General features: G+C 43.3%; 3 protein-coding genes and 1 long non-coding RNA gene across 21 annotated transcripts; 3 read left to right on the plus strand and 1 right to left on the minus strand.

The window, feature by feature from the left end:
• The first annotated feature begins 6,735 nt into the window (after nucleotides 1–6,735).
• LOC116421405 lies at nucleotides 6,736–10,990 on the plus strand. Its single transcript, XR_004231754.1, has 3 exons — nucleotides 6,736–6,824; nucleotides 7,468–7,536; nucleotides 10,678–10,990. It is a non-coding gene; the product is annotated as an uncharacterized LOC116421405 (long non-coding RNA).
• Nucleotides 10,991–16,893: 5,903 nt separating this feature from the next.
• UNC13A (unc-13 homolog A) lies at nucleotides 16,894–101,749 on the plus strand. Of its 13 annotated transcripts, XM_031947891.1 has the most exons (46): nucleotides 16,894–17,202; nucleotides 31,393–31,422; nucleotides 32,073–32,172; nucleotides 36,139–36,256; nucleotides 36,889–37,012; nucleotides 42,528–42,601; nucleotides 42,860–42,914; nucleotides 46,562–46,597; nucleotides 48,339–48,555; nucleotides 49,518–49,637; nucleotides 51,675–52,178; nucleotides 52,522–52,615; nucleotides 54,521–54,567; nucleotides 54,815–54,893; nucleotides 57,065–57,070; nucleotides 57,440–57,511; nucleotides 58,531–58,750; nucleotides 59,690–59,917; nucleotides 60,765–60,906; nucleotides 61,090–61,259; nucleotides 61,645–61,760; nucleotides 61,904–62,067; nucleotides 63,865–64,015; nucleotides 64,580–64,648; nucleotides 65,204–65,293; nucleotides 65,573–65,707; nucleotides 66,780–66,913; nucleotides 68,383–68,468; nucleotides 69,232–69,358; nucleotides 69,564–69,660; nucleotides 70,215–70,358; nucleotides 74,374–74,457; nucleotides 76,420–76,497; nucleotides 77,229–77,317; nucleotides 77,725–77,877; nucleotides 79,110–79,233; nucleotides 80,219–80,224; nucleotides 81,594–81,632; nucleotides 84,630–84,659; nucleotides 86,124–86,180; nucleotides 86,528–86,608; nucleotides 88,773–88,920; nucleotides 90,481–90,537; nucleotides 96,970–97,062; nucleotides 97,211–97,370; nucleotides 98,263–101,749. In XM_031947891.1, exons 1-46 carry the CDS (start codon nucleotides 17,181–17,183, stop codon nucleotides 98,585–98,587), a joined length of 5,295 nt encoding a protein of 1,764 aa, XP_031803751.1. In that variant the 5' UTR covers nucleotides 16,894–17,180; the 3' UTR covers nucleotides 98,588–101,749. The 13 variants fall into 13 exon arrangements, with proteins under 13 accessions (XP_031803751.1, XP_031803756.1, XP_031803752.1 ...); XM_031947896.1 differs by lacking the exon at nucleotides 81,594–81,632; XM_031947892.1 differs by lacking the exon at nucleotides 57,065–57,070.
• A 29,056-nt stretch (nucleotides 101,750–130,805) lies between these two features.
• Nucleotides 130,806–139,675, plus strand: RFXANK (regulatory factor X associated ankyrin containing protein). 6 transcript variants are annotated; one of them, XM_031947909.1, is made up of 9 exons: nucleotides 130,806–131,144; nucleotides 131,825–132,019; nucleotides 132,589–132,672; nucleotides 133,065–133,130; nucleotides 133,811–133,911; nucleotides 135,652–135,777; nucleotides 136,661–136,727; nucleotides 137,491–137,571; nucleotides 138,837–139,675. In XM_031947909.1, exons 2-9 carry the CDS (start codon nucleotides 131,836–131,838, stop codon nucleotides 138,902–138,904), a joined length of 777 nt encoding a protein of 258 aa, XP_031803769.1. In that variant the 5' UTR covers nucleotides 130,806–131,144; nucleotides 131,825–131,835; the 3' UTR covers nucleotides 138,905–139,675. The 6 variants fall into 6 exon arrangements, with proteins under 6 accessions (XP_031803769.1, XP_031803766.1, XP_031803767.1 ...); XM_031947906.1 differs by lacking the exon at nucleotides 130,806–131,144 and adding an exon at nucleotides 131,151–131,261; XM_031947907.1 differs by lacking the exon at nucleotides 130,806–131,144 and adding an exon at nucleotides 131,268–131,343.
• On the minus strand, nucleotides 138,884–141,987 carry NR2C2AP (nuclear receptor 2C2 associated protein). Its single transcript, XM_003760733.4, has 5 exons — nucleotides 141,216–141,987; nucleotides 141,028–141,118; nucleotides 140,586–140,691; nucleotides 140,404–140,471; nucleotides 138,884–140,180 (listed from the first exon to the last, which is right to left on the minus strand). The coding sequence occupies exons 1-5, from the start codon at nucleotides 141,257–141,259 to the stop codon at nucleotides 140,064–140,066; spliced, it is 426 nt and encodes a 141-aa protein (XP_003760781.1). The 5' UTR covers nucleotides 141,260–141,987; the 3' UTR covers nucleotides 138,884–140,063.
• Nucleotides 141,988–143,265: the final 1,278 nt, after the last annotated feature.

Raw genomic sequence — 143,265 nt, forward strand, 5'->3', positions numbered from 1 at the left:
CAGTATTATAGCTAAAAGGAGCATTAGAATTTAAAAGTATCACAACTAGAAGGAACATTAAAACTTGGATGATACAATTCCAGCACTTGAAGGAACCTTTGAACACAGAACCGGGAATGTCACAACTGGAAGGGATCTTAGAATATAAGACATAAAACTATCACAGTCAGTAAGGATCTAATCCAAGCCCTTCATTCTATAGACAAAAAAACCTTGAAGCCCAGAAAAAGAGGCAGTTTACCCAAATCAGAAGGTATGTTAAGTAGCAGAAGGGAGTCTAAAACCCTGGTATCTTTCTTTTTCCCCCTTTCCCTTGCTTATATAGCTAATGCTGGAGGATGGAGAGGCTCTTAGTGCTTCTTTAAGACCTCTGAGCTTCTATTGGATTTTGTGGCCTGAAGTCTGGGGATTGGGGACATCCCCAAATTATATCTAAATCCCTATTAGAACAAAGTGTCTTCTAGTTTAGGAGAGGCAGCAAAGTATAGTGGAGTGAGAGACAAATGACCCAGGGAATGTTCTGGCTCCTATACTCATGAACTTTATGTTCTTAGGTTCTGCCTATCTCTGGATCTCAGTTATTTTCCTCTGTAAAGTAGGGATAATAATAATAATAATAATAATAATAATAATAATAGTTGTTATTATACTTTTATTAGCTCTCTCCCAGGATGACTTGGAAGAAAAAAAATAACAATACAAAGGCAAAGTGCTTTTAAAAATGTCAGCTGTTACTGTTATGATGATGACGATAATGATGATAATGACAAAGAAGTATTTGGGGTCAACCAGCAGCTATGAGTAGTTCTATTCTCCCAGATAGTCTCAGGAGCCCAAAAGCTGGTCTTCCCACAATTTATCCCCTACATCAATTTGGGAGGGGACCTTCATTGAACCCACAATTTTGAGGTTTTCTCACTGGTCCCTAGTCTGTGCAAAAAATGTCCCAGCCCTTCCATTAGAGCCAGAATTGATTAGGCTCCTGTTGGGACACTCAGGTTGGATACAAGAAGGTGCAGACGTGGCCTGGCTCTACAAAGGCTGGCAGCCATCCCTTAAGCAAGAAGGCACTAGCAGCTACTGTCTCAGCTTCTTCAGAACAGTCTGTGACTAGCCCTTCTATCACCACTCAGTTCTAAGACTTCAGAGATCCCCCCCCCCGACACACACACATTTCCCTTTTCTTCCATATTTTCTCCACAGGTTTGTTTAGAATCCAGTCACCAAAATGTAAGGGGAAAAAATGGATAAATGACCATAACATTTAAATCAGTCTTAGAAAATAAGCTGTAAATAATTTACACACACACACACACACACACACACACACAAAACCTCAGGCTATGTAGGGAAGCATGGAAGGATTTAAGCCTTTAATATGTATTTGAATGACCCGGCTTAAGAGATTCATAGATATTTTAGATCTGAAAGAGACATCAGAAATATTTTGACTTTAGTTTTCCAGGCAATTCTCAGATTTCCTAAAAATCAAAAAATTATAGAATCTTAGAATTATAAAATTTAAAAGATGGAAGGGAGACCCTTAGAATATCATTCAGTATACCCATCTCATTTTTCAGATGAGAAAACTGAGGCCCTGAAATAACCACCAAAATCACTCAGTGATAGTCCACAGAAGACCCCAGCTCTTTCATGAAATGAAATCCATTTCCCTCCTGCAGACTCAAGCAAGATTTGACAAATAATTCCTACTCGTACCCACCCCTGCCCTCAGACCTGCCACGCCAGAACCAGAGTTCAGAGGTGAGCAGGCTGCGGACAGGGGACTTCAGGACAGACGCTAAATATCCCCTCGATCCCCTGAGCTGCGATTGTTTAGTGGGTGACACTGACTGTCCCCCACCAGCCACCCACCTCCGACATAACCCCCGCCGCCCAGCCCAGCCCACTCACCATCCACCACATCTTTGCCGTCATGTCGTAACATAGCTGCCACTTCACGGAGCTCTCGGTCGACTTGCTGGGCACAGGGACGCTGGAGACTTCCATCATGGCCAGTGGCAAGTAGAACACGTGTGTGTGTGTGTGTGTGTGTGTGTGTGTGTGTGTGTGTGTAGCTTGGGGGGGGGCAGTTAAGGCTGGGGAGAGGAGCAGGAAGAGGTAGGCCGGACAAGGTTATTTGGACGGGCAACCGCTCTGAGTGTTCGGCTGGAGTGCCGGGCTCCAAACCTGGGTGCTGGGCATGGTGTGGGTAAGAGATCCAGAAAGGCCAAATCCCTTCCTTAGCTCAGGGGGAGTAAAGGCAGCCGCCAGGACTGGAGGGCCCAGAGGAAGGAAGCTCACCCCTTCATCTTGGTCCCAGAGAGAGAGAGAGAGTGAGAGAAAGAGAGAGGGAGAGAGAAAAGGAGAGAGGGAGAGAGGAAAAGAGAAGGCGGGGAAGGAGGGAGGGAGATGAAAACTGGGATGTGGATGTGTTAATCTAACACATGCCGGTCCAGTCTGGATTGAGTGGCCACCCACAGTCCCAAGGAGGCTGTCCTAACACACATTCTGTGTGTCTATGAATGTGTGTGTGTGTGTTTGTGTCTGTTGGTACTCTGTGCCCGTGGTGGTTGGAATAATCAGACCAATAAGCAGATTTATGAATGACAGGCGGGCCAGAGACATGAATGGGGACTTGAATGCTCTTGTCGTGGTTTTGTGGCCAGGAAGGTCTGTGGCTTAGAGTTTGTTTCAATAGATTCAATAGATTCTGTTTCTTTATAGAAGACAAATTCTCATACCCCTGCCCATCCTGTCCTACAGACTTGGAGTCAGGAGATCTAGGTTGAAATCCTGGTTCTTCCACTGACTTTGAATCATTTTACCTCTTTTTTTTTTTTTTTTTTTTTTTTTTGCCACCTGTAAAGTAGGATTAATAATGTACTACCTGTGTCATAGGGTTGTTTTGCATGAGGTAGGAAAGCGGTTTGAATTGTAAAGTATAAAGAATATATGAAATGATGCAAGGAAATGCTTTGCAAATCTTGCCATATAACTGCTGATAATTATTATCATTATTATGTTAATATGAGGAATGTGTGCCTTAATTTTCCACCTGTAAAGGGAGGAGTTGAATGATTTTTAAGGGCGCTTCCAGTTCTGACACCTTGTGCTGTATAATTTTATATGTATCTCAACCGAGACTGTAGCATTTAGAGTTGAAAGGGATCTTAAAAGTCAACTAATTCTTTTTACGGATGATGAAACTGAGGCACAGATGTGACACAGCCAGTAAAAGTCAGAATTCAAGGGTAGAATTCAAAACCAGGTCTTTTCTTAATGCAGGTTCTACTTTTAATCACCTGTTGATACTTCTATATTTCAGATGTACTAAAGATACTCAAACCTGGGGAAAGAAAGGATAGAGCTTAGGGAAAAATGGAATTCAACTATCATAATATTCTGGAGCTCCATTCCTAGTTCTCTCTGGCATCCATATAGAATTCACTGATTCATTGATTTGTTCAACAAGCATTGCTGTATATATACAAGTCTTGCCTATCTGTACATAAAAATGTACAGATTATTCTACCATGCTTTCAGAAGATACAAAGTTTAGAGAAGAAATGGCCCTTACACTATTAGAGTTTACAAGTCTAGTAGAAAATAACAAATAATTATATAGTAAAATGTTTGAGTTCAAAGGGAACTTGAAACTCATCAAATCCAATCCATTCATTTTATAGATAACAAAACTGAGATGTGAAGATGGGAAATTGAGCTAAGTTACAAAGCTGGCTGGTAGAGTCAGGACTCGAATCCAGATCTCCTAGATCCTAGACCAGAGGCATCTTCCACCAAGCCAAGATGGAGTCCCCAGTGGCCCAGATGGAATATTTGCCCTCCTGGTAATTATAATTTAACTCAGGACCATGTGGTCATGGGGGACAATTACCCTCTGGCAATGTGGTTATAGTTGGCATTCTGGCTCTGGTCAATAGGACTAAGCCTTCAAAGGAGATACAGATGTGGTGTGCTTCAAAAGGCCAGGCTGGGCTGAGATGTAGCTCACACACATACACACACACACACACACACACACACACACACACACACACACTGATAGTGCAGGGGAATAGATGGAACTAAGAGAGAGTTGGTCTGGTGTCTGGGCTCTATTTACTTTCTTAGAACCCATTAAATGCTTCAAGATCAGCAGCTGTTGGTCAGTGACCCTACTCTTGGGGGGTGGGAGGAGGGAGGAATGAGATCAAGGTCTATTGGGGGAGAAGGAGCTTTTCCAAAAGATGTTTTTGGATGAAAGGTGGGGAGGGAGCCTAGAGATTGGACTGAAGAATGGGAGGGACATGGGTGATCTTCAAGGAGGCATCTGCTCCCCTGGATCTGGACAGAACTACATCAAAATGGTCTGGACAAAGGAAAGTCTGCAGGGCACCAATCTGACAAATTAGTCTAAGCTGGATGTGGCAGACCAAACCCTGCTCTTTGTTCTTGACAGCTGGTTAGAAGACAGTTTGGGGTTATAGAAATTAATCAGATAGCTAAAGATTGTGTAGATCTGGGCAAAGTTAGTTTTTATTTTCAGTTAGTTTTTATTTTCTTAAGTTCCTTGGGAAAGGTTTGAATATGCTTGACCCCAGAGGACACCATAAAAGAAATGTATGGAAGCTACAGAGACATAGAGTGAAATCAGTGTAAAGTAATGCTTCTTGACCAGTAGAACAATCTCCAAATGGAATTCCCCTGCAAGGAGAGGTCCTTTTTGTTCAGCAAAGGCTGAATGGCCACTACTTGGAGGTGTTAGGGAGGGGTTTTGTACTTTTTAAAGTACAAGTTGACTAGATAGCCCCCAAGGTTCTGTGATTTTGTGAGATTTCAGTCTTCTTTGTGTGTGTGTGTGTGTGTGTGTGTGTGTGTGTGTGTGTGAAAGAGAGACAGAGAAAAAGACACACACACACAGAGACACACATACAGAGAGACAGAAAGACGGAGAGAGAGAGTGGGGGGGGGTGTTTAAGATAATGTCTGTATTACAGAGTGAGACTGACAGATGCCTCTGCAGAAAAATATACACCTGGACAGCTGAGGATAAATATGTATGCAAGAAATCCCAATATCTCCAAGTTCTTAGCTACAGAGGTGGTGGAGATAGCTTCTAGCCTCTATTTTTGGGGAAGCAGTAGAAAAGATTGGCCTGCTGGTGCTTCCAGGGTTAGAAGAGGGATCCAAGATTGCTCACCTCCTTTTCATACTCTGTGCCCACATAAAAAAGTTGATCTTGGGAGTGAAGGGGTGGGTGGGTGTGCTATTCTGTGATTACCAGTTTTCAATTGCTCAGAGCTAAGGCAGATCCAGGGGTGTCTTAGCTTGTTCAACTCAACTCAGCATAATTGCCTGCTTGGCTATCCAGGCTATACAAGCCAGCCCTGGAAGAAGGAAACAATATCTCAGCGGAGAATGGTCATTGCCCTTTCTTTCTAACCCTCTCTCTCCACTTCTCCTTACAGAGACTCAGAGAACCGTTGACCCAGAGGGACTTATATGAGTAGTCTACCTCACCCCTATCAAACTTTTCCCTAGTTCCCCTCAAAATATCTTTGGTGTAAAAAATTCCTGATGCTCTCACCTATTTACCCATTTTCTTCATGTTCTCTGCCCCCAGCCATGCTGTTACTTTGCCAATCTCTTAAGGAACACAAACATGTCAGAGCTGGAAGAGACCTTAAATATAGGACATAGAAGAGTCGAATCAGGAAAGACCTTAAAAGCCAGCTAGCTCAGGAATTCTTAACCTTTTTTCCTGTCCCATATCCCTTTATCAGTCAGTCTTATAAAGACTATGGATCTCGTCTCAGAATCATGTTTTTAAATGCATAAAATAAAACAGTCAATTATACAGAAATGCAGTTATCAAAATACATATATTTTTGCTTCTCTTTTTTTTGAGAAAAAAAGATATTAAAAAAAATAAGTTCATGGAGCCCAGATTAAAAAATCCTGATCAATTCTTCTCTCTCTCTCTTTTTTTGTATAGATAGAAAAAAAATGAGAATCAGCCGGACCCCCGTGCCCATTTCCTCAGCCCCACCCTGTCCCCTACTGAAATTCATTTCTGTTCTCTCTCTAGGCAGCAGAGGGCACTGCTTGCCAAAAGAATGAACGGCAGGGGGTGGAAAGAGAGAGAGGGGGCTCTGAATTGGGAAGTTGGGATTTAGACAGGGAGTTAGCTGAGCTGCTTGTTGATATGATATGATAATATGCCTCCCCCAATTTGGCTCAGAGCGTCTTCCCTACCCTTCCCTTTCTCTGGTTCTCAAAGACACACATACATATATGCCCACACAGGAAGCAGCAAAGGGGATTTTGGAAAGATCTCTGAGAAAAAGCCAGGAAACTACTCCCATTCCTCTACCTTAAGTAAGTCACGCACACTCTCCAAGCCTCAGTTTCCCCCTTTGTAAATTCAACTGAACATTTCCTGCCTATTACACCATGAATGATCCTAATTCTTAGATTTGGGGCAGGGGAGGGAGATACAAAAAAAGAGAAGCTGAGGATGGCAAAGTAAACCCTTACCAGCTCTAAGATTTAGAATAAAAAATGTGAGAATTGGGCCTTAGATACCATCCCAGTTTGGCCCTAGTCACACTGAGGTCCAGGGGGAAAAGGGACTAAGCCCAAAGAGAAGACTGCTATGTATGTGTCTTGATACTAGTCATATACTCCTTCAGTGTCTCTGTTATTTGAATTCTTCCTTTATATTACCCAGCAGTTCGAGGATTCCGAGCCTCATATGGAGATCTGTATTCGTATCTTGAAGGAGGAAAGGAGAGGAAAGTATCCGAGACAATCTTTCTAGGGTGGGCAGCCTGTTTTTCAATCACTTCTTTCTCTCTTTTCATTAAGGGATCTTCCCTCCTCCTTCTAATTGTGAAGGGCAGTCAGATACGGGATTTCCTGCTTTCTCCAGATGCTACCAAAGCTTTTTCATTCTGGCTTCTCTGCATCCAGTTTTCTGTGTGAAGTAATTAATGAATCCTTCTCTGGGCAAGAGGAATAAGGGGTTAATGAGAGTCTTGATACCTTCTGGACAGATTTTAGTGCTGAAGAATCCTAAGTTGGGGAAGGGGCCCCCATCACCAGAACAGGGATAGCCCAAAAAAACAGTTTGTGGAAAAGATGCAAGGAAAGGCAGAAGGGGAATGAATAACCCCAGAGAGATGGAGGGAAGGAGAGAGGAATAGATAATATCTTCAAGGGAAGATTGAATAACCATAAAATGGGGTATATTGCAAAGACAATTCTTGGTCTCGCCTTTCCCAGTTCTAAGGTTCTATGTTTTGGGAAGGGAAGGGTGAGTAATAAAAGGAGGGAAAGGAGGGCAATGCTTTGCATCTGATGTCTGACCATAAAGCTCCCAGGGACCTTTAATGAAATTATACTAAGCAGCCCCCTTGGTAGCCAACCTCAGAATTATAAACCGTTGATTTATTCCCTCTGCAGTATCCTGTAGTGAGAAGAAAACTGGGGGTAGACTTGTGGCTCTGACATTTCCTGGCTGTGTGACCCTGGGTAAGCCTCTTCTGCCATAAGTGATGATAATACCTGTATTACCTGTCTCATAGGGCTGTGGAAAGGATGCTTTGGAAAGTAAATAGAAAGAACTGGAATCTCTATGTCTCTGTCTCTATCTCTGTTTCTTTCTCTTTGTCTATTTCTCTGTCTCTGCTTCTCTCTTCATTCTCTTTCTCTGTTTTTATTTGTCTGCATTTGCCTCTCTGTCTCTGTCTCTCTTTCCCTCTTTGTCTCTCTCTCTCCCCCTCTTCCTCTATCTCCCCCCCCCCCGCCCCGTCTCTCTATTTCTGTTTCTTTAGCCTTGTTAGAAACTTTCTAGAGCCCACATCTACTCCCTTTGTCTCCTCACAAGGTCTATCTATATCAGGGCTAAATACACAGGGAAGGAGGGCTTACTACTTGTTTCCTATCTGGCTTGAATTAACCCAAATCTAGGGAGGGGGAAATGGAGAGGAGGAGCGGGAGCAATAATAGAGGTCAATTAAGGAGCACAGACTCTAACCTTCAGAACAAAGTTCTGCATTAATACTGCATAATACACTAATCTTATAATTAATAAGAATGATAATAATCAGCACCCTCAAATTCCAATCTATTGTCCATGCTGTGCTGTGTGTGGGGGGAGGGGAGGGATTGGCAACAGGAAAATAGGGGAATTCCTGCCAAAGCTTTGCACAATGGGAACTTTGTGTGCCCTAAGTTGATTGTGGTAACTGTGAATACTTGGCAAAACCCCGAAACACTGGTAAATTGGGATCTGGCAGTATACCACTGATTGGGTTGGCACCCTGGTCAGTGTGATGCAACTGCTCCTAAGTCATAGAAACAGATAGAGTGCCACAAGGTTGCACATTGGCCCTACTCAAAACATCTTGAAATGGAGGAGAGTGGAACAAGTAACTCTCTTTCATGCTCTGGCACAACAAGAAGTTATGCTATTTAAGAACAAATCACCTCTGCCTGCTGGCTTCCCTGGTTTCCTCCAAGATTCATTTCAAATTCTTTCTTCTGCAGAAGACCTAACTTCCACTCCTTCCTCCAAGTACCTTCTTCCCAATATTATCTTACAGCTTCCCTCTCTCCCAACCTTTCTCTCTCCCTCTTTCTTTTTCCCCCTCTCTCTGCTTTATATATAAATATAGATACAGATATATACATACATATATGTACACAAACATGCATGCATGTATACACAATGCACACGTGTATGTATTTACATACATGTGTATATATACATATGTGTATGTATCTCCAGTATGCATGTAGAAAATTACTTGAATGTTGTCTCCCTCATTAGAATATAAGCTTATTGAGGAGTAGGATCCTGGTTTTTGCCCTTTTAAAAATCCCTAGTAGAGTATCCAGCACATAGAGTTTAATAAATACTTAATAAAATACTAAATAAAAAATCAATAAATGTTGGCATCTGATTAGAAATGATTCAGTGTTAGTGGTGATGATACTTTTGTTGAAGTTGACAGAGCAAAAGACTTGAATCAGAAACGCTTTTGTTCAAATTTCACCTCAGACCTAGTCACTTAACCTTGCTGTGCTTGGAAGAGTTGACCTCAAAGGCCTCTGAGATTATGTCTAAACCTAAGAGCCTATAAATCTTTGACCAATAAAAGGGCAAACCATGAGTGAGCATCAAATATATTGATAAGTAAATATTTACATTATGTGATAGTATTATATCCTAACAAAACTAGAAGCAAATCTTTCCAATTAAAGGAAAGGATTTCAGGGGGCAGCTAGATGGAGCAGTGAATAGACCACTGGCCTTGAAGTCAGGAGGACCTGAATTCAAATCTGATCTTGGACACTTAAAACTTATTAGCTGTGTGGTCTTGGGTAAATTGCTTAAGCCCAATTGTCTCACTAAAAGACAAAAAAAAAAAAAAATAAAGGAAAGATTTCATACTAATCTTCATTTCTAAACCCAAATTAGACTAAATAAGAGAGGAATTGAAGAGTGATTCAAATTTGAAGAATCTAAGATCATTGGAAATCTTTCCTTAACTCAAACTACAGAAATTACACATAATAACAAAATGTATCGCCAAAAAACCAATAATGTTTCAAATGACTTTGAAAAAGAGATGGACATACTTAAATGGGAATTTTGAAAAACTTGACAAATTATCCATCTAACAGACCAAAATATAGCCCAAAATAATACAATAAAGCAATTTGGAAAAGTTGGTATTTTTCAGAAGCATCATGAACGAATATAATCTCTCCTATAACACTGGCAAATAATATAAAAATATTTCAGGATCTGCACACAACAGTATGTGTTGATCGTTGCCTGGGTAAGACCCATAGCAAGGAATACTCCAAAAGACTAGTGTTTAAATACCATCATGGCAGAAACAATTTAGGAGAGCTATACAAAGTCATTAGAAGATTTTATTACTTTGATAGGTAGTGTTAGATCATTCCCCAAAAAACTATATTGCTTCCCTCTTCACTGAACACTATATTGCCCAATTATAGACAACTAAAAGAATCATTTCAGAATGGAATCTGGAAAACACAAGTATATGTGAAATTCTAGTTTGAATCAGCAATTAAAGCAAAAGTCAGTCAATAAATATTTATTAAGTTCCTATATTCCGGTACTGTGCTAAGCACTGGATAATAATAGCTAATATTCATATAGTACTTTAAGGTTTACAAAATGATCTCATTTTATTCTCCTAACAATCCTGAGCAGTGGATGCTGTTATTATTATCCCCATTTTACAAATGATGAAATGCAAACAAAAATGTGGTATGAAGAGTTTGAGCAGTGCAAAGAATAGAATAAATAATTCTATAGTAAAACAAAAGAGTTTATTACACAGGTTTGAAAATCAGAAGAGAGAAAGAACTCCTAAAGAAGGGGGAATATGGAAGTTTTGGTCTTCTCTAAGATCAAAGAATTTGAACATAATGAATACACAAGTGGAATGAGATGAGAAACAAAGCTTCCATACAATTCATGAAGTGAATAACAGAAGAATTACACAGAGAGGTGACCAAAAACTCTTTAAAATGTTTCGTAGTGGGCCATAAGTTATTTGTAAAACACTTTACTTATCTTCTTCCCAAATGCATGTCTGATCCCAGTTTGTTTTGTTTTGTTTTTTTTAACAGAAAGAATCCTTCATTTACACCAGAAGATGAGAACACAAGATACCCCTTCAAATTCTGGACAATTAAGTGTTGATATGCTTTATACATTCACAGTATGTATCACAAAAATTATAAACACTTACAAGAAAATAATAGATTAGATGAAGAGGAGAAAGGATGTGTCAAAAATAAGATTATAAAGAGCCCCTTATCATGCTTCCTTTTGTATATTGTCTTTCCTCCTTAGATTGTAAACTTGTGATCCGAAACTGTTTTCCTCCCTAATTTGCATCTCCAGAACTTAGCACAGGGTCTGGCACATAGTGGGTGCTTAATAAATATTTATTGACTGACTATTACCTATCTGGTAATTATTGAGAAAACCTTGGTTATTGCAATGCTCAGTTCCACATTCATGGCTTATTCATGTACAGTACTGAAATGTAAAATAGAGTCATGTATAGTGAAAATGTGAGAATATTTGTTATCTACATGGAAAAACTGTTCTCTACATAAAACATGCCATGAACATATTAATAGTGAGAATTAATATAAAACGTTATTTTTCATAGACGCCATTTATACCTATTATAATTCTGCAAAATAAAACTAAATAAGGTGATCTATGGATGATATCAAGGTATATGATTCTATTGAAAAGCACATTAACTATGGAACACTTATTAATTTTTTCCTACCAAGTATTTTTTAAAGCACATTACTATGTGCCAAATACAAAGTGAATACAATAAAAAGCCAAAAACCGTTTTCTTCCAGGAGCTTAGACTGTAATTGAGGCATCCTAATTAGCTTACATGTATTTCAATGTACTTTCTCTCACAGTTCCCTTTCCCAAGGTCCTGGAGGGTATTCACTTTTTATGTCCACACTCTCATTTTACCTCCTTTATTCAGCAACTTTTCCTTTTATGAGAAAATCAGCCTTTTCCACATAGTCATAATTATGATGGATGTAATACAATAACTTCCAGGTTATTCTTCCTCTTTTCTCAAGGATCTTCCTTGAGGATCTTCTTTTCCTCAATTCCTGTCTTTTAATTAGAAGATTTTAATTACTACAGCAATATTCTCTCAAATTCCCTAACCTTCCAATTCTTCAGCTTCCACAAATCTTATGATCTATTACTTCACTCCACCTCAGCCACACATATAGATGGTTGTATATTAGATCTGGCCATTACTCATAAGTGTTCTGCTTCCCTAATTAGTATCTGACATTCCTTTATCTAAACACAACTTTCTATCATTCTACCTCTCCTCGGGGAAAGGCTTAACCACTTCTAAATCTGTTCTTCATCCTCATCAAGACCTCCAAACCCTACACTTCTCAGTATTTTCTTAGCCAATCCTTGCTGTTGGCTCACTTTGTTTCCCCTCCAATCTCAACCCAACAATTGTCTTTCAAATTCTACACCATTCTCTTATCTTGAATCCCTTGCTTTTTTTGTTTATCTCTTACCAAATTTCATCCATGGTTTACTCTCACATTGGCTTCTGCTCCTATTCATAAGTAATTGAAAACAGCTGGCAGAAGTCTCAAAACTGTGCTGACTAGGTATATTACAAATTCATGTTATTCAACTGCAACTCATCCCTTACTGTAGGAAGTCTTTTTATTCTTCTCTGATTGATTTCCTATTTCACTTCCCAGAGAAGCTATTCCAAACCTCTTTCCTCCTCAAGCCTCATATACCTTCTTTTGGCCCCTTTCAGTCCAGGACCTAATATGTTTTATTTCTTTTTCCATTCCCTTCATTTCAAAACTCCTTGATATCATTTCTCACTTTCCCCTTCTTTCCCCCAGTATCTAACAAAGAGATGGCCCTTCTCTAGGCTAAGGTAACACTTATAAATGTGCTTTTGATCTGATCTTCTCCTATCTTATCCAAAGGATTTCATCATTAATTCCCCTCCCCTTCTTTCTCTAATTGTCAACCTCTTTCAATCTACAGACTTTTTCCCTTCATGTCTTCAAACACACCCATCTCCATCACCCCTAAAAACATTCACTAGATTTTACAATCACCTCAGTAGATCTCTGCTCTCTTTATGAGTCAAACTTGTAGAAAAAAGTTACTCATACTTTGCTGCCTCTACTTCCCCTCCTCTCATTCCTCAATTCTTTGCAGTCTTTTTTTTCTGACCTTATCAACCAATTGAATCGGCCTTCCAAAATGACCATTAATATCTTAATTATCAAATATAATAGTCATTTCCTCAGCTGTCCTTTTTTATTTTTTTATTTTTTTTTCATAATTATAACTTCTTATTGACAGAACCCATGCCTGGGTAATTTTTTACAACATTGTCCCTTGTACTCACTTCTGTTCTGCCTTTTCCCCTCTCTCCCTCCACCCCCTCCCCCAGATGGCAAGCAGTCCTATACATGTTAAATGTGTCACAGTATATCCTAGATACAATATATGTGTGCAGAACTGAACAGTTCTCTTGGTGCACAGGGAGAATTGGATTCAAAAGATAAAAATAACCCAGGAAGAAAAACAAAAATGCAAGCAGTTTACATTCATTTCCCAGTGTTCTTTCTTTGGGTGTAGCTGCTTCTGTTCATCACTGATCAATTGAAACTGAGTTAGATCTTCTCTTTGTCAAAGAAATCCACTTCCATCAGAATACATCCTCATACAGTATCGTTGTTGAAGTATATAATGATCTCCTGGTTCTGCTCATTTCACTTAGCATCAGTTCATGTAAGTCTCTCCAAGCCTCTCTGTATTCATCCTGCTGGCCATTTCTTTCAGAACAATAATATTCCATAACATTCATATACCACAATTTACTCAACCATTCTCCAATTGATGGGCATCCAATCATTTTCCAGTTTCTAGCCACTACAAACAGGGCTGCCACAAACATTTTGGCACATACAGGTCCCTTTCCCTTCTTTAGTATCTCTTTGGGGTATAAGCTCAGTAGTAGCACTGCTGGATCAAAGGGTATGCACAATTTGATAACTTTTTGAGCGTAGTTCCAAATTGCTCTCCAGAATGGCTGGATGTGTTCACAATCCCACCAACAATGTATCAGTGTCCCTGTTTTCCCACATCCCCTCCAACATTCTGCATTATCTTTCCCTGTCATTCTAGCCAATCTGACAGGTGTGTAGTGGTATCTCAGAGTTGTCTTAATTTGCATTTCTCTGATTAATAATGACTTGGAGCATCTTTTCATATGGCTAGAAATAGTTTCAGTTTCTTCATCTGAGAATTGTCTGTTCATATCCTTTGAGCTGTCCTACTTCTTGACTTACCTACAGCGTATGACATTGGTGAGCTTTCCCCACCCCAGCCCCAATATTCTCTTCTCTCTAAGTTTTTGTGTCATTGCTCTTTCTTTATTCTCCTCTTATCTGTATGACTGCTCCTTCTTACTCTCTTTGGCTGGTTCTTCATCTATATTTTGATTCCTGATCATGAATGTTTCCTAGGGTTTTATCCTATGCCCTTTTCTCTCTCTCCATAACTTTAGAAGCTTTCCAGGGATTTAATATTATGTCTCTGCAGATGATTCTCAGCCATCATGCCCAAACCTGGATTCATTATCCTCTCCCTAAACCCTCACCTCTTCCTAAATTTCCTATTTCTGCCAAAGGTACCCAGTCTCCTGGGTTCATAAGTATAGCATTATCCTGGATTCCCTATATTCCTTTAACTCATGTTTCCAACATATCATACAACTATCCCTTTCTTTCCATTTATACAGCCACCACCATAAACCAGGCCCTTATCTCCTCTCTCCTAGATCCTCCTTGATCTTCTAACTTCCACTTCATTCTACTCCAGCCTATAAACTGCTGCCAAAGAAATTTTCCTCAGCATAGATCTGACTCTTCTACTCAATCCCAATAGTTTTTTTATTTTCTCTACAACAGAATGTAAACTTCTTCATAGTACTTATAAAGTTCTACCCATCCTGGTCCCAACTTACTTTTCTAACCTTATTGCCTATTATTCCTCGTCTCACACTTTGCAATCTAGCTAATTATTCTTCTCTCTGTTCCGAACACACAGTAAACTCTATTCTTTCCATCTGTGTGCACTGGATGTACTCCATGCTTCAAACAAATGCTTCTTTCCTCTTTTCCCTTAATATGTATTTGAATCTCACCACAATTCTGTGAGGAAGTTGTTACAACTATTATTATCCTTATTTTACAAATGAGGAAACTAAGACTCAGAGAGATTATGTGACCTATTGTCACATAAACAGTAAAATAAATCTCTATTTCTGGAAGTAAATTCTTCACAAGAATGAGCTTACAGGGATCCACTTCCTCCCTTCTTAACTTCTATCAGTCAAGGTAAGGAGCATTTATTAAGTTCTTGCAATGTTCCAGGGTCTATGCTGGTGCCTGGAATAATAAACCCTGGGAATACAAAAGCAAGCAAAAAGAAAGGCAGTTCCTATCCTCAAAGAGTTTAAATTTTAATGGATGAAGACAAAAACATAAAAGGGAGCTTGTGTGTGTTTGGGGGGGGGGTATCTGTTTAAAAGCATGGTCGGCAAACCTGGAAAATAAAGTGTGGATGGTTGGGTCTTTCCTTAAAATATTGAGGAAGAAGGTAGTTGGAGCATGGTAGTAACAGTGAAAGAACAAAGCTGATCTGGGCCCTTTCTTAAAATTGTGAAATTTGAATATCCTCTCTCTTTCTGCCTCCCCCCCCCAACTTCTGGAAAGAATTTGATGTAAGCAAGTGTCAGATTCCTTATTCAGTCCTCACTCAGTGTTGGAGTGTCTACTCTGTGAAATCTTTGTCCAGCAGATTAATTAAGAGATGATTTGCTTAACAGAAGAATTATTCACTTGACAAAAAGCCTCACTTAAATTGCCATTCCCCAGAGCATTTCATATTAGGTTCACATTTAAAAAACCCTTTTATGTATAACAACTGTCCTTTTTCATCTTTGTATCTTTAGCATCAAGCACAGCTATATCATCAAACCAGTAGGCTTTTAATGTGTTGGTTGAATTCAGTAAACAAGGAGTTTTGGTAAGTCAAAGGGACCCTGAGCATTTTATTCTCACTCTTTCTTCCCTCTGTCCACTCCTGAGAAGTGGGGCATCATGAGGGAGAAAGAGACTCTTGCTACCTGGCCTTGCCTTTTAGAAAAAGTCCTCCTAACCACTTATCCTCAGCCTCCCACTTACACTACCGAGATGTTTTTCTGAATAGAATTTCTCTGAGTCAGGGAGACACAAAATGATACTCACACAGTAAATAAGAAAAAAAGAGCAGGGAGGAGGAAAGAAAGGGAAAAGGGATGGGGGGAGAGAGAGAGAGAGAGAGAGAGAGAGAGAGTTAGTTCTATTGTACTTCAATAGTAATTGAAAGACTGTCATTATTTGAAACAAAGATCAGTTTATTTGGCCTGGGCCCAGAAAGCAGAAAGGGATATAACAAGGGAGAATTTGCAAATAAACAGATTTTGGCTAAATGCAAAAACAAACTTCATGACAGTGAGAACTATCCCAAAGTGAAATGGAATGGGGGTGGTGTGGAGGAGAGTCTCAAAAGTGGAGGTCTTCAAGCAAAGATACCCACTTGTTGGGTCTGTCTTAGAGGGGATTTTCGTTGAGACATAGGTTAGCTATGATTTTTCCAACTCTGAGATTCTTATCCAGAGACGAAGAGACGAGAGAAAGAACAAAGACAGGTGAGAGAAAGAGTAGTGAGCCAAGGACCGGAAGCAATGATTAAGGGAAGAAGTCATTAAAGATGGGGAAAAGACGCAGGTTTAATAAATAACTTTTGAATGAGTGAAGGTGCTTTTGTAAGCAGAGGTGGCAAATCTAGATGGTTAAGCTGATTCGAACGATAACGTTACCCAGGGAAGAGGAGGAGGAAGATTGGGCCGTGAAAGTAAAGAAACAGTAGGAGAGGAACACAAAGATAGAGGGGAAATGCAGTCAGAGAGCGAGCAATGACAGATGAGGCGGAGGCCCTCCGACCATGGGAAGAGAACGATTGAGAGACCGCTAAGTGTATTACTGGGTAATTACGTCCTGGGGATTATTCAGAGGATGCAATTTTTTTCCAGAATCTGTCACCCACCCCCACCCTCAAAGACCAAGCTCAAGCACAGGAATTGTAGGGTGCCTTTAAAAGCCCCGCCCCGTTCTCTTCTCTCCTCCCCCCCACTCTCGTCTCTGAGTCTCCCCCTTCCCCTGCCCCCAGATCAGGCGTTCCCAGGCCCCTCCTCCTGCCCCCCACCCCCTGACGTCAGGAGCTGTCCGCGGCCCCCGGTGCTGAAACAAAATGGCTGGTGGCGGTGGAGGCAGGGACCCGGCGGCGTGAGCGGAGAGCCGAGCCCAGAGAGCTCGGGAGCCAGGGAGCCAGCAAGCGGAGAGAGCCAGTGAACAGGCCGGGGAGGGCTGGGCTGGGATGCCCCAGCCCCGCGGACGGGCGTCGGCGCATAGGCAGCCTCCCTGCTGAGCTCGGGGTCCCCCCGCCTCCGCCCCCAGCCCCGGGCCCGGCCCCCAGGACCATGTCTCTGCTCTGCGTCGGAGGTGAGCTGAAGTGGTGTCGGGATGCGGATCCACACCATCTATCCCCCGAACCCGCCTCGCTTCTGGGGTTCTTATGCTCCAGGGCTGGGGTGTGGAAAGGGTGGGACTGGGTGGGGGAGGAACGCTGGGGTCACCAGAGCTCCCCGTCCGACCATCTCCAGGCTGTTCGCCCAGGTTCACACTCCGGGGGGGGTGAAGGTTGAGCGAGACCTAGATAGGAAGGAAGGCGAGGGTCCCCAGCGCTCCTTTTCTTCCTCCTCGGGACTTCCCGCCAGGGTTCGCATGCCCAGGGTGGGTGGGAGTGGGGGATGGGGGAACCGGGATCTGGGTGGAAGAGTGCCTTGATTAGATCCCCCCGCTCCTACACCTACCTACCTGCGGTTTATTCCTGTGCCATATTCTCTCTGGAAAAGGCTGGGTTCCCGGCCCGGGCGGGGGTCCACTCCCTTTCCGCCCTTCCCCCCTACCCCGCCTAGTTATAGCTCTCTACTCTCTACGCTTGGAGCTTCTCCAGCATTGGATTCTCTCCGTTTCTCGTCCCCGTTACAAATTTAGTGTCCCCCCCGCCCCGGGTGGTGTGTGTTTGTGGGGGGAGCTATTTTTGTTCTTTCTGGGAGCTGCCCACGCTCTGCGCCCTCTCCGGAAGCTGGGCCTGGGGCTAGACTGGGTGTGTGCTGGGGGCTGAAGATGGGGTGGGGCAGAAGACTGCTCTGGACAGGGGGAAAGGGATTTTTGTGCCAGGGGCCCCAAAGCTGGATAACTGGCGAGTTCGCAGGGGTCCAGGCATAGGAGCAGCCGATGGGGTTCAGTTATCGCTAGGTACTCCTGTTGGAGGAGACCTTTGGAAGGAGGGACTGGTGCTTCGAATCTCTAGTCGGGCTTAAGCTTCAGAAAGCTGCCAGCACCCCCTCTTCATTGCCACTGCAAGCGTGCCCCTCTCCCACTTCCGAAGCTTCATTCACAAACCCTCTCCCGCCGCGGGCACCGCCCCTCAGGGTGTCTCCCCCCCCCCCATCCCTTATGCAAATCGCCCCCGACTGGCGTAGTTGGCACGCTCGCTTAAAGGGACAGGGGCACTTGGAAACCTGTATCTTTCGCCTTTAAGGTTCGTGGGTGGGGTACGGGGAAAGAGAAGAAAGTCTCAAGCAGTCGGAGGTCTTGGAGTCCAAGGCTCTGTTTCTTAGAAGATTGAGGGATAGGAAAAGTCTTCTTGGGGAAGACTATTTGAAGTGGGATGAATCATACCCTATCTCTAATCCTAGCCCTGCTCTGAAAGTCAAAGATCATTCTCATCCCCCGAAATGGGGGTGAGAATAAGGGGTGTGTGTGTAGGGGGTGAGACCCAGAGCCTTCTGCTGTTGGAACCACCTTCCACACAGGAAGGCATAAAAGATTCTAACTTCCAGCTGGCACTGGGGTGGGGTGGGGGCGTGGAGTGTGGGAAGAAGGAACTGGGAGGCTCTTGGTTACCCCTGGTCCATCTGGCCCCCAATCCTCCCCTCCCAGTTCCCTCATCTAAGGAACCCTTTCTTGTGCCTCAGGCCTGTTCCCTCCACCCAAAAAGGGAAAAAAAAGAGAGAGAAAATATGTCTGGAAGATTTGCCTGGGGGAAGAGGAGAGGGAAGGAAAAGGGGGAGGAATTTTACCATAAATTCTGACGCAAGTGTTTGGGGGGTGGAGAAGGAGGGGCCAGGGCACTAGGCCTCTAGTGATGGAACCAGGAGGTCCGGAGCCTTTGCTCCCACTCTGAATCAAGAAGCATGATTACAGACCTTGGGTTCAGGATCTGGGGAAAGCTAGCAGTAGGGTTAGTCAGGGAGCTCTGAGCTGTCCTGATTGGCATCAAAAACCCAATGCAGAGAACTCAGGAAGCACTGGCCCCAGCCTGAGTATCTTCCCACACCGGCACTGGAGCATAGCCTGGAAGAAAGGCTGTTCACTGGGAAAGGACCCAGCTTTGGGTATTTAAAAATTGCTGTTTCTGGGTAAAACTGGGCTAGTATCAGATAGCTATCCAGACAAACACATATCCAGAAGCGTAAAAATATATGAACACACATATGTGTGTGCAACACACAATATAAACCCATTACCACATATATGTGCAGACATATGTATTCAAAAAGACATTTGTACAGAGAGACATTACATACACCAAGTCATATTGTAGTGTACCAGAAAGAGCATTGGGTTCCAATCCCAGCTCACTAGTTGTGTGTCCATGGGCAATTCATTTCACCTCAGCCAAGACTGTTTCCTCATCTATAAAATTGGAAAAATATTTGTGCCACCTACCTCATATAATTATTGTTACAAAAGTGCTTTACAAACTTTAAAGCCCTATAAGACATGAGTTATTACACACACATAATGCACTCCTTCACAGCCTTCTGTGCAAAGGGTAAAGACATAAATATATGCATACATAGAAACATAAGTACACATAAGCAAATATTTGTGTCTTAATTTCTCATAGCCTCAGTTTCTTTATCTACAAAATGGAAATAATACCTACAGTTGCATATTTAAATGAGATAATGTTAAGTGCTTTGTATACCTTTTAAATATATTATGGTTACAGTATTATGGTTTTCAAGACCTATTCTGGTCAATCTTCTCTAGGAGAGCCAATGTTATTTCTCAAATGTGATACTCAGGACTGAACTGAAGTCCAGATGAGAGTCTGACCTGGATAAAGCTGAACTATGACCTTTCTTATTTGTTCCACTCAGCTCTGAGACTTGGTGGGGCTGGGATCGTAACAAAATTGCTTCCTCATCCATGTCTACCCTCTCCCAATGTGATCTGTCCCCTGAAAAGTATTCCAGCCCATTATGTAGTTTCCGCTCCCACTGAGACCCCAGAAACTCTTTAATTAGAGTATTCCTTTCTCAGAAGCTCTGAAAAGGAAGTGGGAAAATTAGTCTGATACGGAAGTTTCAACCTCATAGAATATTAGGACTGGAAAGGCCCTTACAGATAATTTGCTCTAAATGTTTAATTTTTTATAAACAAGTAAACTGAGACCTGAAGAGAGGAAATGACTTGCCTAAGTTCTTGCTCCAAACAAACGGCATTATTGTGAATTTCTAGCAAGAGGGAAAATGTGACCATTCTCCATGAAAAGTCTTCCCTGAGAAAGTAAGATTTTTGGACAAACCTTCAAAACTGGTAAAGAGAATGAAGGAGTTAATAGTGCAATTATCTTTGACCTAAGTCATATTCATAAAGCCGTCAATTTTGTAATGAGTTTCACATTTTAAGAGGAACATTGCTCTTCCAGAGGAAGATAACCAGATACTAGAATTTTCTGAAATTGAAATCATGGCAGACAGTTACAAAAACACAACATATATTATCTCATGTAATCATCACTACAGCTGTGGAAAGAGGTGCTACAGGCATTACTGTCTCTCTCATATAGATATGGATTTCTTAAACTTTTTCTACCCATGATCCCTTTTCACGCAAGAAATTTTTATGTGACCCTGGGTACATAGATTTATAAAACAGATATACAAACCAAACATTTACTGATAATAAATCATAAGTGGGATTGAGACTAACAGTTTTAGAAGCTGGATTAGACTCTAAATTTAAGAGAAATCAAGTTCCTTGTCCAGGATCACACAACTCACACTGGCCAGTAGCTGAATTTGAATCCAAAATCTCTTGAGACTCCAGCTCTTGCCTACTTACCACATATACCACACTGATTCTGCTGATATTTAAGAATCAGATGAAGGAGCTAGAAGAAGAAGAATGAAGAAGACTTCACAACTGCACCAACAATGCATCAATGTCCCAGTTTTCCCGCATCCCCTCCAGCAATCATTATTATTTTTTCCTGTCATCTTAGCCAATCTGACAGGTATGTAGTTGTATCTTAGAGTTGTCTTAATTTGCATTTCTCTGATTAATAATGACTTGGAGCATCTTTTCATATGGCTAGAAATAGTTTCAATTTCTTCATCTGAGAATTGTCTGTTCATATCCTTTGACCATTTTTCAATTGGAGAATGGCTTGATTTTTTATAAATTAGAGTTAATTCTCTATATATTTTGGAAATGAGGCCTGATAAAGTTTCAATTCTAAATCTAACATCTTTTTGAGCCAATCTATCAGAAAGCACTTATTAAGCACCTACTATGTGCCACTGTACTAAGTAAAGGGATATAAAAACAAGTCAGTTCCTGTCTTCAAGGACTTTACATTCTAAGGGAGGAGAGGCAACAAGAAAATATATACAGAATATATACAAAATCCTTAATATGTCCTTTTGGAAAAGCTATATAATTCTGGGTAGGAAGTAAATATGATCATCCAGTGACAATTCTTTGTGTCCCTGAAGTCCCTGTAGTACTTTTAGTGACTTTGTGGAGATAAAGATCCAGGTTGACAACATTCCAAGGGTTCAGGGAAATGAAGGAGAGCTTCATGGAAGAAGGAAGCATTTTAGTTTAGTCTTAAAGGATGAGTAAGACGTTAATGAGTGGAGCTTTGGAGATGATCTAGGCACAAAGGAAAAGGTCTCTGAGAAAAGACAAGGAAATGAGAGATCATGATGCATGTTTGGCTGGAATAAAGAGTGCATGGAGGAAGGACCTTTGGTCCTCAAGGCCAATTCTTATCTTCTTAAATATTTCAGCATCCAGCATCCCAGTCAGAGATTCCTTATGGTAGGTTCTCTTGCATTCTTCCTCAATATCTTGTTCCCTTTTACCAAGCATCATTTCCTTTCCCTTTGCTATCTCCTTTCCATGCCCTTCTGGAATTAGAATCTCTATTTTCACAAGGGCTTATTAATAAATGAAGAGTTAATCAGAAGTCATGTGGAATTTTATGCTCAGTTCTAGGAACTACATTTTAGAAGAGAATGAACATACTGGCATATCCAAGGAAACAACCAGGATGCAGGGATATATTAGTAAATGTTTAACAACTGGATCTCTATAAAAAATACAACACACTTTAAAGTTTAATTTTCATGATTAATATTTTATCCATTACTTTATTGTCTGGAAATCAACAAAACAGTCAATAAAGTTCTGATTTGTTGTGTTTTTCTGATTTCTAAAGTATAAATGCTTATTGAAATTTTAACATTAGGCTTGAACTAGCTCTAGCATACCCAGGAGGGTGAGAGATCTGTAAACCACATAACTCGAGGAGATATTGAAAGAGCTGGTGATGTTTATCCTAGAAAAAAGGAGAAGGCATGATGGCTGTCTCTAAAAACTTAAGGGTAAGGGGCACAGTGGATAGAGCACTGGTCCTGAAATCAGTAATATCTGAGTTCAAGTCCAACCTCAGACACTTAGCATTTACTAGTTGTGTGACCCTGGATAAGTCACTTAATCCCAATTGCCTTACAAAAAAAGCTGAAGGGTAGTCACATGGAAAAGAAATCTTGGACTCAGAATTAAGAACTAAGAGTGGTGGATAGAAGCTGCAAAGAGTCAGATTTAAGTTTGAGATTGGGAAAAACTAAATGCAAGTACTATTCAAGGATAGAATGGATTCCCTGAATACTCAGTAGGTTCTCCTTCACCTGAGGTATTCAGAAGGTGGTTAATTTTCAGGGGTGTTAGCAGCCATTTATGTTCAGAGATGGCTTAGGTCAGGTAAACTTACAGGTCTCTTCTACCCTTAAGATTATGTGATTTGTAATTCTGTGATGCTCAACCAACCTGTTAATTTGATAGGATGATGAGGAAGGGAAGGGTTCCATTTCTAGTTTTCTTGACACATCACAGAATCTCAAGGAGATTAGTAATTAGAAAAGAGAGTCAGGTGGAAGACTCAAATACACTTTTCATTTAATTCTGTAGCTCTGCCTCCTGAGAGTCAAGCCAGAAAAATTCTCTTTTTTTTTTTCTTAGAAAATTGGCAATCAGAGTAAAAGACTTTGGAGAATAGGCCAACCTAACAGGGCTCAGAAGAGACCCATAGGGCTACTGCCTTTGCCTCCCTAAATGCCTCCCACGTGTTTTGGGAGTGTTTTTGTTTGCTGTCTGAAAATCCACAACACACACACTGGCAAGTAGTTATTCAGTAATTTATATGAAAAAGATCAGAGTGAGTTAGACACCAAGTTTGATGTGTCAACTGCAGGGGTTTGCTGGAGAAAGCTCAAATGGTAGGGAAAAACTAATTGTTAGATTATTTTTTTTAGTGTATTTTCATCTCAGGAATCAGTAGAGATTACAAATCAGGGCTTGATTTATTCTTTTGTTGATTGTCTAGACTTAAAAAACTGATGGGGAAGATGCTAACACAGATTGAACTTTAAAAATATGTTGGACAGATAGTTGTTAAACAATTACCTGCTCATACCTATCTAACATACGAGATAGGAATTCCCTCCTCTACAAATTCCCCTCCTACCCAACACCTAATGCAATATTAGGCTACATTAATAAAAGCAGAATGTTCAGAGGGACAGAAGTGTTCATTTCTACTTCTGCTCTAGGCAGACTTCGCTTCCCAGTCTAGACCACTGAGCTCATTTTTGGGTACTATATTTTAGGGAATTCACTGATAAGTAGAATCATGTCCTAAAGATAGTAACAGAGTTATAAGGGTACTGAAGAACGTGTTATATGAAGGTCACCTGAAGAAAATGGGGATGTTTGACCTAGAGAAAAGAAGACTTTCAGTGGAGATAGGAGAGGCACTGTATAATAAGGGAAAACATTGAACTTGAAGACAAGAGGCCTGCATTCAAGAACCAGTTTTGTTGCCTACAAGCTTTGTGGCTTTGGGGGTTGTTTAGATGGTCCCTAAGTTCCCTGCCAGCTCTAATGGTGATCATCAAGTGTTTGAAGAGCTCTCATGAAAAGAAGAATTAAATTTGTTTGGCTAAGTCCCAGAAGGTGAAACTAGGACTAATGGGAGAGGCTTGCAGGTAGATAGACTTTAGTATCCAAAAGAACTGAGCTGCCATAATAGGTGGCCAGTTTTCCATTGTTAGAGATATTCAGGTTCAATTTGGATGACCTCTTGTGGAGGATGTTTTATAAGGGATTTGTACCTAAGTACAGGATGGACCAGTGATATTAATGGTTCTTTTCAATCTACTATTCTATTATCTATACAAAAATAAAATGTTTAAAAAATACCCCAAAGTTATTTTTCTGAAAATTCACCTTCTCTTTGGGGGAATTCAATGCACATTTAGCATCCTGGGGTGAGTACTTTATTTTTAAAAATTGAGCCACAATCCTAGCCTGTTCCAAGTGTCCTAACTGAGGCTTGGTATGTTCCGTGTAGAAACTTGTGCAGGACTATTGTGAGTTTCCTCTTTCAAAGATGGTGATGGTGGGTTGGGTAATAGAGGAAGGAATACTAATAACTCCTATTTACATAGCAATTTAAGATTATCCAATTGATTTCCTTACAATTAGTCTCTAAGGAATGTACTATTTGATGCTGAGAGAAGTCAAAGGACTTGATTGTGGTCATACCACCTGTAAATGTCATGGACTAAATGCTATGGGTAGCATTCAAGACCAAGTCTTTGCCCATTCCAAATCTCAAACACTACTCCTAAGTGCCTTTCTAAATGAATAATGGTATTAACATGAATACAAAATTACCATAATCCAAAAAGGCCATACCCTTTCTCTCTCCACCTTCCCTGCCTCAATTTAGTTGGAACCTGATTCTTCACAGTCAGCTGACTCTGGGATTGGCCAAAGCTGCCTTGGAGCCAAAAGAGAATGAAGGTGTATGGAGCTTCACTGGGAAGATTTTCCTTCTTTCAAGTCTACATCTACCTTTCTCTAAGGTCCTGTTTCCGCTTTTTCCATCAAAAAGTCAAATTCTTCTTCCAAACAATATCTTAAAATATTTAAAGACAGTTACCATATTCCCCACCTAAGTCTTCTCTTTTCTGGAATAAGGGCCCCCAGTTCCTTCAAATGATCCTTAAACAGCCTGAGGCTACTCATCATTTTGGCTGCCCTCCAGAGACCAGTTCATTAAAATACTTTAACTATGGTACCTACAATTGAGCATAATATTCTAGGGCAGACTACAGCTGAAATACAACTTTCCTTTTGGACACTGCTTCTGATATTGTTTTATTCGTCTAAGATCTTGCCATTTGTGGTTGCCATTTAACATTGTCAAATCATTTATTTGGCCAGTTGATTTTTTGAACCTGTGTATAGAACTTTGCATTTATCTTGATTACATTTTTTCTCATTTTTAACTCAGTCAGTAGTCTAGGCCAGAGGTGTCAAACATTCGTGGGCTACAAGAAACCAGCAATACTACCCAATATGGCAGGAAACAGATTAAAATATAATTGAGAAATATTTAACAAAACAGAAAAAAATACAATACAGCATAGATAGCACTAACATTTTGAAACTAAGTAATTATGTTGTTGCAGGGATTGTTGGTCCTAATTTTTATTTGAGCTTGACACCACAGATCTAGACAGCTCTCTAAGTTTCAGAGAAAGTGGCAACCTTCAATGGTAGAGAGCATTTCTTTACCTGAAAGTTCCCACAGATTCAGTCCTTATCCCTTCCATTGGTCCCACCTGTTAATCTTTTTAGGTCAAAAACCTGTGTATTAGCTTCCTTTCCCAGCTTTTCGGCATTCCCAGTTTCTCTCTCCTTCCTCTAATCTTTATATTTGCTTATCAATGTATATGTTGAATTCTCTCAGTAGAATTTAAGTTCCTTGAGGACAAAAACCATTTTATCTTTGTCTCTAGCTCCAGTACCTAGCATAGTACATCAACCATTTTTGTTGTTGTTCAGTTTATTCAGTCATGACCCTATGGACCATACAGTTCATGGGGTCTTCTTGGCAAAGATTCTGGAGTGATTTGCAATTTCTTTTTCCAGTGAATTAAACAGAGGCTAAGTTACTTGCCTAGAGTCACACAGCTAGTAAGAACTCAGGTCTGTTTGCCTTGAAGTCTAGAGCTCTATCTTCTGCACCACCCAGCTGCCTTTCAAACATGTTAAGTGCCTAATAAATGCTTGTTGGATTCAATTGTCAATAAGCCTATGAATATAGAGAGCAAGCCCATTCCAGCTCCTATGAATCCCTCTCTGGAGTAGTTTCTTCCTAGAGCCCACTAGAAGCTGGGATCCCACTATCCAGACTTGACTGGACTCCATCTTAGAAGTAGCCGCAGGGCAGAGACTCATGGCAATTCCTCTGCCTTGGGTGGTTCCCAGGTTATGGGGTAAGGATATAGGACAGAGTAGACAATAAAATAGGATCAACTATCCAGAGGATTTGGGGGGCAAACAACATTCTAGAACTCCAGAATGTTAGTGCTAAGAAGGATCTCAGAAGTCCATCTAGTCTAACCCATACCAAAGCAGTCTTGCCTTTCACACAATTCCTGACAAGAGGTTGTGCAACCTTCACATCAGTGAATCACTCTAGTGATTTGTTAATGTTTTGAAGCAGCTCCTTCCACTTCTGGATACCTCTAATTGTTAGGAAGCTTTTCCTTAAATGGAGCTGAAATTCAACTCTTTTCAGCTTCCTTCCATCACTTCTACTTCTTGCCCTTTCAGCTCTGCATAACAAACTTCATTTCTCTCCCTATTCAAATATGATTTCAGTCGTCATGTACCCTCTAAATCCTTTCTTTCCTAGTATATCCCCATATCCTTTAACTAATCACCACAGAATATAGTTTCCAGTCTCCTTACAATCCTGGTCACCCTTCCCAGGATATTTATCTACATCTGTCTAGAATCAAACAAGATAGTTCAGGTGTGATCTGATTAGAAAGAAAGACAGTTAGACTGTTGGTTATGTCCTTTGTTCCTTTCTTTTACATCATATGTTTGGTTAGGGATGTTACTTACTGTTTCTTACTGTTCAAGTCAATAGAACTTTATAGTCATTAAACAGTAAGTACTTGCTCACTGATGGGGATGCAGGGACCAAAATGAAACATTTCTTATCATCAGGGGACTTAACATTGTGCTTTAGAGAAACAATACGGACATGCAGAAATACTGAAATATGCAAATGTATTGTCAGGAGAGGGAGAAGAGTCTCAGGAAAGGGCACATGAAGGAAGCTGCAATTAAACTGATCTTTAATTAAATCTAGGGATTCCAAGAAGAGAGGGAAAAGAAGGACAGCCCATGGAAAGGCACAAAGATGGAAAATGCAATTGTGTGTAACAGAAGTGCAAGAAAGTCAGTTTGGCTGGAATTAAGAACATATGAGAAGTAATGTGAAATCAGCCTAGAAATATGTTAGAACTAAACTTTGAAGGCACATAGTAGGTGCTGTATGAATACTAAGTGACTGACTGACCAACTGAAGGATTTTAGTGCCATAAAAAGGAATTTGTATTTTATCCTAGAGGTAAGAGTGATCCCCTAGAACTTCTTGAGTAGAGGAGTAACAAAATTAAAGTTAAAGTTGTTCTTTAGGAATATCAATTTGGCAGCTGTGGAGATGGTAAGTTGCAGAAGGAAGTGACTGTTGGCTCTTATTGAACAAATCCTCATTCTGCAGATGGGGAGACTGAGACTCAGCTTGGGGAAGCAGTTATCCAAGGTCACACAGTAAATTTAATGACAGCCAGCACCAGAAGCCAGGTCTCCTGATTACCCAGTATAGGGCTCTCTCAGAGGCACCACACTGTCTCTGATCATTAGTAAATGGGTGTCGGATGCTGGTGGATCACAGCCATACTAATTACAATGAGATTTAATAATAAGGTGTCTCCAGGCTGCTCATTATCAGCAGGCGGGCCTTGTCTTCTGGCTTCCCTGGGCCCCCCCCCCCCATTCCTTTCTCCCTCCTCTTTTCCAGCCCATCCTCCACTTTTCTAGACTCAGACCTCCTCCCAGCGGCTGGCCGCATCACCCACATCCTCCTCTGGCGGCAGCTCAGTTTTATAAATAGCCCTGGAGCGTGTGACTGGGAGCGGCAGTGGGGAGGGGCCACTGAATCTGGCAATAGTCCTGCCAGGGCAGGGCTCTGAGCTTCTCTCCTGGCCTTACCCATTCTAGCTAGCCCTAGGGTCATAGGCCAGGGGCAGCAAACTTATTAGTGATGAATGTGGCCACCCACAGTGCCCCATGGCTGTTTTCCCAGGCCTGGGGAAGGGTAAATAGAAGGAGACTGGGTTACTGAATATAAAAGAGCAGGGAAGCAATAAGCATGGAACCTAGGTCGCTGTGTGGGAAATTGTTTTAGACAGGTCTGGGTCATTGGATCTTTTTTTTGTTTTTGTTTTTCTTTTAAATCCTGGAAGAACAGGTAAAGATTATTTTTCAGTTTAAACCCCTTGTTTTACAGAGGAAGAAACTGAGCTCCAGGGAAGTTGTCATAACCATTTCATTGACCTCTAGCATTGAGTTCCCATCCCCTTTTCTGAATCCTAATTCTCTTATCTAATCCTCCTTCTGCTTGTTGAGCCTCTATGCTCTTTCTATGTTTTTATCTTCCCCCATCTCCTGTCCCTCCAGCTGAGACCCCAGTCCTTTCATTGAATATTTATTCCTCAAAGTCATCATCTCTATCAATTATTCTGTTTCCTCTCTAATCTTTCCTTTATCTATTTCTTAGTTCGGGGTTGTCATCTCCTGAGCAAAGCTTGTAGATAGGATGGGAAAGTCATCCCTAATTTGTTGGGAATGAAACAGTTCTAATTAGTCTCTTGAGGAAGGGGTCTACTTTGATTTTGTTTTTATAGCTTTATGGTTTTAGCATTTAACAAAGCATCTTGAATATACTAGACACTTAATAAATGTTTGTTCCATTGGATTTGTTGTATAATCGATGATGCTAGAAGACAATACTTTCTTGCCTTCATAGCACACATTTTAGAATAAATTTTTATTGATATCTTTTGTAATATCACCAGAATTGCCTCCAGTATCCCTTCTCTTCCTGTTCTTAGAAAGTCATCCAGTATGAGGACAGAAGGAAATGATCATTTATTAAACATCTACTATGTAACAGCCATTGTTCTAAGCACTTCACAAATATTATCTTATTGATCCCTAAAACAACTCTCAGAGTAGATGCTATTACTACCTCTATTTTTACAGTTGAGGCAAACTTCCCCAGAATTACTTAGCTAATGTCTGAGGCTGGATTTGAATCAGATCTTCCCAACTCCAGGCCCAGCACTCTATCCATTGCTCCATCTAGTTGTCACATAGTAAATTCCATTTTTAAAGAAAAATGAAAAGAAAGCAGAATAGGAAGTGCTAGGAAGCAGCTTGTGCCCGTTATTGAGTTCTTTCTGGGCTCTTAGAAATGGGGAGATTGGATCCCTTTTATTAAATTAAGTTTTGGATTCCTTTTCAGCTCCCTCCCACTACCTTACTGGTTGGGAGCAGTAAAGTCAAGGAGCTGTCCCTCATGCAGTGCTGAAGGCAGTTTGCTTCGGCTTAGGTGACTGCCTCTTTTTAATGCTCCTAGTTTTTTTCCTCTTTCCCCTTCATTTTTCTTTCCTCACACCTCTCTCCCTCTTCTTACCGCCACCCACCCATTTCCTTCTCCAGTCTTTACCACTCCAGCTTGCATCTGTTCATCTCACTCTGCAGCCACCTGTTGTACTTATCTTCCTCTATTCATCTTTGCCCTGTAATTCTGTTCCAATTTATCTATTCATCTCATATTTAATTTTGTTTCTTCCATTTCCTGTTTCCTTCTCTCTCTACTTTGTAAACTACTTTCATCTTTACTTCCATGAGAAGTTGGAAGACTAGAAAAAATCCCTCTCTACTTCTATACCCTCTTCCCCTGATGTGAGAGACAAGTTAAGTCATAACTCCCCTGGGACAAAGAGCTGACCTCAATGAGCCTAGCTAAAATCTGTCTCACGCTAACAAAGTCTAACCCTAGAAGGCTGAGTTCATGATGTCTATCTGCTCTCTGCCTTTCATCTTCCCAATTTTTTCTCTTTGCTCACAACCTCTCTTCATAACTTCCTAGCTTCAATATCTTCAGAAATACATCCATTTCCCCCTCTGTAACACTGTTCCAGGCAGTGAAAAGGGAGCCCCTAGGAAGGTCTGGACACTTTCCTTCCATCCCCAACCTTTTCTCTTTGCTCACAACCTCTCTTCATAGTTTCCTAGCTTTTAATGTCTTTAGAAATACATCCGTTTTCTTCTCTGTAACACTGTTCCTGGCAATGAAAAGGAAGCCCTTAGGAAAGTCTGGACACTTTCCAGGAATGATTCTATCAGCCCAGTCAGGCCCCCTATTAAACTCCATTCTCCTGCCACTGATGGGAAAGACCTGAGGAATAGGAGTAGGAAATAAGGTGAGGGAGTACTTTTGTCAAGGTATCACAAATCCAAAAGAAGCCTCTAGTCAAGTTCCTAAAGCTAAGGTCCAGAACATAGAGTTCTGAGTAGGACAAGAATACCAGTGACTCTCCTTTTACCTCTCCCCAAGATAACCTACCACCCTGAGAAAAAAAAGATAAATACTGATGTTTCTGTCAGTGACAGTGCTTTGATATTTTTCATTGTCAGGAAGCTCCACTGAAGACAAGGTAGAAAATGGGTCAAATCTTCCTTGTCCCCTTAGGTTATTGACATTTTTACCAGCACCCTCTACAATTCATCATGTATTTTTTGCATACCCTGTTCTCTCAGGCTTAGAGCTCGGAGGTTGTCTCTGTATTAATTCTTTCTTGTTTTATTCTATTTAAAGTTTAACCAGATCGCAGAAAAGAAATGGCTGGGCAGGTTTTTCATAAGAGGGAAAGTGAAGGGTGGGGTATTAGAGGTGATGGGAGGGGGACATCTGGGACCAAGGGTTAAGGGGACACTTTTTCCTTATCTCTTCTGCTTTCAGCTTATGTTTATCTGTTTTTCAATAACACTGTCACTTTTTCCCTCTTTCCCTCTCCCCTCTTTCCTCCTCATCCTCTCTTCTCACATATTTTTCTTTCCCATATTCTGTTTCCATGTTGTTTCATGCCTCCTTCCATCTCTTCTCATCATACCCTCTTCTCTCTCCTCTCCTACCCATTTCTTGGTACCCATCTCTTTTTTTCATCTCTTCTCATCTCTCCTTATCTCTTTTTCTTCTCACCTCTTCACCTCATTTTTTTTCTTCTACCTGTCTTTTAATTTCCATTTATCTTATTGTCACTTCATCTCCATGTTTTTCCCTCACCCCATTTCTCCCTCTTTTTGCCTCTCCTTTTCTGTCTCTTTCTACAGTCAAAAAAGCCAAGTTTGATGGTGCTCAAGGTAAGTGATCCCACCTTGCTTTTTATTTTTGTTTTGATAGATCAGGATGAGAATATGTATGAATGACCACTCATTTGGAAGGGTAATGTTTAGGGATAGAACATAGAGTAAAAGGAGAGAGACAGCTCATCTCTTCTCTAACCCTTCCCAAATCCTTTGTAATAAAATAGTGATTGGGGGTAGATCTAGGACCAGTGGAAGAAAGTTACAGAGGGACTGATTTTGATTCAGTGTGAAAGAAAATTTCCTAATGAAGACCTATTTAAAATTGTCTACCTTGATTTGTAATGAATTTCCTGCCACTGGAGAACTTAAAGTTGAGGTTGACTATTCTTCTGGCATTTTGTAGATGGGATTCTTATTCAGATTCAAAAAGGACAGGTCCCCAACTTTAAGACTATGATTCTACAAGGGACCAGACTCTTGGGCAATAAGCTCTACTTTTATTAATTATCTGAGACTGTTTACAGGTGTTTGAGTATGTAGATTGCCTGTTTTCCTAATGCTTTCCACATACCCAAAGTCTGTTTGGGGTTGTTCTGGGGAATGGATTTAGGGAAGTTTTAATTGGAGCCACTGAGAGAATCAAAGAGACCTAGTGGGTCCAACCCTAAAAACCTTTCCACTCTGCCTTCTATCTCTTCCCTCAGAAAAATTCAATACCTACGTGACCCTGAAGGTGCAGAATGTTAAGAGCACCACCATCGCGGTGCGGGGGAACCTGCCATGCTGGGAGCAGGATTTCATGTTGTGAGTATCTGTGGCACTCCAGTAGCCACTCTTATCTATTTATTCAGTTATGAATAATAGCAACTATGAAGGGCTGTGGAAGCTGACTCAGAGCACAGGACTGAATGATAATAATAATTACTCAAATAGTCATAGCACTTTAGAGATCAATTTTCAGTTTACAAAGATTTCCCTTATTCATCCTCTCATTTGGTCCTCAAATAACCCCTGAGAAGTTAGTAGAGTGGGGATTCTTATGCCCATTCCACAGGTGGGCAAGCTAAGAGTCACATAGGGGACCAAGGAACTCATTGGTAGAATGAGACTCACACTTGAGTCCTCTGACTTCAGTTCTATTGCTCTTTTCACTGCACTACCTTATTCAGTTACTTAGGCCTCTATTTTTCAGGCTTAAAAGAAATCTACCAAATGAGAAGCTGGGGCAGCATTCACCAGATTCAGTTACGTAGGTTCTATACCCTCTCCCCTCAAGCCAGATAGCTTCTCAGAGATGCTAGGATTATTCTTGTTCCTACCTCCTACGGCCATCTATCCTACCTTGCTATTAAAGTATCAGATTTCTCCAGATCTCTGGCCTTGGGGTGGACAATTTTCTTTCTTTCTCCACCTCACTTTTGTAAGATGAGAGTTGGATGGACTTTTTCCACAGACACAGGAACCCTTCTCCTAACTCACTAAAGTGCCTTTGATCAAGTCATTTTCTTTCTCTAAGTCCTAGTTTTCTTTTCTATTAACTGGAGAAGGAATTGGACTACATGAGTATAAAGCCACTTTCCAGTTCCCAGTTCTGTTATTTTACCAGCCATTAAAAGGATAGCAAATAAATCCAAAGTTCAAAACTGGTTAAGTCAAAGCTTACAGTCTTGGAACATGAAAATCTTAGCTCTACATTTTCCTAATGCAATCAGGCTCATTAGCTTTCCTTCTGTTTAAGTTCCCTCAAGATATAACTCTATCAGTTAATTCACAGAGGTCCCTAGGTATAATCTTCTTCCATTTTCATCTCTGGCATTGGGTATGGCATTTATCCTTGACTTTTAGTCCCATCTATTTTTCTGGGGCTTCAAGTTGATGAATCAGTTGAGTCACCTGCTTGTAATAATGTACATCCTCTTTCCGGGAGACAAGCTGACATAATAATAATAATAACTTGCATTTCTATAGTAGATTAAGTTAAAACAAGTGTTTTCTTTACAACTTGGTGAGGAAGGAAGGGAATTTAAGTATTATTGTTCCCATTTTATATATGAGGAAAATGAGGCTCCACAATTGACTTACTCAAGATCACATAGCTACATTTATAAATTCGTGGCATTTGAAACTAGAAAGATTGCTAGAAATCATCTACAGTTTACAGAAGGTAACTGAGGTTCAAGCAGAATGGCTTACTTTATCAAAATTATACAACTTGGCAGCCTCGTGAGGCAAGTGATAGAGCACTAGACTTGGAATCAAGGAAGCCTGAATTCAAATTTGGCCTCAAACACTTGTGTGATCTTTAATATCTGTCTAGCTCAGTTTCCTCATCTGTAAAATGGGGAGCAATAAAAGCCCCTACCTCTTAGAGTGGTTGAGAGGATCAGATGAAGTAATATTTGTAAAAGTGCTTTGCCAATCTTAAGGTGCTACATGAATGTTAGCCACTATAAAACAAGTCAGTCACAGATCTAAGATTATTACCATGGCCCCAATTTTTATCCCCTACAGTTTACAAAACTCTTCTCATTGTTCTGTGTGAGCTGGGTGGTGTAAAAGTCACCAATCCCATTTTACAGAGGATGAAACTGAGGCTCTGGGAATAGAAGTGACCTTACGAAGACTGCCAGTCTAGGAAGCATTAATTAGAACTCAGACCTAGGTATTGTGGCTCCTAGCCTAGAACTCTTTTCAACATGCCATGATCCTCTCATGGGAAGCCTTTGTTGCTGTATGGATGCTGGGTAGAACTGGCTTGAGTCTAGGGCCCAGGATCTGAGGAGTGGAAGAGATTAAGGATAGACCCTTAAGACACAGCAAAGTATGTGGCGAAAAGGGAGAGTAGTGACTGGGAAACCTCTAACTATCTATAGTCTTGGAGGGTGGTGGGGGGGGGGGGGGAGAACAGAATGAACAACAAATTCACAAATATTTGTTTGAAACCTACTATATACAGAGAATCCTCCTCTACTCAGGCCTGGGGAAAATTTGAGATTTCATTAAGGCCAAAATGTAACTTTTGTGGAATACACAACCTGGTGGAGGATGAAAAAGCAAACACAGATGATGAGTGAACTATGATATGATACATACAGTAGAGAGGTACAGACAAAGTACTATGGGGAACATCATTTTCTTTTTCTTCTTGGAGGAAATAGCATTTGGTTTGTCTTTCAATAATGTGAGAGAAAAGAGGGGAAGAGAAGGAGGGAGAGAGAGAGGAAAGGAAGAAATGAGAGAGACAGAGAGGGAGAGAGAGAGAAAAAGAGAGACAGAGATTCAGAAAAAGAGAGAGACAGAGACAAAAAAAGAGAAACACAGAAAGATAGAGAAAGATAAAGAGAGAGAAATAAAGAAAGGGAGGGAGGGGGAGAGAGACACAGAAAGAGACAGAGAGAAGGGGAGAGAGAGAGAAAGAGAGAGAGAGACAGACAAACAGACAGACACACACACACTCTCTGACTGAGATTTCAGGAATAGGGAACAGAATAAGCAAATTCAGTTCCATTCAATTCAATAAGCATTTATCAAGTGAATGAATGACTCAATAAGAAAGCATTTATATAGTGCTTACTATGTGCCAAGTACCAAGGATATAAATAGACATAGAATCAGTCCTTGCTCCCAAGGACCTAATATTCTAATTGAGAGAGTGAGGGTGGAGAGGAGACAACAGATATAAGAGACTTCAGCTTCAGGACAAATGGGAAGGGCTGAAAGTACTTTGGAAGCAGCTGATGGGCAAGAGATAAAATCTAGAGGTTGTCCATCTTATTGGGAAGGACCTCATCTCCCACTATTGGGAGGGGGGATTTTTAGTTCCCTTCTCCAGTGGTAGGGATGAGAAGTGTCAACTTAACAACAATAATTCTTATTATCATTCAGCTGTGCAAAGTTAGAGTAGCCATCCCGGAGCATTCCCTGATCAACCACAGTTGGACACACCATAACTCAACTCAAACATAGTGATATCATTTTGGTCTTCTTCAAGAACAAAGGAAATTAACCAACCAATTATCATTACTATCATTTATAACATTTTACAATTTATAAAGCACTTTACATGTAAGCTCATGTAAATAATAGCCCTTTGAGGTAGGTAATGTCCCCATTGTACAGATGACAAAACTGAGACTGAGAGTAAATAACTTGCCTAGGATGACAAGGCTAGTTAGTGTCTGAGGCTGGATCCAAACTCAGTTCTTTCTGACTTCAAGTCCAACATTCTATCCATTGTATCTCCTGGTTGCCTCTGGTTCCTTCATCCAGGATTAGGGAAGGGGCAAGAGAGTTGAAGGAGGAGGATACTCCAAAGCAATTGCTCTTGCCAGACTTGCTTCCTAGTATACTGCTGGATTATGGACGGCTTGGATTGGGAAGAGGAGAGTAAAAAGATAGCTGTATAGCTAAATGACCTCTAATGTCCTCTCCAGCTCTAAATAAGAATATTTGACATTGATTTGACATTTTAAGAGTTTCAAAATTTTGTATACTTACTAACACACAGAGTTAAGTGACTTGCCCATACTGAGGCCTTCCTGACTCTAAGCCCAGTTGTCTATGGGAAGTGCTATTAATTGTTAGAATATAAATGACCTGCCGAGCAGCATGTAGCTGGTAAGTGTCTGAACCTGGATGTAAACTCAAGTCAGGTGGATTCCCATCCTGGTTTTTTTATTTACTGTATCTCCTAACTACCTGATATTCTCATTTCTGGCTATGGATCTATGAATGATTGCTCTCCTGCTTTCCTTCTGCCTCTTCTGCCAGTGAAATTAATCGCCTGGACCTTGGCTTGACAGTGGAAGTTTGGAATAAAGGGCTCATCTGGGACACCATGGTGGGCACTGTGTGGATTCCCCTACGGACCATTCGACAGTCTAATGAGGTGAGCACAAGGGATGGGGGATGGGCAGCAGCAATGAACTATTTATTGAATAAATGTTCAAGATGGGGAAGGAGGCAGGAGAGTAACAGGAGAGGGAGTGGTCAAAGGTGGTACTTTCAGGTTTGGAAGCAAGACCAGGGCTTATCAGCCAGGCTTCCTGAAGGAGGTATTCCAGAGCTGGGGATAGTTCCTACCTGATCTTTCTTATAGAATTCTTTTCTTTCCCCAAGGTAGACCATAAAGCAAGTGGTAGAGTAGTTTTTTTGTTCTTTATTCTTTTTCCTGGCCACAAACCTAATTGTCTCACTCCTACCCAGAGCCCCAATGCTGCTGTGATTCCCCTTTGGCCCCCCCACCCCAAATGGATGCAGTAGTTTTCTTAAAATAATATTATATTTTAAATGTCTAGTGATAGGGACTGGTTGAGATGGTGCACAGTAGAAGGGTACCAAAAGGGTTACAATGAGCATTAATTAAGAAAGAAGGAGGGCAAGGATATCTGACAGGTGGTCCTACCCACCTGCAGCAACATTTTCCCTTACTACTAGTTTTAATGTTTTGATGTTCTCTTTTCCTGCAACCCTCTTCTTCCTCTGACCACTTCTGGATTTGATGGGGGTTCCCTTTTTCAGGAGGGCCCTGGTGAATGGCTCACCCTGGACTCTCAAGTCATCATGACAGACAATGAGATCTGTGGTACTAAGGACCCCACCTTCCATCGAATTCTCCTGGATACCCGCTTTGAACTGCCCTTGGGTAAGTGCTGGCTTCAGAACTTAGAACCTACTAGTCAAAGGAGAGTTCCCAGAGTTTTTCTCAAGCCAAATTCTGTCCCCTTTCCCTCCACTGAGACTTTCTAGGATCTGACTCATGTCTAGCATTTTATATGAAGGAAAATATATTTCATGTGGATATTCATGAAGAATACAATGTAGGGCATTTGGTTGAGGTTCAATGAAAAGAGAACAGACATGATATTATGATAAGAGCATATTATAGATTGCTTGGCCAGAAGAAAGAAATGGAAGATGATTTCTATAAACAGGCCATAAGGAGGAATTATATAATTGTGTTGAGTGACTTCAACTATAGCCACAGTTCTCTGCTGAAAGCTAGATAGTTGAAAACAGGCCTGTGGACCTAATTTTGACCAATCAGGAGCATCTGGAAACCAAAGTTGACCTTGGGAGAAAGTTAAAATTTGTAATAGGTGAAACAAGGCATTGTCTGGTAGGTTTCTTATGTATGGGATAATGGAATTCAGAATTCAGAGAAAGGATAGGTAGTATTATAAGATTCTTCAGGGGAAGTTAGCTCTAGAGGGATGAGATACTTTGAAGAAAGAAATTCTGACTACATAAAACGAAATGATCTTCATATGGAATAAAAGAGTGAATTGCCTTGAGACCACTGAAAGTCCATTCTCCAAGTCAGATTTAAAGACACCTGAAGAAGAAATCCAGGGGAAGTGATAGAAAACGAGTATAAACTATATCATGGTTCTTTAAGGATAGTGTTAGCCACACTAAATCCCAGAATGAGCTAAGACAGGTGTTGAATGCTAAGGATAATAACACGATCTTTCAAATAGAGTCTAAGCTTAACATACCTCAACAACATAATGAGGGGATCAAAACAGTTAATGTTATCCTTTGCTGTTGTTGAGTCATTTAAGTTGTTTCTAACTCTCCATGAACCCATCTGAGGTTTTCTTCTCAAAGATACTGGAGAGATTTGTCATTTCCTTATCCAGTGCATTTTATAGGCAAACAGGATTAAATGACTTGCCCAGGGTCTCCCAGGCGGGTTTGAACTCGGGTTCTCTTGACCCCAGGGCCAGCACTCTACCCACTGCATTAACTAGCTGCCCACTGTATTTCTACTTTGCCATTAAAAATGCATGGTGTCTAAAATGGAGGCAGGGAAGACACCCATTGTGCTCTGCTCTAATCATAGTATATATGGAAATTGTATGCTGTTCTGAGTAGCACATTTTAGGGAAATTATTGATGAACTAAAATGTGTCCAAGATAGGAAAGGAGATGGAAACGCTGAAATATGAACATGAAGGAATAGGGAATGAAGGAAAGATTTGGAGGTTAATGATATTGTCTTCAAGTATTTAAAGAACTGTCATGTGTCAGGACTTGTTAACTTTGAACCTGCCAAAGTATAAAATGAGGAACAAGCAATTGGTATTTAAAAAAAAAAAGCATCAAGCTCAGTATAAGGGGAAAAAAACTGCTTAACAATTAGAGCTGGTTAAATGAAGAATTGGGATCCTTTTAGAGATAGTGAGTTTCCTTTTATTCAAGGTTTTCAAGTAGAAGGTAAATAACTAGTTTTTAAGAATGTGATCATAATGGTTGCCATTCAGCTATGGACTAGTCTGCATGATCTCTAAAGTTCTGTCTCTCTCTTAGATGCTAAGATTCTGTAAGAATCTGTTTTGGGAGTCCTTCTCTCTATGCCAGCCCATGTTCCTTTGTCTTTTTACCTTGAAATAGAACTAAGAAATTCTGAGTTTTGATAAAGTTTTGCAAGTTGGCCCCTACCTCCTAAATATTTTTCCTAAATATTTAGAACATCAAAAAAAAGCATTCCTTTTTACATCCCTTACTGATTTTCCTACTTGCAGGATTACCTAACGTGGGGGCCATGGATTAAAAAAATGAGTAATTATATTTCAACATAATTGGGTCATTTTGTAATTCTGTGTATTTTATTTTGTGCATTTCAAAACATAAAAGTATATGTATACTTTGCAATGTTCTGTTTTCCTTCGGATCACTGGCAATTTTTAGATCTTGATACTTGAAGCCATATAGCACTGTGGTTAAACTGTCGATGTTTAAAAGGATGGACGTTTTCAGCCTGGGATCACTGAACACAATGAACAACTTCAAAAATGCTATCCAGTCGTCTACTCTGATCTTTAGTCAAATTTATTGTCCATTTGCCATGTTTATCCCAGGTATATACACAAATGAGCTAACTCAATGGGCTACCCATCCAATTGCTTCTTGTCATCTGGGTAATTTGAATTCTTTATCCACTTAGCTTTTTGTGTGTAGACAAGCTAGTCTTTTCTCTTTTGATGGCCCAGAGCAATCACTTTAGGAGGCCCTTTAATGTCTGGGATTGATCCTATTAGCACCATGTAAAATAGGAATACCTGGAAATTCTTGCAATCAATTGGGAATCCTTCTTCCATTTAGTCTTCAAAGGACACCCTTGGTGACATCAGCAAACACATTTGTCAAGTATATTTTTCTCTGTTTTATGCCTAACTTGCTTAACAATTTAATTCTAGGGCACATGTCATAATAGAAATAATTATATATTGGAAGCCAAGAGACCTTGGTTTAAATCTCATTTTAGATACCTATTTCTGTATCTGCTGTTTCTTCATCTATAAAACAGGAATAATTATTCTTTAAAAACCTAAAGACTTGTGGAAAAGACCTTTAAAAAATCTTAATAGTGGTATATAAATGTGAATTATTATAATCTAATGAACACTTATTAAGGACCTACTGATATTCAGAGAGTCATTAAATAAAATTATTTCTGTGATGATAACTCTTGAATAATCTTAACCTATACATGGGAAATATTTTGTTGAGGAGGACCTTAAGGGATGATTTTTGTTCTATCCAGTAAAATGTTTTTATTAATTTATTTTGGGAGCAGTAACCAACAAACAGTAAAGAAAATGGGATTTTTTTATTTTCTACACATTTTGGGGGGCAGTTAGATGGTACAGTAGATAAAGTTCTGGGTTTGGAGTTAAGAACACTCAGCTTCCTGAGTTCAAATCCGTCCTCAGACACTTACTAACTGTGTGACCTTTGGCTGGTCATTTAATTTTGTTTGTCTCAGTTCTTTCATCCATGAAGTGATCTGAAGAAGGAAATAGCAAACCATTCCAGTATCTTTGTCAAGAAAATCCTAAATGGGGTCTTTAAGAGTCAGATATTACTGAATAATAATGACAAAAATATCTTCCATTGTGTGGCTATGAAGATGTGGTATAATATGGAAATTTGGTTGTAGAAATCTATTATTTCTTTCATATATTCTCACCCAGGATACTCTCAACACCTATGGAGGCCATTCTTACAAAGTTTTTAATGTAGATGGGAAAGAAAAGTATTGATCAATAGTTTCTAGTATCTTTTCAATCAACGGTGCTTTTCCCCCCCATTCTTTTGGAAAAGCCATTTCTTTTGGAAATTCCTCACCTTTGCAATATCTTTAAAATTGATTCTTTCATGCTTTAAAAATATCACCTCCATATGGACTTCTTGTGCATTTGGTTAGGTAAAGCTGTTCTCACTTCTCAAGTGCCAGTTCTGCTTCCATATTGAGTGCTGATGTGGCAGAGTCTATATATGGTGATTCTACTGTTATTTGTGATGCAAATAAATTATATAAAATGCTGGCAAGTGTTATATTTCATATCTATTGTTGACGTTCCTATTTCAGTTATAAATATTTTCAAGATTATGGGGCTTTGTTGGATCCTACACCAATTATTTGGAGCTTTGTTTTCCCATTCACTACTTTTCACTCTTCCCCAAGGCAATACTGTGAAAAATTTTCCATCCTCCTTTTTTCCATGATGTTTTGCAAATGAGCAAGTGTTGTACTCTAAAATGGTGTGGCCTTTCTTTTAATACTTCTTTGGTTGGCAGGAATCAATGCTTGCTAGCTGAATTGCTTTTTGGGTTCTTTTGGTCTCCTAGTTATTGTGACTTATATTTCTTAAACTTTTTTAAGAAATAATGATATAGAATTCTATAGAAATAATGATCCAATATCTTTATTTTTTCATTTTGGGAAGATTATAAGAACACACGGTTATAGCTATCTATTATTGGAAGAGGACTTAGAAACAATAGTTTATCTTAATAGGTGAGTTGGAATGGTTATAATTACTACAACTATCTTCATATTAACCTCCTTGCCTATGGTCTTCATAAAACTGCAACTTGAAATGACCAACTATAACATGAAATTATCTTTCTTGTTCTTGAGTGTATTATGAAACCAACTCCACTAGTAATTTTATTTACCTTTCTGAGGGTTTTTTTTAATTTACCTTTCAAGTGTTTGAAAGCCAGATTTCCATTAATCTGCAACTTCTTGATGTCATCTGATATATAAATAATCTAAATGTGGATATGGTTCAATTACTCCAGGAATGGATCAACTCATGGGTCATTTGTTGAAGATCTTACATTTAGAGTATCAGTGTTTAAAATGGTTATAAACAACTTAAAAATGATAAAATTCTCAATACCCTCTACCTTCTTTTCAATCACTTCACCTTAGTTATTATTTATTTATTTATTTTGCTGAGGCAATTGGGGTTGAGTGATTTGCCCAGGGTCACACAGCTAGGAAGTGTTAAATGTTTGAGGTCAGTTCTGAACTCAGATCCTCCTGACTTTAGGACTGGTGCTTTATCCATTGCTCCATCTAGCTGCCCCACTCTACCCTAGTGATTACTGAATGAGAATCAAAGGCCATTTTATATTTTTATCTGTTCCAATGTATTACCATATTCAAAGAATTCATCATCTAATAACCAATGTACTGATAATGTGAATATTTGTACTAATTTGGGCCAGTTCTTGGATTGGATAGTCTTATTGCTAGGACCATTCTCAAAGTTTTTTCTGTTTAGTAGGAACTGTCAAAGCTTATAATTTTCTGGTAACATCCTTTGGCTCACCTTTATACCATAATGACTGAAGATGAAGACTTTTGTAGAGGACCTACTTTGAAGGTAGAAGAAGCAGAAGTGGGGAGTTGAAAAAGAGAGGAGAGAAAAAGAGAGAGGAGGAGAAGAGAGGAGAGGAAGGGAGACAGAAGAGAAGGAAGAAGACCTGCAGGATGCTTCAATCTTCTCCTGCTCATTCCTTCCAGGAACTAAATTTGCTGCCATGCTGCTGCCTAATTAATGCCAATGATGAGCTGCTCTTAATGATGAATTGCTTCTTCCCTTGGCCATTCATCACTAAGAATACCTGTAGGAGAAGAAGCCTTCTCTCTCACACTTTTTTCTCTCTCTCCTCCCTCCTCTTTTCCTTTCTCCCCATGTTTCTCCCTTCTCTCCTTGCATCCCTCTCCATCAGCCTTTGTTTTGGAACAACTTGTTTTTCTCTCTCATATTTCAATCTATGTCCCATGAAGGCAAAGTCAGTGGGAGGTTTAGGGACTTGGGACTTCCTGCTGGGCTGACGGATGTGATTTTGATTTTCAGACATCCCTGAGGAAGAGGCTCGATATTGGGCAAAGAAGCTGGAGCAGTTAAATGCTATGAGGGACCAGGATGATGTGAGTAGTCATTAGCATGACACCCAGATTCTGTTTGCCCCAACACATGGCTATCTCAAATCTATTGGATGCCCAGATTCTTTTTCTTGGTGGGGGAGAGTGGGGTAAGACGGACCTGATGCTGGGTGAGCCAGAGCATTCTTCCTTTAAGCTGGGGAGGTAATGGTAAATTTGGGTTTTACATTTCTGACTTAGGGCTGCATAGAGTCCTCTGCTCTCCCCTGAGTTCCCTTCCCCCATTCTCTCTTCTCCCCTAAGTATTCATTCCAAGAAGAACAGGACAAGCCTCTTCCAGTCCCCAGCTCCCAGTGTTGTAAGTACTGCTCTCTTCCTTTCCTGGCCCTAAATAGTGTGAGCCTTCCCTGGGGGAAAGAGAACAATTGAGGGAAGCATATCCTCTAACTGCCTTATTGCCCGTCCTCCTGACTGGGTTTGGTGCCATCTAGAGTTTGGGTTTTTGATGTCTTCTGAGATATAGTTTTTTTTTTGGCTTTGATCCCTCCTGGTGTCCCCTGATGTGCTGTCTTTTCACAATACAAGGAGCTAGGCTTACTCAGGTCTGATTCCCCTTACAGATCCCATGGGACTCACTTCTCTGAGGTAAAAAATAAAATAAAATAATAAAAGAACCCAGTAAACCACTAATGACTTCCACCTTTGAACTTCAACTCACCCAATTTGGAATTTAACCACTACCAGATTCAAATTGTGTTTGGGGGGAGCATTTTGCCAGTAGAGTTATCTTTCATTTCTAGCAACCCCCTGACCTATTCCAGAGCCCTGCCCCTGCCTTATTTCCCCAAGGCCCCTCTCTCCTTTGGCTCCTCTTCCCTTCTGTACTTCTCCTACCTTTCTCCCCACCTTCATATATCTCCCTGTCATTTGTCATCCCTACTACTCCATCCCCACTTCACATGTGCCTGGGATGGATCGAGGGAAAGAGTTGGAAGGAAGAATGGCCAGAAAACCACATGATAAAATAACTATCTAGTGGAAAAAGGTAGGACTAAGAGCAAGGAGATCTGGGTTCCAGAAGAATCCAGTAAACCATAATGTACTATAATAATGTGGGAACCGTTTTTTTTTTTTTTTTTAATTTTTATTAGACCTAGTTCTGCCACTTACTCACTGTGCATCCTTGGGCAAGACACTCAGTCTCTGCTCCAGTTGCCTCAAATGTCAAATGAACAGAATCATCTCTGTTAACTTCCCAAGTTATGGTGGGAATGAAATGAGAGCTTTAAAATTCTTTGGGGAATAGAAAGCATTCTCCATACATGAGGGAAATGGAGAAGTTGGGATAGAGAAAGCTGGGAGCATGCAAGGAAAGCCTGTTTACCCTTTTGGAATTAGGTTGGGAATTAGGTAAGGATTTGAAGCCCCAAGAAGGTATGGAAGAGATCCTTTCGGGTAAATACCTTTGTTTTCCTCCTTCCTCCTCAGCTGCCTATTTGATCAAATGCTCAGGTAGACAGTTGGTATAAAGAGAACTATGGGAACTTAGAAAACTCACCAAGAGAATAGTTCCACAGATCCCACTATCAGATTCAGTTGTCTTGGACCCCTCTCATCCTAGTAAGGAATCAATCGGGATGAACTTGCTGAGGCTAATGCCTTCCAGCAGCTGGCTGACTGGGCAAGAAATCTGATGGATTGGGGATAGAGATGTTTCCCTAACAACTGAGATCTCTGCTCTGATATAGATGCCAGGATGACTCTCCAAGCTAAAGAGGGTCATCTCTGCCCTACTTACCCATCCATCTGGATACACAACAATCCAGGGCCAGTAGGTGAGAGGAAGAACAACACCTGGACCAAGAAAGCTTCTCACATGTAAAAGCTCAGCCAGTGAGGCTCTTTCCCTGAAAACCCAAGGCCGAAGATTTTCTGTCCGAGCTCTGGATTGAATCCAGAAAGAGTGGACAGGCAAGGGAGATAAAATTGGCAGCGGTTGTCCTGACCTCATGCCTGGCAACAGGGATAGCAAGTTTTTTTGTGTTTTTTTTTTTTTAACTTGTGGGAACCACGGGAGTTTCCCCAATGACAGGGTGATGAGATCAGGCTATAGGAGAAGCAACATGTCACAGGGGAAATTCCTCAGGTAGAGGAACTTAGTTCAGATTTGACTCTGCTACTTATTAGTTTTATCCTTTAACTTCTCCTTGCCTCAGTTTCCTTCCCTGTAAAAGGGTTCTACCACATAAATTTAAAAATATCTTCCTGTTCTAAATTGAGATGTCATCATGGCTAGAGGCAGGGCTTGGAGTCAAGAGAGACCTAAGTGCCTTCCATCTCAGACACCTACTAACTGTGTGAAATGGTCAAGTTGCTTATGTCCATTTTTATGTATCTATTCAATGAAGGTGTTGAACTTGGCTTCTAAGATCCCTTCTAGCTCTAAATCAATAATCCTATGACCTCTTAGCTTAGTATCCCAGTGTTTGGGACTTTTTTGGATACCTATGCCATATGAGGTGCAGGAGAAAGTCCTGGTTTGACCATTAACATGCCATGTTCTCTTTCCTATCTCTAAAATGGGCATAATAATCCTTCCCTTATGAGGAAGCCATGAGGGTCAAATGAGATAATGAATGTAAAACACTTGGTAAATTGTCAAATGCTAGCTAGATATTCCAATGAACAGAGTACTGAACTTGGTATCAGGAAGCTCTGAGTTCAAATCCTGTCTCAGACTCTTATCTAGCTGTGGGATCTGGAGCAAGCCTATTTGCCTCAGTTTCCTCATCTGCGGTATGAGATGATTGGACCTGTAAGCCTCTTCGAGCTTTAGCTCTATTATCCAAGGATGCATACAATTTTACTCTTAGTATTTGAATTCTCTCCATCCAAGGGATATAGGCAGATGGATCACTTCCTCCTTTTAGATAAAGGCTCTTCTCCCCATCCCACTCCCTTCCAAGAAAAGGAAGGAGAGACCTCTTTCAATGAAGAATGCAATACTTATGCTGCTGTGAGAATCTTCCCAGGAGGTATGAAGTAATTGAGAACCTCCAATGCTGTATCCTTAATGGATACACATATTCCCTAGCCCTAGTGATATCTTGTGAGCCCTGAGGCAACTCAGCACATCCTATGGAACTCAAGTCAGAAAGAGCAGGGATCAAAGTCTGTCACATGAACATGGTAACTTCTCCCATACTCAGTTTCCTTATCTGTAAAATGGGAAGTAAAATAGCATCTTCCTCTTGGGATTACCGGGAGACTCGAATGTATTAATGTATGAAAATCTTAAAGAGATATGTAAATATAATCTATTGTTATTATTATTGATCCTAGCAATACTCCCTGGCCCACACCAAAAATGAATAAATAAATAAAGGTGGGAGAGGAGTCAGGAAGAGAATTCTCTCCAGTGAAATCAGAGGAAATCCTTACCCAATGTATAAATCCCCACTTCTCACTCCTAAATTCTTTGCCTATGAAGCTGGATGAATGAAACAAAGCCACTATGTCCCTAGCACTGGGAATGCAAATGGTTTCTGTTCTCAAAGAGTTTATAATTGAATGTGGCTCCTCCTGAGCAGTATCCCCTTCCCTCCTAACTTAGCCCAGGACTTTAGTCACAGATGCTCACAATACCTCCAACTTTTCTCTGATTCCTCCCTTACCTCTTCTGACCCCACCACCTCCTCCCCAGCTTCCCACCCTCCCAACTTCCCTCTGAGCAGATCTACTTGGTCCCATTCTTTTCCAGTGTGTGTGGGTATGGGGGGAAGTTTCCAAGTTTGCTTTTGACTGTCAATTCCACAATGCTTTGGGTTGAGGGACATGGGGCAGTGATGGAGAGAGGGAGGTGGACTGGGAACATTCGGGGAGGAAGAGAGCAGGTGGCCTGAGGATACTCCCAATTCAGCTCCTGCTCCCTGTCCTATGCCCTCTCCCATGCCCCCTGCCACAAGTTCTGCCCATCTTTATTCTCTCTGCCCCTTTTCTTTGTAGGCAACTGGAGTTATTTTGGCTGGGGGGAGCAGCAGAGTAAGTACTCAGCCGGCGATCTGTCCAGTATGAGGGGGCGGAATGGGGGCATATGGCTCCTTTAAGGATATTCCCCCTCCCTTCCCCTCCCTTTCCCATGGAGAGAAATATGGGGAGTTTTACCTGGGAAATCTGGGACAGTCTATCTGGCATATCCCTGCCTTTCCTCTGTCCCTTTGCCCCCTCATCTTCCAGTCTCTGGTTATTCTCCCCTAGTGGTGACAGGAGGGGTGTCCCTATGTCACCTGATGAGCAGAGAAAAATATGGGAATTGGGGGATAATCTTGGAGCCACTCTAAAGCTTCAAGCTGAGAATGAGGGTTACAATTTGGGACTGGATGGGACCAGATGCCCACAAACACTCCCTTAGGGACCTTCAGGACTTCACCTCTCCCCAAGTCTCTCTCCCTACCCTCTTGCCCCCATGTCCAATCCCAAATCTCTTCTCCTACCTGTCACCCACTCTATTGTTGATTCTTTCCTCCTCCCTCCTTCCCTTCCCCTTCCACTTGTGGGGGAGGGGGATGAATGTTACTCTGGACAAGTCTTCTCCTCTCTGGGCCTCCATTTCCCTATGTGAAAAATGAAAGAGTTGGACTACATGATCCCTAAATTCTTTCCTAGCTCTACCATAATAACATTTTGTAACAAGTGTCCAGATGTGAAGCTAAAGGTGGTGACAGGTCTGTGGGGTGGTTATCAGGGAACCTCAGTTACCTCTCACTTCTGGATGGCTGGATGGGCATTTAGATGGACATTACTCCATCTATATTTACCCTGAACTTCTGCTATGCCCATTCTGTACCCTCAAACCCCTTCCCCCAGTTCTCTATATCTTTTCCTCCTCCTTCCAGCAAAATATCCTAGCCAATGGATCAGTGTTGTTATACCTCTGAAGGAGTATCACCAATGTGATAGGTGAGCCCAGAGCTAAGGAGGCAACCTTGACACTGCACCATGGATTGGGATTGGCTACCCCAAAAAGAACGTGCAGCTTTTTAGGCATGAGCACCTCAATACCATGGGGGATAGCTAGTTCTGGAAAAGAGTAAAGCAGGTGGAGCTGGCACCATGCCACTCGTATTCCCTCAAGCTCCACTTGGAAGGCCCTCATTACTTCTTTCTCCAGACCTCCTTAAGCCCTGGTTATATTTCTATTGGCCATGGGTCTCCCATACAGTGCCCTAGTATCCTACATCCTGTCTCTTCTCCTTTCCTCTCTCCAGCTTGGGCCATCCATTTTCTATGGACTGTGTTCGAAACCTTTACACTTCCCATCTGCCATCATGAATCTCCCTATCACCTCTCTTTTATTCCTTCTTCTTTGTACCCTTGTTTTATTCAAAGCCCATATGACTCCATTCCTCAAGCATTGCAATAGTCCAGTTGAGCATTTCTTCCTCCCTTCAAACTTCCTTTTACAATCTCCGTATCTAGGGAGTCACATATCATCCATGTAAAACATCCTTTTTTGATTTGTAGGAGATAATTAACCTTACCTAGCATAGGGATGGGGTGGGGGTGGGGGTGGGGGAGAAAGCAGCTGACATTGGGGACAACCCAGGTCTTAGAGAAAATACCCCTAAATTCACAATCGCTTTTTGGAATCTAAGGCATTTGGTACCACCCATGGTCCCTAAAGGGAGGAGGTTGTGTCACTTAGTGAGGATAACCTTCCATCCCACCTCCCAGACTTTTTTCTTTTCTATATCCCTCCCTCCCCATTTGGGAATTTTTCCAGATGAAGACCCAGACAGCGCTGTGGATGATCGGGACAGTGATTACCGCAGCGAGACCAGTAACAGCATCCCACCGCCATACTACACCACATCCCAGCCAAATGCCTCTGTCCACCAGTATTCAGTTCGACCTCCTCCACTGGGCTCCCGAGACTCCCGGGATTCTTACAGTGACTCTATGAGGAGTTATGAAGACTACTCAGAAGCACCTCCAGTCAGGTACCTGGGTCAGGGGAGAGTAGAAGAAAGGGAAGGAACAAGAATCCTGGGGTGGCATGAAGAAGGGGAGTTAGGAGTGGAAGGAAAGAGATTGTGTAGTCCAATTCTTCCTTTATAGATAAGGAAACTCAGACTTAGTAAGGGGTAATACACTTCCTAATCACCCCATTAGTATTAGAAGTAAAACCCAGGTCTGACTGTAAGCCAGCATTCGCTGTGAGATGAGTTTGTCTCCTTGTATATTGTTGAACAGAAGAGTAAGGGACAGGGAAGGGGAGAAGGAGGAGGTGGATGGAGCTTAGGGTCTGAAGAGGAAATGGACCCTGCTTCTGGGTAAGATCTAAGAGTTTTGATCTTCTGGAAGATTCTAGTCCAGAAGTTCCTAATTTTTTTTTTTTTTAATCATGGATCCCTTTGGAAACCAACAATGTTCTAAAATGCATTAAATAAAATAAGAGATTACAAATAGAAATTAGTGAAAAATAATTAGGACAAAAAAAGTTCATGGCCCCTAGATTAAGGACTACCAACTACTCTAGAAATAGGGAGTTGCCTCATCCACAGGTGAGAGAAGGAAAGTGCAGAACTATTGCAAAGAGGATAGTGTCTTGCACAGAGTTAGTGTTTAACCCAATGCTGGCTGAATTTTCTAAATTGAATTAAGTTGTCATCAGGACCAGGCAAGATAAAGGGACTGTTCTTGATTGGCCCAGAGATGATGCTGAAATCTGGATAAATAATTCAAATGTGTGAGGCCCTGAAAATGGGTTGGTCTTTTGGGACGTTCAGTGCAGGCAGGGGGCTAGATCTTACCCTCTTGCCACAGAGTACCAGCTGAGCTGATATCAGAATGATTCCACCCATCGATACTTGCCCTCCTCTCCCCAGGGGGAGATTTAGTTAAATACCCCTCCCCTACCTGCTGACCATGTTCCTCCTCCCCTTTCCCCACTCCCTGGCAGACGCTTCAGTAGCGTCGATCCAACCACTCGGGGCCACAGCGACTCGGAGGCTGGCCGGGGCTGGCCAACCCGCCACCACTATTCCTTTGAGAACAGGCCATCCCTAGACCTGTCAGATAGGTGGGTCCTTTCCCTGTTGTGAGCTTCATGGCCCGTTCAGTGCTGTGGTCTGGTCCTTGTGGGCTGGGGCAGGCCGATACCGCTGGCCAATCACTCCTAGTGCATATAACTCTCTCTCTTTGATGAATTGGAGGAACCCTTCTCCAGATATCAGCAGAATAAATGCCATTTAAAGCAGATCTTTCTTCCATGTACTCTTCACATAAGGAGACCCTCTCTCCTGAGTTCATGGGACCCCTCTGGTCCCCTTCTTCCCTTTTCAGGAAAAAATAAGTCTCATAGAGTTGCAGCTCCCACAATGGGAAAAGAGATAATGTGTTCCAATCCCACACCTTAAGGAAGGTAAAGTAGTTCTGAACCTATGAGACCAGAGAGTTTCAGTGGTTTGGACAGTCACATACCTAAAGTGGTGGCTGTGATTGGGTAGAAAAGGAAAGCTAGTGCCTCACTCCCAGGGAAGTGTGGTCACTTCTTCCCACTTACATATGATGATGATGATGATGATCTTAATCTACATCAAGGTCATTTTCTTTTTTTTTTTTTTAATTTATTTTTTATTTAATAGCCTTTTATTTACAGGTTATATGCATGGGTAACTTTACAGCATTAACAATTGCCAAACCTCTTGTTTCAATTTTTCATCTCTTACCTCCCACCCCCTCCCCCAGATGGCAGGATGACCAGTAGATGTTAAATATATTAAAATATAATTAGATACACAATAAGTATACACATCAAGGTCATTTTCAATGTTGTCTCGCTTTGGAGCTACATACAGCCCTAGGAAGGGGGGCAAGTTATATATTATTCTCCTCTTTCTCAGATGGAGAAAACCCAAGCTCAGAGACAAGGCACATCTTAATTAATCAAGATTATACTTTCATTCAGATACAGAGTTCGGACTAGAATGCAGATATTCCAGCGTCTGGCCCAGAGCCGTGGGAATCATGGAGGGGGGGCAAAATGTCTGATACAGATGTGGCTCTTGAGAGCTTTCTATACCAGCCAGATGTATCAGTGGATGTGGTATCGGCCTCCCCCACACTGTCCCTGTCCTTGTCTGCATGGTGCGCTTCTCTGTCCCCCTTTGGGGGCCTCTTCTTCTTGTCTTTTGGATTTGTTCACTTGTCTGTTTTGGATTTGTTTGCTGTGAGGGTAAGGGAGGAAGAAGGGAAGATGGGTGGTGGGGGGGAATATAAGGTGGATAGAAGACTAGAAGGACATATTCTTAATCTGGTTGGCCATTGATCTTTGAGACCTCTAGGAATGGAGGAAAGCAAAGGAATTCTGGGGAACAAAGATGTAGAAATAAATTTGGGGGCAAAATGATAGACAATGATGGATGAAGGATAGCGCCATGCCCATCTAGATTACAGGGGGAGTCAACATTGCCCACTTTATTACTTTCTACATACTTAGCCAGATTTTAAAGAAAGTGTTCTATTACTTTAAAATAGTGTGTTCTTAGTCATCTGGCTGAAAAAATAAGGCCTAGGGACAGATGCCAGCAACTCCTTATGACCTGGATTTGAACTCTTTGAGCTATAGTATTGGCATCCAGGACATTTTTGCTCTGATGAGAGAGAAGGAAATGAAATGTAGGTAACAGAGCTTACGTTATTTGTATTGGGCTTTTATACTTCCTTGTGGAAAAGGGCATCTTTCTATGTAGTTTCCCCCCAAAGCCCCATAGGGTAGACAAAGCAGGGATTATTCTTCTGGGTATATATATTCAGAGAGGAGAAGCCTTACTCTATGTCCCATAGCTGGCCTGTACCAGAGTCAGGGCCTTAAAAAGGGGCTCTGGACTTTCAGATCTGATACTTTTCTACTACCTGCTAGAGTTCCAAGCTATTCTGAGTTTGGGTTAGATGAGTACTTACTCACTGTGAAGATGAATAACCCTTCCCACTAAGGTCTACCCAGTGCTCAAGACTAGAAGGAAAGGGCACAGGGACTTCTGATTTAGAGGCAACTGTACTTTTAACATTATCTGTATCTCCTCTCTTTCCACTCCCAACCCTTCCACCCACACAGCCCAACTGGTAGCAGCCGCTATGCCTCCTCTGGGGAACTGAGCCAGGGCAGCTCCCAGCTGAGCGAGGACTTTGATCCAGATGACCAGAGCTTGCAGGGCTCTGAGATAGAGGAAGAGAGAGACCGAGACTCTTACCACTCCTGCCACAGCTCGGTGAGCTATCACAAAGACTCCCCGCATTGGGATCAGAATGAAGAGGAGGAGGAAGAGGACTTGGAAGAGGAGGAGGAAGAGGACTTGGAAGAGGAAGACCTAGAAGACTTGGAAGATCTGGAGGATGAAGAGCTGAGGCAGGAAGGCTATAGTGAGAATGAAGAAGAATACTCTAAGGAGGAGAGCTACCCACCAACTGCACCCACCACCTCAGAAAGAGAGGAAAAACCCTCTCCAGTATCTACTGAAGTCCCAGAAGTGGCCAAGATGCCGCCAGAGCCAGCAGGAGCAGAGGAGGTGCCTGGGGCAGAGCGAGCACCTGAGCCGGAACCTCCAAAGCTGGAAGAGAGGTAAAGGAAGCAAGATGCCTAAATGCAGGGAGTAGGGGAAGAGGAACAAGAACCAAGTGGGCTCAGAGTCCAGTCCTGGGCTCTGGGCTATACAGAGTACTGGGTGATATAGCTATAGACCCAGGAAACTACCAGGGAGGCCCAAGGTACTTGGATTCTCTACTGTTTGCCAATTTTTCTCCAGATGGGAGCTTGAGGTCTGGCCCCGTTCTTGCCAGGGAACCCCAAGCCTCTCCTCAAACAGACAGTTATACTGATTTATAGGAGACACTAGAGCTGCAGACACTGGGGACCCAGAGGGAAACTTAAATGTTGGCCCTGGGGTGGGGCCAATCTGTTACAGGGCTCGGGAAGATGAAGAAGGACAAGACTCCATGTCCAGAGCCAAGGCTAACTGGCTACGAGTATTCAACAAAGTCCGAATGCAGCTTCAGGAGGTGAGTATTCCCTGTGAGGGGACCAGCCCAGCTAGGCAGAGACCAAGAGCACCAGTGTTGCAAGCCTACAATGGGTCTAGATTGGCTTGGGAAGTTTCCAGGTTCTCAGGGCTAGATATGGTGATTTGAGATTTGGGGTTAGGGGTTAGGGTGGAGTGAAGATTAATACAAGATAAGATTTGGAGTCAGGATTGAGATCATGATGAGGGTCAAGATTGGCTTTGCAAATCAAGTTATGCTCAGGATTAGAGTTTAAGGTAGACTTGTTTTAAGGTTAATACCAAGAATTGGATTGGGTTCATGATCAGGGTTGAGGTTAGCAGGCAATAAGGTGGTACAATGAGTAGAGTGCCAGACCTGAAGTCAGGAAGATTCATCTTTGTGAATTCAAAACCAGTTTCAGATACTTACTAGCTATCTGACCCTGGGCAAATTACTGCCTCAGTTTCCTCATCTGTAAAATGAGCTGGAAAAGGAAATGGCAAACCAGGATCTTTGCCAAGAAAACCCTAAATGAGGTCGCGAAGAGTTGAATCTGACTAAACAATAAGAATATTGCTAGAATTTGCATTAGGATCAGGGTTAGATCTAGAATTAGGATAGAATTCATGGTCAAGGCCAAGACTGAGTTAAATGTATTACATTTAGCACAATCAGGATTAAGGTGAAGGTCATCTATGGTCAAGACTAATGTTAACATAAAGAACTATGGGTGAGCAAGTTGAGCATGGGAGTTAGGAATAAATGGGTAGGTAGGACTGAGTTCTGGGATGGGAGTCAGAGGGGAGGAAGGAGCTGGGCTGCATTGGGTTGGGAATGTGCCTCCATTGCCCCTTTGCTTCCTCAATGATCTCCACTGAATCTCCTGTCCTCCCATTGTTTGCCTCTAGCCACCCCCCTTCACCCCTATCCACCATCATTTCTTTTTTTGTTTGCCTTTGCCTGCCCTTCGGGTCCTTTCATGCTTTTCAGTTGCTCATCACCATCACTGCCCTCATGCCCTGTGAGCACCATTGGCACAGGTAGGTGTGTGCCCACCCTCAGGGTCCCTGATGGACACCAGAGCAGCAGGAGGGGGAAGAAGACACGGTCTAGGAAATGGGCAGGGATCCCAAGAAGGCAGCTGATCTCTCTCCTCTGCCCTCAGCACCTTTTCTTACCTGGCATAGCTTGCTAGGCTTCACAACAGGCTGTTTTGGTTCAGGGATACAGGGGAGATAAATTAATGTTCTGTCAAAATACATCAGACACTGAGATCCTTCCACTCTCATCTAAGCATAGTGGGTAGGGAAACTTGCTCTGATTAAAACCTCTAAAATAACAATTATTTTTAATCATTTCTATAGCATTTTTCCAAAGTAAACCAGTATGCAAGTATCACCCTCGTTATACAGTTGAGAAGGGGCAAATGAAGGACTTGTCCAAAGTCACATTGAGAGATAATGACTGAGTCAGAATGGAAGTTCTCCTGCCTATAACTCACCTGATCTCCCAAGAATAGGATGGATTTTGGGGTGGTTCAGAGCCTCCTGCAGCATTAACCCCATTAACACTCACTAATACATTGACATTAACTCTCTGCCCCATCCCAGGAACCCTTGATCTCAATAGATTAAGTTCCACTGATTAGAGGTCAGACTGGACAGATGAAAGCTAAGAGAGATTGGATTGATGGCGAGGAAGCCCTGAGAGGAAGAGAATAGGACAGCAGTGATATTTCTCTCAAATCTCAGGGTACGGAGCTGTAAGAGTGGGGCTCCCCTAAGGAAGCCCAGGCTGGGACAAGAATCAGGATTCTAGAGGCTCAGAGTAATCTGGTATCCATTTGTGAGTTGGAGGAGGGAGGTGGAAAGAATGGTGTCTGCCCTTTGGACAGAATGTCACAGAGTTGTGATTATCCCTCAGGCTCGAGGAGAAGGAGACATGTCTAACTCACTTTGGTTCAAAGGCGGGTGAGTAGCTAAACACAGCCCCTTCAAGTCCAAATTTCTCTCTTCCCCCTTCCCCCTACACCATTGGGAATGAGCTTCCTACTTCGAGAGGGCAGAGCAAGGACTCGGGTCTGTAGCTCATTGGGTGTTTAGAGATCCCTGAAGCATCATACCCTTCTTCCTTAGCATTTGGAGCTCCCAAGATAAACCAAGGAGACCCACAGACATGAGCAGTGCTCAAAGGAATTATTTATTTTCTCATCCCCAGGCCTGGCGGTGGTCTCATCATCATAGACAGCATGCCGGACATTCGCAAAAGAAAACCGATTCCCCTTGTGAGCGACTTGGTGAGTAAAGAGCATTCTCTTCTCCCCAAGTCCAGATCTGTCTCTGGAGCTGGTCCTAGAGATCCACTGGTTCTGTCTCTTTTTCTTTCCCTGGAGACTGATTCTACATCACACTTAATTCCTAATGTATCATCCCTCCCTCTCTCCCTCTCTCTTTCTCTCTGTCTGTCTGTCTGTCTTTTTTCCCCCTCCAACCCCATGTATAATATTAGTAACATTAACAACAACAACAATAATAATATCAAGTTACTGACACTTACTATCTATGTGACTTTGAGAAAGTTCACTTTACTGGACTCAAATGCAAAATATACATATACATAATAACAATAACTGCTTCACAAAGTTATTATGTTGCTTTGCTAACTTTAAAGTGGTATATAAATGCTAGCTACTAGTATCCTCATTTTATTTCCATATTGAGGAAACCAAGAGCCATGATTTCCATTGGGGTCAAAGAACATGGACAACCTGGAGAGTAGTATATCCCCCAAAAGGGCCACTGGTGATAGAAAGAGCTTCAAGATCATAACCTCTGAAAATCAGTTGAAGGTTCTGGGAATGTGAGCACGATAGTTTCATTCAAACATTTGAAAAGTTGACCCTTAGTAGGAGAATTAGATTTGTTCAGATTGAGCACGTAGCACAGAGTAGGTCCTTACTAAATGCTTGTCAACTTGACTAGTCAAGGAGGAGATATCTTTAGCTAAAGTTGACAAGCATTTAGTGAGTACTTGCTGTGCTCTAGACACTCTGGTAAGTAATGGAGATACAAAGAGGGAGCAAAATCTCTGCTCACAAAGAGCTCACAATCTGATGAGGGAGGAGGGAGGAACAACATGCAAACAACTATTTGAGAATGAGCATCGGTTCGGTTTACCAGGAAGCTCCTTCTTTCCTTCTTCATTCACTCTGAATCTGGCTCTTGGTTTTCTCTCTCTTCCTGTCCCTTTCCCTCCCCTAGATGCTTCCCTGAGTTGCATATCCGAGCATCCAGCCCCATGACTTGGCCAACTAGAGCATATTTCCTATTCAGTACATTCCCAGAAAGCCCTGGGGGGAATTCTGGCTTTGGGAAAGGGAGGAGTAACCATTATAACTCACAGCATATACATCTGTGCAATGGAATCAGAATCGTGGTGAGCTGAGGCTTCCTGTTCTGCCTTTTCTAAACCCTTCCCAACCCCGCCCAGGAACACATCCAGAAATTCTGCCTTTTTTGCTTCCTGTAAATTTCCAGCATAAGTGCCCAGAGGCTTCATGGAATGGTAGAAAGTGCTAGACTAGGGTTCAGATCTTATCTGTGCATTACTGGCTATCTGTGCAACTTTGGGCAAGCCATGACACCTCTGTGGGCCTCAGTTTCCTCAAGTATCAAGTGTAGGACTTGGATTTCCTGCTTTCAAAGGTCTCTTTCATCCTATGACTAGCTTCCTATCCCTATCCTTGGTTACTGCTTTTCCCCTAAAATTAACATTAGTTAATTACATTAAATCACATTACAATACAAATTACATTATTGTAATGTTAATCACATTAAAAATTTGAAACAATAGTCAATGTCCTCCTTACCTCCCTGCCCTTGGAGAGTTCCTTCCCCCTTTCTGTAGAATAAGGAAAGGTCACACTGAAAAGAGTGTTAGAATTCTTCCTCATTTTACAGAGGAAGAGGATAAAGTCTGGAGAAGATCCTTATTCCCTATCTCTAGACCACATCATACAGTCAGGGCTATTATTGGGCTGGGAGGAACAAAAGGGTAGAATCAGGCATTCTCCCATCTGACCCTGTCAAGAGCTCATTCCTTTCCTTTCTTTTCTCAGATGGGTACTAACTTCCCAGAGCTCCGTCCCATCCTGATCCTAACACCCTGCATCCCTCATCACCTGGGTACCATTTTAGTGCTTGTGACTGGTGGGAGCCGTATCCTGCTGTTGTAACCCAGGGAGGGGTATGTTTCTGGTGACTGGACCGTTCCTCGCCAGCCAAATGTTGGCCTTTCTCCCATAGCATTTCCAAAGAAAGCATTTCAGAGCAGGGCTTTCACGGTCCAGAGCAGATACTAAATGGCATAGTGTGTGTGAGTATGTGTAAGGGAATGATGGAGTTGAGGAAGGGCTTTCTGAAGCTAACACCATTTGTCTCCTTTTCTCCTGCTGCCTTGGCTATTCAGGCGATGGTAAGTGACCACCAGAGTTTCCTTCCCAATGATCCTACCCTCAAACACTCTCAACAGCTCTCCCTGTCTCTCCTACCTCCTGCCCATTTTCCCTAGGACATTTCAATATCCCCAAAAGCATGTGCCCTACTATTATCTGGGGGAACTGTCTTGCCTATGAAGGTGGGATGCGTAAAGGGTCCCTGCCACAGCTATCGGCCAATAAGTGAGTCCATCGTCCCAATGTGTGACTTGTGATTTCAAGTGAAGATTGATGGTTCTGATTCTATAATTGGTGATTTCATTCCATGACTGGTTAGACTAACAGTCACCTTGACTAGGGGTTCTGATCCATAGCTAATTCCTTTCATCTTGGCTTTCCTCTTTTAGTCCCTGGTCCAGTCCCGGAAGGCTGGAATCACCTCTGCACTGGCCTCCAGCACCTTAAACAATGAAGAGCTAGTAAGTGGGCATGGATGATGGGATGGTGTAGGGTGAGGTACACCCATTAAGAGCCTGTGAATCTGGGATTTTCCAGCTGGTGCTCTGGCCCTGAGGATGGGAAAAGCAAAATAGAGAATAATCCTCAAATCAACAAGCATTTATAAGTACCTACTATGTGTCGGGCACTGTGTTACTCTCTCTCCTCAGTCCCCCAATGTGCCTAACTCTGTGCTTTGCTGTCCTCAGGAAGCTCTAAAGGCTGGATAGAAAACAAGACTCAGACCAGCAGAAAGACAAGGAACAAAGGTTCCCATGAGCCAAACAGATCCCCAAACTGGAATATTTAGAAGGGGGTCCTTGTGGACTGGGATAGATGGGGAGAGCTCCCTGGAGGAAATAGGAATCTATCTGGGCCTTGAAAGGACAATAAGAAATGGGCAGAGAAAGAAAGGTCAAGCTACTTGTTAGAAGGGGATCAGGATGATGAAGGGACTGGAAGCCATGTCATTATGAGGTTTAGCTAAAGGAACCAAGGATATTTAGCTTGTAGAATAAGAATTGTTGGGGGGAGGGAGGCAGAGGGAGAATGACAGAGGAACGTGTTCTCGCTTTTCAAGGATAACCAGCAGGTGTCCAAGTATTTGAAAAAGAAGAGGGATTAGTCATGTTCTGCTTGGCCCCAGAGGTCAGGATTACAAGTAATGGGGGCTCACAGGAGGGAAGTTGCAGAAAGGCAGATTTCTGGCAGTAATAGGAAGAATTCAACAATTAGAGCCATCCAAAAATGGAATGGGGGATAATGAGTTTACTGTCAATGAAAGTCTTCAAGTGAAGGATAGGTGAACATTATGAGGAATATCCTGACGTGAACTCCCAGTTAAGCTGGGGTTGAGTTAGATGACTTCCAAGGTCCTTTCTAGTATTCAGGCTGTGATTCTGTGTCAGTATTAGGGGAGGGATGTAACTGAAAGGCATGCCCTTGTTGGTCGGGGTCCCTGCCATCAGATTCCCTTCTCTCTGTCTGTCTCTCTCTCCAGAAAAACCATGTTTACAAGAAGACGCTTCAAGCCTTAATCTACCCCATCTCCTGCACAACCCCCCACAACTTCGAGGTGTGGACGGCCACCACACCCACCTACTGCTATGAGTGTGAGGGGCTTCTGTGGGGCATTGCTCGGCAGGGCATGAGATGTACCGAGTGTGGGGTCAAGTGTCATGAGAAGTGCCAGGACTTACTCAATGCTGACTGCCTGCAGCGTAAGGACAGACCCAATCTCGTCATGGGTGCAATCTCCCTAGACCTTCTCTCCCCTCCTCTCTAGGGCACAAGTGGTCAGAGATGGCATTTCTCTGCCTCTTTTATAGTCCTTCCCCAAGATGATTCAGGTCAACTCAGACACTAACAGTGCCAGCTTTCCTTATTATATTTCTATTTCTTTTTCTGGACTTCAACACCAGCTCCTACCAAAAAATTCTACAAAGGATTCTGAGCCCAAATACATAATTGTCTCAGCTATTGCCCTAGCATATGGCATAACAGATCCATATTCAAGTCCACCACCCAGCTCATATTCTGGGGATTTCAGTGGCTATGGGAGCTGGGTATCCTAGGGCAGAGTAGTAGAAAACAGGGATGTCAATAACCAGGACTCAGCAGAAAATGGAGCAGGTATGGAAGTGACTATTGCTATATGCAAGGTGATGGAGGCTCAGTCGTGGCATTGGCATTCACAGCCATGGCAGTGAAGAGAATAGGGACTCAGTATAGAGAATGAAAAGCTCTGAGGGGAATGGGAATTCAGTAAGCAAGATAAGGGATAAGTGATAATCACTGAGGGAATGAAAGCTGCAGAAATAGCATGATACAATGAGAGTACTGAATTTGGAATCAGAGTTCAATTTGGGTTCAAACGCTGGCTTGTCTTTGATTCCCTGTCTGAACTTAATCAAGCCTCAATTTTCTCATCTGAAAAATGGGAGAATGGACCTAAATGGACCCCGAGGTCTCTTCTAGTTCTTAATTTTATCTATGAGTGAAAGGGAAAAGGGCATCTGGAGGAACATGGGAAAACAGTGACAGGTGATTGGGGAGGGAATTGGGATTTAATAAGGGAGTTGGAGGATCAGTGAAAGAGATGGATGCTCAGTGAGGATTTAATAGCCTAATGTCCAAGAGTTCTTCTGCTAATACTCCAGGAGCTGCAGAGAAAAGCTCCAAGCATGGGGCCGAGGACCGCACACAGAACATCATTATGGTGCTTAAGGACCGCATGAAGATCCGGGAGCGGAATAAGCCTGAGATCTTTGAGCTGATCCAGGAGATCTTTGCAGTCTCCAAGACAACACATACACAACAGATGAAGGCTGTGAAACAGAGCGTCCTGGATGGGACATCCAAGTGGTCGGCTAAGATCAGTATCACTGGTGAGGTCCACCTGGGTGATGGGATGTGTGACCCCAGAGGCCTGGCAGTGGGTTGGGTGCCTAAGGCTAGATCCAGTTTATGGTGTACAGTAATTAGCAGTGGCCTCTATGCCCTTTTCTGGCATTTCTTTTCAGATGGCTTACCCCCTTGCTATGCCTGCCCCAGATTTCCTATGTAATCACCAGGCTCCAAGCCACTTGTCAGGAAAAAAAAGAGAATTTTTAGAACTCCTGGGAATATCTGCTTGGCCCTCTAGAGATGTCCTCAGCACTCAACTCTTAGTGTTTTCTTGTGTAAGTTAAGGACTAGAGACAACTTACTCACTACTTAGGATAATGTCTAGCAGATAGAGGATACTTAATAAACTCTTAATTTACTCTTGACTTACTCCTTTGAATGCCCTAGGAAATATCCATATTTCCCTGTGTCCCAGCATCCCCTTAGTACCACCTTATGTTCTTGATATTACTTAGGGCCATATTGCTTTCCCAATATATCACCAGTAGAATTTTGGGTGTCCTGTCTCCAAGGCTCCCTAGAGTTGCCCTGCTTAGTTCAGTCTACTGTAAGGGCTTACAAGTACGTATGGGTATATGTCCATATGGATGATGTGTGTGCAAGATTCTTATATGCGTGTTTGTGTCTGTGTCTGACCATGTGATATGTATACATGAAGTTCTGATATCCATATGCATGTATGTATGTTATTATGCAAGTGTGCTAGAATTCATGCCCCTAAATTGTGCACATGTATGCCTACATTTGTACATGCATGTATGATGTGATCTGATATGTACATTTGCATGTGCTCACACATGTGTTTGTACATGCATGTGTGTGTTCCAGTGGTCTGTGCCCAGGGACTTCAGGCAAAGGATAAAACCGGCTCCAGTGACCCCTATGTTACTGTCCAGGTCGGCAAGACGAAGAAACGAACTAAAACCATCTATGGGAATCTCAACCCTGTGTGGGAAGAGAACTTCCATTTGTAAGTGCCCTCACCTGGGGGTGTCTCCCACTGCTCAGGGAGGATACATCTAGCCCTCAAATCCCTTCTGCCAGGGAGGTTCAGCCCCCCTCCTTCTCCTCCTTCCCCTCCTCCTCTCAGCTTCCCCTTGGCACAGATGCCTGAGGCAAGAACAGTTTCCCCTTCCCTCCATCTATCCCACAGTGAGTGCCATAACTCTTCAGACCGCATCAAGGTGCGTGTCTGGGATGAGGATGATGACATCAAATCTCGAGTGAAACAGAGGTTCAAGCGAGAGTCAGATGACTTTCTGGGCCAGACCATCATTGAAGTACGAACATTGAGCGGAGAGATGGATGTCTGGTACAACTTAGGTGAGCGCCCCCTGAGCTGTTCCTGGCAGGTTTGGGCATGGGGAGAGGCACAATGCTGTGCTGAGGGTAATCTCAGAGACAAGACTTTAGCTTTCAGGAAGTCTCCAGTCTGAGGAGAAAACATAGATCCCAATGATAGAAAAGGGATTAGAAAATAATATAGTCTTTACCCTTGGGTCTTTAATCTGATTGGAAAGATGAAAATACCATTAGACTCTAGTAATCCTCTGGTACTATCACCTGTTTCTAGGTGACCTGTCCCTAAGTCATACATGGGATTAGATTGCCTGTCTCATGATGAAAACCTCCAAGGTCTCTCTTCACTGATCCAGATCACTTTGGGGAGCCTTTCTGACCTTCTGTCTCTTCTTTCTCTTGTTCCTAGACAAGCGGACAGACAAGTCAGCCGTGTCTGGAGCCATCCGATTACATATCAGTGTAGAAATCAAGGGTGAGGAGAAGGTGGCCCCATACCATGTCCAGTACACATGTCTGCATGAGGTGAGATCATCTCAGAGTCCCCCATTCTGTGCTCGTCCCTCTAATTCTTGCCCCTCCCTCTAATCCCTGTACCCTTTCCTGGTCTTGGTCTTGGTCCTGTCCCCTCTTGCCATTGGTCATCTGTTCCCTCTCTTCCTCTTCAGAACCTGTTCCACTTTGTAACAGATGTGCAGAACAGTGGTGCTGTCCGGATCCCAGACGCAAAGGGTGATGATGCTTGGAAAGTCTATTATGATGAGACTGCCCAGGAAATTGTGGATGAATTTGCCATGCGCTATGGCGTCGAATCCATCTATCAAGCCATGACGTGAGATCAGCCAGGGGGTAGAAGAGTGGGCTACTCTAGCAGTAGGATGGGCAATAGCTCCATCTTGTAGGAGTAGGTGGGGCTGGGATAGATTCAACAGGGAGGAGAAAAATGGTGTTAGGCAGGATGATGGGATCAAGTGATATCAGAGAGTATCAGCTGGGAAATGGGGTGTTATGGGAGTGAAGCAATTAAATCTCCATTGGTCATTCTTAAGTTTAGGGTGGCACTAGGAAAGTGGGGACTTATCAGTTGAGTTAAAGGTAGAAGTCTGTCAGAATATAGTTGAGAAGAACTTGAGAAAACAAGGGTGTGGCCATGGGAAGCAAAACCAATTAGGAGAACATTATATTGGGAAGTGGAGAAGGGGAGGAAATTTCAAGGTTGGGATTTGGCAAAAGAATGTCAGTGGGCAAGAAGATGAACACAGAGAGATGGACATAGAAAGACAAAGAGGAAGAAGGAATAAATAAGGAGACAGTGAGAAAAAGGACACAGTATGATGGACAGAGAAACAGAGACAGACAAGTTGAGCAACAAAGAGACAGAAACTGAGGAGAGAGGCTCTCTTTTTTTTAAACTGTTAAGTGGAAGGCTTTTTTTTAATCATAGGGAAAACAATATAATTTTCAAGATGTTTCAAGATGATTAGTTTTTATTTTTTTTGACACATTTCATTCCTTTTTATTGTATTGTTTTTCTAACAGGCATTCATTGTCTCTCCTACTCTCCCTGAACGATTTCTTTAAACTCTTATATAAAACAGATATGTAAAGTCAAAAGAACAAATTCTTTCATTGGCCATATTAAAAGATGTCATTCTGCATTTGAGAAAAATATCCTTAATACTCAGATATAAATGGGACCCAGATTCAAGAGAAGAGGAGAACCATACAAGAACCATGATAAAGAGAAAGAAACAGACAATATGATATTAACAGAAAGGACATAGAGAGAAAGACACAAAACAAATTGACAGTCTGAGATGGGAAACAGAGAGGGAAAGAAGGAAAGAGAGAAGAAAAAAGGAAGACAGAAAGGAAGGAAGAAAAATAGGGAGGGGGGGGGAAGAAGGGTTGAAAGAAGGAAAGAAGAAAGGAAGGGAAAAGTAGAGAGGGAAGAAGGAAGAAAGAAAGGAAATAAGGAGGGAGAGAGGGAGGAAGGTATAGAAGGAAGAAAGAAGGAAGGGAGGAAATAAGGAAGAAAAAGGAAGGAAAAAGAAGGAAAGAAGGGAAGGAAAGCCAAAGGAAAGGAAAGAGGAAGGAAGGAGGCAGAGTGGGAAAGAGGAAGGAAAAGAAATAGGAAAGAGAAAGGAAAGGAAAGAGGAAAGAAAGAAATTAAGGAATAAAAGGGAGGGAGAGGAAAGCATGGAAAAAGATAGGAAGAAAGAGAGGAAAGAATGGAGGAAATAAGGAAGTAGAAGGAAAGAATGAAAGAAAGTAGGAAAAGGAAAGGAGGGAGGGAAAGGAGGGGGTAAGGAATAGAGGAAGGAAGGGAGGAAATAAGGGATGAAGGAGAAAGAAGGAAGAAAGAAAAAAGAAAAGAAGGAAGGAAAGAAAAAGGGAAGAAGAAAAAGGAAGGAAGAGAGGGAGGAAATGGGGGACATATATTCCTCAGAGAAACCTTTTGTAGGGAGCCATTTAAAGAGGCATAAAGCTATGATTGATCCTCCTCATTGCAAGCCTTCCTGAGGCAGGCCAGGATGGGACAAGAGTTCAGTTTCCTGGCCAGAGGAATAAGATGGTCCTTCTACAGAGTCCCCCATTGACTCCTTGGCTTTGTCCCTCCTTTCTCCAGACACTTTGCCTGCCTCTCTTCCAAGTACATGTGCCCTGGAGTACCTGCGGTCATGAGCACTCTGTTAGCCAACATTAATGCCTACTACGCCCACACCACAGCCTCTACCAATGTCTCTGCTTCTGACCGATTTGCTGCCTCCAACTTTGGGGTCAGTACCTAGCCTCCCAGATTGGTTAAACGGTTCCTCTTACCTCTGCCCTTTGCTCCATCCAACCAGATGGGCATTCCCTTCCAGGGCTGAAACAGAACTGACCAAACTCCATGTACTCCCTAATGACTATGGACAGAGATGCTAAATCACTTTCTGACCATCAGAGGACTCCCAGGAAGACATTTACTGGGGTCTGGCATGAGGTGTCAGGCCCAGAGGGCACCTGACCATGCCCTCAGCCCAGAGGAAGATGTTGAATGGCACATGCTCCCTCTGGAAGAGCTTATTCCTGAAGTCCTAGGTCCTCTGCTTCTCAGCTTATCCCTAGATTGTCTTTAGTGCCCCTAGGTCTTACCAGGTCTGGATTCTGTCAAGATGGGGCAAGACCACCATTCATATCTGGCAATTGCTATTGTTCAGGAGGGGTTGGTCCTGCTCTGCTAGGGAGCAAAGGGTAAAAATCGATCTCTGATGCTCTCATTCCACACATGGGTAATTAGGATAATTGCTGGTATTTCTAATCTTCTCCTTCTTCCCTGCCCCGTCCCACTCTCTCCTCAGAAAGAGCGCTTTGTGAAACTCCTGGACCAGCTACACAACTCCCTGAGAATTGACCTGTCCATGTACCGGGTAAGAATTCCATGTGTGCACACATATGGAAAATATGCTTTGACATGTGTGTACACCTACACATCCCAACATTTACCCATGTTCATGGGGAAATTTGTAAACTATGACATGTAGGTGCAAGTATATGGACCAATAAGCCCACATGTGCATACTCAGGGAAGACTACACTAACACATAAGCACACAGGAAAATAAACACATTTACAACATGTATAGCTGCACATTCCATAGTACACAGGTCAACTTACACACACAAGCATATAAATTAATCTGGATGAAAGCTGTGGATATCATAGCTGCATACCTTTTTCCCTGCCCCAGACCTGTCTTTAGTTCCTGACAGGGCTCTTCCCTGTTCTGTCCCTATGCTATGAAGGTCCCATGTGCTCATATTCCCTTCCTCAAACTCAAAAAGTTCCCCTTTGCCATCCCTTATCCTCTCCCCAGACTCCCACAATCCCTGTTTTATAAGACTTGACTCTTTGGAGTTATCTCATGAGAACCCTTGTAGCTGGGAAGGGTTATCTCTGGTAATTCTTGTTTCCTTCCCCTTCAGAATAACTTCCCAGCAAGCAGCCCAGAGAGGCTTCAGGATCTCAAGTCTACTGTGGACCTTCTCACCAGCATTACCTTCTTCCGGATGAAGGTAACAGAGAGCTCCTGCCTGGCTTGGGCAAGAACTCCTGGCCACTAAACTATTATCATTACCAGAACAAACCACACTGTATCATAATGTGCTTATAACTCAGAATTGTATATCTTTTCCCAATGGCCTGATTTCCACTAGAAAATTGATCCTCTCCTCTGTCATCACCCCTTTGAAACTGGAACCAGTCAGGCTTTATGTCCTACCTGTATTACCTCAGCTTCTGAGATAAGGTTCACTTCCTAGCCTTTTGTCCACTTAGACCTCTCTCTCCCATAGGTCCAGGAACTACAGAGCCCACCTCGTGCCAGCCAAGTGGTAAAGGACTGTGTGAAGGCCTGCCTCAATTCCACGTATGAATACATCTTTAACAACTGCCATGAACTCTATAGTCGAGAATACCAGACTGACCCGGTAAGGGAGTGATAGATACATGGACGCGTTTCATAGGAAAGAATGATTAGGGCTAGATTGTGGTCTTTGTAAGATTAACTTTTAACCGAGACTGGAGATTATATATATTAAATGCAATTGGGCTAGATTAGGTAGGACATCTATGAATTGAGTTGAGTTATATTGAATTGTTCTGGGACATTTGAGATTGTATTTGTCTAGGTTGTATGGATTTGATGCAGATGAGTTAGGTTTAATTGATCTATGTTTGAGTCAAATAAATTGAGTTCAGTTGTATTGGATTGGGTTGAATTGAGCTAAATTGGGTTGAGTTGAATTAGTTTAAATTTTATTGGGTTGACATTAATAAATTGAATTGAGTGCATTTTGGTTGAGTAGAGTTATGTTAAGTTACATTAGATTGTGGAATAAAAAGGCTTGTGGAGGAAAAAGATCAAGGATAACTCTTAGGTTACAAACCTGGGTAACTGCAAGAGAGCGCCCTCGATAAAAATAGAAACATTTGGAGGCAGAGTGTGTTTAGGGTGAAAGATAATGAGTTCTATTTTGAATCTGTTGTGTTTGAGATGTCTCTGGGACATTTAAGTGGAGATATTCAACACACAATTGGCACTGGAAGTTAGGAGAGAGACTCAAGACTAGATGTACAGATTTGAATGTCATCTCCTTAAAAATGATAACTTGGCCCATTAGAGGTAATAAGATCACTAAGAGAGAAGATATAGAGGGAGAAAAGAAGAGGACTTAAGATGTGTCCCATAGACATAAAGGATTATTTGGATATCACCATCCTTTCCTGTTCCAACTCCTCTTCCCAAGTAGCCTTAAGAAAGATGAATGGGTTTTTGTGGGTCTATATTGTGATGGAAGGATAGACCCTGTAGTTGCAAGGGAGGAGGTTTAGGAGTAAAGAATTCATTGGGATGTGACCTCTAGGGCCACCCAAACATCCCATCTGAATTCCATATTTTCTCAAGATCTTCTTCACCTTCCCCAGCAATCCACAAAATAGCAGATCCAGATGATTTCTCCTACTGGTCCTTATGATCGACATTAACATTGATCTTTTCAGGCTAAGAAGGGTGAGGTGCCTCCAGAGGAGCAGGGACCCAGCATCAAGAACTTGGACTTTTGGTCCAAGCTCATTACACTCATCGTGTCTATCATTGAGGAAGACAAGAACTCCTATACACCCTGCCTCAATCAGTGAGTGGAGGAAGGGGAAAAGATGGATGTTGGATGTGGGCATAATTATATGAATGTACATAATGGGGGGGAATAGACAAGGAGAGATGGAAGGGAGAAAGGGAGAAAGGAAGAAAAAAAGAGAGATTAGAAAAAGAAATTATGTGTATATACATACATATATATATTCAGTTATAGTTTTCACTCTTGTCCGACTTGTGATCCCATTTGGCAAAGATACTGGAGTGATTTGTCATTTCCTCTTCCAGAAATATACATATATATGTATTGTGTATATATATAAATTTACATATAGTATATGTGTCTGCTTGTGTCTTTATGAGTAATGGCTCATATGCATAATTTTGCATATGTAAATAACTGTGCATTGGTGCTTACTTGTAGTTGTACGTATATGTGAGTAATTGTGTGTATAAATATTTTATGTGTGGGGGGGTGCAATTATATACATGCATGTAGCTATATGTATATCAAATCGACAAGCTTCATTAAGTGACTTTTATGTACCAAGTACTATACTAAGTACTGAAAAGATCAGAAATTGTACATGTGGGTAGTTGTTTACTTATAAGCATGTGTGTGGTTCTGTATATGAGACCCATCCTATCCCCAGGACTTTGAAGGGAGGAAACTGAAATTTACAGTGAAAATGAGCATTTAGTGAGAGTAAAAATGGGATAAGGCTGACCATATTGGGAAATAAAAAGAGCAAAAGGGAACGAGCATATCCTGACTTCCCCAGAGGAGAGATTGTTGACAGATACTGGGCAGGGGGCACAGAAAAGGGGAGACAGTAAAGAGACTGAAGGGGAGGTAAGGATGCTGGACCCTGAGAAACCAACAGGATGCTACCGGTAGATTCTTGCTAAAGAACAGGAGTGACCTTCAATTCTAGGACACAGGTGGTGTCTTTCAGCTGTGTTCTTATTCTGCCTATTGGGTGTGGGTGGCTCTGGGCTCAAGGTGATAATTAAAGCCTGAAGAAGGTCAGAGCACTGTGAAAGAACCTTAATTCACAGAGTTCATCAGAGTCAATGCCTTTATTCTACACATGAAGGAACTCAGGCCCAGGAACATCAAACACCTTGCCCAAAATCTTACAGATAGTAAATGGCAGAGACAGGATACCTCCCAACTTCAAGTTCAATTCTCTTTCAGCAGTGACCCCCCATGCTCCTACAAAACTGACCCAAGATCCCCATCAGACAGCCTAAGCTAGAGAAATCACGGGGCTGATTTCTGGGGCTCTCGTTATGCCTGTGTGTGTGTGTGTGTGTGTGTGTGTGTGTGTGTGAAGAGCAAGTGTTCTATCCATGGAGAGGGGGATGGAGAAAGGAGGAAAGAGGGAGAAGGCCAGGGGCAGCAGAAGGACACCCTGGTGGCCAGCTGCCTCATCTCAGCCTTTCTTCATCTTCTTCATTCCCTCCCTCTCTACTTCCTTTCCACCATTTCATGCCCTTTTTTGAAAGGTTCCCCCAAGAGCTGAATGTGGGCAAGATCAGTGCGGAGGTGATGTGGAACCTGTTTGCTCAGGACATGAAGTATGCCATGGAGGGTGAGAAACCTTTTTCCAGTGTCTCTTCTCCCCCAGAGCAGCTCATTTGCCACCACCCCCAAGCCCTTTGCTTTGACTGGCAGGGGATAAAAGGGCATTCCCTTTATACAAGACATGTGAACTATAAGAATGGGTTTGGTGCCCTGCTTACTTCCAGTCCCTACTTCATTGACAAAATTATGCCCACATCCAACATCCATCTTTGCTTCTTCTTCCACCTACTGGTTGAAGCAAGGTATATACTCCTAGGAAAATAGAGTGTTTGGGCAGAAAACCTAGAGTTTCACTCGTCTAGTCCCCTAGAATTACAGATAATAACTAGTTATTTATTATTTTATTATTAATAATATACAACAGCTAATATTTTATAGGATTTTGATGTTTGCAAGAATAGTAATAAAGCTAGCATTTATGAGATTTAAGGTTGGGAAAGCACTTTACATATATTGTCTCCTTCCACTTTCCATGTTATTTCATTTGATCTTCTCAATAACCTTGTGATGAAGGTGCCATTATTATCCCCATTTTACTATTAAAGACAGTAGGCCCAGAGAAGGAAAAAGTTGTGTCCAAAATCACACAGCTAGTAAGTGGTAGAGGTGAGTCTCTGGTCAGTGAAGATTCAAACTCAGGTCCTCTGACTTCATCTGCCCCCTTGAGAACAGCCCTGATAGAGTTGAGACTCCTAGAGGGATGGAAAGAAGAGAAATCTTTTCTCTGAGCTGTCCCATTTTTTATCCCTGTTTTATCTACTTCTCCCCAGAGCACGACAAACACCGATTGTGCAAGAGTGCCGATTATATGAACTTGCACTTCAAAGTCAAATGGCTGTACAATGAGTATGTGACTGAGCTGCCCTCGTTCAAAGACCGTGTGCCTGAGTATCCAGCGTAAGTCACCTCCCTCCCCTCTCCTGAGTTGAGGTCTATGGGGCAAAGGGAGAAAGGAAGGCAAGGAATCACCCACCCTTCCTCAACCTGGGATAGGAGCTGTCCAGGGAACCTAACAGGGAGGAAGGGGGTCATTGTCCTGGGATGAGCGCATTGGGAGGTTATGGGAGGTGGGGACTAACTGTGGCTACATCTCATATTGCAGGTGGTTTGAGCCCTTTGTTATCCAGTGGCTGGATGAGAACGAGGAGGTGTCCCGGGATTTCCTCCATGGAGCTTTGGAGCGTGACAAGAAGGATGGGGTAAGGCAGGGAGCCCTGGCAGGTGGGGAGTGAGGAAGAAGACGTGGCTCCATAACTCGCTCTAGAACCCATACAAATATCTAACCCAGTCCTTTTCTCCCTCCTCATCCTGGCCTAGTCTTGGAGCTAATTAGCCTTGATTCAGACACTTATCTCACATGAGTTTGATGGAAAGGTGATATCTCCACCCAGGACAAAGTCAGACCCTAGAATCCCAGCGACCTCTAAGGAACATCAAAGAGTCACTCTCTAAGAATCCAACCCTGATTCTGGTCCAGTTCCCTCTGGAGGGAAATAAGTCTATTCTCCCAGACTTAGAATAGGACTTCAAACACCTCCTTCAATACCAGGAACCCAACCTTGGTCTGAAGGACATAACCCTGCAATCCCTTAAGGCTTAAGCCTGAGTAGGATGGGGAGCAGCTCACAATGTGGAAAGTGCAGGTCCTATGTTCGCCCCACTTCCCATTCATACATCCTCAGTGTCCAGTTTTGCCATGTAGCTTTGGGGCCCAATGATGTAATCTTCTTTCCCATTCCTTGGCCCTGTACAGTTCCAGCAGACCTCTGAGCATGCTCTGTTCTCCTGCTCTGTGGTGGATGTCTTTTCCCAGCTCAACCAGAGCTTTGAGATCATCAAGAAACTTGAGTGTCCTGACCCCCAGATTGTTGGCCACTACATGCGCCGATTTGCCAAGGTACTGTGGTTTGATGGGGTAGGGGAGATCAACTGCTGGAAGTAAGAATTAGGAAAATATTCAACCTGCACTCACATTTTCATAGAGATTAGAAAATATATCTAAATGAGATCTTCCAGAGGTGGAAGAACCAGCACCATGAGAGATCCCTATATGAGGAGTTTTCTGGACAACAAGAAACTGGATTGATTGAGAGAGGGAAAAGTAGAGATTCCAGGAGGAAGGAATGCCCTAAGCAAAAGTGTAGAAGCAGGATTTTGCTTAGCTTTGAAGATACAGGTAGGAGAGGAGAACATAATCCTTCAAAGCTAAGCAAAGTAGAAGGACCTTACTGGTATGGATAAAGGAGCCACATGTTTCATGTCAGTCCTTTGTCAGTGAAAGAACCAATTAACTATAACCATCTCCCCTGTTTTCTATCAATGTCAAGGTCAGCTGTGGTCAGTGTGACCATGGACAACTAACTTCCCCTCCCTGAAAATAATTTTCCTCATCTATAAAATGAAGGAATGAAACTAAGTGATCTCTATGGAATCTTCCAACTCTAAATCTTCCAATCCTAAAATGAAATGACATATGGGAAACATCTTGGAAGAGTCTTATAATGCTGTGTAAATGTAAAGATTATCATTAATTGACTTGAATCTTTTTGAAATTATTTTGAGAACCATTGAACTTTAGTTTAAAGGTGCTTTCTGAATCTCTTTCCCTGGCTTTTCAGCGTTCTCAATGGATTGATCATCCAGCTAAGTAACTTTTTATCATGGAATCATAAAGGACCTCAGAATATGAATCTCAGGGACTATAAAGGTTATCTTGTCCAACTCAGAATAAGCAGGAATTCTCCTACTACATACTTGGTGAATGATCATTAAGCTTCCAATTGAAAATGTCTGCTGACACCAGTTCCCAAGTCAGATCATTTCATTTCTGGATGGTTCTAATTGTTATATCTTTCCACATAGCAAGTCTAAATTTTCAGCTTTCTCCCATTGCTCCTAGTTGGCCATTGCTACAGTTAAGTGAAATAAGTTTGATCTCTCTTAGATTTGAGAAGCTTTCAATCTCTGAAGAGAGCCATTATTCCCCTCTTCTTCCTCCCCTCTCCCCCCCCAAGTCTTCTCTTCTCCAGGCTAAATACTCCCAGTTCTTTCAGTTTATTCTTCTATGACAAAATTTTCAATACCTTCACTACCTTGGTCACTCTCCCCTGGATACTCTCCAGTTTATCAATGTCTTTCCTATAATGTGCTGCTCAGAAATGAAGACATATATATCCTGACCAGAGCAAAGGACAGAAGGACTTTGATCTTACCTTGTCCAAGACAGATTGCTTTTGTTAATACAACCAAAGATGACATTAGCTTTTGTAGGTTTCCTCATTACACTATTGGCTTCGGAGTCTTTTTTCACATTAATTGTCCATATTTTCCATCCTATACTTGTGCCATTGATTTTTTTTTTTAATACAAAAGAGAGACTACATTTGCCCTTGTTTAATTTCATCTTATTAGATTTGATTCAACATTCTAGACTTTCAAGATCTTTTGGGATCCCAGTTTTTACCTGCAACATGTTAACTAACCCTACCAACTTGTGTCATCTATAAATTTAATGAGAATTCCATTTGTTCTTTTATCCAAGTCTTTGAAAAAAAATGAATAAAATAGGACTAGAGACAGAGCTCTTCTCTCTTCAGTAGTAAATTCCCACAAGGTTCATATCAAACTATTAATTACTTCTATGAGTCTAGTCATTCATCCAGCTCCGAAATCAGCTATAACCACCTAGATAACATGTCTTCAATTTTGTCTACAAGGATACTATGAGATAGATTTGATGAATTCCTTGTTGAATAAAATCCAGTTAGGTTGTGACTAAAGCATTTTCTTGACCTACCAATCTAGTAACCCTATTAAAAAGGAAATTCTGCTAGACTGGAAAGATTTATACTTGGTAAATCCATACCAGCATGTGTGATTGCCATTTCCCTTTGTAAGGGCTCACAGACTGACTTTTTAAAAATCTATTCTAGTCTTTTGCTGTGGATTGACAACAAGTTTACCAGCATGTAGTCTGAAAAGCTATTGTTTTTCCCCCTTTTGGAAGTCAGTATAGTATTTGTCTGACTCTCTTCCTATGATATAGCCCATTCAGTTAGCCCACCTAAAGAAGCTCACAAATATATATCTGAGTATCCCAAATGTGGTCTGCCCAGGCCTGAATTTCTTTCAAACTCCTCATTTACTTTGAGTTTCAATTTCCTATTAGCTATTTTTGTTCCTTTCATACTGAAGGTCATTTTCCCTGGAAGAGAAAAACAGAAGCAAAATTGAATAGCTCTATCTTCTCTTTGTCCTTGCCTCATCTACTCCAAACCCAATACTGCTATGAGTTCTCTATGTGATCTTGGGCTGGATGAACATCAATCAGGAGTGCCATCTATGGATTGGATTCCTATTCAAGAATAGATTAGACTTATGGTCTCTGAGGTCCTTCCCAACTCTGAGGTTCCATGATTATAGATGTGTATTCCATTCCTGTTCAAGAGCTCAGCATTCCTGGGGCAGCTAGATGGTGCAGTGGATGCCCTGAAAACCCTGAAAGTCAGGAAGACCTGAATTCAAATCTGGTCTCAAATACTTAACACGCCCTAGCTGAATGACTCTGGGCAAATCACTTAACCCCAATTGCCTCAGCAAAATAATAAAGAAAGAAAAGAAAAGAAAAGCTCATCAGTTCTATAGCTGAAGGTATGATACAGAGATTCAAATCCTATTTTCTGACAATATCTTCAAGGCCTGCTGTTCACTGCCCAAATCTACCCTTTACAAGACAGCAATAATAAAAGCTCTACCTAAATACCTAAGCTTTTCATAATTTTTTTTCAAAATACATGCAAAGATAGTTTTCAACATTCACATAAAACCTTGTGTTTCAAACTGTTCTCCCTCCCTTCCCCCACCCTGCTCCCCCCAGACAGCAAACAATCCAACATATGTTAAATATGTGCAGTTCTTCTAGACGTATTCCCACATTATATCCTGCTGCACAAGAAAAAGCAGATCAAAAAGGAAAAAAATAAGAAAAAAATCAAGCAAACAACAAAAAAGACAAAAATACTTTATGATCCACATTCAGTTCCCACAGTCCTCTCTGATGCAGATGGCTCTCTCCATCCCAAGTCTATTGGAATTGACTTGAATCACTTCATTGTTGAAGAGTCACATCTGTCAAAGTTGACCATCATATAATCTTGTCGTTCCAGCTTTTCATAATTCTAAACATGTTTCCTCATTTCTTTATGGTGTTATCATCTGTCAGCACATAAGTCACAAGAAAGTAATAGTGATAGTTAAGTTTGACAAATCTTGGGAGGCTTTTTATCTTGTCCTGGATTCCTGTGCCCAGGAAGACAAGACTCCCAGTTGGTGGTATTAGGTCAACATAAAGCAGCTGCCACATCCCTCAGCAGTGAATCACAAACTAACAAGGTACATCTCTTTATCTTGTAGCCAATAAAAGAAATTTCCATGACTGATATTTTTGTGGATCTCAGTTCTTTAGGACATTAATGGGGATTTAATTCTCTCTTCCATTTTATAAGATATTATGATCTGTAATGAGCTCAGCTCATAAATTATAGCTGCTTGAGCAGCTGGGTGGTGAATAGAGTGATGAACTTAGTGTCAGCAAGACCCAAGTCTTCTGGATGAATGAGGAAAATTATTTAACTGCTCTCTTCCTCAGTTTCTTAATATGAAAAATAGGGATAATAACAGCACCTACCTTGCAGTGTTGTTGTAAAGATCAAATGAGATAACATTTAAAAAGCATTTTTCAAACCTTAAAAGAAAAATTGAAACACTAGCTACTAACTACTACTATTGTTGTTGTTTATCATTGTTATGGGGAGTTGGCTCATGGCTCTGTCCCCCTTGTTCTTGCATCCTATTTTGTAGCCAATTGGTCCACATCCTCCATCGGCTGTCTTGTCTCTGTGCTTTCTCCACAGACAATTAGCAACGTCCTGTTGCAGTATGCTGAGATCATCTCCAAGGACTTCACAACCTACTGTTCTAAGGAGAAGGAAAAAGTGGTGATGTGTGCTCCCCGCCCCTTTCAGCTTCTGGGGCCCTGCTTGCCCACTCCTATCCCATCGCCCCCACATTTGGGTCACACATGTGTGTGCATGTGTATGTATGTATGTGTTCACATAAGGGAATGACTATAGGTGTCTGAAGATATGTGAGAGAGCATGGGGTGTAGTGGATTCAAAGTTAAAAGCCTGAGGTTCAAGCCTTTGCTTTTAGCAAACCATCTTTGACCCTTGGCAAGGCATTTTTCACCCATGGGTCTTAATTTCTTCATTTATAAAATGAGGATTGGACTAAATGATCTCTAAGATGCCTTCTAACTTTAATTTCTTTAAGTCTGTGAAAGAAACAGAGACAGACAAGAAGAGAGCCAGAATAAGACAGGGAGGGAGGAGAAGAAACAGACAGAAGAGGTAGACATTTGTGTTTGTATCTGAAGAGAGCCAAGCCTGAGTTTATGTGTTTATTACATGTTATATATTATTTATATGTAATATTATATATAATTTTATTATGTGATATATATAATTATAATATATTATTTAAGACCATCACCTAATGTTAAAATTTTAGATCATCTAAAAGTTAGGAATAAGGACTAGAAATGTGATTTCCTTAGTAAGGGGAACTCCCTCTCCTAGTAAAAGTTAACTGCTTCTTGGTAATTTATGTTCTTAAAAGTTGCCTAATGTCTTAGGACATAAGTAAGTGACTTAGTGCTCGGGACCACATAGCCAATATATTTTGGTGACAGAATTTAAATTTAGGTCTTCCTCATTCCAAGACTGACCCTCTATCAAATACGGTGCATTCATCAATCAGTTCAGCTGGGATGTGATTCCTAAATACATCCTTTCTTCAATCTTTCACAATTTTTATGTAAAGCCTTCTTGCTTCTGACCTCAGATCTGCTCCATACAGAGCTAGATAATAGAAATATCTATCTGGGAACTTGTAGTTATACACATACATGTATGTACAGTATGCATACATGTATGTATGTATGTAATAATATGTGAGCATGCCTTTCCTTGCTGTGCCCAGAACTGTTGCTAGTAGGCTGTATTCAGAGAATGGGATATTGAAGAATGCACTTCAGCCTCTCAGAGGGTACCCCACCTTCACTGGACAAGTATTCAGAGATAGGGAGCAACTTTCAAGCAAAGATATGTTTGTTTGTTTGTTTGTTTTAGAGAAAAGTTCAGAATATACCATCCTTTGACTCAATCCTCTTAGAGTGGGAGTGTCTTAAAACTGATTAATCTGGGGAGGAGAGGAAGAGGAGATAACCTTTATTTAGATCCATATCACTTCTTGTCCACATTTACCTCAATCATACCAGACACAGTCACCAATTTAACCCCTTGGAGATAGTATTTGTGTCTGTGTATCTGTAAGTGTATATCTATATCTGAGAGTGGATGTATGGGTACAGATTGTATAAGTGAGTGCCTGGGTGTGACTATATGTGTCTGTGGATGGATGACTTCCCTTTCTTTCACACCCAGTCCCCCCATTTGTCTTTCGTCTCCATGGACCACCTCCTTCCCCTTCTCTTACTTTCACCCCAATGGTCCTTTTTGATTCCTTGCTCTCAGGCCCTGATGCCCTTGACCCCTGTCCTCAGTCCTTCCCATATCCTAGGGCCATAACTTAAGCTCTCTTGCCAGAAAGGAGTGTGATTGAACTCCTAGACTTTCTACTCTATCTCTTACTTGATTCTTGAGGGACCCCAGAGATCCCAAAAGTCTACCTTTAGTTTCCAGACATGCTGCAAAATCCCAGCCTCCTGTCTAGGTCTTTGATTTCCATCTTTGCTTAAAAACTCTGAAGTAATTCTAGCCCCTTCCCTGTTGGTTCAGGGGAGGGAAAATCTGATCAGGGGTCCCTCATGACCTGTGCCTACAAAGAAAGCTTCAGGACATGGTTCTGACCCTCTCCTATCTCCCTGCCTCATCCCACAGCCGTGCATCCTCATGAACAATACACAGCAACTTCGGGTGCAACTGGAAAAGATGTTTGAGGCCATGGGTGGGAAGGAGGTAAGACTTGATTGGGGGGAAATGGGAAGGGCAGGGGCCCCAGATGTGCTCTTTCTGATCCTATGGGTCCTCCATGATCTGTGATCTTTTTATCATTCCCTCTAACCCAAAGCTAGATTGTCCAGTGGGCTCCTTGGCCAAGTGCCCAAGATAGTGGATGCAAAATTCTAGCAAGGGTCTTTCCTCGTCTTATTATGAATCAAGGGCCCTGAGGTAGATGGGTGGGAGCCAAAGTCTCTAGTCCTCCACCCTTATTTCATTCTTACTCAACTGATTCAAGGAAGAAATGACTGACCAGGAGGATTCATGGGAGGGGATAAAGGAAGGAATAAAGATACTCTATCCTATTCACAAAGGACAAGACTAAGAGGAACTTAAAGATAAATAGACAGGAAAGTTTCCTTTTCCTTGTCACCCATAAGAGTTGCCTGGATGAAACCATTAATGATGGATTTGCCAAATTTACAGAGTATCCAAAGTTAAGAAGCAAGGGCAGCACCTCTGCTGTCAGATTTAAAGCCATCAAGCTCTTTACAGGCTAGTATTTTATACCTATTCCAATAAGGTGGCAATAAGGTACTGTCAGTCTGGCCACTTCAATCAGTTGAAGGAGGTGGTGCCTCCTGAGCCAGGAGATCTGAATCTCCAACTGTTCTGACTCTTCCCTGGCCCCTCTGAATGCACGAGTCCACTCTGACCACAGTCTCATTTTCATCCTTTCCTCTCCCTAGTTGGATGCCGAAGCCAGTGACATCCTGAAGGAGCTTCAGGTGAAACTCAATAATGTACTGGATGAGCTCAGTCGACTATTTGCCACCAGGTGTGCGAGTGTTTGTGTAGTATGCCTGTGCAAAGCATGGGGAGAACAGAGGGAAGGGGAGAACTAGGCTTCTAAACTCCTAGACTTCAATCAGTAGAGGACTCTGGGAAGAGGGCCAGCTTTGGGGAGGATGTATATCTATCCCCTTCCTCTAGTCCCCAAATCATTGCATCCCTCTGCCTCCCTGAGCCAAGCATTCTGTCCCCTTCCTCTAGTCCCCAAATCATTGCATACCCCTGCTTCTCTGACCCAATTGCTTTCTTTCCTTCCTGCCCCCAACTTCCCATTCCCCTGCCCTTCACATAATCTCTTCTTTTCCTCTGCTCCCATCCCAAACCTCCCTGTTCTGGAGAATCAGGGCTGTCCTTCAGGGAAGCCCAGGTTGATGCTTAGCTCTATGCCCCTAGCTTCCAGCCACACATAGAAGAGTGTGTCAAGCAGATGGGGGACATCCTGAGTCAAGTGAAAGGCACAGGAAATGTGCCAGCCAGTGCCTGCAGCAGTGTTGCCCAGGATGCTGACAACGTCCTACAGCCCATCATGGACCTGCTGGACAGCAAGTGAGCTCCCACTCTCAGGGCCCTCGAGGGAGGGAAAAAAAGAAGGAGATTGTGTAGATCCAGGAAAATGGGGCATGGAGGGAAAACCATTGGGAAGGAGGAGGGAAGGAGGAGTCCTCATCTATGCAGCTAGGTGGTGCAGTGAATAGAGCATCAGACCTAGATTTAGGAAGACCTGAATTCAAATTTAACCTCAGACACTTATTAACAGTGTGTGACCGTTGGCAAGTCTTTAACTCTGTTTGCCTCAATCTACTCATCTGTAAAATGAACTGGAGAAGGAAATAACAAACCACTTTTGTATCTTTGCCAAGAAAACCCCAAATGGGATCACAAAGAGTCATTCCATGACTGGAATGACTGAACGGCAACAACGCTATCCGAAGGTCAGAATCATGATTTTGGATTCTTGGATTCAAAATCACGATTTACACTTTCCCAGGGCTTTAAGGCATATCAAGCACTTTCTGCATATGAGGTAGGTAGTGCAAAGGTGCACCTACCCCTTTAAAAATGAAAAAGCAGAGGCTCAGAGAGAGGGAAAATGATTTCCCCAGAATCAGCCGGTTATCAGGATTCAAATCCAGGTCTCACCCAATTCCAACATCTCACTAGACTTTTTTCATTTAAACACAATAGAGCTGTAAGGAATGTTATATATCTTCTTATCCAATTCTCTTATTTTATAGATGAGGAAATCAAAGCCCAGAGAGAAGAAGAGAGATATGCCCATAGTAATGTCAAGATCAAAATCAGAACCCAAGACTTCTCACTCAGAATTTAGTACTCTTTCCAGAACACCATTTATAGAATCCTAGAATCTTAGATACACAAAATTTTAGAATCAAAGATTCATAGAACTCTAGAATTTTAAACTCTTATAATTTTAGAATCTTCATCTCATAGATTGCTATAATCTTAGACTAATTGTATCTTGGATTGTTAGAAAAGTCAACTCATAGATTGTTAAAAACCTGGTTTGCAAAGTAAAGGGGACACTTAATATAACTGAAGGCATAATGGCCACTTGGGAGCAATGACAAGGTAAGAACCTCTTCCTCATAGCTAGAAGGCATTGCGGAGGGGGAGGGAGGGGACCTGGACTGCCTTCCTTTCCCCTCTTACTATTGTGCTCTCTAAGGTGGGAGAGGATAGAAGGTCTGAGACATGGGTGAAGCTCCTGTCCATCCACATATACCAGTTCAACCCCTCTACACATTTTCCACCCTTAGCCTGACCCTCTTTGCCAAAATCTGTGAGAAGACTGTGCTGAAGCGTGTACTGAAGGAGCTCTGGAAGCTGGTGATGAACACAATGGAGAAGACCATAGTCCTGCCTCCCCTCACAGACCAGACGGTAAGTCTTATCTGGGGGACACCCATATGTGTCCACCTCTGAGCTCCAAGAACTCAAAGTTGGGGTCTGCTGAGTTGCAAATAGAACCTATGGGATAGGTCAGAGAACAGAGGCATCTGACAGCCAAGAGACTAAGTGGAGATTAGTTTGGATGAGAAATAAGAGTTAATATTAGGGAGTAAAAAGATCTGAAAACAGAGGTCGGAGATGATCTTAGAGCAGAGATAGGAAGAGAGATCTGAAATCCCTTAGTTCTTTCTTCCATCTCCAAGAAAAGACTCATTCCTTCAAAAGGACACCTCCAAGAGTGCTAGGATCGGACCAAGGACCACGAGTGGGTAGGAGTGGCCAACCTAAGAGACTTGGGCCTTCATCTCCCTCCATCAGCAATGGGGTTAGAGCTGTAAGAAGAACATCAGAGGCCCAGGGCAAGCAAAGGATCAATAAGGAAAGACAATGATCCTAGGGAAAAAGTAAGAAGGGAGGGCTTTGGGGAAAGGAAAGATGGCATTTCTTCTGTAGCCCTTTCTTGGATGCTTAGTAAGCTATCTGAGTGCACCCCAAAAGAGCCCATATTTTCCAATTCTCATTTCCCTACCAGAGAGATACCCCTTTTGGAGAAGGGTCTGTTCCTGTGACTTCTGGAAACCCATGTAGAAAGGAGGAGAGGGATCGAGTCATTAGGCCAAAAGTCTGAATGGGAATGAGAATAAAGAATTGCTGAGAGTGATGGAAGAGACCTCAGGGCCAGTGGGGACCAAACCCCAAATCTGTTGGCCAGAGGTGAGACTAGGACAAAGGCTTAGGACTGAGTGAACAGTACTTCCTGCTGGTGGAGCCCAGAACGACAACCATCTGTTAGACTGACCCCTAAAAGCACAGGAGAGGTTGGCCCAGCCTGAAGGACAGGGACTGATCCCCTCAACCCTTAACATTAGGAGGCAACCTTTTGCTAATTCTTGATTATTCCATCCCCCTGCGGCAGATGATTGTAAGTACAGCAGCCCGTCTCTGTCTGTCTGTCCGCTCTTTGTTCGAACTTGGTTGGTCAGTCCCCTGTCTTGTGTGGCCGCACTCCACCTCACCACCCCAGCCCGGCCTTGGCCTCAGTACTCCCCAGTGTCCCCCTGTTCTCGAGAGCCCCTGCCCGGCCGGACTGCTTGGTGCCAGTTGGGGTACCCACCACGGGCACTGCCACTCAAGGATTCTGCCTCATGTGTGTCTTGGGGGAGGAGGGGACCCCTGAGGGAAGGAAGGGATGTCCCTCTCCCTTCCAGCCTTGCTCCAATGCTCCAGATGGTATGGATAGTGCCCATAGCCCTGCCTTTGAATAACCCAATCTGGGGGCAGAACCTTTATATATCTATTTACAATCCTGGGGATCCCTCTTTAGAAGCTGCTGTTCCTGATTTCTCCTCTCCCCTTCTGTCTCTGACCAGAAATTACCTAGAAACAGAGTGGGGCAAGGAATGCTGTTGGGACAGACCAGTACCACCACCCCCATCCCCACCTGGAGCTCCTCTAAAACCCCCGGTTCCTTTCCCAGAGAGTCACATAAACTTACTTGGCCTGCAAGAATTTGGAATTAGAGGACATCTTCCCTCGCCTTGCTCCTCTGAGAGCTGTCCTCTTCCCATCCCCACTCAGGGCTTTCCTATCCCTCTTTCCCAGCCTCAGAGGCTTCCCTCTTCCCTCTCCTCACCTCTCAGGGTTCCCTTTTCCCCCTCTCCTCCTCCCCATTCACCTACAAACTAGGCCTCTGGGCCCCCTAGGAAACAGGGGACCCCCAGACTTCCTGAACCAGTGTGGGAGGGAATACTAAATGCCCAAGTCAAGAGGCTCCACAACCCCTTTCCATCTTAGACCCACCAGCTCCCATTGTGGGAGGGGGAAGGGAAGGAGAGGGGCCCCAACATAATAGTATCATCCATGTCCCCTATAGGCTAACCTCAGGCTCCCCATTCATGTGTATACACACATACACACAGACACATTGAAATGCAGATTTGAATAGGAACACAAGCCTTCCTACACACGGACACATACAAATATTTAGAGATTCACACAGTTCCATAAATATAATTAGTGTATGCTTAACCCTATCCTAGTCAATCTAGGAGCTACAAAAGAAACCCAAGATAATTCCTGAATTCCTTTTCTCACACACACACACACACACACACACGCAATTCTAACAAACACACAAACATATTTAAATAACTTCCTTGATTGGTCCCCCACACACGTTGTACGCCAGGAGCCTCCAGCACACACAGAAACACATACATTCACGTACAGCCTCATGACCCCATACAACACCACTTGGTACAGTTGATGGACTTGTGACATTGTTTCTACAGGGAACGCTCTTGAGAAAACATGGCAAGGGATTAGAGAAGGTAATGAGGGCCAATCCCCAGCTGACCTGAGGCCCGGGCCCCCCACTCAGCTCTGCCCATGCTAAGCCTGTGTGTGTCGGCGTGTCTGTGTGTGTGTGTGCTTGTGTGTGGAGTTAGGCTGAGGAGGGATGGGGTAGAGAGGGTCCAGATGGCTGGGAAGACATGGACAAGGGAGCCCCTCAGGGCTTGACTTTGTAGGGAGGTAGTTCTGTGCAGGATGTATGTGTGTGTGTGTTAGCTGTCCAGGTGTCTGCACACTGAATACCATTGACATCCCCTCACAACAAACCCCCAAGGGCTGCTACAGGTCCCAGAATGGGCAGAAATGCTTCGGGATCTGGAGATGCTCTGCCCCCCAGACTATCCCCTCTGGCTCGGAGGGCCATTTCTCACACAGTGATTTGCATTGAGATGGTTTGTTGAGATGGGATTTGACCTAAAGAGGAGAAGACAAAGTGTGTGTGTGTGTGTGTGTGTGTGTGTGTATGTGTGTGTGTGTGTGTGTATGTGTACATTGCTCACGTGTATGGACAGCAGCCCCCTCTTTTCAACATCACCTTCCTCCCTCACTGCTTAACGAGCTGGGGATATCTTTCTAGCAATGGCTCCTTCATCAGTGCTTATTAATGTCTCCCTAAAACAAGACAATAGTGCATGGGCTATCGGGATACTGCATCCTGATGATCCGTGCACTTTAAGGAGTAAACTGAAGGGATGAGTTTTGTTTAAAAGTTGGGGATGCATGTTTTATGTAGAGATATATGTGTGCATCAACATATGTGTACATTTATGTGTATTTAATGTGTTTCTGTGTCTAGAACCTTCTGGGTTTGTTTCACATGTGATTTATAATTTTATATATATGTTTGTGTGTATGACATGAGTGTTTATCTGTTGACATTTGTGCTATCTACATTTTTCTGTCTGCTCATCTATCTATGTGTCTGTGTCTATGTCTGAGTTTATGTCTCTGTTTTGTTCAACAACTTAGATGAAGGTATAAATTGTATGTTTGTCAAATTTGCCGATGACACACATTTTAAGAACAAAAGTCAGAATCCCCAAAAAGATCTTGATGGACTAGAATATTGGGCCAAATCAAATAAAAATGAAACTTAGTAGCAATAATATAAAGACTTATTCTTGGGTTTTAAAATTCAACTTATCAAGTACAAGATGAAGGAGATGTTAGACAGTAATCTGTATGAAAAGGACCAGGGAATTTTAATAGAGTGCAAAAATCAACATTAGTCAACACAGGGGAATATGGCAGAAAAACAAACAACTAACTAGGACTATACAGGGAGAAATATAGTAATATTCATGAAATAACATATGCCAGTGGCTCCTATTATTTTTTTCATTCCTTCTAACTGCTTTTCAGGGTTTGGGGGATGTGGTGCTTTGTATGTTTTTAGTCCTGCAGGGTAAAGAATTATTACTATTATATACAGGATTTCTAATTTTTTCCCAACTCCGACTTCTTTTTGTCAGAAAATTTTTATACAACTCTGCTTATAGAAGACATATAAAATTGCTATACAAATCAAACTTTTATTGATAATAAATCATAATTATGTGACCCACACATTCAGTTACACAGTTCCAGGAGCTTTGTACTACTACATAAACATCCAAATAAAATACTATTGGTTGTTTCTCACTGCACTAAAAAACAACAACAAAACCCATCTTCCATGAGAAGATGATAGTGCTGCTCCACTCTGCCCTGGTCAGACAACATCTGGCATGGCACCAAAATTCACCCTGAACACTGACAACATCCAAGAGGAGAACAACAGGAATGGTCAGGGGACTAAAGAGGATGTCAGATGAGGATTAGTAGAAGGACATTGGTGGGATTAGCTTGGAGAAGGGAAGACTTAGGGGGACAGAAAAACTGTCTTTCAGGATTTCAAGAGCTGTCATTTGTAAAAGGGATTAGATTTGTTCTGCTTGATCCTAAAAGGCAAGAATGAAAAGCAACGGAGGGGTGAGGATGGGGGAAGTGACAGGAACATAGAATTCTGCTTTGTGTAACAATTTTCTCACAATGATCTCTCCAAGAGTGGAAAAGAGACGGCCTTTAGAAACAGGAAAGGAGCTACCTCCCATGAACTACCCCACCCCCTGCCATGCTGTCACTTACTGTGACATCCAGGATTGGGATGGTAGCAGAGGCGGGAACCAAGAAAGTAATTGGAGTGCTTTTCCAGGGTCATCAGTACCTTCTCCTGAAATGATCACCCCCATTCCCCTTCAGGGGGATGCAGCCCAGGTAGCCAGTCCTCCCATTCAAGGTATCCTAAAATAAGACAGATGGCCATTGGTCAGGGCTCTTAAGGGGGGAGAGTCCTGTTCAAGTTGAACCGGGTTCAAAGTTGGAGCTTCTGTAATTTTATGGATGCAAATGTTTGTGTCTATGTGTCTTCTCTGTAGAAAATTCTGTGTTGGGTATATGGAATAAGTGTGCTGAGGTGTATGTGACTATGTGTGAGGATTATGTATGTGGAGATTGTGTCCCTCCCTTTCCCAGGAGTCCAGGGCCAAGTTTTGTGGGCTGTAGGGTTGGGGGTTGGGCTGAGGAGAGCTGGTTAGCCCTGCCTCTCCTTTCAGAGAAGGACTCAGCAGAAGGGGGCACCCATCATTGGTGTGGGGGGCTGGCTCTGGTCTTGTGACCTAGAGCCTTTCAATGTGGAAGCCTGCTATATCTCCACACCTACTGGGTGCCCAGCAAGGTACCCAGGAGAACTAGAACTAAATGAGTCCCCCATCCAAGGATGGAATGAGAGGGTTGATTGGTTGGGGAATGGGAGAGGGATTTTATATCTAGCTGGTGGTAGTGGGAGAATGAGAGGGGTGGGCAGGGGAATTGGGCAAGCTTCTGAGCTACACTCAGGTTGAGGATAGAGGGTGGGGGAACAGGAAGGGACATCCTACTGACTACCCCACCCCCCAACAGTCAATGAAACCTCTGAACTCCTATTCTCTCCACAGGGCAGGGTGAAACTCCCCAGCCACTCAGACGTAAGATGTTGGTCTCTCACTGTCTGTCTGGCTTCCCCCCTATATATGCCCCTCCTTCCTCTCCTTGCACCCCACCACCCCCTTCCTAAACCTCTTGCCTCTGTGATCCTGTGTTCCCCAGAGTCTCTCCCCCCCAGGGTGGGGAGAGCTGGGCCCCCGTGCTGTCCCTCTGTCTGTCCGCTCTCTTTTCTCTGTCTGTCCGGCTGGCCGGCTTATTCATGTTGGTGGGGGGAGGAGGAGTGACTGGGCTGGAGACTGGAGGCCAGACGCCTCCCAAAGAATGAATATAATCCACTGGTTCTGGGCTTCCTAGTTTCTTTTCCACAATCTTTGTCATATTTGTCTCATAACACCTTCCCAGAGGGAGGCCAGGCAGGAATCATCATCACCATTTGATGGATGAGAACCTGGAGAGAGGCTCTGGTTGAGGAAGGGACGTTGCCTGAGATCCCACAGCCAGTTAGTTAAAGAATCATCAAGATGTCAAGTCCCATCTGGTCCAACCTCTACATTTTAGGGATAGGGAAAAGTAAAGGTGATTTGCCCAACCCCACACAATGAGGGAGTGGCAAGGATGGCACTTTACCTTCACTTATTAGGACATCCAAGGGTTGGTTTGGTGGCAAAGGAAGGGACCAAGAAGGTAGAGTGCTTTTCTGTGAAGGTCATCAGCACCTTCTCCTGAAATCATTCCTGTTCAGGAGAACAGAGTCCAGGGGCCACATGGCAGCCGCCACCTCCCTCAATGGAAGGCCCTCCCAGATCCTGTACTTGAGACTCCAGACAGGACAAGGAACTGGTACAATGACCAGCTTGCCTTTAACCTCTGCTTAGAGGCTACTCTCCCATTTTTTCCTCCCCTAATCTTCTTTGTTGGGTCTGGTGATTTGGGTTCTTGAGGGGAAGGGCGTAACTTTTCAGGACTCTGCTTTTTTGGGGGTGGGGACATGATTTCCCCAGATGAAGTCGTATTCTATAGATGAGGACAGTTTCTGAGAACTACTGTCCAAGGAAGGTTCCACCTCAAACTAAACACTCCTGTCTGGATTGTGCTGGAACTACAGGTCAGGGAGCCATCAAAGTGAGCAACCCCCAGAGCTCTGGGGATCCCTTTAGAATTTCCCACCATGGTATCCTCTGAGTCCCAGGGATCTTGAGCCCCAGGGAGCGGGGATGGAACCAAAATCCCTGGATTCTGTTCCCCACCATGGACCTTCCTTTATCCTTTCCTCAGGTGGCCATCTATGCTAGCCTCCATTTTACCTTAATGCCAGGAGGCCTGGGATTTGCCTCCCTGCCACTATGGCTCTGGATGCATCAGCCCTGTAGAGGGCAAGGTAGCTCATCTCAGGTCCAGTGAAGGGGCAATATTTCATGTAGGAGGATGGGGTGGAGACCCTAGGACATGGGATCCTGCAACCATATCCTTACCCCCATCCCTGGATATCTCTATGTGTTCTGCAGGGGACTCAAATGATCTTCAATGCTGCCAAGGAGCTGGGACAACTCTCAAAGCTCAAGGTGAGCTGGGGTTTGGGGGGCAGACTTGGGGAGGCCATGTGGTGGTAGTTGGGGACAGGAGTCTTAATACCAACTTCTTCAGTTCAGGTTTCAGGCCATCCAAAGGGAGCCTAGGGTCAGGGATGAGAGGGTATACAGAGTTCCATTCTTGGAACTCTTACCCTGGAACCTGCCAGAGTGAAAAGGGCCCCAAAGGCTGATCATTTCCCTTCCACCCCCCCCCCCAGAGTTCAATGCCCATGGGCTCCTGGTGCCAAGCCTGGGCAGATAGATCATCAAGGGGCTGAATTAGTGTGTCAGCTGACAAAGTCATTCAAACGTCTTCTCTTTTTGTTCTGTTCTTCTAGGATCACATGGTACGGGAAGAGGCCAAGAGCTTAACCCCCAAACAGTGTGCTGTGGTGGAGCTGGCTCTGGATACCATCAAGGTAAGTGAACAGGACCCTGGGACCCCCAGCTACAGAGCAGAAGGAGAAAATCAAAGCTGAGAGGGCCCTTAGAACTCAGGATATCAGATCTGGGAGGGCCCTTAGAACCCAGGAGGTCAGAGCTGTGAGGGCCTTTAGAACCCAGGGATCAGAGCTGGGAGGGCTCTTAGAAGGTGGAGTGTCAAAGCTGGGAGAGCCCTAAGGACACAGTGTCAGAACAGAAAAGGCCTTTAGAACATGGAATGTCAGATCTGGAAGGACCCTTAGAACACAAAATGCCAAAATTTAGGAGCGCCCTTCGAACTTAGCATCCGGATTTACTTCAATTTAATAAACATTTATTAAGTACCTAGGCAAATCAAGTCAACAAGTATGTATTAAGCTTACACAATGCCAAACACAATGCTCGATCGCTGAGAATACAAATCCAAACATTAAAAAATGTCTGCCCTCAAGGAGCTTATTTTCTGATGTTAAAAGACAACAGGGTGGGAGAAGTAGAAGTACTCATAAAAGAGCACAATAGAGAAACTGGAGCCAGAAGAGAAATAAAGACATTATTTTGAATAGAAGATTTCCTTAAACTGAACTTCTAGGAAGAACTGTCTGATCAGAGGAAGGGGCTACAAGAGCAGGATATATTTGCAATGTGAGAAGGCTGCTCTGAGATGTAGAGAGAATCCAAAGGGTTGGCAAGAGAGCCCAGAGAAGAATGGGCAAGATACTAGGTTTGGCTCTGGGATCCAAAGACAGATAATAATAACCAACATTAAAATATGCATGATATCATCTGACCATTTATAATATAAATTAATTAAATATAGTTTATATTTAATATTTGTAATTCATATTTTATATATACTTATAAATTTAAAAAATTAATTATCAATTGTTAATTAATATATAAATATAACATAATAATACAATATAACAAACATATCATTTGACAATTTATAAAATAAATGACTATGTATAATAGTATAGATAAATTTTATTTTTATAACATAAAGATACATTATATTATTTGAACATCATATATTATATTGAAATATAAATATAAAATATATTTAATTTATATTATAAATGGTCAAATATCATGTATATTTATATTTATAAATTAAAAATAATATATAACACAATAATATAATGTTTATAACATATATATCATTGTATATATTGATGCCTCCCCTGGTGTGAGGGCAGGATTTGAGGTAGAAAGACTTAGAGCTAGGCACTGGAATCAAGGGGGATATTGTAGGTGCTTTAGGACAAACAATGTCAGAGCTGGAAAGGACCTTAAAATATTAAGTATTAAAGCTAGAGAGGAGATTAAAAAGTATTTATAAGCTAGAAAAGAGTTTAGGGCTTAAAATGTAGACTGCCTAAGATAGAAAGTATCTTGGAGATCTCCCATCCTGTGTCCTTTTCTGGGCATAATGGAGTCTTACCCATTGGGATGTGAACTCCTTAAGGGAAGGAACCATGCTTTTTGTCTTCCTTTCTACTGCAGTTTATATACAGTACCTTGAAAATACTCAATACTTATTTATTCCCAGCAATATCACGGACTAAGACAACTCTGAAGGACTTATGATATAAAATGCTATTCTTCCTCAGACAGAGAACTGATGCAGTCTCAATACAGATTAAAACATACTTATTTTACTTTTTTACTTTTTGAGGGTTTTTTCTTTTTGAACTCTGTTTACTTTCACAACATGACTCATATGGAAATATGTTTTGCATGATTACACATATATAACCAATATCAAATTGCTTGCCTTCTCAATAAGGGAGGTGGGGGAGAAGAGGGAGAAAATTTGGAACTCAAAGTTTTAAGTTAAATATTGTTTTTATATATAATTGGGGGAAAATAAAATGCTAAGAATTCAAAAAGGGAAGGGGGAAAATACTAAGCACTGAAGAAATGCTTGATTGATTAAATGACATAATAATTCAGATATGGTAATTGGGGCTCAGAGATCAGAAAGGATTTCACCGTCATGTTGCAAGAGCCAGGAATAGAACCCAGCTCTCCTGATGCTCCTTCCAGGAATTATCTCACCATCCCAATCCTGATGTCGGGAGGCACTGTGGTTTTGATGCTCCTAGACTGTGAGGGAGTCTTTGAGAGTCACCCCTGATCTCCCTTCTCCCTTCACAGCAATACTTCCATGCCGGTGGAGTAGGGCTCAAGAAGACCTTTTTGGAAAAGAGCCCAGACTTGCAATCCCTCCGCTATGCCCTGTCTCTCTACACACAAGCCACAGACCTACTCATCAAAACTTTTGTCCAGACTCAGTCAGCTCAGGGTAAGGAGTGCCCACCTCCTTCCCTTGCCCACAGCTGGATCTAGTATGGGGGAGAGGAGGGAAATTAATACCTAGTGCCCAAACCCAGGCACCCAAGAGCCCAGTCTGTTCCTCTAATCAATGGCAGCTGTCTTCTTCACCCTCAAGGTTTCTGTTCCAAGCTGGGTCATAGAATGGGGGAGGGAGGAGGAAGGAGCAGCATTAGATGGGGTTTGGTAAGAGTTTCTGAGATACCCTAAAGGAAAGGGCAAGATTCGTAGGATATTAACTCATAGGAACATAATTTTAAAATTGAACATTTTGGATAAAGGAAGTCGGACAGTCACTGCTGGGTGGGGATGGAGAGGCTACCCCAAATTAATCTCTTCAGTGCCCTCAAGCTCTTTTGTCAGGAAGCAGGAATTCCCACATCCCTAGGCTTGGGTTAGGGATAAGGAAAGTTAAGGAAGGTCAATGTCTTTGACTTCCTAGCTTATTTTTGTTTCTCTCTTGGTCCTTTTCTGGGTCAGCCACTGCCCATGGAAGAGGCACCATGCTGCTTTATACCCCCTATACACCCATCAGCAACTCTGGGGCTAGTGGGAGGCGGGTCCATGTAGGTGGGGGCCTGAGCAGCCCTGTGGTCCTATTCTGAGCTGAATCGAGGACTCTCTGGGGAGAGAGAGGAGTCTCCCTGTTCAAGTGCCATTTTCCACATCAGAAATCCATTTAAAGAGAACATTTGATGGGGTGGGGGTACATAGGGCAGGATCTTGGAATGGTCTTCTAAAGTGGTCTTTGTGTGGTTCTTCCTCACTCCTGTGGAGAGACCCTTGAGAAGGTTGAGTCTGTTTGGAAGTTGGGTTTGGGGGAATAGATGCTAAATAGGATGGACTTTTCTTGACTTCTTGACAAGTCAATCCTGGACTGCCCAAGGCCATTCATTGTAACCCAGAAGCCAGGAAGGAATGATTGAGGTGCCCTCTCAAGTCCCCACCAGGTTTTGGGTTTGGGGGAAGGGATATCTAGAAGTGCAAGGAAAGTTTCCCCCCAAACCTGAGACTCCTGAGAGGGGCAGGGCTGGGGGCTGTGGACCTTCCCCCTCCTCTGCTCACTGCTCTAATGCTCTGACCTAACTCTTGCCCCTCATAGTCTGTCTCACCTGTCTATCTGTCTGTCTGTCGGGAGCTGATGTTTCTCTCTTTCTTGTTTTTTCCTTCCTTCCTTTCAACTTCCAACCCTCTCCTCACTCTTCCTACCTCCAACACTGTTCTCTCCCTATCTTTCTTCTTGCCTTTTCTCTCTCCTATCTCCCTCTCTTTTGGGTTTCTCTGTTTAACAATCTTGTCTCTCTGTCCTTTTGGGGGCCTCATTCACTTTCTCACTTTCCTCTGTGAATCCCTGTCTCTGTTGTTGTTTTTTTTTCTCTATTATTTCACTATCTCTACCTTGACTCCCCATCTATGTCTGTCTTCCTGTTCTCTGTTTCTCTGTCTCTCCTTGTTTCCCTCATTGTCTCTATCTCCCTATTTCTTTCTTTATCTTTTTCCTCTCTGTGTCTCTCCTTTCACCCTTTACTAGTTCATGGTGGAAAAGGTATTAGGTTTACTCTTAGTGAAGAAATTTATCCTGAGAAGGGTACGTCTCTTTGCCCGCCTGCCCGTCCCTGGTACCCTCTCCCTGCACTCTCGGTGCCCTGGTGGCTGTCACTCACTCCCTGAAGCACCCTCCCGATGCCCCAGCTAGTAAAAGGCCCCATCCCTTGCTCCTTTTCTCTGTTTCCCTGGATGGCCTGGTGGCTGAGCCAGGCCTGCTATGCTCATACCCACTGGGATGTACCCTGGCCACCCCAGCCCCAACTTCTCCCTCTCCACCATGGGGGATTTAGGATCTGAGCTGGGGGATTGGGGAATGAGGGGCACAACAGGTTGCTGGTTCCAAAGGGGAAGGTAGTAAAGGGAAGGACTCTGGGCCAAAAGCTAATGCCCCATAACCAGTGGGATAATTTCTTCTAGGAAGAAATCCCCATGGCCTAAGAACCACATGTAAGAATTTTTCCTAGACTAAAGCAACCCTAATTAGAATCATAGAATGCCTAAGCTAGGAAGAACATAAAAGACTACCTAGTTGAATCTTCCCATTTCAAAAAGGAGAAAACTTAGATGTAGGAAAGGGGGAGGGGAAAAGGGAGAAGTTGAGAGGGAGGAATCCCATTTCTTCAAGAGCAGATCCTAGATTCAGTAATCTTGATCTGAATTTTAGGTCCTCATTCACCTGAATTGATTCACTGATCCTGTCCTTCTTTGGACCTGATCGATTTTCTCCTAAGCTAAATCCTTTTTGTATAGAGCTAGATCTTATTTTTTTCATATCATATCCCAGTTCCCTCAGTCTAGATCCTAGAACCACCTACTGCCTCATTTGGTCCATAACTCAAACCCCTAGTGGTTAGATCCAGTGGGGCCCAAGACTTTCTGAAGAAGAAAAAAAAAAAGGCCTTTTTCCATCATTTCCCTGAACTGGACCTTAAATATGGGGGCAGGAGCAATTTGGCAAGGCCCTTCCCCTTGGAGCCAGCAAAACAGGGTGGGCCTCAGGCTCTGATTCCCCCAATCCCATGGTGGGGGGCCCAGCACTTCTCCCCCTTTCTCTCCCTAGCCTTGGGGGCCTGGCCCTGACCAATATGTTACCCACCTTCCAATCCTCCTTTCTTATCCTCTCCGCCCCTTATCCTGAACTCCCTTGGGTCTGGTTTGAGCTTGCACAAAAAGCATCGGATTCCAAAGGGGAGGGAGATGGAAGCTGAGCATGTGACTTGTTGGGAGTGGGAGGAGGGGCTCAGTATCTGAGCCCCCAGGGCAGGGGATCCATGGATTCCCCCCAAGCCTGGATTTCCTTCTCTTAAGCCCCCCAGCCAAGCTGGCCTGGTATGGTTCTGCTTGGAAAAAATGATTCCCATCTCATCCCCTTCCCAGCCGCCATCTCCTCTAGTCCTATCCACTTGCTGCATGTCCCATCTGGCAAGCCTGCCCTCATGGGGGATGGGGAGCTGCCTGCAGTGTGGTGGGGGGAGGGGGAGAGGAGGGGCAAAGTGGGAGATGAACTGGGGCCCGGACTGCTGGCGGCAACAGGTCGCACTTTGGGGCGGTCACTGATCCCACTTGAAGGTAGGTGCTGATCCCTCTTTCCCAAGATCACATTAACACTGAGCAAGGAAAGGTTGTGGAGAGATCCTGAGACACAGCTCTGGAGCCAGTACTACCGTCTAGATTGAGAGACTTAACAGTCACTTTATGTGTCCTCTGGACAAGACCACATTGGAATATTATGTTTGGGGAACCATATTTTAGGAACGACATAGACATGCTGGAGCAATTACAAAGGAAGGAGAGAAGGGGATTGAAGAATCAGGGGGATCTTTTTTAGAACTCTTTTCTGGGAGATGAGGCAATTAGGATTAAGTGACTTGTCCAGGATCACACAGCTAAAAAGTGTTAAGTGTCTAAGGCTGGATTTGCACTCAGATGCTTCTGACTTCAGTGCTCTATCCACTGTGCCATCTAACTGGCACATCAGGGTGATCTTGTGAAAGAACTGGGTATGTTTATCCAAAAAGAAAAAAAGACTTAGATGGAACATGATAGCTGCCTTCGAGGATATGAAGATCTGTTATATGTAAGGGGAAACTTGTTTTTTTCTTTCTATCCCTCAAAGTCAAGAAGAGCTAAAAAAGCAATGGGTGAAAATCACTGAGAGACTGATTGAATGTAAAGATAATTTCCCAGTCATCAGGGGAAACCTACAATGGAAAGAGAGGGGTGCCTTGTAGTTAGTGAGTTCCTTGTCACTGGAGGTAGTAAAGCAGGGACTAGATGCCACTTGTCAGGGACGTTATCAAGAATATCCCTGCCTAGGCCACAGTTAGAACTGCCTTCTGTGGTCCCTTCCAGCTGTGGGATTCTGTGGTCCATGAATGTTAGTTCTTCATAGATGCCATGTAAACCATCAATGTGGCAGGACATAAGAACTAAGGCTTAACTCACAGAGATGCTTAGGATGGACAAAAGGGTATTCTGGGTAGGGGCCACCTCAGTGCCGTGGCCATTGATTCAGGGCCTGCCTTTCAGTATTAAGCTTCAGTGTTCCATGATTTACTCAAAGGTGAGGAGACCTTAAAGGGTCCAGTGACTGAAAGAATGATTGAAACACCAGATACCACAGAGCTAGAACAACTACCTGGCAGAGCAAATAGGTACCTCAGGTTCTCCCTTTTTAAAAAAGTTTTACACTAAATTACAAATATTTGCAAGTCACTTTATGAGAAGTCTCTTACAACTAATAATACAGTGGTCTCATCTGAAAAAAGTATGCATTTCCAACTTCGAGTACTGACTGTATTCCTGAAGCAGCTTCTGAGATAGAGGGTGACCTCCAGCAAGTCACTTAATCTCTTTATCTCTTTCTTCTCTGTACAATGGGTATAATAATAGCATTTACCTCCCAGGTTTGTTGTGAGGATAAAATGGGATAATATTTGTAATATTACTGTAAATAACATTTGTAATGTTTGTAAATATTTGATAAACCTTAACATGCTAAAAAAAAAAGTATGCATTTCATATCTGGATCATCCCCCATATCTCTATCTTAATTTTTTTTTTTTTACTATTCTTTCTCCTTCCCTCATTGAGAAAAAAGAGAGAAAAATACAAATATCTTGCAACAAATATGTATAATCAAGAAAATTCCCTCAATAGCTCTATTGAGGATATTGAGAGAGAGAGACAAAGAGGGAGTGAGACAGAGACAGAGAGAGAGGGAAGGAGAGAGAGAGAAAGGGAGAGAGGGACAGAGAGAGACAAAGAAACAGAGATAGAGACAAAGAGAGATAAACAGAGAGACCGGGAGAGACAAAGAGAGACAGAGAGAGACAATGAGAAACAGAGAAAGACATAGACACAGAGAGAGGGAGGGAGGAGGGAGAGAGAGACAGGAGACAGAGAAAAATTCTACATCCTCTTATCATTAGGAAAAACTTTATCAAAGTGCAGGCCAGAACATGCTTGGGAAAGATCAAGGCAGAGGAAATAGATATGGGTGACATCAGCTCTGTTCACCTGGCCCAGCCTTTAGTCTTCTGGGCTTTATCCACCTAGTGCATGGAAATTTCATCCCCTCTCTGCCCAAGACAGTGCTGAAAAAAACACCCTACTTTTATTCTACAGCTGTCCTTCTCAGCATGGCTTAAAACCAGAGTGTCAGAGCTAGAAAAATGTTATAGCTAGACAGACCTTAGAACATAGAAAAAAAAGAAAGAGAAGAGATCTTAGAATATGGAACACAATGTTAGAGCAAGGAAAACCTTAGAGTACAGAAAATCAGGCATATAAGAAATCTTAGAAAATAGAATACAAAGCACAGACCTGAGAGTTATCTTAAAGCAGAAGAAAAAGTCTGAAAGAGACTTTAGAATGTAGAATGTCAGGGCTGAGAAGGGACTTTGGAACACCAAATGTGAGATTTATAAGGAACTTGAGACAACTGTCCAAGAACTGATTCAATAACTGCATTTTCTGGCTTCCCAATATCATTTCTATTACTGTAGCTCAGATATTTATAATCTTTTGATAATGGAGAAGGGAGATCAAATAAAAATGGGGGAGGGAAAATTAATGGGAAGGGAAAGGTACAAAGAGGCTGATCAATAATCATTTATTAAACACCAATTATGTGCTAAAAGCAGCAATTAAACTATACAAAGTTGGGGGAAGGGAATATAAAGTATGCAAAATAGTGAGGTTCAACAGCTGAGTGATGGTTTTTGGAATATTTTGAGAAAAAAAGATGAAATATTGACAGGTAATTGATAATAGCAAGTGAAGCAGGTTCTTTTCATTGTCTTGCTTCCCAAGATGGAGCACAATTTACAATGGAAAAAGTAATTTCTCTCAGTCCCTCCGGGAAGCAGTATCCAGCTTGTCCTTAATCCTTTGCAGTAATGTCAAGCTTTGTAGAATCACAGCAAGGTAAAAACTGCCTTTGGGGCAATTATCTGACATGGAACAGTGAATGTTAGAGCTGAATGGTGCCTAAGAATATAAAGCAATGAAGCTAGAAGCAACCTTAGGGATTACTTGTCAAATGTTCTTGTATCACTGTGAAAACAAGTAAGACCAGGAGAAGGAATAACATGGGTGGCAACAGAGAAACTAGGATTCATGTCCCTGCTTCCCAGTCCAGAGTCTTTCCATTTTATCATGTGACCTCCTCTCTGGTAAAACTCCCTCTATTCCCCATGTTCATTCTAACATAATAATTTAAGACAAGTAACACATTTCTATGTTTATTACCGAAAGGTTTCCAAAGTATTTTCCTTATAATCACTTCATGTGCTAAGTAGTACAAGTATTATTATTCCCATTTAATGGGCAGCTAGTGTATTCCATGCCTGGAATCAGAAAGATATATTCCTGAGTTCAAATTTTACCTAGATACTTACTAGTTGTATAATTATATATGGGCCAGGTAAGTCACTTAACCTTGTTTGCCTCAGTTTCCTAATCTGTAAAATGAACTGCAGAAGGAAATGGCAAATTGTTCCAGTATCTTTACCAAGAAAATTCCAAATGGGGTCATGAAAAGTCAGACACAACTTTCACAGGACCATTGAGAGGACATTTACAACATCTTAAAGTACTATAAAAAATGCAAAGTACCACTGATAGAACAGCTGGTGTTTATATTCTGCTTTAAGATGTATAAAAGCACTTTGCATACATTATTTCCAACAGCTATTTGAAAATGATTTGGGGGCTTTAGTGGACCACACGATCAATATGAGACAATTGTAATGTGCATGTGAGTCAACAGTTGATATGGCAGCCAATAAGGCTTATTTGATCCTCTTCTGCTTTAAGAGACTCGCAGCTTCTGGGAGTCAGGAGGCAGTAGCTCCTTTACACTCTGCCTTGGTCACACCATATCTGGAGTAACATGTTCAGCTCAGGATGCCACAGTTTAGGAAAGGGAGAGAAAGCAAAATGGTGTAGGATGCCACATGAAGAAAAGTCAAAAAAGTTGAGGTTGGAAGAAGAGAAGACTTGGAGGAACATGGGAGATGTCTTCAAGTTCTTAAAGAGCTTTGGGAAAGAGATTAAATGTCCTTTGCTGGGCCTCAGAGGGCAGAACTAAGAGCAACAGGTGGGTGTTGGAAAGAAACTGAAGTAGGATCCATGTAAGGGAGCAGAAGAGGAAAGCTAAAATAATTAGAACTCTCTAAAACTGTAACAAGTTGTATTAAGAATATAACAGGTTCAATAATACAATTCAGCAAGCATTTATTGAGTATTTACTATGGTCCAGAAGCGTACAGGATGCTAAGGGGACAAAGGCAACAAACCATCCAGAAGCTTACACTCCATTGGAGGAACTGGCATGGCTTTCCCAAAGAATCAGCCTTCTCTAACACTTCTAATGGCCTGGTAATGGAACTGTACTAAACAAAACAGGCAAAGGGGTGACAACCATTTAAAATAGAAGCCACAGACTTTCAATGTTGCCCTCATGTCCCTTCATGAAGAAACTGGGTGACTACTAGTTGGACTAATTATCGGGAGGATTTTATCCCCCAAAGTCATCAGGCTAGTGGGACTCGGACATTCTTCCTAATTCTGACATTTTGTGGTCTCATTTAAACCTCACAACAACACTGTGAGATACAGTAAGATTATTCCAATTGCTGATGGAGAAACTGAGGGTAGATTAAGTAAATAGTTAATGGTTGCTCCGTAAGTGTTGGAGGAAAAATTCGAAGAAAGGGTTGAAGCTAGAGCTGCCTGCTTGACTCTAAATTGTTCATCCACTCTACCCAAGGTCCCTAGTCTAGGACTCTTCCAGCTCCCATCTCACTGCCTCTTCTCCTCATCTCCCTCTTGAATGACCTGTCCCATTAGTGTTGTTACCTGAGGCCGCCAGCATGGGTGTAGGTGGCGGGGGAGGGAGGGCATGTGAAGAATACTGCCTGTGGAGGACAGAACTCATACCTACCGTCTCCTACCCTACCACCATCAGGATCAGGAGTGGATGACCCTGTGGGTGAGGTTTCTGTCCACGTGGAGCTCTTCACTCACCCAGGTACTGGAGAACACAAGGTTACAGTGAAAGGTAAGTGTGAGGCAGAGGGTGTAGGCTTGAGCCTCCTGACCTCCATCCCCAGAAAGCACTCAGCCAGTTCACTTGGGAGGCCAGATCAGGGGTGGGACCTGGCGTTTCTGGCCGGAGCCTCACTTGCCCTCTCTTTCCTCTGGTGCAGTTGTAGCTGCCAATGACCTCAAGTGGCAGACGTCAGGGATCTTTCGACCCTTCATCGAGGTCAATATCATTGGGCCTCAGCTTAGTGACAAGAAAAGGAAATTTGCCACCAAGTCCAAAAACAACAGCTGGGCTCCCAAGTACAACGAGACCTTCCAATTGTGAGTAGGGCTGGGGCTGGGAGGAAGCGCCCGTGTATTTAACAAGACATGTCTTCACTTAGTAACATCTACATGGGACAAATAGTTAAATAGGAGTAACAATATATCCACAAATGTAACATCTGGGAGGAAGTGCACATGCATTTAACAAGACATGTCTCTCTTTAGTAACATCTACATGGGACAAATAGTAAATAGGAGTAACAATATATCCTCAAATGTAACTGCTTTACAAACATCTGCTGTAAAGAAGCAGCTCTATAGCAGACTATCAGAACAAAAATTAACACCTGCACAAGTCCATTTACAGGTGCAAAATTCACACAGGCTTAACATATGTACAGATGCAAGATCCGCAGCATCTGGGCAACATCTGCCATATCTAGACCTAAGTAACTACATTGTAGAAACATCTACTGATATAAACACCTGCACGGGAGTAACACCTGCCCAAACACGCACATCTCTATGGGAGGAACATTTGTGTGAGACCTGTACAGGTGTAAATATCTATAAAAGAACACATTGGTACGGGGGTGATGACTGAACAGTTCTAGGCATCTGCATAGCAATGTCTATACGGAAGCTTCATTTTTATTGAATTAATGAGCACCTCTGGGGGGAAGGGGACGGGCCCAGCATGGCAGCTAGATTACTGGTAGGGTCGGGAAGGCCCGGATTTAAATCTGCCTCTGACATTTACTAATACTGTGGATCTGGACAAGACAGCAATCCTCTAGGATTCATCCCAGGCTGGTGGGTGGAGGCGCTGTCCAGCCGGGCGTGCCCGTCAGGGACCTCCGGAGGAGGCTCTGCTGGCCAAAGGCACCGCGCGCGTGGTCGGAGGGCCGGGCGCGCCTTCCGGGCTCACTCCTCTCCCACCTGCCCCCAGCACGCTGAGCGCCGACGCGGGCCCGGAGTGCTACGAGCTGCAGGTCTGTGTCAAGGACTACTGCTTCGCCCGCGAGGACCGCACCGTGGGCCTGGCTGTGCTCCAGCTCAAGGAGCTGCTGCAGCGCGGGAGCTGCGCCTGCTGGCTGCCCCTGGGCCGCCGCATCCACATGGACGACACGGGCCTCACCGTCCTGCGCATCCTCTCCCAGCGCAGCAACGACGAGGTGGCCAAGGAATTCGTCAAGCTCAAATCGGACACCCGCTCAGCTGAGGAGGGCGGAGCCGGACCCGGGCCCGGGTCTGGCCAGGGGCCTGGGCCCTAGGGAGCTGGGCTGGGCTGACGGGGAGGGGCCCCGGGCCCGGCCTGACCGGTCCGGCTCGGGGAAGCGCTCTCTCTCTCGGGGCGCTGGGCAGCCTGGGAGGCCCCTCCTCCCACTAGCCCCAGCCCTGCCCACCAGAGAGAGTTGGGGGGAGGGAGGGACTCTCTGCCTCTTGCCATCCCCATTAGGGGGTTAGGAGGGCTGAGGCGCGCCCCGCTCCATCCAATTCTGGGGAACTGGGGCGGGGGAGAGGGCTGAGAGCTTTTATTTGACGGCATACTCCATCGACCCTGCCCTGCTGGGCTGCGAACCAAGGGAGGAAGGGAGACCGGGTTCTGTCTTGGCTCCCAGAGTCCTACCTGCTGAGACGGGTAAGGCCGGAGCCCCGCCCCAGTGGGGTTTGTGGGGCAGATTAGGAAGGGGAAGATGTGCCACGGGAGGGGCAGTTCTAGGATATTCCTCTCTCCCGGGGACCCATACCCACACCTGCAGAAAAGCCATACAGGTTGTCTGCCCTTTTATCACCACCACACATACCCCAGGCGTGTGGGTGGGGGAAGGGGAGCAGGGCAATTACCCAGGGAGGCCCTCAGAGCCCTTTTGTGGGGCTGGGGACAGTGAGTCAGGACTCTAGGCAGGGGCTTGAGGCCCCAGCCATTCAGGGATGGGGGAAAGGGGAGGGACTCAGAGACTGGGCCTTTGAAAGGCAACCTGGGAGAGGGGTTTGGGGAGGGACCCCCAAGTTCGGCGTTTGCAAAAAAAAAAAAAAAAAAAAGTGACGTTTAAAAGCACACAAACCCTCAGGCACCCAACTCCATTCAGGGTTCTGAGGGCATCAGGGGCCAGGGTTGGTGGAGGTTGGAGGGGAGCACCGAATGGCCTGTTCTGGATAGAAGTCGACATAGCTCCCCTTCTAATTCCCAAGAGCTCCTGGGTTCAGGCCCAGAATGGCTTCATGGGCGGGAGGTTGGCCCTCTTCCCTCTCCCCATCACCTCCTGGATGCCTCTGTTCCCAGCCTCTTTCCCATTTCTACCTGGGGAACCAGGAAGAAGGGAGGAACCAGGACCTTGTGATTACAACCATCCCATTTCCATCATCATTCCCCAAAGGGGCCCCAAGGGGCTGCACCTCAGACCCCTGCTTCCAGCTGCTGCTACAAGTCCCCACTGGGGCCCTCTTCCCCCAACCTTGGAAGAATTCACTACTCCCTCCTTCAGCCTCATCTGTCATCTGGAGGACAGGGGAGTTTGGCACCAGTCTACAAGCTCCCCAGGCGCCTCCTCCATCCTCTCCTCTACCTACCCCACTCAGCCTTTCCTCTTCCCCCACCCATTGAGCCAGGGGGGCTTCGGAAACATGGAAAGGCTTTGCAGGGGAAGAGGGGAGGAATCTAATCCTCTCTGTTCCTGAAGAGCCCTTTAACTTACCCAGGGAACAGAAACTCCCAAGTACCTCTTCCCATTAGGAATGCCCTAAAATGTTTATATTCCTCACCCTTCCCCACTCCCAGCACATGAAGAGTCAGAAGCGAAGCTGCCTGGCCCCACTGCCCTCAGCCACTAAATTCACTTTACCACTTTTTTCTTTCTCCTCCATCTCCAACTGGAGGCTCCTCTGCCTTCCAAGGGTTGGTCCTCCACATGGGCCACTGAAACAAAAAGCTAGAGGCTGTGTGCCTCTGTGTGCAGGGGCACCCATCTCTGAGCATGTCTATTGATTACCATAGGTGCCCATCTGTGTGTACTTGTCTGTGCATGTGTATGGGAGATTGTCCGTATCTGTCTACGTGCTTTACCGTGTTTGTTCCCGTTTGCCTCTGTGTGCGTGCCTGTACATCCCGTCTGTGTGTGGCTGTCTGTGTGAATGAGCATGTCTGTGTGCATGCATGTTTGTGTGCCTGTCTTGCATGTGTGTGCACGTGTCTAAACACCTATCTGCATGTGTGTGCTTGTCTGTATGAGTGAGCAAGTGTGCACTTGTCTTAATTTCCTATCTGTGCACCTATCTATCTTCCTGCCTCTCCAGCCTGTATCACAGAGGAGGACCTCCATGGAAAGGAGAGGAGATAGGAACCCAGACAATAGGAAGGGACCAGAGGATTGAGAACTCATCTTTTATAGAAGGGGAAGGAAATGATGGAGCAAAAAGACAAGAGGGAACGGGGAGAACACTGAGGATGATTTTATAAGGGAGGAGGGGAGATCCACAGTTATAATCTGGAAAGAAACAGGAGGAGGAAGAGAGAATAAAATAGAACATCAGAGTTGGGAAAGCTTTTGGAATATAGAACTGCAGGGATAGAAGGACCTCAGAATACAAAATTCAGGGTTTAAAGAGCCTGTTTTAAATCCAGTCTCCTCATTTTGCAGATGAGGTAACTGAGGCCCAGAAAAGGGAAGAAAAGTTCCTCCAAGATCACATAGCCAATTAGCCCTGCCAAGCTCAGGGAAGGTATAGGCTCCCTCATCTTTCATCACATGAAGCCTGGATGAGGGGGGCTCCAGGCAATCTATGCCCTCCTTGGGATCAGGGAGGCACTTGGGACATAATAAGCCTGAGAAAGGCAGACTTCAATATATATAATGGGAAGCACCTGAAGGAGTCAAACACTATCTTCAGCATAGGAGGGGATCTCATTTATAAAATACTTCACTTTCTCCAACTCATTCCAATGAAGCCTTTCAGTGAATCCCAATGTCCATTTAGCCAGTTTGCTCAAATGGGGACCTACCTACTGGAAAGCAATTACCCAAAGATATTTGCTGATGGGTGATACTAGACCAAATGTCCTGAAGGGGCCCAAACTGCTCCCCTCACAGTCTCCTGGGTCCCAATCTGGAAGCCATCTGCCTTCAGCCTTCGTAAGGAAAGAATGCCATATGTGTTGCAGGAACCGATAGGCAGGCAGATGAAAGACTGAGATAAGAGAATGACAGGCAGAAAAGAGCCAGATTAAGAGCATTAGATTCTCCTCTTACTCATTGGAGGGGTTCAAAACCTGAAAAATCAAATTAGGAGAGATGTTCTCTCTTTCCTCTATCCCTTCCTAACTTATAGGTGGGGGTATTCCTAAGGCCAGCTGTTCTTCCCACCAGGACCAAGGCTCAAAAATGCAATATGCAAAAAAAAAAAAAAAAAGGTGGGGGGAGGAGTATTAGAGCTGTGAGGCACTTTCAAAGCCATCTAGCTTACCCCCCCCCCCCATTTTATAGATGGGAAACCTAAGGGGCAGATCAGGAAAGGAGTTGGCCAAGATCCCACAATGAGCCAGAGACAGAAGGGAGAAGGACTGTTGCAGTGGGAGGGTTCAAATCCTGTTCTGCTACTCACAGCTTATGTTACTGGTGAATATATAGCATCTATTGGTCTCAGTTTCCTCATTTGGTAAAATGTGAGATTGGGATGAGATTCCCTCCAGCAATAAAACTATGATCTTCTAAGTGGAACCCAGGGCTCCAGAGTCTTGAGACTGAGACAGCACAAAAAGAGACAGCAGATGGAGAGCTGGGAGTGGGAGGTGAAGAGCAGAGGATCTGGAAGAACCAAAGGGCTGGGAGGGGGGAATAAGCAGACATATTAAGGGAACATATATGGGGAATCCCCAGTTTTCTGTTACCACAGGATCATACCCCACCCCTTTCTTCAACATCCATTCCTTTTTCTAATACTTGCCAAGGACCAAAGTTGTAGGACATTGCACCTGTTTTCCATTCATCTTTGCCTTTTAGAGAAGAGCACTTAACTAGGTCAGATGAGGAAACTTTCCCTCCTTCAACCCCATTCCCACCCACTTCCAGCCACTGCCCCCTGTGACAAGCATTTAGTTTGCTGCCTTCAGTAACAGGACCTTAAAGCTGGAAGGACCTCAGCTCTAGCTCAAACCCCTCCTTTTACAGAGAGGGGAAATTTTGGCCCCAGGATAAGGGACTTGTCCAAGATCACACTTTGAGCCAGGGTACAGAGCTGGGACTGGAACCCAGATCTATGTTGCCCAGCCCAGGGCTCTTTGAACTGCTTCCCTCCTTCCCCATTGCCTCTCAGTCCTTTTCCTAACAACTTGGGCCCCCTGAGTAGAGCAGAGAAGGCTTTATTGGGAGGAGGGGAGAGGGTGTGCCCACTGATTCACCATACCCCAATCCTTGGTCCCAAGAGCAATTCCACAAACAAGTGTTTGTTCCTGCTACAGGACTTCTCTGGCATGTGGTTGCAAAAGAAACACCTTCCACCTGGGACAGTAATGATGCCCTGGGTTCCTCTGTAAATATATGAACCAGAACAAAAGTGTTAAATCGATCATGGATGCATGAAATTGAGATGTTTTGCACTATTTTGACTTTTTGGTCTCTGTAAAAATATTTTATTATTAACGGACATTAAAAAAAAAAAAGCACACCCTCTCAGCTCTCAAAACCCTTGACTCTTTGCCTGTCCCAACCTCATTAATAATGGAAATGGATCATAGAATGTCATAGCTGGGATCTGATCTGGAACTATTATTTTTTTTTTTTAAGACATATGAAGGTACCAGGACAACAAATTAGTCTCTGTTGATCTTGGCTGGGTGTTACACTTTTCTCTCTATGGATTTCTCACAGATGAATCTTATTGAGATTCAGCTATCATCCTGAGTTTACGAAAAGGCGGGGGGAGAGAGAATGTCCAGCTCATGGGCTACAAAAGGCCCAAAAAGTCATTTGGTCTAGTCCTGCCAAGGTAACCAAGGTGGTGATGAGCTGAAAACCAGATACAACTATACCCCACTGCTTGAGTTTTTAAGCTGATAATTTTGTATGGTCTATGAGTGGTGGTCCTTGGCAAAAAAATTTTTTTTTCTTCATATAGAAGCTTCCTCTCATCCATATTAGTAGTGGGGTTTACCATATCTCTTAAGTGAGAGATAAAAAGTTTCAGCCCTTTCAGTGAAAAAGGCATGTCTTTCATATAATCAGGCCTCTCTTTGTAAGGACAAGGAGGTCTATGATCCTTCCTGTGGCAAAGCTCTTTTGAAACACAAAACAGGAAATTAGCTAATTAGAATCCAAGGGCATTTTGTCTGTTTTTTTGAACTCGTCAGTCCTTTTAGCAGGATTAAAATTTCTTGTATTTCTATCTGACTCAGAATTAGAAAACACCTTAATTCCTATTCAACCCTATATGAGGATCTAGTGTGCCCAAAACCCATTTCAGGGGGCTTTTCCAAAGAAATTCCAAAACTATATAGGACTCGGGCACTATTCTTCAGCAGGTTCTTTCCAAAACCTCTTGCTTGATCTCCCATGCAAATTGATGAGGAGTGGAGGGAAGAAATTAATCAACAAAATAATTTGTTGAATGGCTACTGCATGCTTATCACTGGGGATTTATTGCAGCACACTTGGTTGCCCCTGCTAATTCAGTTGACCCTTGAAGGCAGGTACTATTATCCACTTTTTATATGGGAGGTACAGGGGCCCTGATCAGGCTTAGGGGCAGAGAAGAATGCTTATAAATGCCCAAAGACCAAAGTGAACAGGTCAGAATAGCAGTGACCAAACCTCTCCTTGGATCATTCCACCTTGGAAGACGTGAAGACTTATAGACCTCCAGAACTAGCTTAAAAAAAAAAAAAATCTGACAGGAAAGAAAGTCCTTCTTGGAGAAAAGTGGGGGAAAAATGAGATTAGAGGTGTGTGTTCTACCTCCTTTGCAGCCACACACAACTACAGCCTCTCACCACATGTGATTCCTTCTCCACTTAGGGTCCCAATCCTGACATGGGGGGAGATGCTCTGTAGGAAAATAATTTTAGTTGCTTATATTTTGTAAGCTATTTTGGGGTTGAGGGTTACATTTTTTTCTAATTTACTTTTTTGTCCTATGTTACTTCTGATTTCTTGAAATACAGCTCTGAAAAAAAAAAACAGTGGTTTTAAAGGAACCCAGTGATTCTCTGGACCAGTCCTTTTTGTTTCAAATGGAGCTACATGATATATCTTTAAACCCAAATTATTCTGGCTTTCAGTATATGACCAATACTAGTCCCCAGCCCAAGCTTCTGTGACTTGTTGTTTAGGTTTTAATGGCTTGGGGCAGCTAGGTAGCTCAGTGGATAGAGCACCAGTCCTGAAGTCAGGAGGACCTGAGTTCAAGTATGACCTCAAACACTTAACACTTTCTAGCTGTGTGACTCTGGGCAAGTCACTTAACTTAACCCTAATTGCTTTTGGGGGAGTGGGGGGAGGAGGGGCTTTAATGGCTTAGAATGAGTGTTAATAGCAATTGTTGCTGTTCTGACCAGAAACTTTGAGGGTTTTCCCCTCCTAAGTTGATATTTTTGTGATGATAAATTAGGCCATCTTTGGTGTTAATTGTTATCATAGTCTCTGAATGAAGGTTTCTTCAGACATTCTGAGGCCCGGGAAAGACCTTAATTTAGAAAGGCCAAGGTCATCCACTTCTCCTGGGCCTTTGCCAAGGATATCCTGGATCCTTGCCAGCCAGTCTTCTTAACTTTTGTGTATCACAGGACTTTGATGATTCTGGAATAGAGTAAGGCTGATGACTTTTGAAAGCTCTGCCTCCTTTATATTCAATTCACAGGAAAATCAAGACATCTCCCTCATGATGTTATTACTCCTCTTTGAGAACAAGGGACCAATAATGGTGACAGAAACAAAAATAGCCCTTGACCTCAGGGAGCTTATAGTCTAATGGAGAAAATAAATACATAAGATTTGGTGTAACCATCTAATGTCACTGTGGAGTACCACAGGAGTCTGACTGAGGAACACTCCCTTCACTGAGGAGCATATTAGATTGTACTGATTCTTCCTGGCCTTTTCAGGCTCTCCCTCCAGAGGTTCCCCCACATCTACTTTCTTTTCCTTCTCTCACCTATGGGGAAAACCCCAAAGTCCCTTGTTCAAAGTGATCTGTCTGCTGGGAGATAAGGAGTCCAACTCATGAGTATCTTATTCTAATGCAAAGCTCCCTGTTTCATATGGCTTCTTTTTGCTATACATTTTTAAAACCCTCAAAAATACAGAATATTAATAAAATTCATAAAATCTCTGAGACTCTAGGCAATCTTTTGGTTGACAGGCTGGAAATGAGGTTTGCCTGCCGGTTAGATTCTGTATATCCAATTATCCACATTTTCTTTAAGACTAACATAGGATACAATGAAATTAGATTAATTTATTAAAAAAAACTTTTTTAATATAGAAAAGTAAGCAAAATTTTAAAAAACAAAGGCACCATTAATTAATAATGTCACTTGTGAGGGATAGAAAATCCTATCCAAAAATGACTACTCAGAGACCTCTAAAAGTAAAAAGCAGAAAAGTTGTTTATTTAATTAATTCTCATGAGAACGAGCAATTCTACCGTGAGGAGGGAAAGAGAGAGAGCTCACGGTAGAAGGGCTAAAGAAGGGGATAAGGAATACAGTTTTTATAGGGTTTAGATACAAAGGATTACATCATGAGTTGGAGAACATTAAGAGATAGGTGCCCCCCCACCCCTTAATTGGATGTTATTCCTGCCAAAAACAACAAATTCCTAGTTCCAGGAGGAACCATGCATCAGGCAACTAATTGTCCAGATGTTAGTAACTTGAACAGCGATAAATGTCATCATTAGAGGTTAAATACATATGTCTAAAATCTAAGTACATATTGGCTACCACTCAACATACTCATGCAGGTCACAGAGAGCTAGAGAAACTAAAATATAGAAGAGGAATTTAAACATCTTTGGAAGTTCTTCACCTTATCTTTACTACATGTAGCTGCTGGAAGTTCTTCAACTACACACACACACACACACACACACACACACACACACATCACTTATTGGAAGGGCCGATAAAATAGAAGAAAGAAGCAGAAAGTGGAGTAAATTTACCATTGTTCTGTTTGTTCAAATAGGAATAATTTAATTACTTCTTGCTATATTTAAAACTTAGCAGGAAGGGGCAACTAAGTGGCTCAGTGGATAGAGCACTAGCCCTGAAGTCAGAAGGACCTGAGTTCAAATGTGGGATCAAAAACCTAACACTTCCTAGCTGTGTGACCCTGGGCAAATCACTTAACCCCAATTGCCTCGGGGGAAAAAACTTAACAGGGAGCCAAGAAAGGAAAAGGCTCCAGACTCTACAAGGGTTAGAATATACTTAGTTCTCCTGGAAAGCAGATTGACTTTTGTCACTGCTACTCAATGCCTCTGGAGTCTCCATTCTCTATCCTTCTTGCTGACTTTCCCTTCCTGAATCTCTCAGAAAGCATTTTAAACTACTATTAAGACAGGAAGTTCCAAGCCCAAGATAGCCTTTTTTTTTTTCTAGGATAGGAAAACTGTAACTCCCAGAGTCTTAAGCAATTTAGTCTCCTGACAAGGAACCATCCCAAGCCTTATCTGAATGACTGTCACATAGATATACTGTATAAAAGACATATGTATCAAATTCAATGTAATCTTGAAGGGGAGAGCACTAGCAACTGGAAGAAACTAAAAAAAGCCTCCCACAGCAAGATGGGTCTTGAAGAAAACCAGGAATATCAGGAGGCAGATTGAGAGAGAGAATTCTGGGCCTCAAGAACAACCAGCACAAAGCACAGAGATGGAAGATGGAGTGTGGTATGTAAGGAACAGCAAGTAAGGTTAGACCAGAGAGTGCATGGAAAGTAGTCATGTATCAAAAAGAAAGAGAGTGATCTTCATGATCTGGTGATCATGAAGAGCTTTAAATGCTAAAAAGAGGAATTTACATTTGATTCTAGAGGTCATAGGAGTTTATTAAGCAGGGGGATTTTGACATGATCAGACATATTTTAGGAAAAACACTTTGGTCATCATGTAGAGAATAGATTGGAATGGGAATAAGCTTGAGGCAGGAAGTCCAATCAGGTTATTGGAACAGCCCAGACAAAAGATCAAAATGGCTTGAAATAGATTGTGATGTGAATGTAGGGAAGAAGATAAATGCAAGAGACGTTATAGATCAAGAAATTACAAGACTTAGAAATTGATTAGACATATGGGATGAAAGAGTGAGAAATTAAGTATGTGATCCTGGGTGATTTGACTGTAAAGATCATAGTGCCCTCAAAAGTAAGAGGGAAGTTCAGGAAAGAGATGAGTTTTAAAGGAAAGAAAAGAATTATTTTGGATATGGTTAATTTGAGATGCCTATGGAACATCCACTTTGACTGCCAATAGGCAATCCAATAGGTAATGTGGGACTGAAGCTAAGAAATTAGTATTGATGTGGGAATCATCTACATAAAGATGATAATTGAGTCCATGGGAACTGATACACACAGTAAGAACTTAATAAATGCTAGTTGGTTGAACGACTGATGGGATCAACAAGTTAGAAAGTATAGTATGGTTGTCCTTCATTCTTGAAGAAGACTGAAATGGCATTGCTATGTTGGGGGTCAAAGTACAGTGTGTCTACTTATGGCTGATCAATCCACTACTAGCTCAGAAGGCTCCACCCCAGGTTGGGCACAAATAGTCCATATGAACATTTGAAATGGAAAAATCTCTAAAGTTGAGCATCTCGAGTTTCTTTTTAGCTATTGCCATTTTACTTTGCTCACAGAGCACAGAACCTTCTTTGATTCCCTAGTGGGTGATCCTATGTATATCATTGTCTCCCATGTCTCAATCAGTTCCAAAGTTATTCAAAGAGACCTTGAGAAGGTGTCTGAATCACTTCTTCTGACCTCCATGTGAGTGGTTGCCTTGTGTGGAGTTCTCTAAAAAATAGTCTTTTAAACAAATGTACATTTAACATTCAAACAATATGGCTAGATGATCAGAATTGCACACTTTGCAGTGTCTGAATGCTTGACGTTCAGCTCAAAAAAGAATCTTGATGTCACTTGACAGGTGATCTTCAGAATATTCCTAAGACAATTCAAATAGAAGCAATTCAGTTTCCTGGCATGGCACTGGTAGACTGTCTAGTTTCATAAGCACTCAACAGTAAGGTCACCACAATGGCTCTGGAAAAAACTTCAGTCTGGTAGTTGTTATAATACCTCTTCTCCACCATACTTTCCTTTGGAGCCTCTCAAATACTGACCTAGGTCTGGTGATATGTTAAAGTTATCTTCTATGTGTACTTCTCTGGAAAGTACACTTCCAAGTTAAGTGAACTTATCCACAGCATTCAAAATTTCTACATTTCCATATATGGATGGTATGGTGCTGGCTGGGTGAGAACTTGTATTTTCTTGGTGTTGTTAGGTTAAAATTAGCACAATGAAGAAAACACAGAGAGAAAAGAGGCTAAAAGAAAGCCTTGAAGGACACTGTTACTGTGCATGACTTGGCTGATGATCCAATAAAGGGGATTGAAAAGGAGAAGTCATACAGTAAGGAGGAAAACCAGTATAGAGAAGAAATCAAGAAAATCCACAGGAGCTAAGATGGCAGAGAAAGGGCAGATCTTGTCTGAGCTCTCCAAAATCTCTTCTGAAAAGGCAGAACTCAAAAAAGAATGGGGTAAAAGTTTTCCTGCCCAAAACAACTTAGAAGATAGGCGCTGAGATGTTGCACTGTTGTGCTGTCGCACTGAAGTGAAAGGGGAGCACAGTCCAGGGCAGGTAACTCCCCACCAAGACAACAGCAGGCCTTGGGGGCAACTGAAGTGGCAGCAATGTCTTCCAGAGCTTTCAGCCCACTGATGGTAAAGGGGCTGGACAACTGGTCAGATGGAGATTATAGCAGTGCATTTGCTGCTACTGAGGGCAGGACTCTGTTGCCCTGCCCATTATATGGCTCTGGGTCAAAGGCCTGAGTCACAGTCCAAGGACACCGAGGAGCACTAGCACACCAAAGCTTTGCTAAGCTTTTTACAAATGTTGCTTCATTTGATCCATACAACAACCTTGAAAGGTAGGCACTATTTTCTCCAGTGATTCAGCCCCAGTCACACAGCTAATAAATGTCTGGGGCTAGATTTGAACTCAGTTCTTTCTGGCTCCAGGCCTCTAAAACTAAGAAAATGATGAATCATATAGATATTTGGAGACAAAGATGTGATACTGAAATTAAAAAAAAAACAAAAAAAACAAACTATCAATTTGAGAGGGGAAACCTGGGGAACTATTACTCTTTCAACAGGTGAGTCACTGAGTTAGGAGCTTTCACTTAAAACATTAATTACTTTTCCAGAAAGGTAAAACATATTACTCAAGGTAACAGAAGAGGAAGAGGACAGGAATGGGGTTGAAAAAGCTTTTCCTTGTACACAGTAACAAGAATATGTGATGATCGACTGTGATGACCTTGGCTCTTCTCAGCAATGCAGTGATCCAAGATAATTCCAATAGATCTGCAATGGAAAATGCCATCCCCAATGGAAAAATCCCTCCAGAGAGGGGGAACTATGGAGACTGAAAGTGGATTGAAGCTTAGTATTTTCACCTTTTTTTTTACTCATAATTTTCTTCCTTTTGGTCATGTTTCTTGTACAACATAATAGGGAAATGTTAAAAAGAATTGCACATGTTTAACTTATGTTGGATTGCTTCCTGTCTTGAAGGGGGGAAAGGGATAAGAGAGGGAAAATAAAATTTGGAACACAGGGTCTTACAGACACTAATGTTGAAAACTTTCTTTAAATATATTTGGAAAAATAAAATATTGGGGAAAATATAATTGTCTTTTCAATATTTAAAAAAGAAATTAAAAAGCTTTTCCACTGGAGCTGTGGCATTTAGAAGCAGTCAACTGAAAGAAGGCATCAGGTGAATGATTCCTTGAATGGTCAGAAAGAACTGAATTCGTTGACCAAAAGTTTCAGCGACATCGGGTCTGTTAATCCCTACTATTCTTCAGCCGGATCCAATTCTACTCGATAGCCTTTGAATGCTCTTTCAACCAACATTGAAAGCCATTGCTCTTCAGGGACATCTAGAGTCAGAGCGCTTCATATAAAAACTTGTTCTTTGACACTAAACCTAGAAGGTAGTTCTTGGCAAGCTGGCACCATGCTGCTATCAATATTGACTGGACAGCACCACTTTCTGGCCAGTTTGGTTTCTATAGCCTAGGGATGACCAGTGAGATGAGCTTTATAGTTCTTTAGCTTAGAGAGCTAAAATGTTATTTTCCAGATGTCCTTTGAAGGATATAATTCATTGAAAGAGTTTATAAAGGCTCTGTTCAGGTAGAGATTTCTCCAGAGTGGTGAGGACCAAGTCAAATAGTGGGAAGTTTCGTATGATACAAATGTTCCTGAATGAATCAAAACTATTGACACCTACAGGCTAAAGTTGTAAAGTACTCCAAGCATACAAATTTTCCTTGCATTGATGGTATTATTTATTTCTTGTGATATGGCTTTATTATTTATGCATTTGCATATATATAATATATATACACACATATAATGGTTTATTTTGCCTCATTAAATACCCAATATTATAAGGGGCTGGTTGTATAAATAACATATGAATTTCAACTGTCTACTGATAGGTCTGCATGCCTTAAGTTTCTTCCCACTCCACTCCACAATGGTTTCCTAAATCACAGGTCCAACCCTATCATGTTCCTATTCAAAAAGCTCCAAGAACTTCCTATTACCTTGAGAATCAAATCCAGAATCTTGTTGTCATTCAAAGCCCTTTATAACCTATTCCCCCATCACATTTTTAATGTTCCTACTGTTTAGTTTCCAAGTACTCTGAACTAGTAACATTGATCTCCTTGCTGTTCATGAACCAGACACCCCATCTCTTTGTTTCAGACATTTTCTCTGATAGTCTTATGTCTAGAATGCTCTCTCCTCTCATTTCTGCTCTCTGGCTTTCTTCAAGTCCCAGCTAAAATCCTTTGTACAGGAAATCTTTCCTAATTGCTCTTTAATACCTTTGTTACTTATTTCCTATTTATCCTGTATAAAGTTTATGTGTACCTATTTGTTTCCCAGTAAATTGTGACCTCTTTGAGGGCAGGGACTATTATCTACCTCTATTTCTATCCCCAACCTGGTATATGGTAGGTACTTGTCTTGTGAACAACTGACTGTGCAGATAGAAAACAATGGATAGGGGTTCAAAAGCTGGAGTGATGGGTTATTTCTCCTCAGAGTATTACCCCTAAGATGGTTGGATGTAGAGGCTATACATGATGCTTCCAAAAGGAATCTAAAAAGCATTGCTAAAGAATATGAAGTCTTAGACCACATAAAATCCAAAAGGCTGAGAGTGTTTATGCCCCTCTTTGTGACTAGGTCCCATCTGAAGAATATATAAGGTATTACATAAATTTAATGGAACCATATGTAGAAACTGAGACTTAGGCAGTATTAGGGAGAATGTATCCCTTTGAGCAGGGGAATTTTTATACTACTGCTCTTTTTAAAAAATATCTTCTATAGATTATAAGGGAAGGAAAGGGACCAACATGTGAAAAAATGCTTGTGGCAGCTCTTTTTGTAAAGAAACTGGAAACTGAGTGATAGTTGGTGATTCAGACCAGTTCCAATAGTCTTGTGAAGAAAGCCATCAGTACCGCGAGAGAGGACAATGGTTGGAACTCTATGTGGACCACAATATATTTTCACTTTTGTTTTGTTTGCGTTTTGTTTTCCTTTTTGACCTGCTCTTTCTTGTGCAGCATATTTGTAGAAATATGTATAGACAAATTGTATACGTTTAACATTAGGTCACTTGCCAACTGGGGAGGGGGTGGAGGGAAAAAATTAAAACACAGGGTTTTGTAGGGGTGAATGTCAAACATTATCCATGTATATATTTTGAAAATCAAAAGCTTTAATTTTAAAAAAATCCTCTGTAAAAGCTAATTGATGTCCCTGAAGTCAGGAGGACCTTAGTTCAAATCTAGTTTGACAACACTTAGCTGTGTGACCCTGGGCAAGTCACTTAACCCCCATTACCTGGGCGGGGGGGGGGGGGGGGGGAGGAAGAGAGGGGGAGTGAAGCTAATTGATGGTTAATTGATTGAAAGAAAATGTGGTGCTAATCATTGATGGCTAATAGTAGTGTACCACACTGGAAATGGGGTAGCTCATAACGTAAGAGACAATCCTAACTCAGCAAGCTTTGATTTCTATGCATGTTGGATAAAATGTCCAATAACCTCAAAGATGTTAACCTTTTTCTTCCCCCTTCTAAAGGCAACAAAAGGTACATACATGCTCCTGAGCGTCATTCCTCTCTTCTCTTACCCCTCGTTACTTTTGAATGGACATTATTTTACCAGTGATCAAATAAAATACCTATAAAAGCACTTTTCAACCCTTAAAAAGTGCCATATAAATGCTATTTTAACATCATAACCATGGAATTACATTGCATCCTCGATTTGACATTCAGATCACCTTGCTTCTTATCCCCATTTTGTGCATCAATGTACAGATATGAGTTCATTATTTTATTGCTAGTTTTGCTTGAATTTCATCTTTTTGTAAATCCCTCAACAGCTTTACTGCTTTTCTTCCACTGCAACCAATCACTATGGTAGCTAGGCAAAAATTTTCTCCCTTTTTATTAAAATCTTTTCAACTAGGTTTGCAAGACTTTATCCAATTATATTTTAAGCAGTGCTTGTTAAATATACTTCAACCATATACAAAGGGTTATTTCTAAATGTTAAGTTATGGTCCAAAATTCAAATCTTGTCATACATATTTCCTTTACAAGGTATTCATTTTCTAAATATGCCTGGATGTTCTGAAATCCTTGCCCTTCATTGGCTGTGCTGATGAAAACATCCATTGTGGCCCTCTAGTCTTCACTTTGTGGCCTAAGACTTCATAATCTTTAGTAATGCTTTCTAGATTCCTTTTGGAAGCGTCATGTGTGGCCACAGGAGTCACTGTAAGTGGGTAATAGTTATGGAATTAACATGCAGAGAAACTCCTCCAGACAGACTTTTCTACTGCTTATACAAGTTAGGATAGCTGCCTTGGTTAGTGCCTCTTAATCACCATGATTTTTTCTCTTCTTTGGATGTAACTTCTTACCAAGAGGGAATCAGTAAATGTATACCAGTCTTTCTTTGAAGGACAAAATGTTGCTTCCTTTCAACTAAGGTAATAGTAGTGATGGTAATGGTGCTGGTGGTAGTAATTAACATTTGTATAGGGGACTTTATTTCTTTTTATTTATGTTATTTGTGCTTTATGCTATTTCATTTTATCCTCAACAGTCAATGCTGTCATCCCATTTTTCAGAAGAAGAAACAAGCAGAGAAAGATTAAGTGATTTGCCCAGAATCACACAGCTATTGTCTTAAGACGGCATGATTATGTGCAACTGTTAGCATGGGGTCCTGACTGGTGAAAGCCACAAGGATTTCAGGGGTGGAATGTGAGGTCCCTAGTGGGGGAAAGTCTACCAAAGGGGGCAAAAGCTTTGATGAAGCTTTCATGACAGAAAGGGTAGGGGAAACCATTACAAGGACAGTGTGTACAGTAAATGACCCTGTCTATGTGAGTGGGGAATTTATTCAAACCAATGTGTGAACATTAAGCACCTGAAATGACCTTGTACCCAAGCCCTGGGAATCAAACCCAGTGCCCAAGCAATATATCAAAACATAGCCAAACCGTACTAATGTATGCATGATGCCATATAGCTCCTCTCTACATCTGATTCTACAATTAGCAAGGCGCATTTGGGGGAATCCACTGAATAATCTAGTCAATGCCTCACATCAGATGGAAGTGAATCCAGTGTGACAGCCGTCCGCAGACAGCTCCTAGGCAAGTAACCCATGAGATTATTAAATCACTTATATAATCCTAAAGGAGCTTTCTGCCTTTTTCTTTGGTACAATTAGCTTGCCCCCTGTTGAAGGTGGGGAAGCAAGTTTAGGAGTTCTCTTGGTTGTGGAATTCCAGTTAGGTACTGGGGATACAAGGCTAAAAATGAAAAACCATGTGTGCCTCAAGTAACTTACATTTCACAGAGAGAATAAGGGAAGGATATATATAATATGTAAATTAAGTTAATTACAATTGGATATGGATCTGGCCAGAGAATATACTGTAACCTCAATCTGCTTCTAGCCTACAAACAGCTAGGGTGCCTGCTTTGGCAAATGTGAAGATAGTAAATGGAAGGACCTAGCTCCTTTGCCAAAATGAAAGAGGACCCTTTTGATTGGCTGACCCAGAACTGAGAATGAATGTAGTTATTCTTTGCTGACTGAATACTGGAAATATCTTCTGAGTTTTAAAAAGCTGGAATACCAGGGACCAGAGGTATAGGAGTTGAAGTTAACAGTGGTATTCACAGGGAATTGAAAACTGCCCAACAGAATGGGTGACCTCATTAAGTGGTAAAATTAAACTGAATCACAAGATAAAAGCCAGAAGGCCCTTTGAGCCCCAAGCCACTCTCCTAGGCCACAAGACCCTTACTTTACAAATAGAAGAAACTGAAGTCCAAGGAGGGCCTCACCCAGATACATGGACAATATCTAAGGGTGAGAGTCAAGCCTCTGACTAATCCAGTGTTCTCTCCCTTACACAAAGATGTTGTCTTCAAGATCATGAGTCAGCAACCCCTAGAGGTGGTTAATAGCCACTTGGAGAGACTGTAAAGAAAATTCTTATTTAAAATGAGCAAGGTGGCTCAGGTGGATGTAGTCAGGAAGACTCAAATTCAAATCTGTCCTCTGCCCTTAGCCATTTACAGTGTGACTCTGGTACTTACATCTCTGCCTTAATTCACAAGAGAAAGAAATGACAAATTGCTCCACTATCTTTGCAAAAAAAACTATGGGGTCACAAGAGTTGATTGAAATAACACAACATGATTGACCTAAGGCCCCTTCCACTCAAGACAGATTTGATTAAGCTCTCAAGCTCGTGGTCCCATCCTGTCTAATCTAAGGGGGTCCTTCCACGGCCCCAAATCACAGGCTGACCAGCAGCATTCCCTAGCACATTGCCCCAGGCTTTTTTTTGCTCTAAGCTCCTCATATATTTAGCAAGTATAGCAAGGTCACACACTGACCACCTAGCCTAGAACTCAATACCCTTGCACTAGTCCCTTCACAAACCAGTTAACCTTTGTACATTTGTGATATGAAGTGAAAACATCTCTACACAGAAGATTAGGAGACTGAGGTTCTTGGCCCAGCTCAGCCACTGACTCATGGCAAGTTAAGTCACTTTCCTTGTCTTGACCTGTTTTTTGTTTTTACATGACCTTCAAAAAGCCCCTTCTCTGACACTGTACAAATAAGTAATCAACATTTCCCAGATGAGCCTTTGGAATTTGGTTAGTCATGCTCCCTCATCAGAGATGAGTCTTGGTGGTCCTGGGATGAGAAGTTGTCCCTAAGGAGGAAGACATCAATCTTTTCATTTAGTGACAAAAATCAGGAGAATCTCCTAAAACAAAGAGTTCGCAGTCATGGGGTTTTCAGAAATGTTTTCTGCTTATATTGGGGACCAATTTGATACACAACTATTGAGGTCTCCATAGTCTCAGAGTCAGGGGGAGTTGAGACAAGTACTGGCAAGATATGGGACACTTTTTCTTCCTTGGTGCTTCTGGCTTCTGAGTCTCACTGGTCTTCTGGGGGCCTTTGCTTACCTGGAACACATGGGTCACCTGGTGAGATAGGGCAAAATAATGGCAGACTAACATAACAGCTAGAGAATTAGCAGCAGGAGCACTGGTGGTAGTAGCAGTATAGCAGCAACAACAGGTTGAGGTAGAAAGAGCAAAGAATTTGTTACTTAATGCCTAGATGGCCACAGGCAGGTTATTTTACTTCACAGAATAAATTCCCTTCATCTATAAAAGAGTTGGTTGTGAGCAAAGTGCAAAAGAAATATGAAGATCATCAAGATTCATCCCTAGTCCTCGCCAGCTCTAAATCCCACAATTCCAAGTCACAGTATAGCAGGCATCAATACCTAGAGCATTGGCAAACAGACTCCAAACCCGATCCTGAACTCTGCCTCTTCCTCAAGACCCTCCACTATAAAGTGACAGAGCAAATGATCTCAGAGGTCCCTTCCAGCTCTCCTATTCAAGACGTAAGACCCTAGGTCTGACTTGCCAGGTTCTTTCCATCTGGCTATATCCCATGGGCCCTCCCTCCCTGACTTTACATTCTAAGAATCTATGACTACATTTGATTTCCCCGTGAAGAGCTTTGTGAAGAGGTTAGAAAAGTAAGGTTTCCATCTGGAAACAAAAAGCAGCAAGATTAGTCCCTGAGCAGCAGAATGCATCACCTCCCTCTCTCCACTGACCTCAGAAGGTGGAGATAGATTTGCCTCATCCAAAAATCAGGCCAAGGAAGGAGTGTTCAGGTCAGCAGAGCTGAAACAAAACACAACCATCACCAAGGCCAAAAAAACCCACAATAAGCCAACAAACTCAATCTTTTCTCCTCCCCTCCCAGAAAAGGGCCAAGTCCAAAGTCAAAGCTGCTACAAGAGTCCTATATGCGGAAGACTTCAGGAGGCACATAAACATCAGTGATCCATCAGTAACTTCAGCAGAAACACAAATGCTGGCCAATTCTGGGCCAGGCAGTTGCCCCAAGTCTGTTTCTCTATTTGTAAAATGAAGGGGTTAGATGAGATGATGTATAATATTTTCAGTTTCAGGGATTCTGTGCCTGTCGCTGTCTCTGCAAGAACCAGCCTGGGAAACTGTGGCCCTAACCAAGTTAGGGCAGTGCTAGAACTAGCACCACATCTTCCTGATTTTCATTGTTCTTTCCTCCATAATGAACTTAGGAGTCAGGATTCTTAGTTGGATAAGTAGGGGTTCAAGACTAAATTCTGTAAAAATCAACAAACTGGAGCAACCAGGCAGGCTAGCATCAAGAAGCTCTCTGAATAAAGACCAGGCTTGGAATTTTGCCAGCAGATATTTTTTATTTGATCCCTTCAAACTAGCCTTCCCAGAAGGAACAAAAAGGAACCAATAGCAGCAGCCTTAGTCCTTGAGCAACCTATGTCAAGAGGCAGCAAGTAGGGGGCAGCGGTTGCAAGTGGTGGAGTATTTCACAATGACTCCTACAACCACCAATCTAGAAAAGGCTCTCAGAAGTATCAAAAAAATGGAGGCTGTTATAGGTTTAAAGAATAACTTACTTAAATTAGCTAGCAGGATGAAAAACAAAAAAGGGGGGGAGGGCTACTTATTAGCCAAAAATACTCTTCCAGACATATGAAAATAAGTTATTTTCATTTCACTATCTGAAAACTCTACCTGTATTCTTGCCCAAGAAATAAAAGTCCCATGAAGACAATGGGAGGTTCTCTGCACTGCTCAGGGCAGCACTGCTGTAATTCAACTAGTTTACAGGTTCATGCAGTCTTGCCTAAGATAACTCTGGTGGGCAATGGTTCTTTAAATAAGAACCAGTAGTTTAGAAAATCCAGTATGATGGAAGCTCTCAGGAGCTACCTTCGACCCTGAGAAGAATTCATCTGGTCCTTGATACTGATGGCCTGTTTCAGCAAGCCTTCAATGCTCCGAAAATGAATACTGCTATCCATCAAGTTCTTCACAGCACTGAAATACAGGGAGGGGCAGAGAGGAGAACAAGAAAGGCAGTTATCAGAGACTGTCCCACAATCACAAATTCGACAAATGTGATGGGTATGTTAAGTGTGCCAGGGCTTGGCAAAGGGCTCTAAGCCTCTAAGGGAAGAACCATCTACATGGCTGGAAGAATGGCTATGGAACATGTGCAAGATTTGGGATTTTTTCTTCTGGAATGCCTTTCTCTACCTTCCCCTTCATCTTAAGCTGTGTCTCTTCCTCCACATATCCCCTCCCCAATACTGTCCTGGAGCACTTCATTTGGCTCACTTTTGCCCCTGTGTGAATGTATCTCTCCAATAGAATATAAGTTCCTTGAGAGAAGGGATTGGGTTACTTTTAAAATCTTTATAATCCTTTTGAACTAATTATGTTCAGCCCAATTCTGGGGTAGGGATGGAACAGAATTGAAAGCCAGATTCCATCTCCAATGGAGCTGCACATGGTAAAGAATGAGTCATCACATGGATATACCTGAAAGTAACCTGGGTAATAACCTCCAAGGCCATCCCTTCTGGGGGGAACAATTTATCCTTTTCTCCTCATTGCTGAAATCAACTTCTGTTTGCAACTACAGAAAAAAAAGTTAAAATTAGGCTCTTGAGTTTACCTGCAAGCATACTCCACTGTATAGATGGCCCCCTGGCTCTGCTCCTCCCAGCTCTGCATATCAGACTGAAAAGAAATGCTGGAGATTATTCAACGAAAGCCTTTTCTTCTCTTTTTTTCTCCAAAGGGGAAAGGAAAGGGTTGATCAGAATTTAGATTTTGGATAAAATAATAACATGCTATAGTGGAAAGTAGCCTGAGAACCTGAAGACCAAGGATCCAATCTCAGCTCTGTCAGTCTCTTGCTGAACTCCTTAAGTATGACTTAACAAGACATCTCTGTTCTGTGGTCCCTTCCAGCCCCAACATTCCAGTGTAACTGGTTTATAAGATACATACAGGATATCTGGATCTGGACCTTCCCCTTAAGAATAATGGAATGAAGACAGACTGAAGTGCTGAATTACTTTGTTATAGTTGGCCTAATATTAGAGACAACTCTCTTTGATCTTAATGACAAAATTATTATAAGAAGCCCCTTGATCTTCCCTAAATCAATTTCAAACCTCAGAAGGTACAAATTTGCTAGTTTTGTGTGAATTCATATGACCTGAGAGGAATTGGGAAGCTAAAGTATGCCACAGCAAAGGTCTTATTTTTGCCTAATTAAAGCAAAGATGTTGTTTCCCAGAGATGATTTTTAAGTGTCTTCTGTTTTGCAAATTTATAAATCTATACCCTTGCTTTCTATCATCAATATCTTTTTCTATTTCTTGAAGCCTTCAGGTACATAATTGGTTTTTAATAATAAAATAGCTTTTTATTTTTCAAAATACATTTTCAACATTAATAATTGGAAAGGAGTAGCTTTAGCTGAAACATCTCATTTTTTAAAGAGCCCACCCATCCCTCTGAAAAATTAATTCCACTTAACTTCTACTCTAATGAGACTTGGAATATGAAAAGATTTGGGTTCAAATACCTCCTCTGACACATACATATTATATAATTATGAACCAGTCATTTAAGATCTCTGAGCTTTATCTTCCTCATTTAATAACCAAAGCTAATGCATCTTATGATACTCACTTCATAGGATAGTTTTGAGGATCTAATCAGATGGTATTTTTAAAATCCTTAAAATACTTGAAATGTCTGTTGTTGTTATTCATTGTGATACAAGAATGCCCCTGGCTGTTGGGAGAGCATAAATTTTGAGAAGTCCTCCCCAGATGGAATAGCTTAGAATGAAGGAAATGGGTGCAGCTTATGCTCTAAAGCTAACAAGTAACAATTAGTACACTAATAATAAAATGAAAAGTATTTGTTAAATTCCTCAGAACAACTCTAGCTACCAAGGGCAGTCAAGGGCAACTGGGCTGACAATACACTTGAATAGCCACAATGCAAATCCTGATCATAGTTTTTAAGTTAGAGATAGAGGCTTTGAAATATTAATTTCAAATTGAAACCAGATTGATGAGTGTAGAGAGCGAGCTTTGACTTATCTCTCACATCATACCTTACTTCACAAATACAAGTTAATAAAAACAAAAACAAACAAGTAACTTGTTTAATGACTTTGAAGAAGTCACTTTCCTTCCTTGGGCCTAGTTTCCTCAACTACATTTTTAGAGAATGTTGAACTGCATGACTTTTAAGATGCTCTGAGCCTCTGAGGCTGAAAGCCTATCTATCTTCAAGACTATTTTGGACTAGATCTAATAGGAACCCCTTCCAGTTTTCTCAGACCTGCTCCACTAGAAGTGATTTACCCTTCCTCTAAACTCCCAGATTTCTTAGGGGATTTAACCCATCCAACCTTTTATTATAGTATGCCTAGAAGTCAGATCTAATTAACTACATTTACAGAATCACCTGACCCCACTAGTCTGATAAACATTGTAAAAAGAAAACAGGGTTAATCTGGTAGAGTGGTTTGTTCTGATGTTCTAAATTCTCAAAAGCCCCTCTAGCTTTGAAGCATAATACAGTTGGGAGAGAACTGGTCTTTGGAGACAGGATCTGAACTCAGATTTCTCCTGATCCTAATTTCTAAAAAGAATCTTTAAAAGTTATTGAATTGTACCATTTTATTTTGATAAGTAAGTAAAGTGAAGACCAGAAAGATTAAATTAACAGCTAAGTTAGAAGGGAATATTGTGGCAAACTAACCCATTTTCTCTCTCCTTTTCTCCCCTATTTTTTTTCTTTTCTTCCCTCACCCATACTCTCTCTCACTCCCTATTTCCCTTCTTTCTTCTGTCTCCCTCTATCTTCCCTGTCTTTTTTATCTCTCCCTATCCCCACTTTCCCATTATTTTAACAGCCTAACTGCTCTCCTTGCTGAGGGTTCTACAATCTATTGGGCCAAAAATTCAATTCTATTTCTGTTTTCATATGGCCAGTGAGTTAATAAAAATCTTTACAATTTCAAATGGCTTAAAAAAAAAAAATCAAAAGAATGCTTGGGACACAGCCACACTAGTTAATTTGTGTCAGCTTTCACAACAAAAACTACTTGTATCACTGTCATTTCCTTGTATCATCACTGCATTCCACATTGCAGGGATAGTTAAATCTTAACAGGATTTCAAATGCCATATGTATTGTCAAAGAGATATTAAGAAAAAAAAAAGAGTATCAGGTATGTATCATATCAAAACTGGAAGAGAAAAAAAAAATCCTATTATGATTTTTTGAGCTCACGAGTCAAAATTGAAAATTTTTTGAATGAAAAAACTGCCTCCAATCCCTATCAGAACACTGAATTGCTTTGGAAATTAGCTTTTGCTGTGCTTATTCAGATTCCAGTTGTGACTAATTCTTCCGTAATTAACTCTGCCTCCATTTGGAGTTTTCTTGGCAAAGACACTGGACTGATTGGCCATTTCCTTCTCCAGTTCATTTTATAGATAAAGAAACTGAGGCAGAATTAAGATTTGTCCAAGTTAAATAGTAAATGTTTGAGGCCACTTGAACTCAGGTTCTGTTATACCACTTCTTGTTGTTCAGTCGTGTCTGATTCTGTGACTCCCTTTTGGGGTTTTCTTGGCAAAGATACTGGAGTGGTTCATTATTTCTTTCTCCAGCTCATTTTACAGATGAGAAAATGGAGAAAAACAGTGTTAAATGACTTGCTCCAAGTCACACAGTTAGTAAACATCGGAAGTCAGATTTGAACTCAGGAAGTAAGTCTTCTTTACATCAAGCTTAGTGCTCTGCACTGCCTAACTACCTGTAACAGCTTTTGCTACAGACTTGATTATGTTTCTTAATGAATCCAACCCCAAATTACAAAGCAAAACAAAGCTTCTCTGCAAACAAACAGCAGTAAAGTCAATTTTATGACGACTAACACTGAACCATAAGTTATGTTGAGCTGCTTTACCCATTTCCTGAGCTGTCAGCATTTAAAACAAGGAAAAATATCCATTCCCACATAAATTGACAGTGAATGTATTTTCCAGCAGCATTTTTTTTTCAGATCTTGATGCAAATACAAAAAGAATTTCCATATTTCAAAATCCATTTAACTGCAATCGAGGAGCTTCTGCCTAGCTTCAATTTGTGGTGCTTGATCTGCAATATAATGACCTGCTAAAAAGGCAAACATCTAGAGATGAATTGAATAGAATTCTAGAAATGCTTTCCAAATGATGAATATGCACAATTAAAATCACCTGCTCATGAACTGATATCAATATTGGCAATAACTAGCTGTATGAAAGGGCATTTTCAAAGACGAAACATGTAAAAACTCATTTATAGACCAGAATAAAAAGATAAACATTTATAATTTTGATGATATAGAACATTGACTTTGAACCCAAATGAAGCAAGTTACTTCTCCCACATTTACCCCCCAAATATTCCATTCTTTTCATTAGACCAGATTACCAGATATAGATTACTCAATCATTATATTTCATCACTTAATAATTTCTTTCTTATTATTACTTAAATCATATCCTTGATTTTGCCTCTTGACACACAAAATCTAAATCTGGCTCTTTTCAGAAAAAGTTTGCTGACCCCACTTCCCAGCCCCTGTCCTGGCCTCAGGTTTCTCCCCACTCTTGCCTACCCTACAAGATATTGCCCAAGCCATGTCAAACTTGACTGTTTCTCCTACTCGGCATTAGCAGTTTCAAAAGATCTTCACCTGGGATGATGTCATATGTTGGTCCCCCTCCACCAGACTTCCTATCTTCCAAATATGGTCTATCCAAGACAGGGTCAGCAAGACATTAATAATCTCTTCTTTCTGAACACCAAAAAAGTGGCCTAACAATGGGTCAGGGTTTTAAGATTGCTACTTACTACTATTGAATCTTAAAAGTTTACAGTTACTGTTTATCTCCTTTTCTTCTCTCTTTTTAGAAGATCAGAGATTTGGGGCAGCGAGGTGGTACAGTGGATAGAAGGAGAACCTGAGTTTAAATCTGGTTTCAGACATTAACACTTCCTAGCTGTGTGACTCTGGGCAAGTCACTTAACCCTTAACAAGTCACTTAAGATCAGAGATTTTAGTTAGATCTTTTAAGGCACTGAGCCTAATCCCATTTTAGAGAGGCGGAAACTAATCAATCAGAATTTGCCTAAGTCCTCTTACTGCAAATTGTAATATTGTGCCCACTTTACTACACTGCCTCTTTTATATAGGTGATATTCAGTGAAAAGCTCAGACTATGATCCTGTCCTACATCCTATACCTATCACACAGAGTGTTTCTACTTATCACACCAACTTTCTGAGGTTGTACTTGGTGGTACCTGGTGACTGAAGATTAGCTGCTCTTCCCTCCCTACCAATATTAGGCTTCTGCACATTTTCCTTAATTTTAATTACTAGAAACATTTGTATTTACAGAGTCATCAAAGGTCTCAAGAGTCATGTTGTTGAAATTTTTCTTGCCTGCTTCCAATCATGCAGGGGATTCTCTTCACCCATCCTAAAGCTGACAGAACTGATCAAAAATCAGTAATGACAAGCTGAGGGGAGGAATAGGGAGCTGGTGTATCAAGATCCGCATTAAAGTATTCTGCTGAGCAGAGAGACTCTGGTTACTTAAGATGTCTGTTCAATTGTGCAGTCTATTGTTTTCATGGAAACAAATCACCTGAATAACTGAAATAGTCATCTTGAGACTTAGAAATACTTATGGAGAAATTTTACAAGGGGAAGGGAAGAGCCATCAGGGAGAGTTCATGAACCTGAGAAGTAGGAAAGTAGACAGAGAACAGAACACTGGATCTAGCTTCCCCCATAGAACCAAGTTTCAATCCCAACTTTGACACCTTAGGTAAATAATTCTCTATGCTTCAGTTTCTTCATTTATAAGAATAGTGACAATACCAAATGGTATCTATTTCACAGAGTTTTCATGAGAACGTATACAAAGTGCTTTATAAATCTGAGAGTGCCATGTAAATATCACTTCTCATTATTCAAGATTCAATGCTGGTATTCTGTGTTCTATATCTTAAGATCTCTTTAAGCACCAACATGCTTTGATTCTATAAGATTAGTATTTGTATTTATTAATGGGACCCTTAAGAGAGGAATAAAAACAACAATAAAGAGATTTCAAGATTTGGGGGCAATGAGGAAAAAAGCATGTTTGAAAATGGAATATCTTTCATGTTTACACAAGAAATAAATTCTCAAGCAGAGAGAAAGGAACAAGGTAAAATTTTAAATGAACTAGTATGCTAGGTAAAACCCCATGAGTCCAATCCTGCTCATAAAACTTTAAAAACATTTACATTTTCCAAGGGTACTATTTTCTTCCAGATTTATGTTTTGTGTAGATGCCAGATCTCAGCAGCTGAGCCCTGGGTCCATGGGCCAGAAATACATGAGAATTTCAATCATACCAGTTTTATGGGTTTACTATTAAACTGATTTGTATGGACAACCAGATATTCACATCTGGAGAAGCAGGTAAATTTATTTTCTATTAATAGTAACTTGAAGCTCTATTACTGATTACAACTAAAGCTGTTGCCAGGCAATAAAACAAGTATTAAAGGATATGACAGGCATGTGCTAAATAAGCACACAAAAAAAGTAAAAGCTGAGCCTTTTCCTTAAGAAGATTGTAATCTAATGAGACAGACAACATGCAAATGACTATGTCCAAACAGCAGGTATCAGTGTCTTTCCAAGGCCATTCAAAATTTCTGCCCCCAGGTTCCTACACTAACCATTATAACTGGCAAGCCTCAACCAATCTCCCTGCTTTGAGTCTATCCTTCACCCAATGTCTATTAATTTACTCTACCATGTGGAGTTGTGAACGAATCCAACCATTTTGGAGAGTAGTTTGGAACTATGCTCAAAAAGTTGTCAAACTGTGCATACCCTTTGATCCAGCAGTGTTACTACTGTGATTATATCCCAAAGAGATTATAAAGAAGGGAAAGGGACCTGTATGTGCACGAATGTTTGTGGCAGCCCTTTTTGTAGTGGCTAGAAACTGGAAACTGAATGGATGTCCATCAGTTGGAGAATGGCTGAATAAATTGTGGTATATGAAAATTATGGAATATTACTGTTCTGTAAGAAATGACCAACAGGATGATTTCAGAAAGGCCTGGAGAGACTTACACGAACTGATGCTGAGTGAAATGAGCAGGACCAGGAGATCATTATATACTTCAACAACAATACTAGATGATGACCAGTTCTGATGGATCAGGCCATCCTCAGCAACGAGATCAACCAAATCATTTCTAATGGAGCAGTAATGAACTGAACTAGCTATACCCAGAAAAAGAACTCTGGGAGATGACTAAAAACCATTACATTGAATTCCCAATCCCTATATTTATGCACACCTGCATTTTTGATTTCCTTCACAAGCTAATTGTACAATAATTCAGAGTCTGATTCTTTTTGTAGCAAAATAATGTTTTGGTCATGTATACTTATTGTGTATCTAAGTTATATTTTAATATATTTAACATCTACTGGTCATCCTGCCATCTAGGGGAGGGGGTGGGGGGGGTAAGAGGTGAAAAATTAGAACAAGAGGTTTGGCAATTGTTAATGCTGTAAAGTTACCCATGTATATATCCTGTAAATAAAAGTCTATTAAATTAAAAAAAAAAAAAAAAAAATTTACTCTACCATGACATCCCCTACTTGCAATACCCCAAAGTGGCTCTCTCCTGTACCTATGGGGAAAAACCACAAACTTTCCTACTCACCACATGGGTCTCTGGGAGTTTAGGATATAACCTAACTTTCTAGCCCTTTCATTTTTCTTCTCCACTCTGTCCTCTAAGAAACAAACCACACCACTCTGCTGCCTCTTCTCCCAACACTGCCAAACCCTGGAATTCTTCCTTCCTCAAATAAAACTCAGCTCAAATGCTATCTCTTTCTTGAAGCTTTCCTTCACCAATCAGAAACAATTTTTCTCTCCTTAGAATTTTCACAGTATGTTTTGTAACTCTTCTGTATTTGAAATATCATGTAAAAAGGAACATGCTATTTTTGTAGGAAAGCAACCCAGTACTCAAGTTTAGCTCCATAAAGGTGGCAGGTAGGGTCTTAAGCTTGGTTTGCATCAGTCCCAGAAACCAGAAGAGTCAGTTAACAGTGACCAATACTGATATATATATATACTTTCAAAATTTCCAAAGCATTTGTGAAAAGGATTATTTTGATTTTTAGAGATAAGGAAACTGAATTACAGAAAAGTAAACTGATTTTCCTACTGAGAAGCTGAAGTTTTAGAAACTGACCTCAAGCCTAACTTTCCAAATATATTGCTCTTTCCCCTAACATCATGATAGCACAGAAATTTGGAATTATAGAATACCTTCGAAATCATCTTCAGAGAGATAGGGGTGATGGGTATGAACATTGCATATACAGGCAGACTCAACTAAAGTATTTATTTTGGCTAAACTACCTTCCCTATTAAAAGTGCTGGTTGTTTGAGGAGGGGAAAGAGAGATTTTGAGAAGCCAAGGTAATGTAAACAAAAGATTATTTGTTTAAAAAAAAATTTCAGTCGTGTAGTCCATACCTTACTTGAACTACGAACCCCTCAAAATCAGAAAATAGTATGGCAGAAATTAGGCACTGACCAACACCCAATACCCTCTACCAAAATAAGGTCGAAATGAGTTTGGTTTAAAAATAAAGGGTAATACTATAATCAAATTAGGAGAACAAGGGACAGTTTACTTTTCAGATCTGTAGAGAAGGAATTTATAGCCAAAGAAGTAGAGAACATTATGAAATGCAAAATGGATAATACAGATTATATTAAATTTAAAAGCAGTAGTGAAGATTATAAGGGAAGCAGAAAACTGGGAAAAAATTTCTGATAAAGGCCTCATTTCTGAATTTGTAAGAATACAAGCCATTCTTCAATTGAAAAATGGTCAAAGATACGAACAATTTTCAGATGAAGAAATTAAAACCATTTATAGTCATATGAAAAAAATGTTCTAAATCACTCGACTAAAGAAATGCAAATTAAGACAATTCTGAGATAACACTTCACACCTCTCAGATTGGCTGACAGGAAAAGATAGCGATAAATGTTGGAGGGAATATGGGAAAACTGGGATATTAACACATTGTTGGAGTTGTAAACTAATCCAACCATTCTGGAGAACAATGTGGAACTATTCTCAAAGGGCTATCAAACTGCTTATCTTTTGATCCAGCAAAGTCTTTAGTGGGTGTGTATCCCAAAGAGATCATAAAAAAAGGGAAAAAGACTCACATGTGCAAAAATACTTGTAGAAGTCCTTTCCATAGTAGCAAGGAACTAGAAACTGAGTGGATGCTCATCAGTTGGGGAATGGCTCAATAAGTTATAATATATGAATGTAATGGAATATTATTGTTCTAGAAATGATCAGCAGAATGATTTCAGAAAGGCCTGGAGAGACTTACAGGAACTGATGCTAAATGAATTGAGTAGAACCAATAGAACATTGTATACAGCAACAACAAAATTATGTGATGATCAACTGTGATGGACTCAATTCTTTTCATGGCCCTGTGATTCAGGCCAATTCAAATAGATTTATGATTAAGAGAGTCCTTTGCATCCACAGGGAGAACTATGGGGATTGGATATGGATCATAACTAGAATTTTCACCTTTTTTGTTGTTGTTTGCTTACTTTTTTTACCTCACTTTTCCCCTTTTGATCTGATCTTTCTTATGCAGCATGATAAATATGGAAATATATTTTGTTTAATCTATTATATAGATTATATATATAGAAATATGTTTTAACCTATTTTGGATTATTTACTAGAAGAGACAGGGGGAGAGGGAGAAAAATATGGAACACAAGGTTTTGCAAAGGTTAATGTTAAAAACTATCTTTGCACATATTTTGAAAAACAAAAAGCTATTATTAAAAAAAAAAAAAAAAAAAAAGGACTATGAACCCCTTTACAAAATCTCCTTTGTCTTTTTTTAAACAATTCATGATAGGAGTACTCACTATTTCCCAGGACAGCCTATAATATTGGGGGACATCTTTGATTACTAAGATGCTCCTGAAACTGAAATCTGCCTCCTTGTACACACAATTCAAGTGGTCCTAGTTATATCCTCTGAAGCCATATAAAATGATTATCTTTTCCTATCATAACTCTTTTAATACTCTGATGACAGTGACAGAATCTCTTCAAAGCTAAAACGTCCCTAGGTCCTTCCACTGATCCCAAGTTGACAAACGTAACTGATTCTTAAGCTCAAGAAAAACTCCTCTGGACAAGGACTGTACCAACCATTCACTCTAAGCTCACCTTATGTTGGGCTAACTCCGGCAAGGAGCGCCTCACATGTTCCTGCAGGCGATACAGTGCCACAGATGGTTCGTTGGCCAGGACATAAACACTCTCTGTGAATTTGTCTGTAACTGAACCCAAAACCAGTGACTATGGTTAAAATGCAATCAAAAGATCCCAAAATAATGAAAATTATCCCCACCAATTCTTCTACTTCCCCAAATATATCAACCACCCACCCAAGACTAGCTCTAGAGCAGGTAAGAATTCTAAAAGTTAAGGGCTACAGGAGCAACTTATGCATCCTCAATGGAGGAAAATATCTGAATCTTCCCTCAGCAATACAGACTAAAAACAATTTGTGATCAAATATATTTTGTTCAATTGCTCCCTTGGCATATAACTTTCTGGCCTTGGTCACTCAGATGTTTACTACAATTGGCCAGAACAGCTCAACCCAGTCCTGAACATAAAGCCTCTGGCCATGTTATATTCCTGAAGCCTAAAAACAAACAAAAAAAACAAACCAACCAAAAAACCACAGGATTTCAGGAAGCCAGAAAGGAGCTAATGTCTTCTGAGAAGATATACCCATCTGAGAAGCTGACAACATAAGTACTTGATGACTCCTAGTAAGTCCTACCAAACCTATCTTTCTAAATAAACATTAGGATCTGAATCTCTTAGGGTTTTGCTGGAAAAAGGAAGAAGGGGAAGGGAAATGCCTGTGGAGAGATTTAGTTCATGAGTGTGCTTGGGAATGGGGACTGCTATCAAAAAAGAAAGACCTTGGGGAAAAATTAGGGAAGAAATGGAATCGATGTCTTGGAAGCCTGTGATAAGGTGGCTAGTGGGCTGGGTCTGGAATTAGGAAGGACCCAGGTCAGATCTAGACATGAGCTGTGTGACTCTGAGCTAGTCATTTAGTCTGTCTGCCTCAGTTATCTGGACTGTAAAATGGTCAATATTCAACAACTTCAAACGGCTGTTCTGAAGCGCAAGCCTAATGCCTGACACACAGTAGAAGCTTGATAGTTATTCCATTCCTATTGCAAATAAGTCTTCACACACACACACACATACACACACACACACAAACACAACAAAGGAAGGAACGCCTCGATAGAAAAATCTGGTTTGGGGAGAGTTGACGTTGGAAATATCTAAGGGTCATAAAATCATACATTTCGTGCCTAAAAGGGACCTTAAACTCCTGTCTAATTCAATCTTCTTCTATAATTGCACTTGCTCTTGATACAACTGAGGCCGATTGATCCTCTTCGTCTCTCTAGGCCTCAGTTTCCTTATCTGTAAAATAAGTGCATAGCGCTACATGACCCCTGAGGTCCCTTCTAGAAAAATGGGGCAGGAACTCTGGGAGATGACTATGAACCACTACATAGAATTCCCAATCCCTATATTTATGCCCTCCTGCATTTTTGATTTCCTTCACAAGCTAATTGTACAATATTTCAGAGTCTGATTCTTTTTGTACAGCAAAATAACGGTTTGGTCAGGTATACTTATTGTGTATCTAATTTATATTTTAATATATTTAACATCTACTGGTCATCCTGCCATCTAGGGGAGGGGGTGGGGGGGTAAGAGGTGAAAAATTGGAACAAGAGGTTTGGCAATTGTTAATGCTGTAAAGTTACCCATGTATATATCCTGTAAATAAAAGGCTATTAAATAAAAAAAAAAATAGCAAAAAAAAAAAAAAAAAAAAAAAGGCTATTAAAAAAAAAAAAAAAAAAAAAAAAAAAAAAAAAAAAAAAAGGGCAAGGGCCGGGGCAGCCGGGATATCCTCCCGGGGCCAGGGCCCCCCGGACCCCCCGAGCACCCGCTTGGGGCTTGGGCCCGGGGCCGCGGGGGAGTCCTGGCCTTCCCGGACCATTTGGCCGGAGAAATCCTCGAAAGCCGGCGAAAATCGTGCCCCCCCGTTCCGGCTTCGGGGCAGGCCCCCCTTGCCCCCCAGGCCCGAGGGGAGCCCTGCCGGGGGCACCCCCGAGCTTTTCCCCCTGGCCCCAGTCCCCGCCCGGGCCCCCCTTCCCCTTGGGGCATCCCCTCCTTGGACCCCGGGGCCGGGGGCCCGGCTTTGGCCGTCGGCCGGGGAAGTCAAAGGGGGAAATGGGTTGCTGGGAAACCGCCCGGCTGCCCTTCCGGCGGCCCCCTGGTCCCCCTGCCCAGTCCCCGGCTTTGGGGGTTTGGCCCGGGAGCCCGGGCCCCGGGGAGCCCCGGTCCCCGGCTTTGGGGAGCACCGTCCGGCTGGGGGCTTGGCCCCGGCTTTGGGGGCCCCCCGGCTGGTGGCCCCGGACTAGGCGGAGGACCGGAGGGACTCCCTTCTGGGCCTTAGCGGGGAAGGAGACTCCCCGGGAGGATCACCCGGGACTGGAGGGAGGGAGAGGGGCTCCAAAGGCCCACCTCGCGGGCCGTCTCCCCGCTTCCCACCCCACCGCCCGCGGGCCTCCCCCAGGCCCCCGCAATAGGCCAGAGCAAGGCCAGCTCGCGCCTCAGGAGGGAGACGAGAAATGGCCCGCACCGCCCCTTTAAATCCCGCAGCCGAGGAGGTCCCGCCCAGCCCCCCAGTCGATTGGTTCCTACGGGAGGGGCGCGAGTGTGCGCAGGCGCACTGGAAGCCCTCCGACCTCGCCTCCTGCGTCCGGGCTCCGCCCGGCCCTCCTCCTCCCGCTCGGGTGAGTCTCCCGGGGCCCGAAGCTGAGCGCTTAAAGGGCCAGCGCTCCTCTCCGTTCCTGCGCGCTGCGCAGCTGCTCCCAGGCGGGGGAGGGGCGCCCCGCCCCCGCTGCCCTCAGGTGCATTGTGGGAGGCCCCCCGCCGGGTTAGGGGAAGGGGGCGAGGGGGCGGAGCGCCGCAGTTTGGTGAAGTTAACTTTCGGTTCGGGCCCGGGAAGTCGGGCGCTGGGGTCGGGGGGAGCAGCAGGGTCCCGGCTCCGAAGCAGGAGACGCGGGGAGAGCTGGCCAGCCCCGGCCGCCTCGTGGGCAGCGCACCCAGCCCCGGCCAGGGTGCAGGGGGCGCCCGCCCGGGGGGGGGGAGGCCGGGGCCCGACAAGGTGGGCCCCCCCAGGACAAAACGCAGGCCCGGGTCATTGCGTCCGTCGGGGCCCGAAGGGGTCGCTTCGCCCTGTATTCTTTCTGCGCTGGGCGTCATTTGGCAGATAGGGGAAACTGAGGTCAGAGAGGGGAGGGGACGTAATCAAGGTGACGCATCGAGCCGGGCCTGGAAGGGACTAAAGCTTCCTAAAGAAAGAGGCCGAGGAATTGGGAGCATCCTTCGGTATGAGGAGGGAGGGGTAGGGGGGGAGGGGCGCCCAGGGGCAAGGGCCCCCTAACTGCTCGGTTCCGTCTGGACTCCCCAGAAGTGCCCTCCATGGAGCCAGAGGGGGCCGTGGCCGGCCTCCAGGAGCCCCCCACCCTCCCCGCCTCTGGCTCCCAGCCCGAAGACCCCACCCAGGACGGCTCCGATGGTTCTGACACGGTGCTGCTGCGCCTGTACCCCTGCGTCCCCGACTCCGGGAGTCCCGAGCTGGACGGCGTCCTCGCCGCGCCCCACAGTAAGTCCTCTCCGGGGAGGTCAGGCCTGGCAGAGGAGCACCCCCTTCACAAAGACGGGGGCCACAAAGGTGGTCCGCATTTCATGGATGGGGAGACGGAGGCCCACTGGAGCTCCCCGACTTGCCCAGAGTCACAGAGCGCAGCCCCTTGCTGCTGATGCTTTCCTCTTTGGGTTCCCTTGTGTGTGCATCCGGGGTTGCTCTCCAGAGAGGTATCTGTGAACGGCGGCCCAGTGGTGGTAAGCACCGGCATTTAGTGATGTGCCTTTCTCTTTCCCTGCTGTATTTACCGAGAATCTCCATGTTACCTCCTCCATTAGATCAGACACTCCTGAGAAGTGGGAGTGTTTTTGCCTTTTTTGTATCCCACGCTGGGCTCATAAGTGCTGAATAAATACTTGTTGACAGACAGACCCACTTAGCAAAAAGCAGAGTTGACACCCAAACCGAGGCCATTTGCTCGCCGGCCAGTGTCCTTTACTCCGTCTTTAGACATCCAAATTTTCTCTTCTTCTCCCCTGGTAGAGAAGGCTAACATTCCCTCCTGACCTCTCCTTTTTCTATCCCAGCTGGCAGCTCCTTGAAGCACTCTACCACCCTGACCAACAGGCAGAGGGGAAATGAGATTTCAGCCCTGCCTGCCACCCTGGACTGTGAGTATAGCTCCTGGGGACCAAGGGTTTGGACAAGGAGAGGCCCTTCTGCTGGGAGTCGGACTCAGCCCTAGAATTCTCAGCCAGCAGGATCCTTAGAATATAGAATAGAGAATGTGAAAACTGGGAAAACCTTAGAGCCCATCTAGTCAAACCTCTGAACTCCAAAGATGAAGAAATAGATCCAGACAGGGGAGGGGATGTATTTAGGGTCACACAGCAAAGCAGAAAGCCGTTATCTTGACTCCCAGGCTCAGGGACTTTCTCCTGCCTTTATTATCTTTGCAATTTCCAAAGTTGTCCTTCTTCTCCCCCCTCCCCCCAATAAAGACATTTCCTTCCCACTCCCTTATAAGTCGTGCCTCTTTCTGTCTCCCCTTTGTAAACAACAGCTCTGTCCATCCACCAGCTCGCTGCTCAGGGAGAACTGACTCAGCTAAAAGAATACCTTCTTAAAGGTATGTGGCTCCTGCCTGACCCTTGCAATCCTCTCCCTGGCTGCCCATCCCGAGACCTCAGGGACCTCTGGTTCTAAGAGTCCCGAGCCCAGCCTACGTTATCAGAGACCAGAATGGGGCCAATAACGGACTGAGTGGGAGCAGGGCAGCCTCTGGAGCAGAAGAGAGTCAAGGGCTCAGGCCCGGCCCACGTAGCTTGGCTTTGTTTGAAGGCCATCTCCTCTACCCTGATTGATGAGAGCCTGGAGGGCCAGAGCCAGCAGGGCCTGTGAGCACAAACCTCTCCCAAGGAGTCCCTCTGTCTCCTCATTTTCCAAATCCAGAAGCAAAGGTGCAGAAAGGCCCTGTAGGGAATTGATTGAATACCTAGGTCTAAAATCTAGGTCTTTCAGTTTCCAGCCACTTGTTTTTTGCATCTCACCTTGGCCCCCAGGTAACATCCTCATTCCTCTATTGCCTTGGTCATGCAGCCTGTCCTCACAGGCAGGGCCAAAGCTCAGAGTCCAGACAGTCACCTGGAGCACCTTCAGAACAAGATTCACACACAAATAAACACACCTGTGCCCCATTCTCCCCACCTCCCTGCCCTGTTGATGCTATGCCCTCTTGCACCCTGTAAAGCTGGCAGGGGCCAGGGCTATCTCTGCTGAAAGTATAGCTAACTCTTCCCATCCTCCCAGGTGACAACCTGGTGAACAAGCCTGACGAGCGTGGCTTCACCCCCCTGATCTGGGCATCTGCTTTTGGAGAGATTGAGACCGTGCGCTTCCTGCTAGAGTGGGTAAGAGGCTGCTGGGTACCAAGGTCTTGGGGGGTAGGGAGGAGTTTATCCCACAGTCACCCACTTAGCTAAGGAAAATCCATTGTTCGAGCAGTGGATGGAAAAGATGTAGTTCATTTAACAATTCGTTTAACAATAGCTTATCATTTATATGGTGCTTTCAGATTTGCCAAAGCCTTTATGTATGTTATCTCATTGAATTCTTACAACAAAACCATGAGGTAGTTGCTATTATTATTGCCAAGCCATACATTTGATTTATATCACACTTGTGTGAGGAAATGGAGGTTGACAGGTTAATTGTCTTGCCCAGGGTCACACAGCTAGTAAGTATCTGAGGCAGGTTTTGAATTCAGGTCTTCTTGACCACCGAAGTTCTATCTACTTTGACACCTCTTGTGGGGATGATCTTAGCTGAATACAAGCTTGATGTAAATTTTGTTGGCTGGGCAACAAGAAAGCTAATGTAATCTTAGGCCATACACAGAAATAGAATAGCTGCCTGGTGTCCAGAGGGAGGGATGGTCCTACTATTGCCTGCCCTTGTCAGAGCTCCTCTGAAGTACTGTGTTCAATTCATTTGGAGTCACCCAACCCCCAGTCTGATGCTTTTTTGGTTATTATATTATGTGGAAAGAACCTTTAGAAGAGGGCACAGAACTTCAGATCACGTGGAGAATATTAATTCTGCAGAAAAGATTTCTTAGAAGGGACGTGATTGCTGTCTCTAACCCTAGAAAGGATGTCATGGAGGAGGATGAGCAAGGTCAGAGCTGAGAATAGTGGGTAGAAGTGATGGAGCAGACCTCCGAGTCAGTGTTTGGACTCACCCAACAATTAAATGAGCTCTCCAGAAGGTGTGGAGGACCCCTTCTCTGGAGGCAGGTCAGCAGGATGGGCTGTTCATCTGTCAGGTGGACCACAAAGGAAGATTTCTTCTTGCCTGGGATGACATGCTAGATTCAGTGACCTTCAGTTCTAAATCTTGTGATGTGCAAATGACCTTCCAGATGGGGTCTGGCCAGGACACAGGGCATTGGGTGGTTATCCCCTTTGCTCTGAACCCTAGACATTTATTTGTATGACTGAGGGTTCTGTGATATTTAGAGCTGTCTGATAGCTAGGGAAGTCTGGGGCAGGATTGCCAAACAAGTAGCGCCTTTTCTCTATCTCTCTCTCTCTTTTCTGTGTGTGTGTATGTGTGTGTGTCTGTGTCTGTCTGTCTGTCTCTCTCTCCTCCCCTACTCACTCTCTCTCTCTCTCCCCCATCTGTCTCTCTCCTTTGTTTCTCTCTCTCTTTGTCTGTCTCTCTGTCTCCTCCCCATCTCTCTCTGTTTCTCCCCTGTCTCTATGTCTCTCTCCTATGTCTCTCTCTCCATCTCTTCTTCCTCCCCCCCCTACAGGGACCAAGTTGTAGCCCACCCCCTCCCTATTCCCAGTCCCCAAGTGTTGGGAGTTCAGAACTGATGGTCTTTCTGCTCAGTCACTGCCTCCTGGGCCATCACAAGCTTCACTCCTTAACCATCACTTAAGGGCCAACGGAGGCCACATTGAGGAGTCTGCACTTTGTCTCAGAGCTTACCTGTCCTGCAGAGGGAGGGCAGGTCCTCCCCTTGCCTTCAGAGGTGAGGTCTTAGTCTTTTCCAGAGGGCTCTGATGAGAGGCCTCGGCCCAGCATGGGCAGCACAGGTCTCGGTCACTCTCTGGCCCCAGCCAGGCTTACCCCTTCTGGCCCCACAGGGTGCTGATCCTCACGTCCTAGCCAAGGAACGGGAGAGCGCCCTGTCGTTGGCCAGCACGGGCGGCTACACGGACATCGTGGTCATGCTTCTGGAGCGGGATGTGGACATCAACAGCTATGACTGGGTGAGGACCCTCTGCAGCCCCCCCTCGGGTCCCTCGGGAGACTGGGCCACTGTCAGAGCCCAGAGATGTGGCAGTGTGGGAGTGGCCGTGGAACCGCGAGCCCGAGTCCTGTCGTTTCCCATCTTGGCGACCTCAGATCCCTGACCCCCTCTCTGTCCCTTCTGACCCTCTTGTCCCATAGACGATCTTGGCTTCCACGTGTCACTCCTGGGCCGCTCAGGAGGCTGACCCTCAGTACTGGTGGGGGTGTCCTTGGTCCCTTACAGACCCAGTGAGGACCCCCCCAGCCCCTGGCAGGGGTGACTCTGGGCTTGTCCCTCCCTTCTTACCAGGGAGGATCCAGGCCCCAGAGCCTGCCGAGTGCCTGGCTGGCGTGGGGAACCAGGGAGGCTTCTTTGGCCACAGTTCAGTTCCATGTGGTGTTAGGGACAAGCCCCCAGGCTGGGAGGGAGGAGACCTGGATTCTACTCCTGGCTGTGCCGCTACAACCTCACTTTCCATCTGTAAAGGCTTCTTTACAGAAGAAGCTTCTTTCAGCTTCTTAACCTGGGGTGTGTGAACTTTTTTTATATCTTGAAAATTTTATTTCACTAGAATGTCTCCTTTATAACTCCTGCATTTTATTCTGAGGGGTTCGTAGACTTCGCCAGCCCACCGGGGGGGACCGGAAGAGTTCCGGGCCTTGGTGATGTTTCAGCACCAGCAGGGTTTGAGATCCTCCTGAGGAGGAGGAAGTGTCCAGGAAGCCCAGGGGCTCTGGGAGGGCACACCCAGTGCCTACCTGCCCCTGAGGATATTCAGACTGGGTCCTGCCCTAGCCAGGCAGTAAGGGAGGCCCTTCCCCAAGGATGGCCATCCTCACCCCTGCCTCTCCATCCTCCAGAATGGTGGGACTCCGCTGCTCTACGCTGTGAGGGGGAACCACGTGAAGTGCGTGGAAGCGCTGCTGGGTAGGTTTGGGCCTCTTCTCCCCTCCCTTTCCTCTGGGTCAGAGCATGGGGCTTGGGGGAGAGGGGCTATTAATCCTCACTTCAACTCTCTTCCCCCTTTTCTCCTCTTACTGGATTAGTAAAAGACTTCCCATCAATTCTCCATTGTCCACTGGGTTTCTTTCTGGCAGCGAGTTTGCTAGACTCACAACAGATGTCAGACTTGCAGCCCGTAACACTCCCAAGTGAGGTCTAAACCATATTAAAATGTAATTGGGAAATATTTAACAAAATCAACAAAAATACAATAAAAAAACAGATATTACATTTTTAAACTTAAGTCAATATATGGCCTGTAGGGATCCTTATGTATAAAATTAGTGGCTGCTGTTTCTGTTTGAATTTGGCCAACAGTAACACTTAGATGAATTTTTGGGGCAGCTTCTCTTAGCTTGTGAGAAGCTTATCCCTAGTGAGGAACCAGGGGCATACTAACAGGAGCTTTGTGAAAGACTTCAGAATCCCAGGGCACGTCCATGTTGATTCCAAAAAAGCTTTTAAGTGCTTAGAATGTACCATCAGTGAGCTGTGCATTGGGGAAAGAAGAGATGGTCTCTGCCTTCCAAGAATTTATATTTTAATAAACTAATATATTCTAATAAGCGAGGGAAGCCAGTGGGAAGAGGAGGATATGTCTGTCCCGCCCCCCCCCCCCCCCCCCCCCCCCCCCCCCCCCAACAAACAAGAACTGAGCTTTTCCCCTCTTTTCTGCCTTGGTTTTCAGCTAGAGGGGCCGACCTAACAACAGAAGCAGATTCGGGCTACACCCCTATGGACCTGGCTGTGGCCTTGGGACACAAGAAGGGTATGTACATTTCAGGGGAAGGGACTTATGCAGTGCATAAGAGGGAGTCTTCACCTTCAGAAGAGGTGTGTGTGTGTTAGATTTGGGGTCCACCCCACCATAAACAGACTCTTAATTCAGCAAGCATTTATTTATTCAGTACCTACTATGTGCCTAGCTAGGGATACAGAGACATAAACAAAAGCCCTTGCCCTCGAGGAGATCACGTTCTGCTGAGTGAAAATATACATAAAGAAGTAAAAACAAACCATATACAAAAGTTTGTTGGGGACAGTAACCCCATCTTGATCTGTCCCATATATAGCCTCCAGGGCCTGGGGAGAACAATAATCCCAAATCCCCAAAATAAAAATTCCCCCCAAAAAACTTTTAAGTTCTGCAGAGCCCTTTCCTCACAACCAGCTGGTGAGACAAATACTACTAGTGTTGTCCCTGTTTCACAGAAACTTGGGCAGTCTGCTCCCCCAGTCACAAAGCTAGTAAGAGGCAGTGTGTACTATAGTGGTTGGAGGCAAGATAACCTGGCTTTGACCTGCCTCAGACATGAGCTAAGTCTGTGGTCCCCTCACTGGAGTCCAGTGAACTCCACTGGACCTTTGTCTCTTTATCTCTGATACCAGCCCCTGGATCCTACCCTAGCTAAGATGCCTATAGGGGAGAAAACGCTGGTCTCAAAATCAGGACAAACGGGGTTCGTCCTACCCTTATGGGCTCTGGGGCCTCAAGTCAACTGCCTTCCCCTCAGTTCTGCATCGACTCCTAATTCTGAACTTCATTTTTTCTTTACTTGTGCAAAATGGGGATCCTGTTACCTACATTAACCCAGGGGAAAGTCTCGTTTTTATCAGCTAACTGTCAATACCTCCGACGTTCTAGCCACCACCAAGGCTCCATCTAGTCCCAGCCCCATCCCCACCTTGCTGTGCAGCCCCTCCTTGGAGGGACTGACCTTTTCTCCCATCTGCATCAAATCTGTTTCAGACAAACCAAGCTTTGGTCCCAGGAAACCTGGGGTTGTGAGGACTCTGGTTCCCATCTCCTTCCCACCCTATGAACCATTTACTTATCGTTCTCATTGTACAGATGAGGAAACTGAGCCTCAGAGTGGTAATGTCCTACTGGCTTGTGTCACTGCCAGGACACTAAGTCAGGTGTGCCATTCCAAGCTCCTGGCATTCCCCACTATTGCCTCTTTGTGCTGGCAGGGCAGAGGGGACTACAGATCCTGAATTATTTTCTCTCATTCTTTTCTTTCTGGGCTTCAGTCCAACAGGTGATGGAGAACCATATCCTTAAGCTTTTTCAGAACAAGCTGCTTCCAGAGACAGAGTGAAAGAGGCCCAGGCCACTGGGCTTTGGTCCTGTGCCTTCCATCTGGTGCTCAGGAAGGTCAGCTCACTTAGAAGCCAGTTCTTCAATCCCTATGGCCAGGAAGAGCAGGTCCAGGAGATCTCCCTCTTCCCATGGCTGAAGGCTGTGGATCTTCCCCTAGCCACCTACAAATCTCTGGGGGGGGAGGGAGGGGAAGAGAACCACACCCAAGAACTGTGTGTCCAAGAACTCCAATGCAACACGAGGCAGACCCCCAAACAGAAACAAGGCAGCTCATCTCCTTCCCAGGATCATGGGAGGGACTATGCTCCTGGCTAATGACTTGTCCTGGCAGGACCCCATAGCTCCCCAGCCATGAAGACTCCTCTGCTGCCCCAACACCAGCCATCCTGAGAATCCCTCCCTGCTTCCCCAAGCCCATGGAATGGGAACATGAACCAATAAAACCAGCTGCTACCCCACAAGCAGGGTCAACACTGGCTGTTCTTCCCCATTTCTTACAGCTGACACCCAGGGAAGTCTGGCTATAAGGAAATAGGGCAACTCTAGCCTGGAAGAGAGGAAAAATGGCTGCCGTTCTTAGATCTGAGGGGCCACAGCAAGAAGGCCTCGCGGCTGACTCCTTTGTTCCAGAATAAGGGAGGCTGCTTCCCATTACATGTAGATGGCACAGGGAGCTGAGGGTGAGACAGGTAGGGCCATTTAAGCAGCCTGGTGATCCCGAGGTAGGAATATGTGGGCTTTTCTTTTCCTTTTTATATGAACAAGCTTTTACCACTTAGGAAAAAAAATGCTTGGAACAAATGTGCACAATCAAGCAAAACAAATTCCTACAACTTCTAGTCCAAAGAATGCTTATTTTGTATCCTGAGCCTCTCACATGTACCTCAGCATCTTAGCCAGACGCTGCAGTGACCAGAATTCTGAAGTCCTTCAAAGCTGTCTCTACAATGCTGTTAGTATGTCAGTTGTTTTCCAATCAAGGCTGGCTTCCTGGAAGGATTTAAACTGAACCTCTGAGGCTCTTTCTTTCTGGGATTCTCTTCCAGGTTCTTAGAGGAGAAAAGGGGATGGGGCCCACGCTGTTTCACTCAAATGATAACTCTTTCTACTTGCTGGCCACCTGGTCCAGAGGCAGGTGTAGGAAGCTGGCCAGCAGCTCACAGCTTCTCCCCAAGAATCCGCAGGTGGTAGATGATGATCCGGCCAAAAAAGTCAGTGCTGTTTTCGAAAGTTACCTTGAGCTTGTCCAGTGTGACATCTGCCACAGGGAAGCTGTAATTCCCGCTGTCAAGGTTAACAGGACAGACCTGGGGGCCCCACCCAGAGCCCCTGTCAAGATAAGGTCACTGCCAGGGAAAGGCTTCCTCAGCTCATACTGATACTCGCCTTTTCTCCTCAACTCCCACTGAGGCCTCCAACACCTCCCTGCACTTTTATCTGCCTAACCTAGCCACAAGCTGGGCCAGCCCCACCCCTGCCACAGAGCAGAGAGGATATCTGCAGGGAGTTGTTGTCCTGGGGGTAGAAATCCCCAATCTTCTCCAGAGACTCACTCTTCCTGCCGCCTGTTTTTAAAGAAGGGAAACGAGAAGGGCTCAGTAGTTCAGATTCTGCACTAGAGCCCTACAGGAGGGGGCCAAGGCCAGACCACCTCCTCCTTTTTGACCCCTCCTCCTCACCTTCCAAGCGGCCTTGACGACTTGCAAACCCGCCCTGGAATTGGATCTGCACCTGAGACACTCGGACAGACTGGGGGAATTCCAGCATCACCCACTGGGAGGTGCCCTGAGGTCAGATAGCCAAAGAAAATGGAGTTAGTCCCAAGAAAATGCCTAGCACCTACCTGGAGGGCGGTGGGCCCGGGGAGGGGCTGGGCCTCGGTCCGCAGTGAGAAGCCGGCCTTCCACCACGTTCCTGAGAGCTGTGCAGCACCACCCCGGACCCCACCGTACCCGTGGCTAGTGTACCACCGAACCGGTCCGGAGGGTGGTCCGGGTCCAGTGTACGTGGTACAGCTGAGGCAGCATCGGCCGCCCAGCTGGGAGGGGGGCAGGGCCGGCCCCTGAAATCCTGCGGCTGGGCTCTAGGGGGGGTTCTGGCCGCCCGCCCCTCCCCCGTCACCTGGTCAGAATTCCAACACGTCTCATCCTGCTCGTCAAACAGATGCTTCTTTCCAAACTGCTTCACGTCCCGGCGCAGCACAGAGCTCACCCTGCGGAGACACCAAGTGGGGGGGGAGGGGAGGGGCTGGGGCGGCGCTGGGGGGTCAGCTCTGGGCCCCCGACCCGGGCCAGGAGCCCCGCTCTCACCTGCTCACGGTCTGGCTGCAGACCAAAGGCACCGGGGCGGCCATGGCCCGCTGGGAAGGGGCAGAGTGGCTGCCCAACCGCTGTGCAACGTGGGTCACGTCACAAGGCCGGCCTCGGCTTCCTCATCTGTAAAATGGGGTCATGGGGGTGTAGGGATCAAAGGAGATCCTGTTTTCAAGCACGCGGCAGGTGCGTGTTCCTTTCCCACCCGGGCCCCTCGGAGGGACAAGTCTCCAAGCACCAGCCTTGGGCAGATGGGGAAACAGCCCAGAGACGGCGAGCGACTTGCCAGAGAGCCTGCCTCCTCCTTGCTGTGGCTTTATTCGCTGCCCGCTGCTTCCCCGCCCCCGGGGATCTTCTCGCTTCTACTCTCCGAGCACCGGGCCCAGGAGGCTGGAAGAGAGTTTAAAGTTTCAAAAGGACCAAGAGGCGGGAGCGCCGTGCGCGACCACGTGGGGAGGAGCGGCGTCCCCGCTCTCCGGCGGCTGCACGTGCAGACCTAGTCCCGGCCAACTCGGAGGCCGGCGGCGCGCAGGGCGCAGGCGCGGGGCGGGAAGTGCTTCCTGGGGCAGCCTGGGGACTGGGCGGAGAGGAGCGGGCCGCTCCCCTCCTCAGACTTTAAAAGGCCCGGCCCTTCCCTTCTCCGTTCTCTCCCGCCGCTGCCGTGGGCGGTCGTGCCCGCCACCTCGGCCGGGGCCCTTTCCCTAACCCTCCGGGGGCCGCTCCTCGGAAGCCCGGGATCGGGCCGGCTCGCTCTCCGCCCGCCCCCACTGGCTCCTCTGCGAGCCTTCGCCGCCTGCCCCACCCCCTCCTCTCCCTTCCCTGCGCTTCCTGGGGCTCCCGGGAGCTCCTGCGCCCCAGCCTCTCCCCGCAGGCCTGCGGCCCCCGCCTTCCTCGCGCCTTCTGCCAAAAAGAGTCTTCCTTAACCCCGGTGCCTCCCCCCGAGACGCCCCCGGGCTTCCTGCCTGTGTCTCTTCTCACGCAGCTCTTTCCGGCTGTTTGTGCTAGAGCGGGGGCCGAGCTTTGCCCCCGCAGAACCCGACCGGTAGGTGCTTAGTGAGTGCGCGCCGACCACCCCTTCCTGCCCTGGCCGAAGACGTGTTCAGCAGTAGGACAACCCTGAGGGTCGGTTTAGCTAAGGTGGCAGAGAAAGACAATAAATAATGCCCCTTGGCCCTCACAATCCCGGGAGGTAGCTGCTGTTATCCCCGTTTTGCCTATGAGAACCTCGAGGCTCGGGGAGCAGAAGAGATGGGCGATGCTCACGGAGCTGGCGAGCCTCCGGGGTTGCATTTAGGTTCTTGTGAGTCCCTATCCGCGGTGGCCCCTAGCCTGGGCGGCACATTTCTAGAAATGACAGCGGCGCAGCTAAAGCGTGAGAACATCCGGAAGATGGAAAGACTGACTGCTCAGGCAGGACTGATTCCTGTTTCTGAAGAAGAGAGGGCTCAGGGTGGGGGTGAGGAGTAGGAGACCCTTGAGAGCTGTGAAACTGTCAGCCGGAAAAGGAATTAGACTTGGTGATTTAGCTTCAGAGGGCAGAATTAGGAGCAGATGGGAAGCATTTGCATGGGAAATTTGGGGTTATAAGTAAAGAAAAACTTAACAGTGATGAAAACTGTCCCAAAGTGGAATGGGCCAGCTCAGTCAGAACTCGGGAGCACGAGTCCCTGTCAGCGCACTGCAGAAAGCGGTCTGGATCAAGCTCTCAAAGTATAAGGGCATGAAAGCCATCTCCGCTAGTCCCCTATATTATATTTAGCACCCTCTGGAAGACCTCCATTTGGGGGCTGCTTATAAATCTTATATACAAAACTTTAATAAAAATTTCTTTTAAAATAGTATTTTATATATATATATATATATTTGTGGCACTTTGCTCCTTATTGCCTGTATGATCTTACAGGTGTCCTTTCTTCTCTCTGGGACCTTAATTTTCTTGTCTGAAAAGCATTGGGGGATTCCCATTACTCATTTCTCTAAAGGTCCTTTTGGTACTAAATTCTACGATTGTTATAGATATTCAGTCCATCCTTCTAGTCTACCTAGA

Source organism: Sarcophilus harrisii, chromosome 1 (genome assembly GCF_902635505.1).
Source record: "Sarcophilus harrisii chromosome 1, mSarHar1.11, whole genome shotgun sequence".
Lineage (NCBI taxonomy): Eukaryota > Metazoa > Chordata > Mammalia > Dasyuromorphia > Dasyuridae > Sarcophilus > Sarcophilus harrisii.

Coding starts and splice junctions, on each gene's coding strand:
- NR2C2AP (XM_003760733.4), bottom strand. CDS start 141,259: ATGGCCGCCCCGGTGCCTTTGGTCTGCAGCCAGACCGTGAGCAG. Junction 140,472..140,585: donor TCGTCAAGGCCGCTTGGAAG/GTGAGGAGGAGG, acceptor CTTTAAAAACAG/GCGGCAGGAAGAGTGAGTCT. Junction 140,181..140,403: donor AGGACAACAACTCCCTGCAG/ATATCCTCTCTG, acceptor AGCGGGAATTAC/AGCTTCCCTGTGGCAGATGT.
- UNC13A (XM_031947891.1), top strand. CDS start 17,181: ATGTCTCTGCTCTGCGTCGGAG. Junction 60,907..61,089: donor TGGGAAGAGAACTTCCATTT/GTAAGTGCCCTC, acceptor TCTATCCCACAG/TGAGTGCCATAACTCTTCAG. Junction 97,063..97,210: donor ACACAAGGTTACAGTGAAAG/GTAAGTGTGAGG, acceptor CCTCTGGTGCAG/TTGTAGCTGCCAATGACCTC.
- RFXANK (XM_031947909.1), top strand. CDS start 131,836: ATGGAGCCAGAGGGGGCCGTGGCCGGCCTCCAGGAGCCCCCCACCCTC. Junction 132,020..132,588: donor CGTCCTCGCCGCGCCCCACA/GTAAGTCCTCTC, acceptor TTTCTATCCCAG/CTGGCAGCTCCTTGAAGCAC. Junction 132,673..133,064: donor CCTGCCTGCCACCCTGGACT/GTGAGTATAGCT, acceptor TGTAAACAACAG/CTCTGTCCATCCACCAGCTC.